Below are 114,046 nucleotides of genomic sequence, written 5' to 3'. Positions count from 1 at the left end.
ATAAAACTGATGAGTCTATGTGAAAAAATAATTTTTGACTGTCACATTCTTGCTTTCATGCAGAAGAATAGCTAACTCTTAAAAATAGAAGCAGTAAGATTCAAGACCCCTGGAGAGGTAAGTGTTACACCAAAGGGAAGAAAGAGCAGCTCCCCCTGTACTGTAAGGATGTTGCTTTTGTAAATATCAGCATGATGCAGTTATCTTTTATAGGCTGGCTTCTTCCCTCAGTTGCGAATCCTTCCAGTAGCGTAGCCACGTGGTTTTCATTTTTGAATCCCCATGGCTTAATACAGTGCTCTTGGATACTTAGGAAAATTTCTGAAAAACTGTAAACGCTCCTCAGACATGTTATTCTGGGACTGGAAGGCCTCTTTCATTTCATAAAAGGGTACCCTCAGGTGTGTCGAGTCTTTTCTTGGCTATTTCCCATTCTCTGACATCAAAAATTCCCCCAATGCCATTTTTTAAAATTTTGTTATACATGGTTTCGAAACCTCTAGCCCTGAAGTTTCCCCCAAGCATCATTTATAACTACACACACACACACATCAAATTAACTGTTTATTTCAATTTCTAAAATGTTTATCAATCACTCCTTCACTCTTATTCTGTCAGTGATTCATTCATACCCTTACTGTGTCTCACCCACTTTATTAAAATAAGAGACTCTCCTCCCTCTTTCTGTCTCCCGTTTCTCTCTCATCACTTCATTCACCTTCCTCTTCAGTCCACGTACACACCGTTGTCAAAATAAGCTTCCTCCTTGCTCACAGTGGCTTCTGCACAGATGGTGAAATACTAGCAAGCAAGACCCTACTCAAGGCCTTTCACAAACTTGGCTGAAATTGATCTTTCTATATGGAACTCCTGCCACTTTTCTCCTCCTTTTCCCAAGCACTTTTCACTTTGTGATATGAAAACATTTATAAAGCCCTAATTCATTTCAAAAAAATTGAAAGTACATGAAACAATTACAGAAGATTTAAAAAACTGGACTGAAGAAGTAATTCCCAAGCTGTTTTTTTCACCCTAGACACACAGTGATACCATTTTAGCTGCCTTAACAGCAGCACAGGAGCTCACCTAGTGCAAATATGCTGTAAATTTGTGCAAGTGCTTGTGATGGCTACCGTGATGTTCTTTAAAAAATGTCTTAATAGTCTGCTAGTGTTAAAAATGTTCCACAATGTTAATAACTTCAAAACACAAGTTAGAGGAGATATTTATAAGGAGTGGGCAAAAGTGGGTTCACAGTTGTGAGTGCATAAAACAAAGTTTATTCCTGTATTATTTATTACTTATGATTATTTACTTGTATTATGAATGTAAACCTACTTGTGCCCACCCCTGCATATATACTGTATACTATGTTTTTTAAAAAATACATGCATACCTTTTTACTTATGGGAAGCTCTTTAAGGTTTCTTTTTAGCCTACCTGAATTACGAGCATCATGGCTCTTGTGCTATGGGCCCATAATTTAGTAAAGTAAGGGTCACTTGAACGCAAGCACTGTGATACCACTGTCAGTTGATCTGACAACCAACACGGCTACTACGTGACTAACAGGCAAGCAGCATGTACCAAGCATGGATACACTGGACGGAGGGGTCATTCAGTCTGGGCAGGTCAGAGCGAGACGACTTGAGATTTCATCACACTACTTAGAATGACATGCAGTTTAAAACATGAATTGTTATCTCTGGAATTGTTTAGTTAACACTTTTCAGACCACAGTTGACTGCAGGTAACTGGAAGTGCAGAAAGTGAGATTGTGGATAAGCTGGGTTGGGGGTAGGAGACTGTATATTCTCGCTTCTAGATGTTCCACTAGGCAAACCATTCATAATATAAATCTGATGGATTTTCCTTTTCTATTTTTTAATAAAACGATACTCTTGGCATTTCTCACAAAACTCCTAGTGATTGCAAGTTTATTATTTGGTTTTGTGGTTTTCCAGTTGTGAACATCAAACTGCTTTTAGTATTTCCAAATTTACCATTTATCTTGACATATTACTTTATCACCTTGCTACAAAAATCTTTTGAACTTAAATATCATATTAAACCAGAATACAAATAAAACCATCAAGAATTGTATTTATTATGTTTTCAGCCATCTCTGTACTTTTCAATACTTTCTAGGGCTTCAAAACCAAATGTGGCCACTCTTTTAACTCCATTAGAAATCGAAGCTAAATTAGAAGCAGATGATAGGGAAATGGTTTTCTCTGGATGAACATGAAGCTGAGATGATTCCATGCTGTGCATTGTAGAAGCACTGAAAAGGATCATGGGTAAGCAGCCCGTGTTTGCTTCTCTGAGTACTACTTGACACCCATGTAAAGAATCCTTCCAAGTCATATGAAGTACAGATGTAATCTGCCAAGTTGCTGGTGTCAACAAGAAGTTGTTTTCAAAGAAATTTCTATTAATTGTGCCTCTCTCCTCTTGGCCAAAACCTTGAATTAGAAAACTTGTTCTAGTAGACCAATTGTAGAAAAGGCACCAGTGTACCTGTAATTTAAGGCTAGAAATTTTCTGGCCAAACATAGTAATTAACTAGTCTTAAAAAATTAGGAAAGCCATATAGTATTTTAGGGTCTGGAGTGTATCTTTTTGTAGATTTAGTTTATCGCTCAGAGGACTTTGATTGCTGTTTCTGCTAGGACGGAGCTGGATGTTTATATATTTATAAACAATTGGATTGGGATAGGGAATCTGTAAGGCCCATTTCTTAACTGAAAGTTTTTGATAATAGTGTATGGTGTTACATACCCTAAATGAAAGTTAAGGATGTTTTCTGCAAAACCCAGCAGTTAAAACAGATCAAAGATCAGGTAATCTAACTGAAGTGAGGGTGAGGCTCCAGGCGCTCTTCCTGTTTCTCACTATCTTCTGCAGCCTCAACAAGTATTTGATGGAATATGGAATCTGGTATAAAAGCGACTCCCAGAGACCATGTTACCTCCGAGTGTGAATGTACCATTTCTGGCACCATACTCAGTTGACATTGGATACTTTAGTAAAAACAATACTGAGAGGAATAATATAATGAATTTGTAGTTTACATAGCACTCTTATAAACATCTCTTGAATACAAATAAAAAATTATCTTAAACACCTACTTATATTTTATGCATACATGTATCATATAGAGAGAGTATTTGTAATTTGGTACATGATGACTCTTCCTTGAATCCTTTAGTTTCTCTCCTCTAAGTCCTGCAATTTTTTCACAGATTCTGCAATATGTATATTGAAGTTTGCTCTATTTAATAAATAATTACATGTACAAATTTCCTGCATGTACTCTTAAATTAGGTATAGGATGAATAAAATAGTAATGATTTATGTATATTTTAAAACACATCAGATATCTTAGAAGTCTTGACTCCCTCAGGGAAAATAAAATGGATGGCAATAAGTTAAACTACAGGAGAGCATCACAGGAGGAGGAATATAGATTTATATATGTCTATTGATACAGAGCAATACTATGCAGTGTTCAATGATAAAAATAAATGAATCAAGGCTGCGTGTCAACATAAATCAATTGAAAATATCTTGGGAGAAGGAAAAGTAAGTCAGAGCCATGCATACAGTATTATTTCATTTACATAAAGTTGAAAAGCATCCAACAAAAACAGCACATTGTTTCATGATACATTTGTAAATGTGGTAGTAGTAGATAGAAGAAAAGGAACAATAGATACTACAAAATTTTTCCTATGAAGGAGAGGGGGAAAATGGGATTGAGGAAGAACGGTCACTTTTGGGTAACAGAGGTACTAGTAATAATATTTTATTTCTTAAGCTGACTTGGAGTTTTTGGTTTTTTTGCTTTGTCATATTTTTATAACTTACAAACGCATAAATCGTCTTTATGTATTCAGTATTAAAATTTAAAATACATAAAATGTACCAGAGAGGAAGGGAGAGGGGGACAATGGGGGGACATCAAAGAACATGTATAAAGGACACATAGACAAAGCTGAAGCAAGTCGGTTCAAAGGTGGGAGGTGGGGATGGGTAGGGCGGGGGGGGAGCGTCATGGTGGTGTGAAAATGGAGACAATTGTACTTGAACAATAAAAAATAAAAATAAAAATAAGTAAAATGCATAAAATGTCATTAAAATATTGAGGGAGATTGACATGGAAAGACTGGCCAAGGTTCCTGGCATGGCATTGTTCTAGGGGTTGGTATCTTTCAGGTGAAGTCACTGAAGCTTGCACAAGTTCTCCTGACAAAGTCAATATAAGTGACATTATCCTGATTCCTCTCAATACAGACTTTAGAACAATTAGCAAGAGATTCCTCCCCAGCGAGTGACAGGGCCAAGAAAGGTGGAAAAGTTTGAGGGCCCATGAGTCTTGCAAATTCAAAAAATTTACCATGTTGCTGTGTGAAAGGATAACAGAGAACCTCAGCATGCTCCAGCAATCCTGTGTTTGCAAATCACTGGTGGTTGTACAAGTTGCACAGCAGAATATAATTATACGTCCCCCCCCCCAAAAAAAAAGCCTGAACACACCACCTGAAACTAAGGTTAAGCTCCCAGGCATTGTGGACATTAAAAGAAAGAAAGAAAGATTCCTGCTTTTGAATGACTCTAACATCACAGTTCTTGGTGGCGAAGTGGTACATCTCATTGAGAAATAGGAGTTACAGAGAAGCCTGCCGAAAGATAATAAAAGCAATACTGAACCTGAAGATGGACCCCCTCCCTTTGTGCCTTTTGGACACACGTGTGTATCTTATGTCCAAGTAGGTAGCAAAGAACTTGATGGAAGAGAGAGATTTCAAGGTACAGTGCCTGTCAAACCTATAAATGATAATGATGAATTTGAAAAGTAAAGGACTGCTGCTGTTGCAGAAGTCGCAAAGAGCACAGAAACCTACACATTCGGAGGAGATGGTGGTGGTGTGGAAGTAACGGTAAACATTAGTTTAAGCCCAAACTGGACGATGATGGAGACATTAGGGTATTCAGAGTATAACTTTTTCCCACCTTCACTTTTGACCAAAACTTTTCTAGGATAGATTGCAATAATTTTACCACCAGTTTCCTTTCAGATGCACTAAAAGATTAGCTATAACCACTGACAACACGAAGAATACATTCAGACTTTCGTGTTTTAAAATAATCTCATGTTATTCTGCTAGGTGATAGGAAGCTAACTCCCACCGCCAAGCTAAGAGCATAATGAAAACCACTGGAAAGAGCTTCCTCTCACGTGACTTTCTTAAACCCTTGGGCGGAGACACGCTAACGTCGTGACGTCATTCGACGTGAGGACGTAAGCGGGCCGCGCAGTGTCTGTGTTCTCTAGGCTTCCGAAAGACTGGTTGAAATCTGTACGCAGGATCCTAGCCGCGGTATCTTGGAGAAAACCGAGCCAAGCGGGCGATGGCGCCTGCGCGTCTTGGGACCCCCTCCTGACTATTGTCGCGCGGGGGGATGTGGCCTCCAGTGGGTTGGGGCTGGTGGCGCGGACCCGCGCTCGCGGCGTGGGTTACCCGGGCTGCCTGTCGTGGGCAGCCACGGCCTCCCCGCGCGCGAACCCTCGGGGCTGCTGGCGAGTCCTGGGGTCTGGGCAGGCTCTACGGTTCTGCAGAGAGCAAGGTGACCGACCCATAATTTCTTATTAGCCACTTATTAAAAATTTGGAGGGTGCTTCTTGAGCTTTGGGAGATTCCAAGGGCTCCCTAAGACTACCTGTGAACGCAGGTAGCGATTCTGTAATGGAGGCGGAGCTGAGAGCACGCGCCGCTCGAGTTTCTGAAATCTCCACCGCTCACCACTGTGACCTTGGACAAGTCACTCTTCTGTGTGGTCTCTTGGGTGATGTCAGTAACTAAATCATTGTTTATGCGAGGCACTGGGGTGAACGGTTTGATTGTGTTACTTTAATAGTCCTAAAATCCCACCGAGAACCTGCTAGTATACCCTTCATTTTTTTTGAAACTTATTAGCCATGTGATCTGGGCAAGCTACTTGACCTTTATGTAAATATTTCTAAACTTGTTAGATGATACACTAATAAAACATTGAAAGCCGTTTTGTGAGGATTGCACGATGGAAGGCATAGAACTTCTTAGTCCAATTCCTAGAACATAAGAAGTGCTGGGTATGCCTTCTCTCCTGTTGTGTTTTAGATCAGCCAGACCAAACTTGTGTAATTCTGACTTTTTGTTCCTGTGGTTGGAGAAGGTGGGGGTTCAGGAACTCTAAAAACTACCCTATCTGATAACTGAAGAGATGTAATTTAGAAAAAAAAGTGAAGTAATTGATTGCAAGTTCTGAGATAGTTGAAAAAATAAGGCTTTACATAAAATTAGTTTTGACCATTTCTAAAATGTGGAATTTAAAAATTATGTTACAGTTGAAAATTCTTAAATATGATGTAGTCCTTTATAGCTCTTGAGTTGTGTGGTGGGTAAAAAGAAAACTTACAGGGCAAACAAATCAGGTTTAGTTGTTTTGTAGAATTTCTTTCAGATATAGTTGCACCGTTATTGTCTGCCTTAAATAGGAGCGTTTATAAAACAGGAAACTTAAAGCTTATGAGAATGTTTTTCATTGTAATTTCATGAGATTTTTTTCTTTGCTGATTATAAAATAACGATTTTACTGGAAAAATAAAATGTTTAGAGTACCAAAAAAATCTGATGTGTTTTACTTGAACACCAATTTTTAACAATTTATAATGATCCCAGTCAAAATTAAAGATGTATGCAACTAAAAATTGAGTTATGTTTTAAAATATTTTTGAATTTTGTTATGAAATAAGCTTTTTGTTTTTGCAGATGTGATTGATTTCCCTCTTCAGAGAAGTTGCTGAGTAACAAAATAGTATCTAAATTAAACTTTGAAGACTCAGGAGCACAGATTTTTAAATAGACTTAACTGGTGAATAGACTTAACTAGTGATTAAATGTGTGATGCTGGCAAAGGATTTCTTTCTTTTTTTTTTTTTTCTTCAGCTTTTCTGTAGCTTTTTTTGGCTCTAGGGGTTTCCTTAGACTCTGTATTCTAAGGCAGTTCATGAATTCTAGGTATCGCGTTCTCCTTTCAAGAAAATTCTGTTTCTCATGGACACTTTTAGTGGTAGAAATATAAAGAACTTTTGTTTAACTGTGTAGTGACCTTTGACAGTGAAACTAACATATTCAGTAAGGCATATTATAATTTGTTGCTTATGAGTTTAGCCATATGTGACTTTATTGTCAGAGTAATAATATAAACAATGTAGATGCTATAAATGAAGTTTTTCAAAGAAGGCTAAGATAATAGTCTTTGAATTAGTATACTTACTGCATATTGTATGAAATTTACAATCATAAGTATAATATTTCTTCTTTCTAGGAAAAAGTTGACATGTCTAGATTCCCTGTTGAAAATATTAGAAATTTCAGTATCATTGCCCATGTGGATCATGGAAAAAGTACTTTAGCTGACAGGCTCCTGGAATTAACAGGTATTTTCATTTTATATTATACACTTTTTGATGGCAATGAATAATTGATACTTTCACCATGCTTTTTAAATTTGGTTTTAATTTTATATGTAGTAGTGTTTCTTTTTATTTTTTTCTTTTTTAGATTTTTTAAATTTTCTTTTTAGACAGAGGGGGAGGGATGGAGAAAGAGAGGAAAAAACCCATCAATGTGTGGTTTTCTCTCACATACCCCCTACTGAGGACCTGGCCTGCAACCCAGGCATGTGCCCTGGCTGGGAATCGAACCAGAGACCCTGTGGTTCACAGGCCGGTACTCAATCTACTGAGCCACACCCGCGAAGGTGTTTCTTTTTAAAAGCCCATATAAATATGTGTTTCTGTTTATAGGGACAATTGATAAAACAAAGAATAATAAGCAAGTTCTCGATAAATTACAAGTGGAACGAGAAAGAGGAATCACTGTTAAAGCACAGACAGCATCTCTCTTTTATAATCATGAAGGAAGGCAGTACCTTTTAAATCTCATTGACACACCGGTGAGTTTAATATTAATTGTGTCTCCATTGTTAAAAGACAGCCTTGTACTAATAATGTAAACAGATCCTTGTTTAGTTTTTGAAATGAGCATTAAACACCTAACTTTGCGTTTTGTTTTCTCATTGTACTTTGGTTAATGTAAATTGTTTTACAAGCATGGGCTAAACAGAAGAAACCCATGAACGTGTTTTGGAATTATTATTATCTTTCATTGTTGTTCATGTATAGTTGCCTCCATTTTCCTGCCAGCACTCTCCCCTGCCCCACCCACACCCACCTCCCACCTTCAGTCCTATCCCCCACTTTGGCTTTGTCCATGGGTCCTTTATACATGTTCCTTGATGACCCTTCCCTTCTTTCCCATTATCCACCTCCTCCCTCCCCCACAGTTACTGTCCATTTGTTCTTTATTTCAATGTCTCTGGTTATATTTTTCTTGCTTGCTTGTTTTGCTGATTAGGTTCCACTTGTTGGTGAGGTCATATCGCAGGAGTGTCAAACTCATTTTCACTGGGGGCCACATCAGCTTCACGGTTGCCTTCAAAGGGCCAAATGTAATTTTAGGTCTGTATAAATGTAACTACTCCTTAACTGTTAAGAGAGAGCTCGGCACTGCCACTGGGTAGAAACAAGGTGCCGGGCCAGATGAAACAAGGTGGAGGGCCGGATTCAGCCTGCGGGCCTTGTGTTTGCCACTTGTGCTATATGGTATTTGTCTTTCACCAAGTGGAATCAATGGATTTGTCATAATGCTCCCTCCTAAAAAAATTACAGCTAACATTTAGAGGTATCAATGTTTTTTGTTTCTTAGGGCCATGTTGACTTTAGTTATGAAGTATCAAGGTCCCTCTCTGCTTGCCAGGGTGTTTTACTTGTGGTTGATGCGAATGAGGTAGGTACTTTTAATTTTATATGATGTGACATACTGTTTGGTTGTTTCAAGATGTTTTCCTTAAAATGTGTTTTGGAAATAGAATTTTTTTGTGTTTAAAAAAATAAGGTTTATTGTATTACTTAACCAAAATCATAAGTTTTGGTCCTGTTAATATAAAGTTTTATTACACTAAAAACTTCTTGTGAAGCAGACTAATTCATCTTTCAAATCTTTTAAGCTCATCAGAGGAATTGTTTAATTATATGTATTTTTTAAATCCTTATCTGAGGATATGTTTATTGATTTTAGAGAGAGAGGAAGGGAGAGAGAGAGAAACATTGATTGGTTGCCTCTCATATGCGCCCTGACCGGGAATTGAACCCCCAACCTTTTGGTGTATGGGACGATGCTCCAACCAACTGAGCCACCCGGCCAGGGCTGATCAATTGCATTTTTTGTTGAAGTATGTCATACATATATCCTACAAAAAATACCCTCAATTTTTAACAGTTTTTAATCTGAGTTTTCCATATCAATTTTTAGCAAAACTAGAAAACAACTGTATATTTTGAGGCCATTTTGGGTGATTTTAAGGTAATAATAAGGGAAGTGTTAGATTTAAAGAAACATGCCAATAATATTACCATCTTCTTTTGTGTTATAAACAATCCATAGAAACCTATTTAGGAGATAACCATATAAGAGCTATGACATGGTATTTAAAATAAGCTTTTGATTCATTCAGTTTCTCACAAACTGTTCATTCAAAATCCAGAGATTTTTTTTTTGTTGTGTTAAACCTTCCCTGATTCTGCCAAGAAAGTCAGCCTCTACCTTACATACCTAGTGCTGGGCTTTCTAAACTGCATCACATGGCTGTGCCCTGTCGTAGGCTTCGGTGACCTTGAGGGTCCGTGTCACCTTTGTGTCTCCAGTGCCTAGTATGGTTCCTTCCAATAAATGCGCTCTGAGGTGAAGGCACAGAGAAAAATTGGTGCGTGGAAGTACAGATACCATAGTTTGCCTTACTCCTCTGCTTTTGTCAATGTGTGGAATGGTCTTGAATTAGAAGTTTTGAGCTAGATGGTAGAATGAGCATCTCAGTATCCTGTGTCTTGATTTTCCAGGGTATTCAAGCCCAAACTGTGGCAAACTTCTTTCTTGCCTTTGAAGCACAGCTCTCAGTAATTCCAGTTATAAACAAGGTAATTATAATGAGACAACAATGTTATTTATCATTGGACATTCTAAAATTAGTGTGTGAATATCAAGAGTACTATTTCTTTACACGAGGGACTTCACTATTTATTAAATGTATTATTTCTTTGAATTGCAAGTGATGGGAATGTAACTCATATTCCAACAAACTTGCATGTACTTGAGAAAATAGTTACCCTAAATTATGTGGAGTGATGGAGGGCTGTTTCTGTAGGAAAGGATGCATGCGGGACAGCTAAAATATATGTTACACTAAACTGTGTGTGTATAGGAAAAGGAAAGGAGCTTGTGATCTACACGTTATACATGCAATATGAGGTCTGTCCAGATGGTATCCAGTCATGTGATATGAAAAATAGAAAAATGTACTGAAGATGCAGGATACAAGAAACATTGTCCATGTGACAATGAGGCCTCAGTCCCCTTCAAAGTAGGCGCCTTGGGACCTCCCACAGTTGTTCTAGTCACCATCAGCTGCCCTGTTGTATTTTCTTGAATGTCATTGATGGTCTGAAATCTATTCCTCTTCAAATGTGATTTTATTTCGGGAAAAGATAGAAGGTGTAGGGTGTCACACCTGGGCTGTAGTGGGGCTGAATCAATCACCTGGATGACTTGATGTTTTGCTAAACAATTCTGCATGAGACATGATGCATGAGCAGGCATGTTGTTGTGATGAAGCTGCCAATCACCAGTTGCCCATAGCTGTGGCCTTCTGAATCATCTGAATACTTTCTGTGGAGGAATGTTTAAGCTTAACACAAAATGTGATGCAGATTCACTGCTATACTCACTCGGTCATTTTGAATGTGACGGCCACACAGTGCATATGTCTTAATTGTGTCTACCACCCCCACTGGCTATTACACTGAATTCTTCATTGTTCACATATGTGCATTCCAGTCCACTTTCCTTGGCTGCCAGGTTACATCAATGTCGCCCAAACCATTCTTGTTATGTTAACAATGGCTGGACTTATTCTGGACAGATATCATATAATAGTTAAAGTGCAAAGCTGAGCACTGTGAAGAGGCTTAACTTTTATTTTATTTTTTAATAATAAGTTAAGCTTAATTAAAAAATCTGTACTGCCTTTAGTATATTTTTTGAGATTGGAGTTGAGTTTGAAAGAAGCAAGGTTGACCCGTAGGTAAGACAGTTTGTTGTCGTAAGCCCCATCTAACTTACCAAATCTGTTTACCTGGTTTAACTGAGGAGTTGGCTTGGAACTCTGCTCCGCTCTGAGCAACTGACTGCCTGATGTTTGCATGCTCTGCATTCCGCCCTCTGCTTGTCAGCTGCCGTGTTTATTAAAATTTTATTTCTTATCCCTACATTATTTTAATCCTTTTGAAAGGAAAATTATAGAGGGGCCAGTTATGCTTTCAACTACCTCCAGATACTATGATTTCATATGTAATACACTTTGTTTTTATTAAATTAAGACAATGAATTCCTTTTTCTTTTAAGATAGATCTGAAGAATGCTGATCCTGAAAGGGTTGAAAAACAAATTGAAAAGGTGTTCGATATTCCAAGTGATGAGTGTATTAAGGTAAAATACCTTTTTTCCCCACGACTTTTTGAAAATCTCAGGTAATTGGCCTAAGTTTAATTTCAGAGTACTCTATTTGATAACCCATCATTATACAGTGTTTTTATAGTTTTACAAAATTGTTTTTATTAATATTTCATTTGATTCTCACCAAAAATTCTTATTACATGGCTAGGGCAGATAGAAATTATTCTTATACAGTTGAAAGAACAAGCTCAAAGATTTTATCACTTTTTAAGATTACAGATCTAGTTAGCGCGTGTGCCAGGACTAAAATGTAGGTCTTCTGCAACGCGTCACAATATTATTTGCTGTATGCCGTTTTGATTCTACGGAAATAATTTCTTTGCAGGGCTGATTCAAACTACCTTCAAGCGTTTGTATGTATTCTTGGAATTGGCAGATAACTTTTTTTTAAATAAAAGAGTTAGCTAGAGTAATAATCTTAGAAAACAATAGATTTTATTTATGTCAAAGATAATACTATTTTGAATTTGAATTGTTAAATTTACCTTTCTAGTGCTGGTTTGGGTGTTAAATAGCCACAGTCAAATTATGCTTTGCTACATGCGTGTGTAGTAAGCATGTCAATGCTTCGTACAACGGTATAATGTTTAGCTCTCACTTTCAATCTCTTTTAAATTTTCTAAAAGCAATTTTCAAGTGATGCATTTTTTGTTTGTTTAACCTCAACACAGTGGATGATTACATACAACTTGGTAATGACTGAAAAAGCAGTCTTTTTTTTTTCTTGAATATGCACACACACAGAATTCAATGGTTTTTTAATATGAAGTCACCCAGTATGAGGCAGTCCTGAAATTTTGGTTTCATAAGTTGGATTGTTATATTAAAGTTTAATGAACTATTCTAATTTTAATACATCTTTACAAAATTCATTCAGATACTTGTTTGGTATATGCCAGCTAGGGGCGCAGCAGTGAACAGGACAGACAAGATCCCTTCTCACTGTGTTTATATTCTACTTGGGAGGCAGTCATTAAATAAGTAAAGGAAGTACTAAACATTAATTATCGAATGAGACAGATGTTGTCAAGGAAATTCATTCAACAGCTTACATTGTTTCAGGTGGAGCACCATAGTTAACAATGGATAAAAGATACTACACAGAGTAACTTAGGGAAGTCCTCCCTGGGGAACTAAGACCTGAAGAAGTTAAGACTTGTGACAGTTGCATTCTAGGAGGAGGAAAGAGTAAGTGGAAAGGCTTCACATGTTTGGCAAGGGTTGGCGTACTTATGGAATAAAAAGGAGGCAGTTTAATGAGATGGCTTCGTACCAGGAGATGGGAATCAAGTCATGCAGGACTCGCTGCCCTACAGAGTTTTAAAATCATCCTGAGATAGTGAAAGGATTTTAAAGCAAGAGAGGAAATAAACCGATCATTCGGGTTGCCTTATAGAGAATGATTGGAAAAGAGTAAGGAGAGATAAGGTAAATCAGCTTGCAGTAATAGCCCAGGTACAAAATGGTGGTGGCTAAGTCTGTGATTGTTGGTGGTGTTGGAGAAGTGGGCAGATTTGATGTGTATTTTGTAGATATAATAGATTTGCTTGTGGGTTACAAGTAAGGAAGTGAAATACAAGGACAAATCAGGGGCTTTGAGTTTGAGAACCTAATCCAATATTGGTATGAAAATGGAGAAGACCTGTGGAGAAACAGATAGAGGGGAAAATAGAAAGCTCTCTATTGGACGTAAGTTGGAAATGTCTGTTCCACATCCTAGTAGAGATAATTACATAAGTTACAACCCAGGCACTCATAGAGAGGGCTGGGCAGAGGCAGCTATTTAGGATTCGTCAGCTTGTATGCGCGATTGAGGCCGTGGAAATGGATGCAGTTTCCTAGGGGGAGAGTGCAGGTGGAGGAGTCCTAGGAGTCAGACTACCTTATTGTCAGTCTTTACAGTGTTGTAAGAACTGGAGAAGGATTAGAGAAAGTGATTCAGAATGGAAGTGCGGAATGATTGAGTTTTCAGGAAAGTGGGAATAATTCTCAGATTGTTAACAAGAGACAAGGCAGAGGGTGCAAATGGATTTGTGTATTTGGATAAGTTTTTGATGTTTTCTGTTTCCTTAAATGAAATGAGAGGAACAGTTGTCGAAAGAGAGAGAGGAAAGTGTGCAAACTGAAGGAAGATGGGGTGTATTACCTCACTGCATGTGGTAACGTGAATTTACTGGGGGATGAGGCCTGGGACCGCCAGGAAGTGTTAACTACCTAGTGGGATCTGTGGCCATGAATTCACAGAAACTAGCCAGACCAGTTACTTGACTTTTCTCCAGGTGTGTTAAGCTGCTCTGGTTATAAGCATAGAACAGGCATATTTGAACACAGTCACGGTTGAGGTTTTCCTATCTGCTTATCATAGAGAATAGAAAGTGGTTGAACAGTGATTATAAATAGTGGACCTTAGAGGCTCAACTGGAAAAGAGGGAGTGGAGGACTAATGGATAATTTTAAAAAGTCATCCATTCAGTGGATTAGAGATTGTGATCTTAAAGGATTGTTCAGACAAGGTACTAGAAACTAGAGCGGTGGTTTTCATTAGGGATTAGTTTTGCGGGCCAAGAAACCTGTGGCAGTGTCTGGAGACATTTTTTTATTGTCACAGTGAGGGGTAGTGCTACTGGCATCTTGTGGATAGATGAGATCCCACAGATGCTGTTAAATGTCATACACAGAATACACCCCCCAGCAGAATTATTCAGCCCAAAATGCCTTTGCTGCTGAGTTGGAAACCTGATCTAGAGGGAGTTTGGAGGGTAAGAGGAGGTGTTCAGGGACTGGATTTTGAAATCAAAATTTCAGAAACAGTGCAGGTACTGGTGATGGCAAAGGTCAGACATGCACACGTGTTGGGAGTCTTGGCTTTTTCAGCGATAAGAACAGTAGTGGTAACATGCCTTTTGTGCTACCTGTATGCCATCCACACGTACTGTTTATCTGTCCGCACTGCCACCTTGAGATCTAGGCAAAATTTGAATAATTACTTTACTTATCCGATGAAGAACTCGAAGCTCAAAGAAATGCGTGGGCATCAGAGTCAAACATCCCACGCAGTCATGGTTGTTGCCGAGGGCTGTCGAGCTCGCTGCTCTTACAGCACCGTGTTCAGAAAGCTCTTGTAACTTCACGAGAGCCGCGGAGTCCCCTGGCTGTACTGCAGGGACGTCTGTCCACAAACTGTGCGCTCACTGCTTGTATGGTGCTCTTTAAATGTATTGATAGCTGTTAGAGTTCTTTATTTATTCTGCTGATAAGGCTCCGTTACCAGGGTAGAAGAAAGGCAGAATTTTAAGTTTAAATGTTTGTCTGTTTCCATATATGTTTTTAGATTTCTGCTAAAATGGGAACGAATGTTGAAAGTGTTCTTCAGGCAGTCATTGAAAGAATACCCCCGTAAGTTTTTTGCCACTTTTGTACTGTTTATCTTTAATAGTACAAAGACCATCAATATGATGTATTATTTTAGTTTAGTAGATAGGGAAAGTATACTCTTGTGGACAGAGAAAATACCTTTTTTAATTTATAGTAATGTAGAAAGCAAATACAGACAGAAAAATAAGAGAAAAATGATAGGGATCTTATAGCAATTAATGCAATAAGGAGACTTGAATACAGTGACAGTTACTATTCTTTGTTTTAATACTGAACAAATATATTTCATCAGTTTTATAAGTGTTTTTAATACAGTCATTTACTTAAAACTCCAGTTTGAATTAAAACATATGAAAATAGACATTATACCTTATTTTATGGAAAGATCTTTTTATTTTGGCTGTCAGTTTTCAAACTTTCTGAATGACTAGAATAAATTAAGCATAGTATTTGAGTTAAAATAGGCATTTTATTATTAGGGTTTTAATGTACTATGTTGTGTATTTACTTATTTTTAATAGTCCTAATGGACATCGCAAAAATCCCCTGAGAGCTCTGGTGTTTGACTCCACCTTTGACCAGTATAGGGGCGTGGTAGCCAATGTAGCATTATTTGATGGAGTGGTTTCCAAAGGAGATAAAATTGTATCTGCACATACTCAAAAGGCATATGAAGTTAATGAAGTAGGAGTTCTGAATCCTAATGAGCAGCCAACTCATAAACTGTAAGTATTCTACGGTAGTGCTGAAAATGCACTTGTATGATTCCGTCCTTTCTCAGCTTGGTGTACTTAGAATGATCCTCATATGGACACGCAGAAGGAAAAAACAAAAACGAAAACTTGATTTTTTAATGCAACTACCTAGTGAATAATCTTTTGAAAGGAATGTAATGTGTGAAGGATAGTAGAAATTTGATATATTCTTATGCCTTTTGTCTAGTCATAACTAATTCTGTGATCCAGTGCAGATAGGATTCTATATTGATGTATTTCATGAGACGGGGAAAAATAGTTCCCTCGCCCATATCCATATTCATACTGAGTGTCATTCTGACATTTAATTTTTTATAATTAGACTTTTCAATATACAAGTAGTAAAGACAGTGTCATAACTCTTTCCATTGGTGTGCGATTCGTGGCAGAACTTTGATTAGAATTCCTCTGTGCGGGGTTAGCAAGGTAGTGTGCGCTGGAAAAACCGAGTTCTGAGCTCACTTGTCGATATTTGAATGCCTCTCCACCAGGACCCTGGATGCTGACGAGGTAAAGTACCTTGGACACATAGTTGGAGCTTTCTGTGGTCTTTGTCTTCTTATGTGTAAACTTAAGAGACTGAACAAGGTGACTGTATGGGCCACACTTGACAGTTCAATGTGGTATGTCTAAACCTAGCACATTTTGCTCACCACACTTTTCATTTGAGAGTTATAACGTAGTTTATCTTAACTATACGCAAACACTTCTAGAGTCTGTCTGTATTCTGCCATATGTGATTATGTAGGAAATTTGCTTGAAAAGTAAAAACTAAGCTAAAACTGAAATCTTGTGATTTGCTCTTTTCCTACAAAAGGAACATCAAATAGATGTCCGATTTGTTGAGAATTCACTTATTTCTGGTTGTTTTTTAAAAGAACGTTTGTACCACAATTCATAAACAGTGTTTTACACTAAAAGAAGTGTTTTATGTTTCTGCATGTACTACTCTCACTGTGTTTACATTATACTCAGTTGGTATTTAATATGCAGAGTCATGAAAAAGGCCTTAGACTTATTGTCGGTAATGGATTTCAGGGTATGGTATGTGCTTGTGCTGGTTATACTTGAGTTGGGAATTGATAAGCAGCACTTAGTTTCAGGTTCATGAGGTTTTATTTGGAAGGTGATCATTTCCAGGAAAGCTAGAGCTTATTGTGAGTGTGCACTTGAAACATGAAAGCAGTAAATATTTCCGTATAATAATTTTATTTAGATATGCAGGACAGGTGGGCTATCTGATTGCTGGGATGAAAGATGTCACTGAAGCACAAATAGGAGACACATTATATTTACACAAACAACCCGTGGAGCCCTTGCCTGGGTTTAAATCAGCGAAACCAATGGTATTTGCAGGTGAGGAGCTCACATGTTCAAAGGATGAGGGTCAATTGTTTTCTGTCATTTGAAATAAAACTTACCAGAAATACTCATCTTAAATAACAGCTAATCCCAGGATACTCTGTTTTGTGTGTGTGTGCGTGTGTACTGTTTACATATTAGCTAATTTCATATGTAGAGTAAAACTTAACATGGGGAATAATTGCCTAGTTTCTTTTAGGAAATGGGCTCTCTGAGCCATGGGAGAGCATAGTACTAAGGATTTCCTCCTTGTTTCCTTAGAGAGTAGGTCATTATATTTAAAATATGTTTCTGGTTTATTACCGCATCTCTCCCCTGAGCTGGACTTTCTTTACTAGTGTACTAGTGTGGACATGGCAGAGAATAGTGTCGCCTCTCGTAGGAGTAACTTCCCAAGCTTTTACTGCTGTGTGGAATCACAGACATTTGGAAGAGGACGACCCGATGGAAGGCCATCAAGTTGCTCTGTGCTGGGTGTCCATTCCGACCTTGTTGTTCTCCCTCAGTATCTCTCATTGGGAATTAGGGACTTTGTTTCTCCCCACAGTTAGGCAAAGTCAGCATTTGGATTTTGAGGGTTTGGGAGGTGAGGGCTTGAGGTGTCAGATGAAAGAGAATCTGATGAATCACTTGCTTCCTAGTTTTTGTCAGTGAATTGAAAAAGGCAAAATTTATTTTTGATTTTGATGGATAATGTCATAGAGAATTAAGAATTCAGTGTAGTTTCCATTTCTACTTCTTTTATTAACTGTTAATGTAGTCTCATTTGCGGTTGTGGAATGCATTGCATTTTTTTTCTTGAAATAAGCACAATGTGTTTTCCTAGGCCTAATTCCCATGGTTCTTTTTAGTTTTCTTTATATTTTTGCAAAATCATAAAAAGACCACTTGCAGTATGAATCCAGTTGTAAATTCATTAAGGCTATGAGACTTGCAAGATACTTTAAGTCAGTGTAACTTCATATGCATAGTTTTTGACAAACTGGTATTTTAGTGAATGAAATATAAGAAAACTTTTCACATGTGAAAATTAGAAATCATTATATCCTTAGGCATGTACCCTGTGGATCAGTCTGAATATAACAACCTGAAGAGTGCTGTAGAAAGACTGACTTTGAATGACTCCAGTGTGACAGTCCATCGGGATAATAGCCTTGCTCTCGGTGCTGGTTGGAGGTAAGATTCAGTAACATCGTAGGGTTCCACGTTTATAGAAAAGTAAAGTTTAAAAGGTGTTACCCTTGAACATTTCTGAAGATAAGTTTCCTGTGGGTGTAAAGTGAAATAAAATATCTTCCTATTTCACACTGTGGATTCATATTCTCTAGGTAAGTTTTATAGCAATTTTAAGTAGAATCCAGTGCAACATTGGAATCTTACTTAATGAAATCATGCTAGCATTGAATTATGAGGTGAATTGCTTGAATGACTTTTGATTCCACCCCTTCCCCACAAAGTAACGATATAGAGCCCATGGGAGGTAAACATTTTGGAATTTGGCTTTTTCTCCCCAGATTGGGATTTCTTGGACTTTTGCATATGGAAGTTTTCAACCAGCGACTGGAGCAAGAATATAATGCTTCAGTCATTTTGACAACTCCTACCGTCCCATATAAAGCTGTTCTTTCATCAGCCAAATTGATAAAGGTACTGTTGTGAGTCAGGGTACAAGGAAGAACTAAATGTGTATGCAGAATGCCAGGGCCACATGGTACACCATTAGCTGACAGCCTATTAAAACTACATATTTCCTGATTAATAGCAGTAAAAGTTGAGTTACCTTATGATTAGTGATGGAGAAACTATGTGAAAAATAATTTGTGCAGCATTTTACTTGATAAAATATCCATATTATCAATACTAGTCTGTTACTGAATTAGTAATGAAAATACTGTTCTAAATCCAGTGCAGAGATAATGAATATACATTTTGGTCGTAATTATCTTATTAAAAGAATGAAGTGTTCATTCCTTCCTGGCTGTAGGATATCTTAGATTTCAAGTTAATGATAGGGACAACACTGTATTCTAGCTCAGTAGCAATATGTTTATTTCAAAGAAATAATAACTTTGGCATCTGTAAGTATTTTCCAACAAAATTAACTTAGGAAACTGATTTAATGCCATATAAAGGAGAGATTACAATATATTATTAACATCCTACTTTTCTATATGATACATGAAATATGTTTAGTGAATGTGTATCACCAGAATATATTGCTTGTTAAATAATACAGTTGGAGGGTTTTTAAATCCAAAGCATGTTAAGGTAATATAACTTTAAGGGATTCTGTTGTTTTTGTTAATTGTAACAACTTCAATAACAAAATAAATTTTAACATATACTTTAAATTAAAACATGGTAATTATTTATTAAGACTTATTCTCTACTGTTGCTGATATTTCTTATTTTTAGGAATACAGAGAAAAGGAAATTACAATCATCAATCCTGCACAGTTCCCTGATAAATCAAACGTATCAGAATATTTGGAGCCAGTTGTTTTGGGCACCATTATAACACCAGATGAATATACTGGAAAAATAATGATGCTTTGCCAGGTAAATGTAATACAATTTAATATAAAAGTAAATTTTCATCCTCTCAAGCAGTTTCAAAAGATTTCTCAGAATTTGTAATGCATTTTCTCAAAGATCTATATATCCATACATATACACATATATAGAGATACCTTTATATATATAAATATACATACACATACTCTAAAAATTATTTTGATTTCATATAAGAAAAAATAGAGCCAGAGTTTTGATCAACTTTGTAAGTTCACTAAATATTTTACCCCAAAGGAAAGAAATTTTACACTTATTTTTCCTGAGTAGATAAAATTATAATTTCTTTTATACTTTTTGAGTATTTGATACTGAATATAGTTTGGAATGTACTAGTAATACTTGATACACCATTAATTGGAACGTGTTTTCCATTTTGCTTTAGTTCTCACCGTATTATAATAAATGATTTGTTCCAAATACTGGATATAATGATAGTCCTCTAAAATACCTATTTGAAATACTCTGACCGATATTGGAAAGAACTTTTAAATGATGACTAATGGACTTGAATTTTAATTCTGTTATCATAAACTAGATTATAACTTCCGTTAGTCACTTAATTTTGCTGATCCTGTTTATCTGTAAAACAAGAAATTAAGAACTTTGACTTTATCTGTATTTACCTTTGACTCATTGTTAAATGAAATATTTCATAATTTGAAAAGATAAAATTGTTAAATACAAAGGATTAAGACCTTTGGTGTATACTGTAACTTAAACACGAAATCATTCTCCCTGTATTATAAATACTGCTTGCAGGTTTTTACTACACAATTAGGGAAATGTTCCTTCATTTTGTCTACTCTTTATTAACATTTGTAAGGTAATACTTAAGGTGGTAGTTGATATCTGACTATATTAATTTCAGATCATTATTTGAATAGGTGATCATTAAACACATTCTATTCTGTCCATTTTAGGCTCGAAGAGCACTTCAGAAGAATATGATGTTTATTGATCAAAATAGAGTTATGCTTAAATATCTCTTACCTTTGAATGAAATCGTGGTGGATTTTTATGATTCTTTGAAGTCCCTGTCTTCTGGATATGCTAGGTAAGTATTTAATGGGCAAGTCAGATACTGGAACCATTTTTTTGAAATATTGACCAGCAAGAGTATCTAATCTCTTCATTGTATTTTGCATAGTACTTAACATGTTATGCTTAGTGATGTTTGTTGAAGAGAGAAAGAATTTTTAGCAACGTTTTAGGCAGTGATATGGTTTTAGAGAGTATTACTATCACCTTGCAACCTTCATGGTTTAGAAATGAAACCTATTTGTAGTTCTAGGTACCAGCGTCTTTTAAAATTATGACAGTAAGAATACATATGTTCTTGTTTCTAATTGGAAAGACATGTAAGCATAATTGGAATTTTATTAGACTGTGTTTTATAAGTTAAAACTGTGTTCTGATTAGCATTGTAAGCTTTAACCATTTTATTAATAGCTGACACTAAATGCTTATATTTGCTAGGTTAGGCTCTGTTCTAAACACTTCGTTATGCACTGGGTCCTGTTTAAGTGCTTTACATGCATTAACTTAGGTCATCCTCAGAAAAGCCCTGTAAAGGTTCAGACCGAAGAACCATATCTGAAATCCCTAAGTCCCATTCATTAATGGCTGATTGTCAATGCCATAGCATTTATTTAACTGAAAATAGAAAACTAAAACACCCAGCTTATGAATTTGAGAATGACCCACTGGTATATAATATTATTTATAGCCAGCCAGCTGTGGGGAGGGAACATTGGGAAGAAAGTGACATTTGCCTTCAATTATCCATTTTCCTAGACTAGCTTTCCAATATCTCTTCCTTCCCCTTTAGAGAATCTTCCCCTGCCTCATCTCACAAATGTGCAGATGGTAAAGTTTGTTCCTTACTGTGATCATTTAGATCCATTCTGCTGAAATGTGTATGTAACATTTTGAAGGAAAGTAAAATCCTTTGGGGGAGGTACAAAAAAGGAAGGTATTTTGAAAAAAAAAAAATAATATTTTGGGAAGTATAATGTTTATCTATTGGTTGGACATTTTTCCTTGTTAGTTTTGATTATGAAGATGCAGGCTACCAAACCGCAGAACTTGTGAAAATGGATATTCTGCTGAATGGAAATATTGTAGAGGAGCTAATAACTATTGTACACAAGTAAGTGAATAGAAACTAATCATGGAATGTGAAAGTAACCACTTTTGACATATTTTTAATCAGTTATTAGTTGCTCTATTTTGCCAGCTATATTTTGAAAACTTAAAGGTAAGTAATTAAATTTTACTAATACTAGTTTTTTTTTCCATTCTTTATCCATGCTTCTTCTTCAGAATTATTAAAACATAAAAGGAGAATAGGTATGATAGTCAAAAAGAATAGTGCCATGGGAAGAAATATTTCCCTTACCAGGTATGATAAAAAAAGGAAAATGTTTTTCTTTAACTTTATGATCGGTTTAGAATTGAGAATAAAAAGTTTTTGATCTTCATAAAAATTTATAATAGAAGTGAAATGTACGCTAGATGCTCAGGAAATAGTAGATAGTGGATTGGTTAAAATAACTTATGGAACACTCATATAATTTGTTTTAAACCATTAAGACTATATTGTGGATTATTATTGAGTGACATAAAAGTGCTTATTAAATAAAATGGAACAATGAACTGTAGTCCAAACTGTAAAAAAACCCAATATATGTATGTAGAAAAATAACTAGAAGGAAATGTTTAACATAACCATTCTAAATTGTTTATCAGTGGTTTTGTGTGGGTGAGGGAAAGGCATCAAGAATGCTTTTTATTCTCTAATGTATATTTTTCTTTATTTTTTGTACTAGATCATGTTATGTTTGCAGCCAGGAAAATTGTTTCTTCAAAAAGTGATGTTTATGATAAATGAGATCTATTTGAACATCCTTAAGGAATCACCTTTGCATTGATTATGCATACGGTCTAGAAAGTTACTTAAAATTCTTATTTCGTGTCAGTAAATACTTGAATTTCCTCTGATTCAGAGACAAAGCACAGACTGTTGGCAAAACCATATGTGAGCGTCTGAAGGATTCTCTTCCTAGGCAGCTGTTTGAGATAGCAATTCAGGCTGCCATTGGAAGTAAAGTCATTGCGAGAGAAACGTGAGTTGAAATTCCTTTTTTTTCCTGGTTGATTTTAGAAATGATATACCTAGAAAATGAAATATTGAAAACTTTAACATTGGCCAAAGCCAGCAATTTTTCATTCATTGTGCCATCTGGTGTGAATGAATCAAAATTGTACCTATTTTTTTTGTCAGATCAGCAAAAAATGTATTTTTTGGTGTGCTGCAGAATTTAAGTAATTAGTGTATGTGTATGAGATGAAAAAGGTTGAAAATTACTAGTGTAAGCTTTATTACTACTCGTAGAAACATTAATTTGTGTCTTAATTACACTAATTTAAGTGATGATGGTTACTTTTAATTACTTATATAACACCTCTGGGTAATATTACTTACATTTATTAGTATAATGTATATGAGTTTGAGAAATTGCTTTATTTCTATTCATTTTATCGAATGACTGTTAATTTCCTAGGTAAGAAATTTCTGTAAAGTGTTTATGGTTTTATCTCTTCAAGTAGATGATAAACTAATAGGAACTAAAACTGAAAAGGTTTTGGAGACATTCTTCCTAAAGACAAAAACTAAGATGATTTTTACTTGAAACATTCCTCAGAGCTAGTCAAGGTGTAAATCAGAAAGGTGAGAGGAATGCTGATTTCGTGTTAAGCTTTTGCACTCTAGAACACAGACTTCACGCGTGACACAAGAGACACAGGAGACGGGAGTGTGAGTGAGAAGCCGGCCTTTCTCGTGTTACGGTGAACCTGCCGTAAGGTTCAGGGCGCCTACGGAGCTGCTCTGCTGGTGACGGAGAGTGCGGGGTGTCCTGGAGCAGTTCCTCTTCTTTCCTCGATGGTCTATCAGTTTTATAGAATCTTGGAATACATTCTATGCCCACATTTGCAATGAATTTAATTTTCTAACACCATTTTGCTTTAGAGGCCGTCGTTTTATGTTTGTGAGCACCCGGCCATGAGGCACAGGGCAGCTGATAAACCGGGAACCTCCTGGAAAGCGCAGCTTAGAATAGTTAGCAAACATTGAGTATGCTGGGGTAGACAATGAAGAAAACACAGATTTTTGTATCTTTTCAAATACATAAAAATGGAGCTATTTTCACATTTCTCATCCTCCAAAATTCTCAGCAACGTTATTGGAATAAAAGATTAGTTTATAAGTGCTTGGATGGATATATTAAAATTTAGTTTACCCTAAAGTGAGTTCATGAAACTTAATATTTTTTGTATCCCTAGTCACTCTTGCCCCACATTCAGTGGAGTTAGTCATGATATAATAACCATTTTTAATTAATATTTTTGGAAGTGGAAGTGGTTATACTTTGAGGTTGAGCCAGCATTGACCTGATAGAGTGCAGCCGAGGTCATACCGTGCTTGAATTTGGCCTCAGCATTACCCACAAGCTTGACCTTTTTTATTCTTAGTAAAATATATGTTGGTACTCACTCTGAATTCTTTTTCTCTTTTATCCCAAACACATAAAATATTAAGAGCTACCTAGTGATTTGCTTATGGCACTTTTACATAGGTCTGACACTACCATTTAAATCTTTAATAAAGGTGAGACCTTGAAAATAAAACATTTTTAAACAGTATAACGAAGTTATGCACTGATAACAAATTTTTCTCTTTTACAGTGTGAAAGCCTATAGGAAAAATGTTTTGGCAAAATGTGTAAGTATTTACCTGATAAATGATAGATCTACTTTGAGTTTAAAATTAAACATGTATAAATATATTGGTTTCCACTGTTCATTTTTATAATACCCTTTATTTCGTCTCCAAGTTTTCTTTTTAAATCAGTAAATTTCAGCTTGACTATAATAGCATATTCATTTTGATAATGTTCTTAAATATTTTTCATCTTATTTATAAAAATGTCCTTGTATGGGATGCTAAGTACAGGGTCCAGCAGAAGTAATGCCTGCTTGGGTGTGGTCGCTAGGGTAACAACATGGGTGTAATAATTTACAGTTTTAATTTGAACACTTCACCTAAAATGTCATGTCGTGTTTTTGAGTGTGACGTTACGTTACAGAATTACATGCTTATGATTTTGTAAAAGATTTTGTAATAAAAAGGCATTGTTTGTACCAGACTTTGTATTTTATAACAGTTATGATAGGTAACACATTTATTTTGATCTAATTTATAAGGAAAGATTTTGAAGACAATGGCTAAACAGAGGAAAGAACGTGGGATTGAAACCCAACTCTCTTGCATTGGTTTGCCAAGTTTGTTGTCTCATCTATTAAAAAAAAGTCCCCAGCTCAGTTTTTATGAGAATCAAATGATGCTGTTTCTAAATCCTTTGCATAGGGACGGCCACAATTACGCCTAAGCAGGTTCCTGTACGAGACTACAGCTATATAATCTAAAATTTGGAGTCTTGAATCAGCAAGGAGTTTGATAATTTTTCCTTGACATGCATAATGTGGTACTGCATTTCCTTGTGGATCTTCATCTCCACCCAAAATAAAGCCTTTATCATTCTTGAAGGCAGTAAAAATAGGATCCGCCAGGAAGGGGAATAGGGAGGTGTATTTGCAGATGTCTTCCTCATGATTCATGGGTAGTAATTGTAAAGTGGTTGTACTGATGTCATCTTGTAAGATTATTTCTCTTTGGAGTGATTTACACTTCCAATTTTTAAAATATTTTTCAGTATGGTGGTGATATTACCCGAAAAATGAAGCTTTTGAAGAGGCAAGCAGAAGGAAAGAAAAAACTGAGGAAAGTTGGCAATGTTGAAGTTCCAAAAGATGCTTTTATAAAAGTTCTGAAGGCACACTCTGATAAATAATTGGTGTGAAAATAAAAGGATTTTTTATGAATTAAAAATTATTTATCTCTTAGTTTTTCTTACAAATCTATATAATATGTTGATACAGAATGAACATTATAAAATGTGCTTGTTACTTTCAGCGTTTTCAGATGTAAATAACCTATTGGTTTTTCTTTCAAAGGCAGTAGTGAATGGATAAGTTTGTACTCTGAAGCTGTATTTCCAGGCTTCAGATTTCTGCTCCACCACTTACTAGCAAGGTAAATTATCTCTCTTAGTCTGTTTATTCCTTGGTAAAATCAGATTTTCCTATTGCTTACCTGTGTAAGTTGTTACATGAGATAATATAGTTAAAGTGCTCCGAAGAGTGCATGACACATAGTAAGTGCTCAGTGAACCTTAAGTATTCTGTACATGTGCAGTGCTTTCAATCTGGATACATTCTCTTTTAACCTCTAAGAAAGTTTCACTGGTAGTAATGATGACACAAAAGAGTATTTTTCAAATTTATAGCATAAGCTTAAGTTCTCTTCCTTGGCCATGCTCTCAAACAGATGATTTTCATGATTTAAAGTTGTATGCCTTCTAAGTGTATTCCCCAGAGGACCTTGTTTCTAAGTATTTGCAAACATTAAAATTGTAAACTAGGACCCGAATGTTAGAATGGCCCCCGTGTCTGGTGATAGCAGCTGTGCTGATCTCTGTGTGCCTTCCCTCCCTTCCGCTACGCAGCCGTCAAGGTGCAGGTGCCGTCACAGCCCCATTTCATGGGGGAAGAAACTCGGACTTTGTACTGTCCAACATCGGTTTCTGACAGAGCTGGGGTTCCAGCTGGCTTCCTTCTCCAAACCCCAATTCCTAGCTACCACGCTTTATTGCCTCTTGTGAAAGTACCTGAGTGGTTTCTCAGTCTCTCCTTCACAGCAGCTTAGCTCCTAACCTAAGGAGTGAGAGTGGCCAGAAAGCCATTTCCTGAGGAGCTGGAGTGCAGGGACCTAAACTGCCCTCCTCACATCCAGGGCAGCGACGCAGGAAGACTGTGCCAGCGAACACATTGGAAGCACAGTAATAACTGGTGAGCCGTGCACCCAAGCCGGTATCGTCAGCTTTTTCACTATTGTTTCTTAACCTTCTAAGGTAGTTAGGGTAGTTTTCTGTAACCAGTACTGTATCACCAGGTGTGCCTGGAAGATGATACTGACTGACTATCATTTAAAAGCCACTGATAACACTTAAGGCTATTACAACTTCATTATCTGGAATTAAAGTGGTATATATGTTTTTTACCCTAACAGTTTTATTTTTATTTAACTTTTAGCTTATTTGCTATTTAAGTATTTTAAGGAACTTAACTAAATACATTTCAATCACTAATGCAATTAAGCAGGTACATTAGTAATGCTTATTCTTCTAGATGGGCTTATAACATGCAAAACATTCAGAGAAAAAGGGAGTGTTTTTACTCTCAAGGAACAAGACTAAGAAATTTTAGGCAGAGTCATTGTCTCAACTTAAATCTCCTATTTACATGATGACAACAACCGAAGTTATTAAGTGTAGGCTCAACAGCCACTATTAATTGTCAGAATACCTCAGATGCATATATTCAGTTTCACGTCTGGAAATAAAATCTAGATAACTTGTATTGTTTATTATAAGCTTTATTGGAGTTAAAGATAGAAAACAATATCCTTTATTTGCAGTTTAATGATTCAAGTTCTTATGACAAAGTGAAATAGTTTACAATAATTACTTTTATATATACTTCATTATATTATCCTTTTAGAGATGTATGTAAGGAATAAAGGTAATCATTTATGAAGTTTAACAATAATCAGAAAATTTTCTTTAAAAGAACTTCTTTAAGTGTGTTGCTAGGTATAAAGCTCATAGTTGCCAAAATGCTTATATTAAAAGCATTAAATGTCATTAAATAAAAACAAGAGCATAGTTGTAAAAAGAGGTGCACAAAAATCATGCCTTTATTCATACTTTTCAGAAGGACGTACACGTATTTTTAGGCACTGTCATCTCTTCAAATTTCCTGTACCTACAACATATAGCAGGACTTCTGATGTCCAGATACTACTGCCGGAAAATGACTTAAGGCAACCACGTGCAGAAAGCTTGTGTAATGCACAGAGAAATACAAAGAGAGCATTTCAAAAGTACTGGTAAGGGTTTGCAATGATAGTGCATCTTCATGTGATTAAAAGTATTAAATCTAACAATGCCACTGGAGAAATATGAATGTACTGGATATAACAGACTCTTCACCTTTAAAATGACTTTTGAAATTTTTGAACAGGTAGATATTTCATTTCTTTGCTGTTTTACCGTGAATATGTGGTTTCTGTACTTTAACTGCTGATTAATTATGAGAGCCAACTACTCCTAAACCATAGTATAAAACGGACACATTGTAAATATGGAATGTTTAATATATAGATATTGGACGTCAAAAATGACAGTCTTCAAAAATTCTCCATGTTTTATCATATTGCATAGCTGCAAATCCATCTGCCATAAAAGTGCTCTGTTCTTTCAAGCAGGATCTGGCTCCGGTTTCCTTCAGTCGCCTCCTTTCATACTGTATAGTGGGTCCACGAGTTTATTGTGCACATGCATTAAACCTGGAAGGAAAAAAGCACAGTTCTATTGTATTTGAAATTTTGAACTGTATCTCATAAACTTCAGAAAACAAAAGCTATGTAAGAATGTAGGTTCCCACATGATATAAAATTGTTTATTTCAAAAATGTAAATAGAAATATTTCAGAATGTTTAGTTTTAAATACCTAGTAAATATTTATGAATCTGTAGTTCCAGAATGTGTACAGGTCCTTTGGGAATAACCAGGAGTAGGAACAGTTCCTGTCTTCAGAACTTTAGTAAGACAAAATAACATAGTTTAATATGGACTTAGGTCATACATTTTAATTACATCTGTAAGTGCTGAGTTTGATCCTCAATCATTTCCTCTACCAGACTCCAATGAAACACTCAGAACTCTCATTCCCCTAGGATGGGCTTGCAGGGCCTTTAGTCTCATGGAAAACATCCACGGAGATACTTGGTCCACACCAAATGACCCTTGAAATTTGGTCCTATCAAAAACACCCATGCTTAGAAACATCCCTGGGTTTAAATAGCCCAGAACATGTACACTTTTGGTTTACAGAACTAGTACATAAAAAATACTCTCAAGGATCTTTTTTTGGCATGGTCCAAGTGTCTTCATGGATGTCTCAGACAGAACCAAAAATAAAGGACCGTTTGGTATAGAGCAAGTGCCTCCACGGACTTCTTGGACAGGATCAAATGCCCACTGACACTGGGATAGCTTTAGTTCTCCAAAAATCATTGCATCCATCCGTCTGGCAAGTGACTTCCCATTGTTTGGGCATGTATATACAACAGAGATTGATTGCTAGCCACACGGAAGGAGGTTTACTAAAACAATACAGAAGAGAACCTACAATAACTACTGATTTCCATGTAGACTTAAATTTCTTTCTGTAATTGGTATGCTTGAAAATTGTTCTTATTAAAGGTTCTTGGGAAATATATTCTAGTTACTAATGTCTTAATACATACATACTATATTTCTTTGAGGGAAACAAAAAGATTGTCCCAATTAATGAACTAAAGATTTTCTATTTTGAGAGTTAAAGAAATGAGTTAAATTTTTCAGAGTGTCAAGAACAAAGAGGCTGGGGAAATGGACTCATAATGTAATTTTCTCAGGAAATGGGATTGTTGGATTGGGAGACAGCACATTGGTTAGTAAGCATTGCATTATAGGTAATCCTTGTCAGGAAAGCTGTGGAAGTACTCTAAAATCTAAACTGTGACGGGGACCTGCAAGAAATAAGCAAAGATAGGAACATGCGAAGAACACTTAAGTGTTCAAGTAGTGGAGAAAAAACAGAAGCTAAGAGTCTTAAAAGAGGGAAAAGAGAAAACACATTAGATCTGAAGATGAGAGAGCGCTATTCGCTCAACAGGTTACTGCACTGTCTAACTAACCAGCACCTTAAATTTAACAAGGTCCAGACCTGTCTGTTCCCTTCCAAACCACTTTGAAAATCTCATTACCCTTCAATGAGTCAAAGTCAGACAAGTACAATCCACTGTTAATTTCTCTCCTCTCTTTTATAATTCAGCAGCAAGACCAGTTGGGCACTACAGATGCTCCTAGACTTAAATGGGGTTAGCTGTCAACAAACTCACAAGTTGACTGTGTAAGTTGAAAATGTGCTTCATACTGCATTGCAGAGTGTGGGCTGTTCACCCTCATGCCCACATGACTGACTGGCTGCCCACATCACAAGAGTATTTTACTGCACATGGGTAGCCCAGGACAAGACTGAAATTCAGTGTTCAGCTTCTACTGGGTGTTTCACTCTTGTGCCCTTACAAAGCTGAAGGGAGGGACTGTCTGTACTTTCAGAATATATCCCCATTGGCCGCAGTTCTTCATCTCCCCACTACCACCATTGTTGAAGCCACTCTTCAAATCGAACTAATTACTTCCAATTCCCTACTTTCATTCATTTCCTCCATCCCATAGTAATTTTTCTGCACAGCAAGCAACCTAGTCTTTTTATTTTTTAATGTTTTTTTTTTATTAAATACTTCTGAATTTGATTGTTCAAGTACAGTTTTCTGCCTCCCCCCCCCCCTCAACCCCTCCACCACCCCAGCCACCTAGTCTTTTTAAAACAGAAACTGGATTGTACCATTTCCGATTAAAATTCTCCAATTGTTCTGGTCACTTAGAAAATAATTGAGGTTTTATTCTGTTGTCTTGTTTATCCTTCTGATCTCATGTCCTCTCACTTTCCCACCTTTATGCTGAACCCAACCCTAGGTTTGCTGCTGTTACCCCAGAAAAGCGAGGCTTAGTTCCAGTGCAGGATCGTTACAGTTGCTGTTCGATTCAGCCTGGAGTGCTCTCCTCCCTGAGCAACACATGGCTCTCTCCTTTCTATGTATTAGGTCTCAGCCCACACATCACCTTAAAATATTAATGCCACTTTACACTCTTAAAAGCAGTTTTCATTCTTAGACAGTATTTTCTACCATGTTTCCAACTAGAAACTAAGGTCCAGGACCTTATATTCACTGCTTTAAGTCCAGGGTTTATAAAGGTCACTGCACATAGTAGCTCAATAAACATTTATTTTAAACAGTGTAAAGGTTTAGTGAGATGGTGATATCTACTAGTTTTTTCAAATTTAAAAATCAATCTAGAACATAATGCTAAAAAGAAGACAGTAGAAACAGACTGGGGACAGAGATTCTGTAGTTCATGGTCCTGAAGTTAGGACAGGGAAGGTCAAGGGCACTGACGGAATGGCTAGACCTTAAGGAAAGCATGGCTAAGCATCAGGGTAAATGTACAGTCTTGGAGGTAGGACTGTGGAAGGACGCATGTTAAGCCTTCCATGCGGCTGGAAGGGAAAAAGGGTCAAAAGGTTAAAGCGAGTAATGGGAAATGTTTAAAAACCGCAAAACTTGGAGGAACAACTAACCCAGGAAATAAAAGGATTTTGTTCAAATTCTAAACTAAGCACAAAAGGCATTTCGTTAGTTCAGCCTCTGCCTCAGATATATGGCAGTCATTTACCTATCTGGACTTACTTATAAAATGACCAGTCTCAGCTCAAAACTTCAAAACATGTTTGGTTTATATATGTCTTAAATAGTATAGTATCTAATACTTGACTGTTTCCATAGTGACAGTTCTTACAACGTTCTACAACTCTGACCCCAAATGCTTACTAGTGCTTTGAAGACAAAAAGCCTGTGATAAGAATCCATGAATATGTGGACAAACCAATGACTATTTCATTCATTAGACTGTTTTTATGCAAAGGTATCCCTGAGGCTGCATTTAAAATCACTGACTTCTCAATATGTAAAACTTCTTTGCAGGGTTAATAAAACCTCCTTCCCATATCCTTTTGGTGCTATAAAGGCTGCTCCAGTTAATTTTATACCCTTATAGGGAAGAAATTAGCTCTTGGATGTTCAAGGGTAAGAGTTCTTAGGGAAGCCAGAACAGACTTAATCCACAAGCATTCTTTCAGCGAATGTTCTTTGTGTTCTTGGAGGCTAGTTTTAAACTAAACTAGCCATTTAACCCATGGCCTACATTCTAATACTGGGATTTTCAAGGATAAAAAGAAAAAAAAGCTAGGGTAACATCATTGTTTAAAAAAAGTTAAACACTCCATATCTAAAAATAACATGTTAAACTTAGAATGCAGGAAAAAGTGGTCAGTGCTGAACCACCTCTGGTGACAGAAGCCATCCACCTGACAGAAATCAAGCACAGCATCAGGCAACCTGGAACCCCGGGATGCAGCAGAGCTAGGAAAGGTTCAGGCAGCACTCAGTTCCCCCGCATTAATCTACAAGTAATATGCATGATGTGTGTGCACGCGTGAGCACATATACGTGCATTTTTCTGAGGACAGGCTCTTTTCACCGGATTTTCAAAGTGGTCCCCGTCCTCAGAAAGGTGAAGAATCACTAACAAGTCAACCCGTTTGCCTTTTTGCTCTTAACCTATACATTCCCTTTTAATCTAGCCCATTTTATCAACACAAATTGATGTTCTCTGTTCTATTAACAGTAGCTTTTTCTGCTACTCTATTAGCTCATCCTTACATCATATACCTTTCTTCCAGGGCTCTCAATACCAGCAGGTCAACTAGAGTTTTCTTCAATGACTATTTAACTATAATTCTCCCCTTAATTCAATATCTTTTGGACTTCATTGTGTGACTTACATAATAAAGCACTTAAACTGGTAGGTTTCCTAGTCCTGTGGTCTAATCCACCCACCCACACATCGATCCAGCACCTCCAGTGTACCAGGCACACTTGCAGATGCTGAAACAATGTAGTAAACAAAATGAAGTCCTTACCTTTGAGAAGCTTTCGTTTTAATGCAACATATTACATTTTATTTTCTCAAATCAGTTAATGAGCCAACTTTGTAGAAGAATGTCAACCACTTTCAGGCAAGGGTAATTCTTACACATTTGATTTACCCTATGTTAGACAATGTACTTGAAAATACTTTCAACCATGTTTCTTGGCTGCTGTCACTAATTGGAAAACATTATTTACATTTTCCAAAAATATACATCAAAGGGTAATGTTTTATAGTGCAAAGGAAATACCTGCTAATGAAAAGGATTTACCAGATGATATCTCCAGACAGAACCAATTTTACTTAAAACAGTATTTAACTGAAATGTTTAACCCATTTCTACAACCAGTATACACAGAGCGTAGAAAGGAGACTGGCGAGAACCAAGAGGAGAAGGCACGACAAGGACGGGTAATTTCAACCATGTGGTGCAGAAAATGTTTTGTCTTCTAGAGGGTCAGCTTTTAAGGATCATTCTTGATACAATTCATCTATCATTTCTTACAGCTTTGATCATGGAAAAGAATATATTAATGCTTTGAAATACAAAACATCAGTATAAACATTAAAAATTTAACTCCTTTATGATGTTTTCTTTTTTTTTAAAACTATACATTGGCTCTTTTATACATAAGATAAGGCTGCTTCCCAACTAGAAATTTTGAAAATTTTATTACTTGATATTTGGAAAATAAGTCAAGAATTTACTATGACTTAAGGTAAAAATTGGTAACTTTCTGCACAAGAATTTGATAAAATAAATAACTGCTACTTAACTAATAAATAAGTAAAATTCTTGTAATGAGTATTGAAAAATGCAGAGACTTGCTGACATGTTGCCAGAGGAAGAAAAGTTAAGTACTGTAGACTTTAAATGTCAACTTTACGGTTTGGGCTCACTGTACACTCATTTAACCACCCTCAGGACGCTGCGGCAGGGCCTACAAAGGGTGCAACAGCCGTGAAAACAACAACAAAAATGTTCATCTTAAAAATATATAATGCACATAAAATATAAGTTTTATTTTAAAAAGCAAAAACAAGTATTAAACTATGTTCTCCTGTGATATACTTTTATCTTTCAAAAGGTGTACGTTAAAATAAACTTCCATTTACTGGTGATTTTGTTTAAATGTAGTTAACCTAGATGATCTTCAGAAGCTAAATAAGCAAAAGCCTTTAAATTCCTGTTGTACTTTTTAGGGATGGCAGAAGAGAGGGTAGTGATAGGAATGGAATTTGAATTACAGACGATAATTGTAGGATTCATATCCTACAGTAAATAGGTGATAGAGTAACCCAAATAAGGTACGACAAATATAAAAACTATATTAATAATATATTTTTATATTTATAATATTATAAATGTATTTTATAGCAATTATTCTACCTATATCAAAATACTTTATTGTAAGATGAGGTTTACATGAGCCCCAGAACAATATCTTAATTCCATTTTTCTCCACATTAAGAGAGGCACCCCAACAGGCGCTAATATCCTGAACCTCTTCGGAAATACACAGGGCTCCAGGGGAAACGTACAGTGCCGTCACAAAAGCAATGCGGCAATTCTCCCGTGAACAGCTAGCTGTACACTTCAAAGTGTTTCAGGAAAGCTAGAAACTGGGTAGGTGAACTGAAAGAATAAATACATACAATCATCTACCTCCCTTCTGTTTTACATTTTCTTTAACATATGCCGGTGCCTTTTTGGAAGCAATATAATTTGCATCATACGATATCTAGAGTTTACTGTCTATAAGGCATTGTAATATTGTAACGGTGGACAAATCCCAGACTTGATAAGACTGATATCACCCAGTGCACCCACACATAAGCTGTGTGACTCTGGGTACACAGTTTAATGACTACTCATTTCATAAAAATACTTTGGACGAATATTGTTTAACACAGGAAAACTATTACATAAGTGCAAATACAAGACTATATACACGATTAAGATTCCCTTTTACAAAACAGACTACGTTAACTCTTTGCCAAACGTGCACTTGTGTGTCGCCTTCAGAGTTCTGCCGTACTCACACGTTCACATGAACTACGAGTTACTAGTATCCTTTAAATGGACTTACAGTTTTTAAGGTTTGTACTACATTTCATGAAGTACTGAAACTTTCAGACATACCATTATTTTATGTACCACTAAGAAAAAGTGCTACCAAATAAACTAGGATAGGCCACCAATTTTAAAAACATTCCAATTTTAAACAAGATAAAAGTGAAAGAAAATGGTGGGGGGGGGAAATGGAGACAACTGTGCTTGAACAACAATAAAAAAAATGTGAAAAAAAAGTGAAAGAAAAAGTGTCTAAGAGGCAATAAAATATGGTAACTTCTTTAACCTTTATAGACACGAAATACAGGTTTGATTGGTTCAGTATAATTTTATTAATACATGTTAAGTAAATACCTAGTTACTGGAGTAAAAATTAAAAATTTATATTCACATGCTACATACTTTCTGGATTAGCTACCTACATGTATGACCAATTACATAATATTTTTATGTCAGCTATATAAATACAGGTGATTATAAAGAATACCTATTTATACAGCTTGTTTAGGTGTGTGTATTTATATATGGAATTGACTCAAGCAGGAAATGGTTTCTAACCTGAGTGTACTCAAAATTCTCCTTGAAAATATCCTAAATTACCCGTTACATCGAGCAGAGGTGGTTTTATATATATAACCCGGTATGGTGAGGCTTGAGAATTACTGAAATGGAAGCAAGAAGAAAATACACATGCAGAGGTCTGTGCAAACTCCTGCTTCCGTGTAGAGATTATGCCACACAGTCTGACACTTAACAGTTTAACTTTAATATGTGCAAATAATTTGTTTGAAATTGTGGAGATTAAATGGGATAGAGGGCAACCCATCTTATCCACTGATGAGATTCTAAGCATAACCCAGAAGAGAGGTGGGACAATATAAAATCAGAAAGGATATATATACCTGTACACACATTTCCTTTGGGTTACTTAATCTTGTACGTTCAATATGAAATTAAAAATTGTATTAAATTTTGGATTTCAGGAAAAATCTTATCTTCTGAAAATATAGATTGAAGAGATTCTCTTCATGAAGATAAACAGGAAATTATCTGAAAGCTCTTATATGAGGTGAGATATTCCTTGAATACCGTTTCTACCCTTGAAGTAACTGGCCAGTACGTCAGCACACTGCCAGTTTTTAATAGGCCACAGTGTAGGATGTACCTCTACAAGCATATTCAGTTTTAACTGTCATCTATAAGGGAACATTCTCCCATTCTGCTTTTGAAATTTCAATGCTCACCTTTAAAGTATTTCACAGTTTTAACTCTTAATTCTAAGGTAGCATCCTCATCACACACAAAAATAGTTCGGGGGTGCTGCTGGAAAGCTGAAACAGTCCACATGTGGTTGACCCCTTCTTCTATTGCTTTGTAGAGAGCAAATGCCTTGTGTGCGCCTGTTATGAGGATCATTACCTGGAACATCGTAAACAGTACTTGTTAATTCTTAAAACATTCTAAGTGAGGGAGAACCTCTATTTGTTTTAAAACAATGACTTTAGCACCAATATTCTTCTGAAGGTAAAATAAAAATAAAGAGCTCCGTATTTCTTCAAAGGGCAAAGTATTTACTTCTGTTCTCGAAAGTAATAGGCAAATAAAAACCTGTGCACATTAAGCCCTACAACTGAAGATAAGAAAATCCTTAAGTATGATGACCTACTTGTTTCAAAAGAAAGCTATAAAAATATCAAGGCACTAAGCCCTTGGGAAAATGATAAAGCCTTTGAATAGCTCTGCCAAAATGGTTTTCTTTATAATGATGCCGGGAATGAATACTGTGACATAAATGGCTTCATATAATTTTGTTGGAAAAAATTGACCAAAAGAAAATCAATATTTGAGTAATTCTCTGTTCATTTTAAGAATCAGCATAAGAGCTGCTTATAATTTAAATCTTGTTAAATTTAAAGAAATATTTGTATAACTTTCAGTTTCATATTTGAGAAATAAGATTGTTCTAAATCTGTTTTTCACTTATTTACAAAATAACTTTTGGTCTTTGAAAGGTTTTTCATATATTGATAAATTTCAGATGAAAAACTCCTACATTGTGAACGACAGTTCTGTTTGTTAGTTCAAATCGAGATATATTTACGTCATGATGAGTTACACGTTAATCATTCCCTTGTCTGTAATCTTTCCTCTGAAACTGCCCATCGGCCGCCAGAAAGGAAAGGAGTTTAGGGTTTCCCTATAATTTAACCACTTATAACCATGAGTTGACTGTCTTGCTATTTTTCAGGGAAGGAAAGGATAGCCCAATTAAAAATTTAAAAATTAGACAGGGTATACTGTTCAGAGATCTTGCCTTTTTTAAATGTACTAAATTTGGAACAGATCCAGTCCTGGAGGAGTTGGTTTCCTGCTGGAAACCAACATCCCCATGTAGTCAGGAAGTACATTACACTAACTTACCCTGAGCCTCCAAAAGTAGGTTAGTCTTATCTAGCATTGCAGTTTTGCAATGTACACTTCTTTATAAGAATATTTCATTTAAAAACAGATAAATATAATCAGGGAGATTTCAGGACCTCAAATTATAAAGCAGGCGAAGGCAAGTGAAGGAGTACCCCAAAAGAGGTAGTGCCTAATTCTCAGTTTATAGCTCAAAAGACTTAATTTAGCTGAATTCTAAACATGGCAATAAGAAAAAGAAGTTACTGAAAGCTTGACAATTTAAAATGTGAATAGGATGCAACGAAAACATAACTTATTAGGCACCATAATTCCTCTAATATCTATTAATATCAAAGGAAAAATGTTAATTCTTACTTCTCTAGCATCCATCACTGTCCCCACACCAACTGTTAGAGCCATAGTTGGCACTTTTGATAAATCTCCATCAAAATATTTAGCATTTGCCAAAATGGTGTCCATCGCTAGAGTCTTTAATCTTGTTCTTGACACTAAACTGGATCCTGGCTCATTGAAAGCGATATGACCATCTGGACCAATTCCTTTCAAAAGAAATACACACACACAAACGTAGATAAGTACAGAAGGCTTTCAAAGTTCAACATGTCTTTAGGAACAAAGAAACAGTTATAATCATGCTTACCTTGTTTAGTTGATAGCTGAATTTCCAAGGCTGCATTAACATATCTGTTCCTGTACGTATCTGATTCAACAAGTACTTCAGTGTTTTTAATGCTTAGCAATGAGCTGGCATGAGTCCATTGGCAGTAAAATTAAGTATGTCCTTATATTAGAATAATACCTTACATTTACAAAGCATTTTCACCTGCATCATCTCAACAGCAGATATATTTAACAACCTCATGAGATACGTGAGGCTTATCTATTTCCCTCATTGCCCCCAACTTTTTGTCAACTCAAAAGGAAAGACTGCTGCTCAAGGATAATATACGACTTGTTAAAGTCGACAATGTAGTAACTGCTGAAACAACTGAAATCTAAATTTTCTGATGCCGACCCAGTGGTCTTTTTTTTTTTTTTACTCACACTTTAACTTGCTCGGTTCTAGTCTAAATGGGACAATTAACAACTCCTCCTCCTCCCTGTAGTACAGTTTCATCACTTATAAAAATGTTAGACTGGACGAGATGTTTCCTGGGGCAGCAGTCTTCAAGCTTTTTGTTACTGTAACCTCTGGTAAGGAACACGTCTGAGGCTTCAATCTGGTACGTGCACACAGCCATACACACATAAATATCATTAAACCAAGGGGCATACAAGCTACTCTGGATTACGTTCATTTGAACGTAGTTTGGATCACATTCAAAACATACAAAAAGGAAAGACTGCATGTGACTGACTACACTGATTTCATGACTTAATAGTGGGTGACATACACAATTTGAAAACACTGCTTCAAGATCTACTGTTAGCTCTAATATTCTAGGATCGCGTCTAAAATGTAGGTAAAAACATGACATTCCTTATTTGAAGGATACTGCAGGTATACCTTTTTATAAAATGAACACTCTGTCTACAGCATAATAAATCAAGTTTCATTTACATGTACCCCACTAGCTAGTCGGATTTCTGGCAATCTCAATAGAGAAATACACCCACCAGACCTCTGAGTCAAAAATCCGGTTACATTTATAATTTGCATATTTACTTTAATGATACTGTATTTTACTGACTCTTAACACCCAGTTCTGATGAATTATTCCCAGGTAACAAGGTAAAACATGACAAAGAGTATCCTGGTTTTGAAGGAAGAAAAAAGAAATGAAAACCGTAGGAAGCAGATGTACTACTTACTACCAAACTACAATAATCCAGGACTTTTTAATGTGGAGACATAAAGCCAGACCTACATGTGGTTAATACATAAGGATTGTTTCCACTATTAAGTATGTATCTGCTTATAAAAACAGATTTTAAATTATAGATATGCATCTTTCTAGATTTGTAAAACTAGTTTGTTTCACCTCTTAAGTATACTTCTGCCCCAATATTTATATTTCTCCACGTGTTTTTGGTTAATAAAGAAGAAAGCATGGAGCCAGGAAAATAAAAGTCCTGGGGAAACAGGAAGTGCCCCCGGGTCAACACCAGCGGTCTCCCCAGGCACTTGGGTCATCTGAAAGTGCGCAGCAAAACTGAAATTATCAGCGACAGTTCTCAGTGGAGAAGGGTCCATGTATTCCTTTAATAATGATCCGAAGTTGAGCTTTTGACATAAAATTACATTTTTTAATATGTTCATAGTGTTTTACAAGGCTTTATAAGACTTTCTTAAAAATAATCACGAAATCTAAAACCATGGCTAATTCTTATTCGGTCTTTAAGTCAAAACTAGGGTATCAGAACCTTTATGAAACACCTCTAAAACCTCAGAGACTGGATTATACAGGGTGGGACAAAAGCAGATTTACAGTTGTTGGTATGGAAAATAATACAATAATAAGTAATAACGCAAGAGTAATCTGTTTTACATTCTCACAACTGTAAACCTACTTTTTCCCTACCCTGTATGTTTTTCTTGTGTCCCTTACAGTTTGTGGGGTACACTGTGACCCCACAGTATACTCATGACAGTAAAAACTTTATCGTCTTCATCACTGTATCCTTACCATTTAAATCAACACACGACACACAGGAGGTCCTCACTAAATAACCGCTGAGTAAATGAATGGATGGTTGCTCTCCCTGAATGTGCTCCTAGTTTCTCCCTGCTTCTTCTGCGTTGCTCTGCTCCCCTCAAAACAGGGGCTAGAGCAGTCAGAACACCTGCATGTCTCTCAGGCAGAATGACTGTGGTCTAAGGATGAGCAGTTGTCCCCACCTGAAATAATTAGAATTTCTTTCTGGAGATTCTGAAACTTGATGAGGGTTACAGAAAGAAAAAAGGCATCTATTGCTGAGGCGGCTGATGACAGCAATGCAGGGAAGGGTGAATGACTCGTCCCTGCTTTGGCGATCTGAGGCTCCCTGGTTCTTGTTCTCCCCAAAACTTGGTTTTATTCAACCCTTCTAACCCAACAATCATTCCAATTAATTCAATTTTGATCCCATTAGTTGTTTATGGTTACTTGCAAAGCGAAGTATCTAATCATGTATCCAAAGGAAAGTGTTAAAGTTTTCCTCACTGTCTTCTTTTATTTTCTCTTTTTAAAAACAAACTATCTTAAAATAAAGGTAACAATGCCTTTAGAGTGTTATTTATAAAATTCCCTGTCTGTGTACTTTATCCCTGCAGTGGGTCTGGGAGAGCATGATACCCCTTCCTCTCAACACTTCCCTCATGGAGGAAGAATGAGAACCACTGGGAGTGCCCTTCCTCCTTTCCCTCTCCTCCTTAAGGAAGGGGGCTCCTGCTGCATTCCCCAGGAGTGAGCACTGTGCCTTAAAAGTCTTAAACTCCCCATGTTGGCCTCAAGCAAAACCTGCAATCTCTAATCCAACTTTACCTTTAATAAAGCTGATATTTTGATCCCATTTGGCTCAGTTCTTAGTGTTTTTATTAACCAAACCCTGGAACAAAAGAAGGGTAACTGGTAAGACCCATATACCAAGCCTCATCTTGAAAATCCAATGATGAGAAACCTAGATCAATAAAGGCAAAGAATCAAATGAGATTCTTTCATAAGTACACATTCAATAATAGGGTACCAAACAGGAAACAGTTCAAAGAAAATGAAATAAACTAACCATTCATTCCATATACGCTGAGTAATTAAGTCCTTTGAATGGTAAACATGAACTGTTGGACCCTAGACCATCACAAGACTACAGTGAAGATGCTAATAGAAGAGGCAAGGAAATCCTCTTAAGGTTTTTTTTTTTTTCCTGGGGGCCAAAAACTACAGAAAGCTTAAGACAAAAATTGGTTAAAAAACAAGGTAATGTTCTTTTTAGTAGTAGAAGTGAATAATAAATATAATTTATGCACTACTTATTCAACGGGAGAAGTAAGGTGACTTACAGTGAGAAAACGCACTAAAAAACGTTAGCTAAGAGGAAATGAGAAGGGACGTAAAGCTATGAGGAAAGAAGAAAGCTCTACTAGAAATCTTTGATAAGGGAGATTAGATTCAGCCTTAAATATTATGTTAATCACAGATGCCTTCTGGCAAGCAGGCAAAAGGACAAACTGGAGTTAGAGTTATCGATTTTTTTCCCAGTAAGTTCTACTGCCTGACATGGAGTTCCTAAGGGATTTGCCACACGGATCCTTCTGTAAAGTCAATAAATTAATAGAAAAAAAAAAGTGTTCTTCATTGTAAAAAAAAATTTTTTTTCTTGCAGCCATGTTAATAATGAAAATCTTAGTATAATCCTTTTTGTATAACAGTAAATAAGAACATACTTTGTGATATAACTAAAATAAATAGTTTAGGTATATTATATAACAGTAATTCTACTAGATTTTGGTAGAGTTTAGAAAATCTAAAGAACACAGGGGTAGTGCACTCCCTAACATTCTCAAGTACCTATTTCCTCAGCCTTGATATTTGCAAGTGCAAACAGTAATTACCTCAGAATTGAGCCAGACAGACAAAAGTGAAGTACAAATGTTTTCCAGGAATCCTCAGGTAATATTAGCAAATTTTATTTAAAATGCAGATAACTTTTCTATTTTGAAAAGCAAAATAGTCTAAGTTCCATTCTTGGTCAAATAAAAATCATTGCATCCATACGAGAAAGTAACTGACAGTGGTTTTGCTAGGCAGAGATAAAATTTCCCTTACAGAGAATTTCAGTCTTGCCAGATACCTTTATAGGTAGGTTATTCAGTTTAAAAGCAGGAAATTTAGTGAATTAAGGAACAATTATTTCAGCATCTACAGTTCAGAGAGAAAAGACTGAACTAACACTTAATAGAATACCAACTGCAGACCAACCACTGTGTAAGGCGTTTTATAGGTTTTAACACAGTTAATGCTCACACATTTTGGAATGGTTAACATTAATCCTGCTTCACAAATGACTTAATTACACTGAACCTCAATTAACTTCCCAAGGTTGCACAGATAACAATTGGCCAAAACAGGATGAAAATTTATGTTTGACTGGAAAATCCAATTTTCCCCAAGGGCAACCAACTGACTCAACCATCATACTTGGCCACCTCAACCATAAATTAACCTCATACAGTTCTAGTGAAGAGCTAATTCATGTAATTTTCAGCAGTCTTCTAATAAGTTAATTATAAGATACACCCAATGAACTTAATGTTAATTTTGAGCTTTAGTATGTTTAGTTGAATACCAAAGGATCTGCCAAAAAATTATTTTAGTTTCCATGTAGTCGATGTTATTCTGATGTTATGATACTATTTTGTTGGTAACAAATTAGCCATCTCAAATGCTTCATACTGAGGACAGAAAACTATGTTGTTATTACAAAGGAAGAAACTCTTCGCCTATTTTCAATGATGGTTCTGAACACACAAACATCTCCACACATAAGTTTCGAGTGGAATTTAGTCTGTTCAGCATTTAATCACTTTGGGAGATTATGAAGATAATCATACTGCTTAATCATATTAACTAAAGGCTGCTAGTAATAAAATCTTACGTCATTCTTACCTGATTTTCTTAGTGAGATAGAGTAAATTAAGTGACTAGTAGAAAAATGCTAAAATCCACGTGTTCCACATGTGATTTTTAGAAATTTAACCCTCTAATGTGACAAGAAGCTGGGTGATGTTAAAAAAAATAGGATAAGGATATCGTTTAGGAAAAGAAACAGGAATTGGGATCTGTTTCTCAAGTGTAAGATTATTTTTTGATGAAAATAAGGTAAAATAGAAATCAGTAGCTGAGTAAACGTGTATTACAGAAGTCACAGGTGTTCTTCACACTATGCAATGGTGAGGTTTGGTTTTTGTTCGCAGCACCTTAACCAAGTATTAACAAATGACTAACGACAAAATGTCGCACATACCTCCGACAAAGAGATCAATTCCTCCAGCTTCTTTTATTTTCTTCTCAAATGCGTCGCATTCTGCTTGTAAGTCTGCAGCGTTTCCATCAAGGATATGAGCATTATTAGGGTCTATATCAACATGCTTAAAAAAGTTATTCCACATGTAAGAATGGTAGCTTTCTGGATGATTTCTGGGAAGTCCTAAATGTAAAGTCAGTAAATGTAAATGTAAGTATTTTCAGAAATAAATCTAAAATGTACTTTTCTGATTAAGCTTTAAATGCCATTTAAAATACGTAACCTTTCCATACCACGTTCAACCCAAAAGCATTTTTATGTGGAATATATGCCAGGCATTATTTTAACCACTGTACATGTATGCTAACTCAATTAATTTGTACATCTATAAAAATATTATCACCGTTCCCATTTTACAGGTGAACAATAGAAGCACAGAAAAGGTAAACAGCTTTCTTCAAGTTACATGACTCATAGAGGGGCTGGAACTCAAACACTGAAGTCTAGTTCATGTGCGTAGAGTCACTAGATTCCATTTGTCAAACATGCAAAATTTTAACCAATGGAACTGATTTATGTGTCAAACTCAATGTAAATTAATTAACCACACAACTAAAACGATGGTCCATGTTCCTCCTGTATTCTCCCTACGTGCCTACAAAATATATTGAATCATAAGAATTCTTGGCTATCACTCAGGCTACCACTAAACACGTTTTATTATATTTAAATGTTAGCACAGTTTGTATGCATCATAGATCTTTCTAGTTAAGCAAGTTAACAATCAATAAATTATAAAAACTTTAAAGCTACAAATATAATAGCATTAAACTTACAAAATCTTTATTTTACTAATTACTTTTATATTTATTACTTTTATATATATTAATTCCCCACAAGACTGGTTTTAATTTTGCCTTCAGGAAAAATTTTTTAAGAAATATGAACAGATTAGGTCAAAGTTACAAGATTGGTAAATTGCAGAGCCCAAGATGAATAGAGACCTTCTGATTCTTAGTCCCATATTCCTTCTATTATAATGTGCTATTATTGCAAAAATACAGATATTTTTATAAGAAATCACCAACCTCATCACAGGCTATATATTATACTCTAGAAATATATTAATATTATATTCAAAACATAATTGCAAATTACATTAAATATTCTCAAAATATATTCACTTTACTTAAAAATAATACACATAACATATCCAAATAATATATTTAAAAAATATAGCTTACCTACATACTCATCCATGTTAAAGGTCTTCACATATTTAAAAGAAAGATCTCCATTTTTGTGATATTCTATTAGTTTTTTATAACATCCTAATGGTGTACTACCTAAAACAGATACAAATTACATTTTCTAACATAATAAAAATTTTTTACATTAACTTTATTCTATATCTCTACTATAATAGGCAAACAATTCTTAGTATTTAAATATGTACTAATTAACATATATGATTAATTCGTCTCTTTTGAAGATACACTGACATTTTTAAACTAGAATTTGCTGATAAAGTTGAAAATCTGTCAATAGAACTTGCAGTTTAGAAAATTATTCTTGAGTTGCTAGGTATTTGGAATTAGTGTGTATATTCCAAGATTAGAAACTTTTAGCACATTTGAATTTTTAAAAAATCTACCTTTCGAGAAAAAAATGTAGAGGATTTGTAGCCTAAAGGATATATAAATGGATCAAGTGTTGACCATGTATTGAAATCAAAAGGAAAACCAAAGCTAACATTAAACATTGTCCCCACTTTCAAAACTGACTCTGAAACTGGCAAGGATTGCATAAGGAAACTTAGCCTTTAAGTTTCTAACTGGACTTCCCGTCCCTCAGGTGTTATGTGTTACCTTCAGCAATGCATCAGCAGAATGCATTATGTAAAGTGACTCCCAGGAAATGGGATCTTGACTTCGGGTACTTCGCCTGAGTTCCTGCTTTTATGGTTGTATAAATGTAATTCTTTATATAGTTTATAAAATTAAAAGGATTTTTAAAAATCCTTTATGATATGGTACAATAAAGATAAATCAATTTAGCCACTGGAGAATGGCCTCCCTTTATTTTCTGAATGCACTGTACTTTTTCATTTAGCTACAAGCTGGTAGGTGAGATCGGCTGCATTCTTACAGCAAGTGTCCCGGTCTTCCCATTCCTGGCTGCAGTGTTGATTCCTGGACCATCCATCATCGCAAAACCAAGCACCCACACACCGAATTCCTACTGAAGTGGCAGGCAGAAGTATGATAGAACTAAACAGTCTCCGGCAAAAGATAAAGTGTGTATGTTTATACACACACACATATATATATATATATATATGCATGTGCGTATATGTATATATGTACATATATACACATATATGAAACAAATTCTAGAGTAGTAAAAGGACTGCCTCTCATTTGAGAAGGCAATAATAGAAGTGGCTGTAAATAATAAATATCATATGGACAGGTTTAGAGAACAAAAGTAATAGATTTTCTTAAAGTTAGGCATATGTATTGCTTTAAAATGCAATTAATAATTTTAATAATTTAAAATTTATGTTGCCAAATTTACCATTCCTTCTCAAAAAACACAGCCCATTAATATGAAAAATGGCTAAAAGATGGATAAATATGCTTTTCCTCCTTTCCTCTAAAAGCATAAGTATTCTGGGTCTGTCTTTCTATAACTATGTCTATAGAAATCCCTCTTAATTTAAGGATATATAAATAAAAAAGTGAGAAGTTGTCACAATGGTGATAACAAAAACCATGTATTTTCCCACTTTTTAAGTGGCTAAAGAAAAAAACAATGGAAGATATGGTACAGGGTGTATTGATTTTAAAAATTCATTTAAATATTTGCTTTGCAATACTCAGTAACATAATATTTAACAAGAGCTTACTATAATTCTGATAAAATAAAGATTCAGACTGTTTCTGTCCTAGAAGAACTCAAAAGATGGGGTAGCAAGTACAGAGTAAATTTAACACAGGAAAACTATTATAAATAACCTATAAGAAGTCCAGAGAACTGTAATGAATCCAAGAAAACTACAGTCTTGTTTGTTAGTGGAAGGATCAAAGAAGGTGACAGCTCAACTAAGTCTTGAAGGAGTGGAATTCCAACAGTCACAGATGGGGTAAGTTGTAGTGGAGAACAGAAAAAAATGGGGGAGGAGGTTCGAAGATGGCCTTTGTATGCCTTCCGTGTGCTAGATACAATGCTAATGTTGTCATATATTAGCATTGGGAAGTTGGCATTATCTTTCCCATTAAGAAGATAAAAGAATTGGGTCAAAAAGATTAAGGAATTTGCTAAATATCATGTGGCAGTGAAGCCAGAGATTCAATAGTTTGATTGGTTCTGGAGCTCATATAGTTTTTATTATATAACACGCTAGCACCCTGAGTGAAAGGAAAGCCAGCAAGTTCAGGCCTATTCTTTAAACTAAAAGCAGGCTAATTTTCCTGTCATGATTCAGTTCAGGGGAACAGTGGGAATAAGTCAGGGAAGTAGGTCAGGCCCATAGCATTCAGGCCCTCAAATGTCAAACTTGTTAAAATCACTTCAATAAATACACTGAGCAGAGGTACCTCAGAAATCGTGCTTGGTTGGAGGATAATTACGACAGAGCATGTTACTTGCAATTACAGAAATGTGTGCTCACATTGCAAAAGCACAGAGAGTAGGGGTATGATGAACACTGTCTGTCCACGGCCAATGGTCAATGAAGGGGAAAAGCAGGAAACACCAACAACAGTTCTCCAGAGACACACTCTTGGCAGGTTCATTACCAGGCAGGTATACTAGCCAAAACAAAGCAGAAGTTGTATATCTAAATGCACAAAAAGTGTTTAGCACTGTTGGCATTTATGACTCTGAAGCCCTCCTGCCCTCACACTCAAATTACGGTTTATTTCTACATCATAATTAAGACAGAGTGATTGAGTTAGGTGGCCTGAATGCAGCGCAGGTTTACAGTTTGCAAGCTGAAACGAAAGCCATGGTTCAACCGCTGGAGCTCACATATCAGAACCGTGGTTGCTGGGAAGGCCCAGTGGGTGTGCACGATTGTATAAAGTGCCTCTCTGCCATTTGCCATTCTCATCAAGATCTACTGCACTGGACCGAAAAACAAAAAGCAAAGCAACAACCAGACAAAAAAAGTCAACTTGTAAACTAAAGATCAACTTTCATAAAAATTATGCAAGTGCAAAAAATATTATGATTGTACATTTTATGTAGTTGGCATGTGTTGGGAGTGGAGAGAACAGGAGGAGAAAGTACTGTTTAAATAAAACACATTTATGGGAACTTTAAATTTATATAGTATTTGTGGTATATAAGGGACTTGCACAAGACTCTCATTTGTGCTCAAAACAGATTGTAAGCGGTTATCATCCTTATCCTTCTAAAAGGGAAGGAAATTGAGGCCCAGGAATGTAGAGCAAATGCCTTGCAGTAAGCAAGAAAGTAGCATCTCTGATTCCAGGTCCCATATTCTTTCCTGTGGAAGTCTACAATATCAAATCAAGTGCCACAATGTCAATGACACTACTTGGTTATTTTTTAAGAAAAAACTTGAGAGACTAAATTCAATAAAATAGGTAAGGAATGCTTATATTTATTCAGTCATGAAAACATACCAATCTGTAATTTTTTACTTGGAATACTTCTATAAAAGAAAGAAAGTAAACAGAAATAGCAAAGGGCTAATATGATAACATGAAGCAGCTAAGGTGAAATTAAGAGGCAACAGCACATACTCTAGGTACCTCTTCACGGTTAATAGGAAAGATGATCTAATAGAAATTATATGAATAGGGAAAGTGACATCCCTAAAACACTATAAGAAAAAGGTAAAAAAAATACTATGACCATCACTTAAATTAGGATATGTCCTGCTGTATTTTGGTGTGATAGGTGAGATTGAATTTAAACAAAGAAAACAGTAACAGAATATAGATGCTACATAGATAGATGATAGATAGATAGATAAATAGATAGATAGGTAGGTAGTTTGATTTCTGGCTGTATATACTAATATATTCAATCAGTGATGTGATAAGAAGTAAACGAGAAACATTTTATTAAAGGAAATCCTTCAATCCCATAACTTCAAATATCTAAAATGGGGGGGAAAGGTGTATTACCTGTTGGTAAACCCAGGGTAAAGTATCTGTCCTGTCCAGGTTTGAACTGGATGATGCGATTACAGATGTATTTGGCTGCCCATTCACTAGCCAAGTCATAGTTGTCGAGAATTACAAGCCTCATTATGGTGATGCACCAGCTTCCAGGACAAGAAGTTCAAACCTGAGAAAATTCCATTGCAGAACACTTGAAATAACTTACAGACACTTAAAAAGAAGTGTAACACACTGACGAGTTAAAGACAGACATTACTTAAGAAAGGCATGCACGTATACAAATACAATCTGTACTTTGATGATAGTAGCAATAGCTGTTCTCTTTAAACAGACCTTGGTTTCTGGGCAGTAGGCCAGGTCATTTAAGTACATGTAATAATCCTAACAACAATCTGCACAAGTAACTATGATGCCCAGTTTTAGAGGAGGACAGAGACTCACACAATTTACACAGTTACTAAGTAACAAAGCCAGAATTCATATCAAGGCAAATTTACTATAAAGACGCTACACTGTCTGTACAAGGATACTGTATGAATCAACATAAACAAACCTAAAGGCAAACAAAGCAGAACTCATTTCTTGATTGCAAGTTGATGGTACTAATGATTAATCAGCAACTTTTTGGTTATTTACTAAAATCCAGAATTCTCCCTACAAATAATATAAAAATCAAACCTTCCTTTATTAAATAACATTTTTAAATGATACTTGGACTTCAAGATGTTTTCAATCAATATAGCAAGGTAAAAAGAAGTTTAAAAAATCAACCCAAATCCTACCATTCATAAATAATTCTATTATTATTAGATTTACATCATTGCAGATATCTAATGCACACAAGTAAAAAGAATGTATAGCAATAATTCTTAATAACGGGATTATACTAGACATACTATTTTTGAGTGTTTAAAGATACTTTTATTTGAGACAATTCTTTTCATTTTTTAATTAGATTTGTTGGGATGATGTTGCTTAATACAATTATATTGATTTTTGACATACTATTTTTAATAGAAATCATATCACTAAATTTTTTCTGTATTCAACAAAAGAAAACCAAAGTGAACTAAAAAAAACTGCTGATCTTCGGGGAAAAAAATTTCTCCACAAAAAGCAATTTCAGTTCCTAAAAGAGTACTCTAAAGTTAGCAGAAGTTATTATACAAATATTAAAAGAGCAGAGTCATTTAAAAACTATATGCTTCCATTCTAGACAATGTGGATTGACCTGGTATAATGAAAGAAAAAATTGCATCCTTATACTTTCTTACATCCCGATTTCTGTAAGATGTATTATTTTGTATTGTCAAGATTTATAACATTTACACTATAACCGTAATCTCCACATTTTCATTCTCAAGTTTTCTATTTCCACAATCCCAGATTTAATTTAGTTTTATATTTACATGGATTTGTCACCCAACCAATCCTTTTAGAAACTGCTTCAGCAGCTGAAGTCCTGAATTCTGTACCCACACGCTTTACACAGAATAACAAGTCAACTTCTTCAAATCAACAGGGGCAGGTTACAATACAATGAATATACGGAACCTAAACAATGTCCTTGGGAATGTAACAATTTAGGATTCTGGCATAACAACAAAAATTATGATCACTAACATCTAGAATTCTGGCACAGTAACAAGAGGTAAATAGCATTTGCTTATTTAAAACATAGATTCCCAGGCCACTCCCACTGAACACAGTATTTCTGAAATGGGGCCCAGGGAATCCCCACTCTTACAAATATCACGTCCGATTCTTACTATCGGGTTAAATTTGGAAAAGAACCCCACACTAGATGGCTGCATTGGAGAGATGCTCAAGAAAGTCAGATCAGGTACAGGCACGTTTTGTCTATTTTTAAAAATCTCTGAGGTCCAAAATGAATCAATTCACCCAAAAAAAAAAGCCACAGTTAAGCATGCAGATTAAGAAAGGCGTTTCTGCTAGTCCTCAGAGGTGCAAACTTCTATGGCCTTGGGCCATTTTCTGGCATCACAAACAGAGAGCTCTCAAAAAGTGACACAGCACCACCCCTCCTTCATGTTCCCCAGGTGCTGATTCATTTTGGAGACAGGGCTGCTGAGCACAAACCTCAGAACTTTAGAGCTGGATGGGAACTTCTACAAGACGAGGGTTTCAGGGACCAGTGTAGGATCTATGCTAGGATCTAGACTTCCAGAGTCGTTGCTCTGGGCTTTTTCCCTACATCATACAATTTCTAACCTGAAAAGGTTCCTGAAGCCCGGACCCAGGAGAGGACGTGCGGGGCAGGGTGCGCGCTCCCCAGGAGGTGCCCTGGGCAGCAGAGAAGGGTGTGCCACACACACACAAAAAAAAGACTGGGGCTGCAGACCCACCTACACTGCGCGGCTCCCGGGCCCAGTCCCTCCAGAAACTACAGCTAGAAGCAAGTGAGGATGATTTACGAATTTTCGACTAGTGTCAGGAGAAAGCCGCCAGAGGAGGCGCCAGATGGAAGCCCCCTCCCTGAGCCCCGATTCTGAACTGGATGACCAGCCAACTTTGGTGCTGGTCGTCCTCCCTTCTCTGGCCCCTCCTCGAGGGTCCCCGGACCCCAAGTCCACCCCTGAGTCCGCGTCCCTCTCTCGGTACAAAGCCCAGCCAAAGTACCAGCCGGGTCCTACCGCCCGAAACGCCTTCTTAGCCCGTAGCCCTGGACTCACCCGCTGTCCCACACGCTCTTCCGACACTGGAACAGCCAGAACAGCCAGCACTTAGCAAGCCCCGAACGACCCGGGACGGCAGGTGGAGCTCGAACCCAAAGACCCGGATGCAAATCGCGGAGAAGGGAAGACGGCGAGTCCTGCGGGGTGGTGCGCGTGCGCATGCGCGTGCCCCTGCTTGCTGGTGCTGGGCGGTGTGGGTCCTTCAGCGTCCTGTGCAGCGGGAATCCCCTCCTGCGTGGGGGTCTCCAGTTCCTGGGCCCTCCCCTTGCCGCTATCCCCCTGCCCCTCCTTTCTTTTTATCTCTCAGAGGTTGAATTGCGGTAGATTGTTTGGGTTTATGAAATTTAGAACCTCAGGCTTACTTACAGTGCTCTTGCAAAAACATGCTTTGGTTACTGCTTATAATGGAAATAGGGATTCATCTCTCTTTGCCCCAAGCAATTGGATGCCCTCTCCTTCGCAAGCACAATCACAGCTAAGAGCTTTTCATCAACAAGCTCATTAAAGCTAAGTTTATTAAGTGCTGCGAAAGGCAACATATTTACAAAGGGAAACCTGGGAGTGGCTCAGTAAAAGTAAACCCAGAAGGAGATTTTAATGAGATTTTTAAGACCTTGTACTGAATGAGTCTAAAAATGTGGTAGAGGAAACGGAATCATCTTTGTTTGGGAGGGGAAAAAAGGAAGCAGGGCCAGGGAAGCAGAAGCAGCAATCACCCCGAATGAGGGTCGTGTGGCTTCTCTATGCCCTGTTAGGAACACTCTTCAGAGTTCTGTTAGGGAAATAGAGTCTGCCATCAGCAGAGAGTGGCAGGCAGTCTCAAGGTCCTGTTTCCTTGGACACGAGAAAGTTTAGGAGAATGTGAAATGCAGAGTCTCCAAATTCTCCATCTGTAGTTCTGCACTTGGGTTGTAAATCCAGCTTCTCTGGGTCAAATAACACCCCTTGCTTGCATTCTTTAGTGAAGAGTAGGATGCTCCATTCTCGATGATATGACTTCAAAGAGCAAAGTTTCTTATAAACGTGTTAGAAGACAAAGTTTTTTAGCACTATAGCATTTGGTTTGCTTACAAAAATGGTTTTTAACACCTTGCCAGGACTACAATGTACCATTTAACAAAAATCTATTGTGCACTTACTGTAGTCAAAAAGTCCTGCAAGTAATAAAAAGAGTTTTACATGGAATATTATTGGAGCAGAATGGGATGTTTAAGAATGCTTTCTTTCTCAGTAGATTTGCTTCTTCATGAGTTCCTGACACTAGAAAAGCAAGTTCTGCTCCTTCCTGCTGTAAGTACTGACTATTGTTAATTCTACTGTGATTACACTATATCATGTGCTGTCTGCCTTTTCTCTAAGTTGGTGTTCCTTACCTCTTGCAACCCAAATGCCATGCTCTTTGTACCAAGATTAAAGCCAGTAGTTACTTCCATCAAGAGCAAAATATTTAATGCTAAATAGGAAAATTATATTTGAGAAGGGCAAGGGCATGTAAGCTGAGTCATTCATTTGTCCATTCAAGACCCTATTATGTACCAGACATCAACATGAGTAAGACAGACACACAGCCCTTGCTTTCAGTGAACTAATAGTCTTGTGGGGATACAGACATCACCCAGTAAATCCTAATGAGGCAAAGTAGTCTCAGTCATGAGATTCTAATTGAGATATGCCTTTATGTTTGGGGTTACCCAAGTGTAGGAAGGACTTGTGTCATATCCTCCGAATAAAACCCCAAGGAATGGCAAGACTAATAGAAAGGTCCTTAACAAAGGTTTTAACTGAAGGGTTTTAACAGGCTTTCACTTAAGGACAGACTTTGAGTGGCATAGAAGCAGTAGAGTAGAGATGACTATGTAGCTGACAGGATAATATACCTGATAAACACCCTGGTCTGTTATGGGTCACAGAGAAAAACATCAGACAGCAGTCATATGCTGTGGTCCTGAGGAGCTGAAATAGAGCTTCAGTCAACTGACACAGAACCTGAAATAGTGTTTCAGTCAATGTGTATTATACAAATGGAAGCCAATGGACAAAGAATGTTTCAGCAGATACCAATTGGGATATATGTTTAAGACCATAAACCCCAGGGAGAGATACTTATACATTGCAGTGGATGCCAGAGAAGAGAAAATGATCCCACAACAAATGTCTTTATTGGTGTAGACACCAGTAGCCTCCCCACCTTACACGCCATCATGAGTTCAAGGTTGGGAAGAGTGATACTGATGGGGGACTCAAAGGTTGGAAATGTTTTAGTTTCAGGTAAGAACTAATGAGCTTAGTAATCGATGTATGGGAAAAGCTATTGTTTCAGGAACTGTAGGTATGACCCACCTGGACTCCAACAGACCATAAGCAGTTCTACCTTTGCCTTCAGGAGGACTGCAAGCAGTCAAGATGGTATCTGAGCCATTGTGCTCCAGGGTGGGAGGCCCACCGCCCAGGACACAGGTAAAGACCACTACCCAGGACAAAGATTAAAGAACGCTGCAGCTCTTTATCTGATTAACTTTTCCCCTGAATTCCAAACCCCTTACCTACACTTTTCTTCTCCTTATAAAAATGATCAGTTTACAGTGGAATTTAAGGCGGTCTATTAGTGTACAAACCCATCATATTTTAAGCTTGCCAGGCATCTGAATAAAGCGTCCACAAAGATTCAATCTCTGTCTCTGCTTGCTGGGTTCGGTAGGTGACAGGCAGCACAAATGCTGGCTTTTCCAGTTTCAATATCTACAAATGACAGAATGGATACTTAAAATTACTAAAAAAGCATTAAATAGTTAAGTGAACCTGAAAACAGCTGGTTTAAGTTTTCTGCTCACGTGAGAATGAGTCTTGAGGAAAAGATTTAAATAAAAGTTATGTTAAAGATGTATGTTATATAGATATATTAAAAATGAGAAATGGCTTATTGGAATTTATGGCCTATGAAATTTTTATATGTTACAAAATATGTTAGCAGGGTATACCATGACCAGATTTGTATGCAAAACAAATATCACCCTGTATGCCTGCAAAGAACAGATTGAAGTTAGATCAGGAATAGATCAGGGTAAACTGGATTTTGCCAGTAAGCAAATACAAAGGGGAGCCCTTGAAGTCCAGGAAACAGCTTGCCAAAGGGATACAGGCACGAAAGTAAAAAGCATACATGTGGAATTTTGATTTACTCTCAAGTAGTTAAGAGCAGGATGTGTTTCAAAAACTAGCAGAAATTGAATCTGGAAAGAGAGGTCAAGGTGAAATGAAATAGCTTATAGACTATGTGCAGAAGTTGAACTTTATATTGTAGGCAGTGGGTAGCCACTTAAGCTTTATGAATGCCATAAAAGGCTAGCAGATTGTGTTTTAGAGAGTAGGAGGTGAATGGGTAGCCTCATTTTGTATTTTCCTGGCCTAGCCCTAGTATTAGGCATTCACTAATGGCTGATAGTTTTGGTATTTTTTTTTAAAGGGATGTTATTTATCAAACACTGTGCATCTATGGAAATGATGGTATGGTTGTCCGTTTTAGCCTGTTGGTGAATACAGCGATTGATTTTCAAACACGAAATACATCTTGTGTGGACAAAAAAAGGGGTTGCATACTTAACCTGACAAGCTCAGGGGAGGCCTGCATGGTGGCCTTCCAAACTCGAAGACTGAATGTAACCATATAAGGTGGTCTGAAATTAAAATGTTCTAACTAAAAGCAGGTGGTGGCTAGTAGTCATGTCCTAGGCCAGTATCTTCCTTGACAAAGGTCAGTCTTTACCTTCACTGAGCCTGTCTGTTGTCTTTTTGTGTCTAAGATAACATACCTTTGAAGTGCCAGAGTGATCTCCTCTTCCAGACCCTGTAGGGCAACCCACTGCACCAGAGCAGGAGACCACAGAACCCTCACTGGTTTCTTGTTCTGCACATTCCGTCTCTGTGTGCTGTATATGTTGATTGTTAGCTGTGCTACACCTACCACTCTAAGAGAAGTGTCTGTTTTACTTTTTATCCAGTTGCAGAGATTTCCCCCTTCGCTTTCTCCTGTCTCCCTAATCTATCACCAGTGGATTTCATGGAACCCTCTTACATCTTCTCCCATGGTTCTGATGTATATAAAGGGCAAAACTGCCATCTTCCAGAGCATTTTCTCAATCCACTGACAGTTGTCATCAGTTTGGCTCAAATAAGCTCATAAAAATTCTTACAGGTTTGGAAGTTTCTTACATCAACACTTGCATTGCTGAGATAAACTTGATTTGGGTATGATTTCTTTTTGTGGCCATGCTCATGGTCTTTCAGTCAGAAGCAACAAAACATTTGCCTGTAAAGTTTTGAACAAATGTCACTTTCCCCCTGGGTGTGGCTTTAGCACTACATTGGAGTTCTGAGTTAGACAAAATAACAACAAGCCTTTCAACAGCTTCTTGGGAGGTTCTCTTTTACCTTAAATAGAAAGGTTAAGTAATGGCTATTATTTGGAAAAGCATTTGAATGCATTCCAGGTTGGTTTTGTTCCCCCTATTCCCAACAAGGCTACCATTGGTCTGGGAATAGATGATAGCCAAGCTAGGTAAAACACACGAAAAATTGACTATTCTTAATGCTATTCAGACAGCTTTCATGAATAACTCCTCTTCCCCCAGGTGCTGAAAGTTTTTAATCAATATCTAGAATTTTCAAAATGTTGATTTTGATAGTTCACCAGTTTTCTTTTTGCTTTTATGGAGAAGCAAATTTTTGGATAGCCTTACCCTTACATGTCAGTTGGCCTTCTCAATTGATTCCTTTTTGAGTGAGATTTGATAGTGTTTCAATAGTTTTTCGAGGAACTTTGAAATTTCTCTTGCCCAAATTATTGGCATAACATTGTTTATCATATTCCTTTCTTAGCTGTGCAAGCCATAGTGAATTTCCCCTTTCTCATTTCTGATGTTGATAAATTGTACCTTCATTTTTTCTTCCTAATCACTCTGTTCAGTTGTTTATTAATTTAATCTTCTCAAAGAACTAAATTTTGGATTAATCCAGTTCTGCATTGCTTTTTGTTTTCTATTTCATTGATTTCTATCGATATCTCACAAGTTTTGATACCTCATCTTTTCATTTTCATTTAGCAGGAAATTCTAATTTTTTTTGACTTCTTCTTGACCATTAGGTTATTTAGATATGTGTTCTTAGTTCCCAGATATTTGGGTATTTTTTCAGCTATCTTTCTGTTTTTGATTTCTATTTTACTTCATTTGTGGTCAGATAACATTCTTTCTATGACTTAATTCTTATAAAATGAATCAAGTCTTGTTTGTGGCCCAGAATATGGTATATATTCATGTGCGCCTGAAAACGAATGCGAATCCTGCTGTTTGGGGGTAGATTGTTTTATAAATATTAATTATGTAAAGTTGGTTGATAGTGTTCAAGTCTCCTATATCCACATTGATTTTATGTCTACTTAGTTTATCAATTAATGAGACAGTAACACTGAAATTACAGTAATTGTGAATTTGTCTACCTTTGGTTGCATTTTATCAGTGTTTGGTTTGTGTGTTCTCATGCTTTGTTATTAGGCACATAAAAATTTAGGTTTGTTATATGGTCTTGATGAATTGATCACTTTATTGTTACAAAAGTTTCTTCTTTATCCACAGCAATATTCTTTTCTCTGAAATCTCCTTTTTTGCATATTATTATTATCACTCCAACTTTATTTTGATTAGTGTCCAAATAAAATATATTTTTTTCATTTTTTGTTTTAACCTGTTTATATGTTTATGTTTAAAGTTATTTTTTAAAAACATGTACTGAGGTATGATTGATACATAAAACTGCATATATTTAGTGTTTACAATCTGGCGAGTTTGGGCATATGCATTCACCCATGAAACCCCTACCACAGCCATGGAAATAAACATTCCCATTGCCTGCAAAGTTTCCTTATGCTCCCACCCTGTCTCATGTGCCATAAGCACAGTTAACAGAACTGCCCTCTTAACGAAATGTTTAAATGCATTGTATGGTATTGTAGACGTAATAGGTGCTAAGTTATACTGCAGCTCTCTGGATCCTATTCATCTTGCATACCTGAAACTTTACAAACATTGAACAACAAATGCCTTTTTTTCCTTGCCCCCAGCCTCCGACAACCAGCAATCTGTCTTCTACTTCTATGAATTTGGCCGTTTTAGATACTTCATATACGTGGAATCGTGCAGTTTGTCCTTCCTTGACGGGCTTATCTCACTTACCATAATGTGCTCCAGGTTCATCCGTCTTATCACCTGCAGCAGAATTCCCTTTATTTGATGGATCAGTGATATTCCATTGTGTGTATATATCATATTTTTTACCCACTCATCTGTTGATGGACATTTGGACTGTTTTCCTGTTTAGGATATTATGAATATGGGAGTGTGTTTATATCTTTGAGATCCTGATTTGGTTAGTTCTTTTGGATAGATACCCAAAAGTGAGATTGCTGGATCATATGTTAATTTTGTTTTAATTTTTAGAGAAATCTTTATACTGCTTTCCATAGTGGTTACACCATTTGAAAGTCATACCAACAGTGTCCAAGGGTCCCATTTCTTCACATCCTCACTAATATTTGTTATCTTTTTTAAAAATACTAGCCACCCTAACTGGTGTAAGGTGATACCTCATTGTAGTTTTGATTTGCATTTCCCTCATGATTTGTGATATCGAACACCTCTTTGTGTTGGCCATTTCTATGTCTTCGTTGAAGAAGTGTCTATTCAAGTCATTTAACTATTATTTAATGAGTTATTTGCTAATTTCCTATTGGCTTGTAGGAGTTCCTTATGTATTTGGCATACTAGCATCTAAGCAGATATGTAGTGTGCTAATATTTTCTCCCATTCTGCACCTTGCCTTCTTCATTCTGTTGATTATTTCCTTTGTTGTACAGAAGATTTTTGGTTTGATGTTGTCCCACGTGTTTATTTTTCTTTTGCTAACTGTTCTTTTCGGGTCATATCCAAGATATCATTGCCAAACCAATGCAAGGATCTTCTATTTTTTCTTCTAGGAATTTTAGAATTTCAGGTTTTATATTTAAGTCTTCAGTATACTTTGAGTTTATTTTTGTGTTCAATTTTATTATTTTGCATGTGGCTATCCAACTTTCCCAACACGAGTTTTTGAAGAGACTGGCCTTTCTCCGCTGTATATTCTTGGCTGCCTTGTCAAAGATCAGTTGGCAGTGTACGCATGGACGTATTTCTGGGCTCAATTCTGTCCCATTACCCTTTATGTTTATCTTCAAGCCAGTTACACCGTAGTCTTATATTATATTTCAAAACTGAGAAGTGTGATGCTTCCAGTTTTGTGTTCTTTCTCAAGATGGTTTTGGCTTTGTAGGGTCTTTGGTGGTTTTATGTGAATTTTAGCATAGGTTTTTTTCTATTTTTTGTAAAAAATGCCTTTGGGATTTTGATGATGTTAACATTGAATCTGTAGATTGCTTTGGTTAGTATGGACTTTTGAACAATAGTAGGACCTCCAGTCCATTAACACAAGATGTTTTTCTATTTATTTGTGTCTTCTTCAGTTTCTTTCATCAGTGCTTTGTAGTTTCCAATGTATAAGTAATTTACTTGCTTAGTTAAATTTCTTCTGAAGTAATTTATTCTTTTGATAGCATTGTGAATAAGATTGTATCCTTTATTCTTGTACTTGTATATATTTTTTACTAGTGTAGAGAAGTGAAACTGATTTTTTGAAGTTGATTGTATATCCTGCAACTTTACTGAATTCATTATTAATTCTAACAGTTTGTGGAGTCTTTAAAGTTTTCTGCAAACAGAGATAATTTCCTTCTTTCTTTACAATTTGAATGCCTTTTATTTCTCTTTCTACCTAATTGATCTTAAGACTTCCAGTAGTATGTTGTCAACAGAAGTGGTGAGAATAGGCATCCTTGTCTTGTTTTTTATCTTAGAGGCTTTCAGTTTTTCACCATTGAATATGACGTTAGCTTTGAGTGTATCATATATTGTCCTTATTATGTTGAGGTAAATTCATTCTATACCTAGTTTATTGAGAGTTTTTATCATGAAATGTTCTTGAATTTTGTCAAATGCTGATTCTATATCTATTGAGATGATCATGTGATTTCTATCCTTTGTTCTATTAATGTGATATATTGCATTAATTCATTGGTATATGTAGTACCATGCTTGTATTTCAAGGATATATCCCACTTGGTCACAGTGTATGATATTTTTAATGGGATGTTGAATTTGGTTTGCTAGTGTTTTGATGAGGGTTTTTGAGTAGTTTTCTATTCTTTGTTTTTTAATGTATGCTCTAATCTTTATTATTTCCTTCCATCTGCTAAACTGGGGATTGGTTTAGTCTTCTTGCTCTAGTTCCTTGAGTACTATTTGATCTCTTTAAAAAAAAGTTTTAACTTTTTAAGTTATAGTTATTGTACAATATTATATTAGTTGCAAGTGTACAACCCCATGATTAGACATTTATATAACAGCAATCACCTCAATAAAGCATCTGCTACCATATGTAGTTATTACCATGTTATTGACTACATTCGCCATGCTGTATTTTGTATCTCCATAATTATTCTGTAACTACCAGTTTGTGCTTCTTAATCCCTTCACCTTTTTACCCATTCTCCCAACCTCTCCCATTTGGTAGCTGTCAAAATGTTCTGTGTATGAGTCTATTCCTCTTTTGATTGTTTATTTATTTATTTATTTTTTAGATTCCACATATAACATAAATCATCTGGCATTTGTCTTTCTCTGTCTGACTTACTTCACTCAACAGAGTACCCTCTGGGTCCAACCATGTTGTTGCAGACAACAAGATTTTGTTCTTTTTTATGGCTGAATCATATTCCACTATATATTTTTAAATATATATATCCCCCCAAAATATATATGAACTACTTCTTTTTTTATCCATTCATCTATTGATGGACACTAAGATTGCTTCCAAATCTTGGTTAATGAAAAAAAACCCTTCAATAAACATATGGATGCATATGTCTTTTTGATTTAGTGCTTTGGATTTATTCAGATAAATACCCAGAAGTGTAATTTCTGGGTCATCCTCTGTCTCTTATTATAGACTTTGTTTTAAAGTTTATTTTGTCTCATGTAAGTATTGCTACCATATCTTTTGTTTGTTTCTTTGTTTGTTTTTATTTTCATGAAGTATCTTTTTCATCCCTTTACTTTCAGTCTCTGTGTGTCTTTTGATCTGACATGAGTCTCTTGCAGACAGAATAATAAGGTTCCTGTTTTGTTATCGATTCAGCTACTACATATCTTTTGATCGGAGCATTTAATCCATTTGCATTTAAAGTAATTGCTGAAAGATGTGTGTTTATTGCTATTTTATTATTCATCTTGATAGCTTTGCTGGGTAAAGTAATCTTGGTTGTAGGTCCCTTGCTTTTCATTACTATTAATATTTTATGTCAATGTCTTCTGTCCTTCAAAATTTCTGTTGAAAAATCAGTTGGCAGTGTATGGGAGCTTCCTTGTAGGTGACTAACTTCTTTTCTCTTGCTGTTTTTAAGATTCTCTCTTTGTCCTTAACCTCTGGCATTTGAATTATGATGTGTTGGTGTGGGTCTCGTTGGGTACACCTTGTCTGGGACTCAGTACTTCCTGGACTTGTATGTGTCCAAGAAGTGTATGTGTCCTTCACCAAGTTAGGGATGTTCTGTCATTTTTTACACAGATTTTCAATTTCTTGCTCTCCCTCTTCTCCTTTCAGCACCCCATGATGTGAATGTTAACATGCTTGAACTTGTCCCAGAGGTTCCTTACACTATCCTCACATTTTTGGATTTTTTTTTTCTTTTTGCTGTACTGATTGTGTGTTTTGCTTCCTTCCAAATTTCTTACTTGATTCTCTGCTTCATCTACTCTAATGTTGTTGATTCCCTATAAATTATTCTTTATTTTAGTTAGTGCATTTTTTATTTCTGACAAGTTCTTTTTTATATTTTCTATCTCCATTTTTATGTTTCCTATTTCTTTGTTGAAGTTCTCACTAAGTTCCTCTACTCTTCCCCTAAGTTCATACTCGTTCCCTAAGAGCATCCTTACAATCACTACTTTGAATTCTGCAACTGGTAGCTTGCTTATCTCTGTTCTGTTTAGTTCTTTTTCTGGAGTTTTATGCAGCTCTTTCATCTGGGGCATGTGTCTCTGTTTCTTCCTTTTGGCTGCTTTCCTTTCTTTGTTTCCATGTTTTAGGTGGAGCTGCTATGTTTCCTGGTCTTGGTAGAGCCACCTAATACAGCAGTGTCCTTAGGGCCCTGCTATAGTTGAAGCTGCATTGCTGTTGGCATGTCAATGGGAGAAATTTAGTCCCAGATTGATCCACTGTGAGGATTTGTCACAACCACCATGGAGGATCTCATGTAGGATCTCATGGAGGATGTGCTGTACAGGCACTGACACCATACATGGAGCAGAACTCACTTCAGTGTGGCTCAGGGACCTGTCAAATCCACCCTTTGAGTTTGCTGCTCCTAGAGGTTGTTGGGTGTTGGTTTGGTGGTGGTTGGTTGGTGCTTTGGGGTGGTCTGAAGCTGTCCACCAGATGTGCTGGTTCTGTGGCCTCTTGGGAGGTGCAGGCCAAGGTAAGCTACCACCTATGCCCTGTCTGGGGCCAGATGACATGAGCTAAAAAGTGATCTGCATATAGTTGCTACTTGTGCTGGGCTCAGAAGAGCCCAGGAGAGGCTAAGCTGAAAACCAAGACCAGACCTGGAGCCACTTGGCAAGAGGTATGGTGCATGTCAAGACCAGATGCTGCTTCTTTAAGAAATTTAAGGAAGGATGGCAGCATGAACTAAGACAGGGCATTTGTATGGAAAAGCCATCAGAAAGAGATTAGGTGGGCCCGAAAGTTCGGTGGGCCCAAAAATTGGGTTGGGGGAGGGCTAACTGTGTCAGCTATGTTGTTGGAGACTCAGATATGGCACTGGCTGGCTGGCACAGAAAAGGAACAATGGCCTCACCAGCATTTTGTGTGGGAGAAAGCTGCTGCTCAAACTCTTGCCTGATTTCAAATGGTTCAGTTCCTCCCCTTATGTCCCTGGTGGCTTTAAGGCTGCTGCCTCAACACTGGAGCTCGGGGCAAGTGAGTCTTAGTAAATTCATGTGCTGGCCCTTTAAGAGGAATCCTGGGACTCCAGGAGTCCTCCTCATCTTACACAGCCACGGTGGCCACTGGTTTTACAGCCAGAAGTTATGAGGCCTTTTCCTTGTGGCACTGAAAGCCTGGGCTGGGGGGCCCAGTGTGGGGCTGAGACCTCTGACTCCTCAGCCCGTACATCCAATCAGCATTTAGTAGTCTCTCCCAACAGCCCAATTCCAACACTTCTTTGCTACTTTTGGAACCTGTCTTGCATTGTAGAGGCTGAAGGGGCCAGATTTCATTTTCTCAGCTTTCCTTGCATTTGTGGCATGGGCATTTAGCCGAATTCTTGTTGATGGGACATGAGCGCAACCTGCTTAAGGGCTTCTGGGAAATATCTTCCTCTCTTATTAAAAACAAAGAGATTCCTGTGCAATGGGCTTCTTCCTTCCCTTCCAGTTTAGGCATTTCTGTTGGCAGATGTGATGCTGAGGGCTGCTGCTCGAGACCACGAAAAAGAGAACAACTGCCTGGAAAAGTCAACCCAGAGTCTGGCAGGGATGGAGCAACTGTGCCCATATCCATTCTTATACGAGAAAATGGCCTCCAATTATTATCTTACGTACAGTTGAAATTATTCTGACATAAACTGCTAAAGATACTTGAAGGCAAATGCTTTTAGCTAAGTATCTCTTGAATATGCCTCTTTCTTGCAGTTCCTTTTGTGGATACCTTTGGGCCTTTATTGTTTTTGTTTTGTTTTGTTTTGTTTTTGCATGGATTACTTCAACAACAGCCTAACTGGTTTACCTGCTTCTATTCCCACTTCTTCCTCAGTCCAACTTTCCCTCTGGTAATAGAGGACTTTTAATTTTAAACTTCAAGTTAGATCATGCATCTGCCAGTGTTACAATATTTTCAGTGGTTTCTCTAAAATAGTAGTTATTGTTAACTAGATAAACAGTCTCTAAGCAGCAACTGCTACTTCAGCTGCTAGATGGACTTCCCACATTTCCATAAATTCGGTCAGGAAGGAAAGAAGGAGCTTAAATGGATTTAGATCGTTTATTACCCATGGGGCATCTGGCAGCATAAGCTTCATGATTACACTGGTTCCCCTTCTCTCCCCTGTTCTCATGGGGATGCTGCAGAAGGGGTCCTGGTGAACGTTGCACACACCAGAGTTTGCATCACAGCTCAGGAACACTGAACTAAAAAAAGCAATCTTAATAAAGAGGCACTTGCAAGCTGCTAGCAAGGGAGGCATTACCTTTATTATCTTAATCAGGAAACAAACCTGTCCTTCCACCTGGATGGAAACACTCATTGTGTGTTCCAAGGATTTTTGCACAGCTGAAGAGTTAATATAAGACATGTCGAAATACAATAGAGAATTGCTCCTAACAGTTAGGAGCTGGCTTTGAAAATCAAACAGATCTGGAAATAAATTTATATGTTAATGCTATCTAAATCCATTTCTCAAGGCCAGATACTTTCCCCAAAACTCCAGTCTAACATGTCCACCTTTCTATATGACGAGTACACTTGAATGTCTAATGAGGATATCAAACTTATCATGTCTAAATCTCTCCCGCACAAAGATTAATGGTAATTTACCTTTCTGGTTGCTCAGGCTTCAAAACTTGCTGCCATTTTTGGTTACTCTCATTCTGTTATTCCACACATTCACTGCATCTACAAATCCCGTGGCTCTGCGTGTAAATATATTGAGAACTTGCCTCTCCTCTGCTGTTATCAGACATGTACAAGGGGCTACCTTCTGTCTGGCTTATTGAGGACATGTTCTAACCATTCTCCCTGCTTCCTCTTCTCAAGTTGTTCTCAGCATGGCGGCCGAAGTGATCCTGTTTAAACACGTCCTCCTAGGATCAAAACCTCATTTTTTTAGAAGCAAATGCCAAAGACCTGATTATGATTTATAAGGTCCTGTAAGAACTTGCCTCTCAACCATTACTATACAGATTTCTTCGTCTGCTGCACTTCCCTCCTTTCACTTCGCTTCAGCCATACCACCCTCCCATCTCTGGAACTTCATACTCACTATCAATTCACCATTAAATGCTTTCCCCATTAATGTCTGCACATCCAACTCCCTCACTGTTGAGCAATATCTCAAATGCCGCCTTCTCTCATATTCACTGCCTATTTGATAAATATACTTGGATGTCTAACAAACATGTCAAACTTAACATATTCCACATGACCATGGTATTTAAAATTTCAGTCTCATCCCCTTTATTTGCCTTCTACATTTTATTTAGTTTTGTGGGCATTTATCACTATCTACCATTATATACAGAGGTCCGTCCAGAATAAGTCCAGCCATCGTTAATATTACGAGAACGGTTTGTGCGACATCGATGTAACCTGGCAGCCAAGGAGAGTGGACTGGATTGTGCATGCATGAACAAGGATGACTTCACTGTACCAGTCAGTTGGGGGCAGTAGATGCGGTTGAATGAGCATGTGTACTGTGTGGCTGTCACACTCAAAATGACTGAGCGAGTAGAACAATAAATCTGAATCAAATTTTGCATTAAGCCTGAACATTCCACCGTGGAAACTATTCAGATGATTCAGAAGGCTTTCGGGGACAATGGAATGACTGCAGCACAAATAAAAGTGTGGCACAAATGCTTCAAAGATGGTTGAGAATCTGCTGAAAGTGATCCATGGCCTGGAAGGCCTGCAACAAGCAGAACGCCTGAGAATGTTGAACGTGTACCTGCTGCAATCAACAAAGATTGGTGGCTGACAGCGCAAGAACTGGAAGCTGATCTGGGGATTCCAAACACTACTGTGTCTGAGATTTTGATCAGGCTCTTGGCAGGAAACATGTCATGGCAAATTTTATTCCACAGCTTTTGCTATCAGAACAGAAGGAACATAATTGTGTAGTTCAGTTGTTAATGACATGATTTAAACCACTACCAATGAACCAGGTTTCCTCAAGAAGACCACAATGGGAGATGAATTGTGGGTCTACGGCTATGATCTGAAAATGAAGGCCCAGTCGTCCCAATGAAAGTCACCTGGTTCTCCATGCCCCAAGAAGGTGCAGCAAAGTTGCAGCAAGATCAAAATCATGTTAACTGTGTTATTTGACTGGGCAGGTGTTGTCCATCACAAAGATGGTCCTCCAGGCTAATAGGGAATACTACCTCACTGTTCTTCATTGGTTGAGAGATGTAATTCAACCAAAAACAGCCACAGCTATGGGCAACTGGTGATTGGCAGCTTCATCATGACAACGTGCCCTCTCATGCATCACTCTCATGTAGTATAGAGTTTTTTTGTGAAACATCAAATCACCCAGGTGACTCAGCCTCCCTACAGCCCACATTTGGTGCCCTGTGACTTCTGGCTTTTCTCCAACTAAAATCACCTTTGAAAGGGAAGAGATTTCAGACCATCAATGAGATGCAGGAAAATATGGTGGGGCAGCAGATGACAATTCCAACAATGGATTTTGCAGAGTATTTTAAACAGTAGAAGAGACTCTGGGAGAACTGTGTGAGGTCCCAAGGTGCCTACTTTGAAGGGGACTGAGGTATTGTTGTCCTATGTACAATATTTCTTGTATCTTTTTCCATAAATGTCTATTTTTCATAGTACATGGATGGATGCTTTCTGGACAGACTCTGTGTGTGTTTCTGTGTGCATGCATTTTTATTTAGGTAGGTATTTTTATTTGTTGTGTTCACTACTATAGGCCCAGAATCTGTAACCATGCCTCATGTACTATTGGTGCTGAATAATTATTTGTTAAATGAATGCAAAATGAATACATTTTAGCTTTATGCCTTTATTTTCTCAAGCCTCAGAAAAGTTAGTTAACTGATTTCTTGTCTTTCTCATCAGTACCTCTTCAGGTGATTGTACGGGTTAAATGATGTAATGTGCATAGCACCTGCACACAGTAGGCATTCTGATTCCCTACGGAAGGAGATACCTTGCCCCCCATCTTCCAGTTTGTGTCAGCTATGGATCCTCATAGTATTTTGTGTCTTATATTGTACATTAGTTGTGAATTGTTGTATCATTCTTTCCCGTGTGCCTAGCTTGCTGTTTGGCCTATAGGAACTGAGAAACAAAGTGGTTTGGCCAGCTAAAGTTGCTTTAAATGCCTTCCCTCATAATATCCTCACAGCTAACCCGTGTGGGGTGTAGGCTAGTAAAATCATATAAACCACCCCACCGAGGTTTAGAGGGATTCATAATACATTGCCAAATCTTATCTGGTGATGATTTATTTTGTTTGCTTTTGTTGTTTAGATAAAAACAGTCTCACATTTTCTATAAGGTACTGAAATGAAAGCATTTTTGAAACAGAAACTATCTACCAGTGAACATTAATTTGATTTCTCCAAGTCCCATTTGTGTTTGACCTTTGCAGACATTTAAACACAGTTTAAATATCTCGGTGAAATTGTGTTAGAAGTGAGATATCACCTTTACTCTCTACATTCTTCTATATTTCAATGAGCATCCTTATCCTTGGAAGATCAAACAAATGATGCCTAATTTTCTTAAATAGTCTGTTCTTAAAGAAGAGATCACTCAGGGTACAAACAACAAGTCTGTCTTCTGAAAAATCTCACAAAAATAATTGTTTGCTATTTGAGGATTTAAAAATATATTTTGCTTCTAAATTGGTGTCTCAGTGACATTAATTAAAATAACTGTGTAATGATGACTTAAATATTTATTAAGTCTTTGGCAAAATCTTTCCCAGTAATTGTTTTGACAAAGCAATTTATAGAAAACATCACTATCATATCAAATTATAATTGTTATCTTACAATTAAAGAGAGTTTGGGAGTCATGACAGGTGATTGAAATAAGAAATATATTTGTTAAGTGAGGAGCAGCTTCTGAGCATCTGAGGAGGTTGGAACAATTTTGGGGGGTGTACAGTTTCCCTACTGCTGCTGTAAAAAGTTACCACAAACAAAAGAACACTAATTCCTTCTTTTACGTCTGGAGTCAGAAGTCTGAAATGGGGTGTCCTGGGTGAAAATCCAGGAGTTGGCAGGGTTGCGTGCCTTCCTGGAGGTCTCAGAGAGAAGCCATTTTCTTGCCTTGTGCAGGTTCTAGGAGTTTCCTGGATTCCTCGGCTAATGGTTCAGTCTTCAAGGCCAGCTGTGTTTCTCCTGAGGCCCTCTCTCTGGTTTTGACTTTGCTGCTTCCCTCTTCTGCATTCCGGGGGGTCCTTATGTTTACTGTGGCCCACCTAAATAATACAGGGTAATTTCCTTGTGCTGACTTCAGCTCACTGGCCCCCGTAACTCTTGTCATGTAATTGACATTTCAAAGGTCCTGGGGATTCGCTTATGGACATTGTGAGGAGACATTACCTTACCTACCTTAGTGGGTAAAGCCAACATAGAGGCTTAAGGCGGAATAGGTATGGATACTTGTTTAGGTCAGGAGTGCAGGGGGGACTATGCACTACAATGTAATGTTTGCTCATATCTCTGTTTGCTAATTATTTTAGGACATTCTGATTATTTTAGAAAGTTCTGAGCATGCTTTTCTATGGCTATTTGATCCAGATTGAACCCATCACTGCCAAATATCTTTTATAACAATACTTCTTTTCTTGCTGGCTTGCCACTTCTATTACTTTTTAGCAAATGATTTTGCTATTATCAATAATATGTGCCAATGATTGAATATGTTTCCTCATTTTTGCTAACCCTTTATCATTACCTTCTGGCAAATAGAAGGCAATTTTACATGTTATACTAATTTTAGCTTGTACACATTGCTACTCACCAGCAGGGAAAGGGATGCGTTTGGAAAAGTAGGGGATGCAGGAATAAGTAAACAGTAGCTTTCAACCTGTTTAAAATTTACAGTGCTTTTCCTTCACATGCTACATTTTGTGGAAGTCTAAAGCCCATTACATGAAGCAGAAGGAGAGCTCTAATCTCACTCCTCGCTGCCTATTCTTGGCAACTCCACTTTGAAAAACAATGAATTCATGTGTCCTTAGGAAACACGCCAGTAAATGGAGAATAAAACTAAAACTGTTATTTTCTACTTAAAAAATTTTCCCAGCTTTATTGAGTTAAATTGATATATAACATTGTGTAAGTTTACGGTATAGAATATAATAATTAAATATATGTATATATTGCAGAATGGTTACCACAATAAACCGGTTGAGATATCCAACACCTCATGTAGTTCCTTTTTTTGTGTGCGGTGAGAACTTTTAAAATTTACTCTCTTAGCAACTTTCCAGTATATAATACAGTAATGCTGTACATTGCATCATAAATGTTGATTATGACATTACAAAGATGTAGAGGAAGTCATCGAGGGGAAAAGTATGGGGACCTACTTTTCTGTGTCCCAAATGCTAAAGCCATGGGTGCTTTCAAAATGATGGTGGATAACTGCCAGCAGGGAGGCCATTGGGACTGGGCTGAATACAGGCCAGAGGGTGGGACAGAACACCTGTGGGTCACACTACGGACCAATGTGGATCTTGAAAATGTTGGAAGGTGATAGTATAACTAAAACCCTAGTAAGAAGTTGAAGACCAGAGCATGATATTTTTAAAGACGTGGAGAGATTGCCTGGTTCTGCCAGAATAGGTTACCTCTGCATGAACACAAGAACAATTTAAAAATTGGGATTTTGACAGTATAATGAATTTTAAGTCACACATACTGTGACTTACACAGTACACATACTTTTGATTTCATGTTTATTATATGTTTTTCTTAATATTTCTTTCCTTATAAACTTAATGTCTTTAATGCTCGAAGGAGGACTGAAATGCATATGATCATATCCGCTCTAAAACAGGGGTCCCCAACCCTGGACCGAGGACTGGTACGGTCCCTGGCCTTTTAGGAATCTTTTCCGAGCCAAGCCCGCTGGAGCTCCCTGTCCTGTCTCAGCCTCACCCCCTCACCCACATCAGGGGTTGAGCTGAGGAAGAGAGCCTGAGTATCCCCTTCTATCTCCCCTATCTTCCCTCCCACCCCACACAAGCTTACCTGAGTTCCCACGCCCCGTCTGTGGGCAGGTTGTCTTCCATGAAACCAGTCCCTGGTGTCCAACAGCTTGGGGACCCCTGCTGTGGAACACAGTTCCAGGACTGTTGGGAAAAGGAGTACTACATGAAGTTGCTTCTTCATACATTTATTGACCTAAGGCTGTGATTTCCAATGATTATGAAAAGCACTTCAGTAGAATCACAGATTGCAAGTGGAACATCATATAACACCTCATGGAGAAAGGTGGAACTCCACATCAATTGTATGAAAACTCCCATAGCTCCTCTACCAGCAACTGGAAACCAGCATTCTTTTTCCTGTCCCTATGATTTTGACTAGTGTAAGTACCTCATTGGAGTGCAGTCAGACCCAATTTGCTTTGTTGTGATTGGCTTGACTTAGCTTAATGTCTTCATGCTTCATCCATGTAGCATGTTAGAATTTCCTTCCTTTTTAAGGCTGAAGCGTATTCCATTTTATGCATATAATACATTTTACTTACCCATTCATCCTCTGATGGACACTTGGGTTGCTTACCTGCTTTAGCTATTGTGAATAATTCTGCTATAACATGACTATACAACTGTTTCTTTGAGGCTCTGCTTTCACGTCTTGTGGTTAGATACCCAGAAGTAGAATTGCTGAATTCTGTAGTAATTCTATTTTAACAGTGTTTGGAGACTGCTGTACTGTTTTCCACAGCGGCTGCACCATTTTACATTCCCACCAACAGTGTACAAGAGTTCCAATTTCTCCATATTCTCATCAACACTTGTTAATTTGGGGGTTTCTTTTTTTTACAGCAGCCATTCTAATGGATCTGAAGTGGTCCGTTAGGTGTGTCTCATTGTGGTGTGTATGAGATGTGATTTCATTGTAATTTTGATTTGCATTTACCTAATGCTTAGAGATGTTGAGCGTTTTTCATGTGCTTATTGGCCACTGGTAGGAAGCTTATATCATTGGAGGAACAGGTATTAAATTTTATTGCCCATTTTTGCATCAGATTGATGGATTTTTTATGGTTGAGTTTCAGAAGATCTCTGTCTATTCTGGTTATCGATCCCTTATTAGTTGTATTATTTATAATATTTTCTCCCATTCTGTGGGTTTCCTTCTTACTCTGTTGAAATGTCTTTTGATGTGTACAAAAGTTAAAGTTTTTCAAGAAGCCCAGTTTGTTTGTTTGTTGTTATTGTGGTTGCCTGTGTTTTGGGGGTCATTTCCAAGAAATCATTGCCAAATCCAATGCCATAAATCTTTGCCCAATGTTTTCTTCTAAGAGTTTTATATTTTGAACTCTTATGTTTAGGCCGATTTTGAGTTAAACTTTTTGGATGTGGTGTTAGGGAAGGTCTGCTTTCTCCTTTTACATGTGACACCCATTTCCCCCGCACCGTTTGTGGAGAGCCCGCTCTTCTTTGAACGGTCTTGGTGCTGTGGTTGGAGACCATGTGACTATGTTTGAAAGGGTTTTTTCTGGGCTCCTTGTCTCTCCATTAGTCACTGTGTCTGTCCTTTTGCCCGCAGCACACTGTTCTGATCTGCATTAGGTTTCGTGAAGAGGAAGGGTGAGCCCTCCAGCCTTTTGCCTTGGGTCTTACACATTTTGTGACACCCTGACCCACAGGAGCACTCTGCAGACGCTTGAAGACCTGCGTGAATTTAACGATGGACCTGCTACTATTCCATAATGTGGAACATGCTGGGAGACTTGCTCCCATTTCGCCAAAACTAAGTAATTTCCACAGAAAACTATTTCAACAAGAAAATATCAAATGTTTTTTAATAACATAAATGATTCCTTATACTACTTACTGGAAGCTGCTATTAGGTGAAGAATGAATTGATTTATCCTCACAACGGCTGCCCTTTTGATAGTCATTAAAATTCAAGTGATTGGCATTAGACAAAGAAAATCTCTTTCAGTTCAGTCATGCCTTCTGAACATAAAGTTTTTCAAGTGCTAGAAAATTGATCTGGCACAATTTCTTATCCATAACAAAATAGCACTATCTCTTTATTACAGTTTTCACATAACATGGTATGGATTAAAAGTCTATGGAAATATGATAGGGGTGTTAAGGTTGTACTTAGTAATGCCAGGATATAAAGAAAGGCAAAGTTATCAGAATTCCGGGAGGGAAATATCGGAACCGATGTACGTTATAAACCACCTTTATGAATGAAGTCCAGTTCTAGGGATTCTAATGTAACCAAACCATAATTTCTGTTTTCTTTTTAAATTTCTGGGCATAAAATTACCATCCTTTCAATGTTATAATCCAATTTAGAATTTCAGAATTTAAGGCAACTGAAAGTTTACTGTTTTGTTATAGTTAAGGATTGACTACTATAACAGAGAACTTAGAGTAGTTTCATTGTTTCAGGAAAATAAAGTTGGCTTTTTTCTCCTGTTACAGTCTGAGGTGAGCATTGTAGGTGGGCACACAGCCCTGCTGTAGGCAACCCTCGAGAGGCCCAGCTGCCTTCCGCTGTGATTCTGGCTGATCCCCTAGGGCACTATCTTCAGCAGCTCGAGTGAAGTTAGGCCCAGGCACCTCCCTACCCTGACTTATGAAAAGAGCGTGAATAGAGGAGCTTAGTGAGAGGTTTTATAGGCCAGGACTGAAAGTGCTAAGTGTCACTTCTGATGGCATTCTGTTGTGAGAAGTCAGCTGCTGAGCCACACCTGTCCACGAGGGACACTGGGAGACGAAATCCTTGTTAGGTAGTCGTGTCAGTTATAACTCTCTTGCTGTGCATAAAAAGCGGAAATTTTGGGTAACAAGCAGGGTCCTCCACAGTCACCCAGGCCGAGCCCTCAGGTTACTGATGGGAGAACGGAAGTTAGAGAAACACAATCACTTATCACCTTTGTGATCTTGGACATATCACCTATTGGACCTGAGTACCTCATCTTTACCACTGACCGTTGATGTAACCCTGAACACATAATTTCTACTATTTACCACTCATCTGACCTTGAATAACGAACCTTTATCATTTGTTACCTACCTGACGGTGGACACATAATTTCCACCACTTTCCATCTGTGTGACTTAGACTCATGATCTCTACCACGTAACATCTTTGTGACCTTCGATTTATAATCTCTACCACTTAGCACCTATGTGACCTTGGTCACACAACCTTGTTAAGCATATTTTTCTCTTATTTGCCTCTAACCAGGATAATTAATATAAAGACATTAGACCAATGGCTAGCACATCATGCTCAATAAATGTAAGCTACTGTTGTTACTATTACCAACAGTAATTGCTATTCATGTTAACCCTATTTTTGTTACCTACTTAACTGAAACTATATAAACATGACAATTATTCTACATTGTAGAGAAATGTTTCCTGGCCTCCAGTTTACTAATATAGATTCTAGTTATTACAAAGCACAGAAATAATCCTGAATAAAAGCTATAGTCAATATAATGTCACCTTAACAAGCATTTAATATATATAGTTCAATAGTATGTAGTGGCATTTTATATATATATATATATAATAGATTATAACAGTACATAATCTCAGATTAAATGAAAGGGTAATATATTTGTATATTCTGGTTCTATTTGCCAGTTATAAAATTCAATGACTTGTTTATTGGGTATTGGTCTTATAGGGGAAATTAGAGCAGCAAAAGTGGGATAATTTATTCTGAACATATTCTTTAGAGTTAAATCAACTATTAATGTATTTTATTAATCCTTTTGTTATGCTAATATCCCAGGGAAACTAAGTGACCTTAATGATTATTAGTTCAATTAATCAACCATTTAATTGGAAACAGGAGTCCAAAAACCACCAAAAACCCCAAGTAGCAGATTGTCGGCTGTACAAAATGGAACTTTATTAACTGGTAATAGGCCCTTATTGCAAATGAGCTGCCTGCTGCACATGCAGCAAAGTGACTTGAGCAGTTGACGAGCTCTTATGAACTACACAGAGCAAACGAGTTACTGTCAGAGTCAGAATTAGTTGTCCTGCAGCTTAACCACATGCAGTCACATTTTAAATATTCACGTTCAGTTAATGCTGCAGCTTGCCTTTTGCTTTTGTCTAAATTAGTTTATGTGTATTTACCAAGATTACAATTCCAGAATATTTTGGTACCTCCGTTACCCGAATCGAGAGTTTATATAATACTCATTGACCACATACACAGTGTGATTTTTTGATGAGAGAGAGAGAGAAAGGAAGAATCTGTTGCTCCACTTATTTATGCATCCATTCTTGTATGTGCCCTGACGTGGAATAGAACCTGCAACCTCGGCATATCAGGACGACGCTCTAACCAACTGAGCTACCCACCCAGGGTTAAATGTGCATTTTTAAAATGTAGATTTTAAATTCTAGCAATAATTAGAAGAAATTTGCATAGAATACAGAAGATCCTTGCCATTTGTGGAATATTCGCCTGCACACATGCAAGCACATGCACACAAGCGCACGCTCAGGCTTAGGTGGGTCTCCAGTCTGGGGAACGTGGGCCTGGAAAGAAAGTGAAGTGTTACTGCTGTGCTGGAAATAATGGGAAGGTGATCTGACCGAACGACTTCTTAGAAAATAGAAGCTTGGGCTAAATTAAGACCAGGCAGTCAAATTTAGCTGTGGCTTGGCTGTGTGTCACGAGCAAGTCCACCATATGTTTTATACAAAAATGTGAAAATGTGAATCATGAAATTATTTTAGCGAGTGTCCCAGGGAGGATTAATTTTTGTGGCTTCATAAGTCGAGAAATAGTTGTTTTAAGACATCAACCAGGATGTGAAAGGACACTAAATTTTTACATTTAGTTATGACACGCTATGAAGGAAATTTCACGTTAAAATATTTAAAATTTTGGGAGTCTGCAGAGCCTCACTCAGTCTATATTCTCTGCAAGGGAAATGTTTATTTAGCAAAGAAATAATAATTTCACTCACTACTGGCCTCTCACTCAATAGACATGTGCGCATTCAGTCTGCAAGCCTAGAGGTATAGATTGTGTTTTGTCTGGGCTGTGCTGAAACATGGTGCTAACTTTAAAATGCAGTTTAGGTAAGCAATTAAAAAAAACTAGTTTGTGTTTATAGTTACAGCTTTTAAAACAATTTAAATTTGAATGAATTTTTAGACTATAGTGTAAGTGAAAAAGGGTCCCTACAAGTAAAATGAAATGACAGTATTTAATAGCACAACGGGAGAAAATGACTTTCTACTTCTTGCTAGAAATACTTCATAGAAAAGGAGGAGAGAAAACTTCAGTCTCTTTCTTTTTTACTCTAGTGAAGGCGGGCCTAGTGGACACAAATAGTCTACTATTAGTCCTAACAGTGCCCTGACCAGCATCTTTTTATTGAAATTCTTCATTTTGCAGATACTAACAAGTTTTGCCACTGGGTGTCAGTATTTCCCTACATTTTGAAAAAGCAGATGCTCACAGGTGATGTCACTGAGTAACTTGTAACAAGCGGTTTGCAGTTTAAAGAAACACTGATGCAGGAAAAGGCTAAATTTAGACAGGGATTCCTAGAGACTAAAATACCATCCTTGGTAAATTAAGTGATTCCACAGAACCAGTGATTTTATAGAGATTTTATTCAGAGATAAGAAGATAGTGATTATGTTCAATAACCTTGCATGTACTTTCGGAGAGTTAAAAAATGGTTTTACCAGCTTGTGACAGTCACGGGCTGGGTGCTTTCCAAGGCCCAGAGAACAACAATGGCCGTGCAGGGAAACGGATGGGGCATGCCCAGCACTTAGGGAGGAGAGCCAGGCTCCGTTCTGGTTCTCTTCGCTCACAGCCTGGGACCTACACTAGTCCTCAGTGCCAGCCTCTCTGGTTGTAACCCCAAGGGGGAAGCCTCCATGATCTCACCAGTTCCGCTGGTGCTGTCTTTCCAAGATTACTTGTCAGTATCTGTCAGATTGTAATGTTTCCAGTTGAAAAGGAATGAAACCATTTCTACTCTTTCATTTCCATGATAGACAAGTAAAAAGACAGCAACAGCAAATGTACTATTTTGTTGTTGTTGCTGCTGCTGCTGTGCCTAACATTTTCTGACAGCTGAATGAAATGACTCTTAATAGAGGTTTCTCTTCTGCAGTGAGGTGAAGCACGAGGAACTAACACCTGGCAAGTTTACAACGTTTTAGGTGAGGTTAACGCACATGCCTTTGATCAGCTGGGCTTAATGAATTCATATTTTACCACCGCCAGTTAGAAATATTTAATTGGTGCTTATTGATCCAAAATACAAAAGAATTCTGGCCCAGGAGCTGTTGGATTCTTTTTCTTTTCCAACTTTTGCCCAAAAATGATTCACTCTCAGATGAAACCTTGACCCTTCATTGTCAGGCTTGTTGCTGTTTCAGTCTTCAGCTCCAGTTTTTTTTTTTTTCTTACTAAATTAGTGGTTTACTATAAAAGTATATAGGTCAGCAACAGCCAAGGAGAAGAGATGCACAGGGCAAGGTGCGTTGGAAGGTTGTGGATCTTCCACGCTGAGCACTGGTTTTCAGCCAGGACCCCTCCCCCCCCCCGATCTGTGTCTCAGATCTGCTAATGATGAAAAGAACACATGAATAAAACAAAAACAAAAATTAGTGTGTATAGTACAGTCTACAAAGAATTTCACATATTTTTCTTTATCTTCATAACTAACAATCTTGTGACAAACAGCTAGTATTATAAACCCCTTTTTGGAGTTCAGGAACTCATCATCCAGAAGTGCTAAGTGATTTATCTAAGTGATATGTTCAGTTTGTAAGCTAATCACGACTTGACCCTAGATATTCAGTCACCAAATTTCGTATTCCTTTTTCTTTCTGAAGACCCCAGGTGCTCTGTTACCCTAAAGTTCAGTTCACAGACTTCTCTGTTCTGACGTGTTATTTTGCGTTTGAGACTCTAAACTAGTGGACTGTCTTACTACGCCATCTGTTCTGGGCTGTGTTGCGTCCTCACAAAATTCTTGTGTTGAAGCCCAGACCCCCGGGACCTCCTCAGATGTGACTTTATTTAGAAATAGGACCTGTAAAGAGATGATTAAATTAAAATGCAGTCATTAGGGTGGACCCTAACCCAATTTGACTGGTATCTTTATAGGAAGAGGGAACTTGAACGCATGTAGAGATGCCAGGGATACTTATGAGCAGAGGAAAGACCGTGTGAGGACAAAGAGAGAAAATGGCCATTTGCAAGCCAAGGAGACAGGCCTAAGAAGAAACAAGACCTGCAACACCTTGATCGTGGACCTCTAGCCTCCAGAACTGTAAGAAAATTAAATCTTGTTGTTTAAGCCAACCAGTCTATAGAATTTTGTTAGGTAACCTGTAGCGGACTAAGACGCTCTTCATCCATTCATCCATCCATCTATCTCCATCACCTGCAAAGAATGATTTAGCATTTAACATGACAAGAACTGTGCTGATCTTTGGGATACATAAAAGATAGTGTTCATGCCTTCAAGGCCCTCATAATCTAGTGTTTTCTGTGCTTTTAGTATTAATCTGGGAAGAGAGGAAGCAAACAGCTAGTATAAGTTGGGCTGAGCTCTGACAGCAGATGCACAGAGAATCATCGGGGTGCAGAGGAGGAGACTTTGTCTCAGCCTGATTTAAAATGGGGTAGAAGTCCAGGTAGGGATCCCAGAGATGGTAACTTGAAGAATTGTGGAAGTTGGGTACCCCATTAGACTGCAAACCATTTCATAGGATCTAGTCATGGTCCTGAACTTTTCTTCCAGGTCAAGGCTAGTCACATGTGCTAAGAAGTTCTTGTTGTCAAATACGTGCTTGGATTTTCAGAATTGTTAGCCTCTGGATTTTCTTCCCCCTTTCCGTGAACCAACCTAATACAGCTCTGACACCTATCGTTTGCCTGAACTGTTTTCACCGTCCTTTCTGTCAGAATCCCTTTGGGAACATGCAACTAGTTCTTGTCATATCTTGTGAAAACTTGTAATTCTGTGTTTGATACATGTAATAGTTTATCCTATCAAACAGAAGTTAGCTAGGCACCTGTAGACTTGTTCTAAGATCTAACAGTATCTGTACGGAATAACACAGACATGCTACACACATGTATAGTGGTGCAGAACTGGGCCTTAGGCTTCCTACCAAATATCCCTTATTTATGGGTCACCGTGAGTTTTTGCAGCTTTGTTTATTTAACTACCCTTCAAAAACTAGAGAGAAATATGATGTCATCAGTATGGCTACCCTGCTGAATAGAGAATAGAGTCAACTGTGAAATAGGTTGGCCCCGTCTATAAGCAATGCAGGGATTGGGAGGAGACGGAATCGTGGAACCTGCGGTTCTCTCTGTGGATCTCCCACCGGGGTAACCTTACCACGTCATGACCTCTTCCTGATGATCTGTGAGATAGAGATTAGAGTAGATGGTCATTATGGACCCTTGTGATTGCTTCACCATGTCTTTCCTCCACGGTTATTTTTATATAAGTTTAAAAGCTGTCACCCTTTCTTTGTGAGCCATACTTATTAATTGCCTGCTGTGTTTCCAACAGGAAGCCTTATTAATCATTTATTTAAAAATGTTTCATTCAGCCTTTAAGGTACATGTTCTAAAGACACAATCATTATAACAAACCTATTTTAAGTCTCTGATTTTATGAGGCCTGTTTTCGTTGTGCTCTTAGCCATGTACCTTTTGTGTAAATCTCTACGTTGTTCCAATTTTAGTAATGGTAGGGTACCTAATATCAGCCTAACTCTCCCACAGTTAGCAATTATAAACTCCGGATAAGATATAAAATGAAACAACTATTTTAAGATGTTGGCGAACAGCCCAAAGCAAGCAAGGCTGGAAATTATCTGACCCATGAAATAAAAAAAGCCTACTGGTTAAGTACAGTGTATTTTTTTTCCCCCAAGGGCCAATCTGAGTCCATGAGACTTTAGTAGGGGAGCTAAAACTCAGTCAGGAAGCCACAGTTTTAAAAGCTTAAGTGATTAGGTTCAGAGAGAGGATTGCTGGAACAGCTGGAAATTGAAGAGGGAAATATTGAAAAGGAAGAAGTCACAGAAGGGAAAGGCCCTAGAGCTGCATATGAACTTCTTTCCTATCCCTGAACTATGCATGCCCACAGCAGTTTCCAAGAAATGTAGGATAAAACAACAGCTGGATGCTGAAAATGCTAAGCAAAGATTTGAATTGCTGCCTATTACATGGGTAATAGGAATTGACACTTAAATTTGTCTAAATGAGAAGGGCATTTAATTGAAAACTCAGAAGGGCTATAACTTAGGAATAATCGTTATTTCTTCAAAACTAAGTACTCTTCCTAAGACTATGGTTCAGCTGAAATAAACCGTAACAAAATATGAAATCAAACCTCCATAAGTTCAAGATATATAGTAAATAATTCAGGTATTTGCTAAACAACAATTAGCACATTTTAGAGAAAGATTCTGGAATCCAGAGTTTTAGCATGTACAATCTACAATGCACAGTCTATACTTGAAAGTTACTGCAGGCATGAAAAAGTAGGAAAAGGTGGCCTATAGTCAAAAGCAAAAGTAGACAGTGGAAACATTCTTTTAGATGATTCAACTGTTAGAAGACAAGAACTTTAAATTAGCTATGATGGATATGTTCAAGAATGTAAAGGAAATGTTTATGAGCAGATGAAGAAATTCAGCACAGAAATGGGTGTTATCAAAATGGAAAGTCTACTTAAAAGTACAATATCTGAAGTACAGATTTGCTGATGGTTTAATAGCAGATAGAAGATGTCAAATGAAAAGTTAGGTCAGCAAACTTGAAAATGAATTGATAGGAATTACACAATCTGAAGAATAGAGAAAAACACCTTTAAAGTTCATGGAACCTCATTATATTATAGGATATATCAAGCTACTAAACATTTATATAAATGAATTTACAAAGAGTTAAGAGATGAAATGGAGGAGAAAAATATTTAAAGAAGTTATGGCTAAATCTGAAGAGCATCAAGCTATGGGAATGTAAAACTGAGTAGATACAAGCAACGTAAAGACAACTCCCAGCACATCACAGTCCAATTACTGAGAACCAGAATCAAAGAAAGAAATCTGGAAAGCAGTTGTGGGTAGGAGAGAGGCAAATTTCATAAAGGAGAGAAATGATACAAGTTGTGACTGTCTTCTCATGAGAAGAAGTAGAGGCAATGAAAGGATAACTTTGAAGTACTCAATAAAAGTAAAGAGGTAAATTCAATATTTTACACCAACTATTCTAATAAAAAATAAAGGCCAAATAGACATTTACGGGTACACAAAAGCTGAAATAATTTACTTTCAGGAGACCTGAAACATAAGAAATGCTGAGGATCAAAGGAAATGATACCAGATACAAACTGCATATGGGCAACAATAAAGAGCTTCAGTGAGGGTAAATACAAAGGACTAATTTCTTTTCAATTTATTAAAAAGATATCTATTTAATACAATTTATGCCCTTTGATTTTGGGGTTATAATATATGTTGATGTAAAATATATAAAATATATCACAACAATAGCACACAGGATGTTGGAGGGAGGGTAAATGGATTCTATTCTTGCAAAGTTTTTATATTTTATATAAAGTGACAGAGTATTAACTCTAAATTGGCTGTTATACAAAATACATTTTGTAATCTCTTAATATAACTAAAAAAAAAAACCCCCAAAAGTGATACCTAAAAAGCCATTAAAGGAATTTAAAAAATTAGATATATTTGAATAATTTGAAAGAAGGCTTAAAAATAAGAAAGCAGAGGAATAAAAACAAGTCAAATTGAAAACAAGACAATGGGGGCAGTGGGGAGGACTGAATGTGGGAGGTTAGGGGTGGGTAGGGCACAGGAGAGTAATGGGGGGGAAATGAGGACAACTGTAACTGAACAAGAATAAAAAAAACATTTAAGAAAAAGAAACTTCCAGCCAAGATGGAAGTGTAGGTAGAAATGTTTCACTTCCTCACACAAGCAAAAGAAGGATAACAACCAATTTTAAAACAAAACCAACCAGAACTGCCAGGAAGTCGAATTGTATGGAAATCCAACAACTAAGGAGTTAAGAAACATTCATCCAGACTGGAGATGGGAAGCCTGGGCAGCAAGAAGAATGACAAGGTGGGGGCTGGCAGACCAGGGAAGGTGAGCAGGTGACTGGCAGACCAGGAGGTTCCCCATTCCAGTGTGGATAAGCTGGGAGGAACAACTGGGGAGTGAGACTTCATGATCCCAGGTTCCACCATGGGAGACTAAAGTCTCAAAACCTCTGACTGTAAAAATCTGTGGAGGTTGTGGAGGTGTGACAAACTCCCACCCTCACAGGAGAGTCGGTTGGAGAGACCCACAGGGTCCAGAACATACACAAGCCCACCCAACTGGGAATCAGCACCAGAAGGGTGCAATGTACTTGAGGGTAGCAGTGAAGGTGACTGAAAGCAAAGCGAGAGCCCAGCCAGCAGCATTGTTCCCTCTAGGACCCCTCCCCTACGTATAGCACCACAATGCAGGGATGTGGGTTGCCCTGCCCTGGCGAATCCCTAAGGCTCCGCCCATTACAATGTAACAGGTGTGCTGAGACAAAGAAATATGGCCCAAATGAAAAAACAGATCAAAACTCCAGAAAAAGAACTAAGCGATGAGGATAGACAACCTATCAGATGCAGAGTTCAAACACTGGTAATCAGGATGCTCACAGAAATGGTTGAGTAAGGACACAAAACAGAGAAAGAAGTGAAGGCTATGCAAAGTGAAATAAAGAAAAATATAAAGGAAAATAACAGTGAAGTGAAGGAAACTGGGACACAAATCAAAGATTTGGAACAGAAGGAAGAAATAAACATTCAAACAAAACAGAGTGAAGAAACAAGAATTCAAAAACATGCGGAGAGGTTTAGGAACCTCTGGGACAACTTCACATGTTCCAACATCTGAATCATAGGGGTGCTAGAAGGAGAACTGGAAGAGCAAGAAATTGAAAACTTATTTGAAAAAAATTAAAGGAGGCAAACTTCCCCAATCTGGTAAAGAAAATAGACATGCAAGTCCAGGAAGCTCACAGAGTCCCAAACAAGTTGGATCCAAGGAAAAATACACCAAGACACATCATAATTAAGTTACCTAAGATTAATGATAAGGAGAAAATCTTAAAAGCAGCAAGAGAAAAGGAGAGAGTAACCTGCAAAAGAGTTCTCATAAGACTATCAGCTGTTTTCTCAAAAGAAACCTTATAGGCAAGTAGGGGCTGGAAAGAAATATTCATAGTCATGAAAAGCAAGGACCTATATCCAAGATTACTCTATCCAGAAAAGCTATCATTTAGAATAGAAGGGCAGATAAAGTGCTTCCCAGATAAGGTCAAGTTAAAGGAGTTCACCATCACCAAGATCTTATTATATGAAATGTTAAAGATACTTATTTAAGAAAACAAAGATCAAAACTATGAATGGTAAAATAACTACAAACTTACACTATCAACAACTGAACTTAAAAAACAAAAACAAAAACAAACTAAGCAAACAACTAGAACAGGAAAAGAATCACAGAAATGGAGATCATATGGAGGGTTATCAGTGGGTATGGGGAGGTGGGAGAATAGGGGAAAAGGTACTGGAAATAAATAGCATAAATGGTAAGTAGAAAATAGACAGGGGGAAGTTAACAATAGTATAGGTAATGGAGAAGCCAAAGAAATTATATGTATGACCCATGGACATGAACTAAAGTGGGGGATGCTGGAGGGAGGGGGGGACAGAACAGAGGGGAATAACGGGGAGAAAAAAATGAGACAACTATAATAGCATAATCAATAAAATATACATTAAAAAAAGAAAACAAATAGAAAAATGTCAGATCTAAATACAACCATATTAATCATTGCATTTAACAAATGTAGACTATAACACAGAGTAAAATACAGAGATTGTCCTAGTGGATAAATAAAAGTAATTCTCAACAATATGTTATTTATAAGAGATTCACTGACAGTACAAAAACCGAAGTAAATTGAAAGTGAAAAGGTAGAAAAGGACAAACCATGCCACTGGTGGCCGTAGAGAAAGCTGATGTGACTGTACTAATGTCAGGCAAGATCTGTTTCAAGGAAAATAGTATTGTATGAGATAAAAGGGTCAATTTATTATTTCAAAATGATAAAAGAATAAATTAATCAATAAGATATAACAATTATATAATACAACTAGTAATAGTGCTTGAAATTACAGGCATAAACAAAAACAAACAGGACCAATGGGAAAAGTAGACACACTGATATAGTTGGAGATTTTAACACTGCTGTATCAGTAAGTGATAAAATAATTAGATATAAACATTGTATAAAATATACAAGATTTTAACCTTGCCCTATTTGATATTTAGAGCACTTCATCCAAAAATTGTGGAATGTTTTCAATATATTCTTTTCAAGGGCACACAGAACGTCCCCCCAAATAAACAACATAGACAGACATAAAATATGTCTCAATATATTTCAAACGGTTGATTGTATCTTACAGAGTATGTTCTATCCCATAACAAATACACTTTAAAATATAATTATTTATAAAATCTCACATATTTGGAGTTGAAACAATGCACTTATAAATACCTAATGACGCAATAAAGTATTGAGTCACAAAGTATTTAAGAGAAATTACAAAATATTTTGAACTTAATAAAAATAAAAGTATGAAATATCTAAATTTGTAGGAGGCAGTGCTTAAAGAAAAATTTAAGCTTCACATGCATATAATAGCTGTTAATGATAGGTTTCCATCATAGAAGCTAGAAACATATGTCAGTTAAAAATCAAAGTACATCAAAGAAAGGAAGTACTACATAGCATATATATAAATATACATGTTATATATTTACAAACATAAAATTAACCAAGTCAAACTTGGTTTTTCAAAAAGATTGTAAAGTTGATATAAGTCTAGTGTGATTGATCCAAAAACAGTTTAAAATTAACATTTTCAGGATTGAAAAATGATTATCACAGAATATTTATGGGCAACTACACTTCTAGATGGATTGGACAAATTTCTTGGAAAACACACCTGGTATAAGAAGAATTAAAGTATCATTCAGGGAGACTAAAAGGCAGAGGGCATGGGTGATTCCCTAAGGTGCTGCCTCCCTTGGACGTGTTACCGCAACCACAGTGGAGTCCTGTAAACCTGGAGGGGGTGTGGGGGCCAGCCGCATTACACAGGCCATGGACTTGGAATTGCAATCTAAGTAAGAGGTGAAGCCAAGGGAAGATTTTATTATGTGCAGATAAACATATTAGATAGATTTTTGCTAAACTTTATAAAATGCCTAACATCAGTTAAATATTCTAGTTCCAATTCTGCTGAGCTTTATATTCAAAAGTAGAAATAACTAAACTTTTATGTATTAAGCAAATACAGAGCAATAATATTCAGTGAGGTTTATGATCTTCCAGAAGTAAAACATAATAGAGCCCTGAATTGGTTAAGAATAGCAGCACAACTCCGTTCCAGAGTACTTGGGCTGGTGCCAGTTACTTCCAGGAGTTAGGGTAAAACTTGAAAATTATTTCTTAATGTCTCTTCTCATAAAAGTATTGTGTATTTTAAGCATTACCAAAGACTGTCAAAATTAAAATGCGGATTTTGAGACCAAACATATAAAATCAGGTGGAGTTTCAATCTTTGCTCTGCCACATCCTTACTCTGTGACCTTGAGCAAGTTCCTCCAGCACTTTTGAGTCTCATTTTCGTTATTCTTAGCATTGGCATAACAGTCTCTAATTTATAGTGTATTTAAGCATTTACCTCAATGTTTATCATGCAGTAAGCATTTAAAAGTAACGGTACCTGTAACAATTATATTGTTCTTTGTATCTCCTAGTATTGTTGTGTATTCAGCAGACTAAAACAGGTCACAAAATTTCCATTCTGTTCACTAAAGCACATTATTAATGTTTATTGTTATGCCCTTAATTTTTGATATTCTAAGGATCTAAAAATAATGTGTACAAGAATAAAACAAAGAAACAATCCCCATAAATGCAAATTATCTAGACAGATAAACAATACATTCTTTTTTACAAATCAATTAACATAAAATTTTAATTTTGGACTATCCAAGCTCCTCTCAGTATTATTAAGACTTATTTTTTTGTTTAAATATTATTGTTCAAAGAATATTTGACAATGCTTCATTTGTCCTTGACTTACCCTGGTATCCTGCCAACCATAAATAATTAATACACGCTTGCCAAAGAAAAGGAGAGGGAGCGTGTGGCGGGGGGGTGAGATGGGGGAGTAAAGCATCTTCTTGGTCATGAAATTGGGAATCTTGTGCACTGCCGACTGGAATGGAAAGTGATGCAGCATTATAGAGAACGAAATGGCAGGTGATCAAAAGTTAAACATAGAGACACTGCGTGATCCAACAGTTCCACTTCCAGAAGAAGTGAAAGCAGTGAACAATGCAGATTCATGTTTACGAGGGTTCATCGCAACATTATTCACAATAGTCAAAAGACAGAAGCCTTTTAAATGTGCATCATCAAATGAATACATTCATACCCACAATGGAATATGGCTCAGCCTTAAAAAGGAACGGAATTCAGATACGTGCTACAACATGGGAGAACCTGGAAAACATTGTACAATTTGAAATAAGCCAGATATTTAAAAAAATGTATTGTTTCCCTTATATGAGGTATCTAGACTAGGCAAGTTCATAGAAGCAGAAAATATAATAGGGGTTAGCAGAGGCTAGGGGAAGGGAAAAATGAGGGTTCACTGTTTAGTGGGTACAGAGTACGAAGTTCTGCGTGTGGATAGTGATGGTGATTACACAGCTTTGTGAATGAGTTTAATCCCACTGAACTGTACACTTAAAATAGTAAGAATGACACATTTTACGTATCTAATTTTACCTCAATTAAAAAAAAGTAGTCTGTTGAAATGGTGAGATTTCATTCTTTTTATGGCTGAATAATATACCATTGTATATATACGTACCACAACTTTTTTATTCGCTTATCTATTGGTGGGCACTTGGGCTGCTTCCAAGGCTTGGCGATTGTAAATACTGCTGCAATGAACAGAGGGTGCATATATTCTTTCAAATTCGTGTCCTGGGTTTCTTAGTGTATCCGCTGAGAACACTTCGTGAAGTGTGTGATTGTCTAACTGCTGTGCTGTCCATCTGGAAATAATGCAAAACAATGTTGAATGGAAACTATCACTTATTAAAACATGTGACAAACAGTCTTTTTAGAATTTTAAAGAGGAAGTAGCTCCAAAAGTAAATTGGTTCAATATTGCCCAAATAAATACCAGTACTTATTTGGTGGTACATGTGAGATATCAGTTTATTCATTGAAAATTTATTACATACTATGGTTGTCTTCCCAGCACATTTCTCAAAGCATTGAAAGAGGAAGAGGGGAAAGGGGGTGGGGTGTTCATATTTCTATACCCTCCAGGGCCGTTTTAGGACTCTTGCCACAGATACTGCTTCAGAATTGGTTAGTTGCCTGGGTATAATGTGTTGTACTAAGGGTTACAAAATTAATGTCTACAAAAAGAGTATGCCTGTAGAATAACTACTTAACTACTGAACACGCCCAATCTCCAAAAAATGGAGAACTTACTGTGTCCTGAACAGATTTACAGTGTAGCATCACCAAACACAGCCAATCTGTAATAAAAACCACGTTTTAAGTAAATTCACTGACATGTTATGAAAGATTAAAGGCTCACCTGTCCTTGAAAAAAGGTGTCAGTACTTTGATATTTTTTAAGGTTTAAAAATAACTTCAGGGCTACTAGGAAAACCACGGGCAAACAGAAGGAGACACATGTAAAGCTATAAAAAATTACCTGTGTTTTTTCTCTTTGTAATATGCTAAATGCAGAATACTGCTGGGTGTATTCCTAGGTTCATTTAACCTAAACTCTGTAATTCTGCCCAAGAACATTCAAAATAGATAGGGTCCACCTCCTCCCACCCCCCTAAAAAAAAACCCTCCCACCATACACATACCAGTCCCAGTTAAAGCAAGAAAATTTTCTAAAGCAAACAGAAAAAAATCATTCCTGGTCTAAAACTAAAATCACCTTTGGTGGAGGTGGAAAGGGCCCTTGACTACAAAGAATATAATAGCTGAAGTTATTTTGGTTCTGCTTCTATGCTCAGTAAGTGTAGGCTTGTATCCTTTCTCCCCTTGCCATTATCCTTTTGTCAAAAGAACGACAGCAAATGGAAAGTAAGATAAAATAAAATAATAAAAATGATGGAGTCAAACAATTGAGTCAGATATAATTTTAAAGAAACAGCCTTTAAAGTCTGGTTTCGATTTTTTATTTATACAATTGTACACAGGTTCATTTTTGTTTAGCTTTTATAAGGGAAGAATGCTTTCCTGTCCAAAGAGAATTACTAAACTGGAGTTTAGGAGGTAAAATTGCTTTGTGTAAATACATAGAGAGGAGGTTATATTGGAAAGGCTATCAAACAGGAATCTTAATTTTTTAAAGCATTCGACCACTATCAGCTTAAATGTCTAATTGTGTCAAATAAGTTGCCAAAAATATTGAAATGCTTTGGTAAGTCAGAAAATGGCATTCAAGGAGAGAGAAATTTTTCAAAGATAAACAGTGGGAAGAGGAATGACTGAGAAGAAAATCCAGGGAAAAAATGATGAAATGTGGAAACTACCATTTGATAGGGATTTTGGAGAAATGTGGTTTCTCCCTGCTCTTCACTTGAATTTTGAGCAATTGTGTTGTGCTTTTGATGTTACATAAGGTATGTGCCTCCAAGCCTTCTTAGAGAAGGGGAGTCCAGAGGTCTGTATTTAGGAACCTAATGGCGTGGCTAGTGGAATTATCTCCCTAAAGAGCTGGAAAGAAAAGGAGGAGTGTGTGGGCAAGGGGTAGAAAAGTTTCTGTTCCTTCTGAAGATGACCCACAGTTATTACTGTAATTATTCCTCACAACACTGAGGCCCACATTTTGGGGTGTGTCATGGGAGGGGGCCAGGCTATGAGGCCTGAGGCTGCACTGAGGGTCTCCTGATGCAAGCAAGCCCTCCATGGTCGCTCAAGGATCTGGGTAAATGACTTACTCTGCCTCACTGGTAACTCCTCTTTTACCATGTTTTTATTCAAATGTGTGTATTATGCAAATAAAATAATAACAGCAACAAAAACTATATATTAAACCATTTTTAATCCATTCCAGCTGCATTTTTCTTGTTCCTTTAAGGCATTTATTGTTCATAGGCACTCATGCCATTTTTAAGTGGTTGCAGTCACTTCACAGATGCAATTTTGAATTCAGAATCTTTTTACTACAGCATTTGTTTCTGAGAATTATGGCCTTTTTTGTTTTGTTTTGTTTTAAAATAAACTCAGCAGTGGTTATGACTGCCTGTTCCTGTCGTGGTTGAAAATTTAGTTTTATCAATCTTTTACAGTCTTAAGTAATGTTAAGCGTAGATACTAAAATATCTTTTAGGGAGGAACAGTCTTTATAAAACTGTATTGCAAGAATCTGAGGTGGGTGCAAAGGGAGGTGTTAAGGCTTCAGCGAAGACCAAGACTGCTGAGAATGTGCAGAAGTGCATGCAAGAGACCTCGAAGGCAAAGTCACTGAAGCTCCTTGAGAGACAGTGGAAACTGAGTGGTGGAAGGAGCCAGTAATACTAACGTGTGCACCGTTGTTTGCTTTTTCCTCCTTTTTATTCCTTTTGAGTCTTTTTTTATCTTATTTTAATGTTCTCATTTTATATTCTTATTTTTCTATTTTATAAAGACTTAAAGGGATAATGTGTTCCTGATAATAACGGTTTCTTGATAAAACTGCCAAATTATTTCTAAGAGAGTTTCTTAACGACTTTGCCATTGACATAAAACAAGAGCAACTAGTTCCTCCAAGGATTATTAGCAGCCTGCATATGTTCCACAGTGTGTAAATGAGCCCTACAGAATCGATCATGGTGGGTTCCTGAGTGAGGAAAGGAAATGCCTGCATTGTTTTGGAGATAAAGAACATAGGGTGGGTATATGCTGATTACAATTGTGTTTGTTCATTGTATTTTATCCCATTGTGTCTAGCTTTTGTAACATCGGCTAAAAATCTCTTCTGTAGACATGCTCTTCCCATACATTTGCATGATTTCAGTGAGAGTTGCCGTGTTATTGCAACACAATTGAATTCTTTACTGTCACTGTGGGTTGGGCCGGAGATGAGACCTTGATCCATTTGAGCTATTGAGTTCCTTCCCTATGAATACAGGGGAAAAATGGAGTTAATTTATCCTTGGTTCCAAGAGCATAATACGGAAGACTCAGGGGTTATTGGCATTTGTTTCATCACTTAGACTGTGAAGGAGATGAAGCTTGTCTGTGGAAATGGCATAAAGGAGGAAGATCTAGAGACAGAAGCAGACACCAAGTGGAGAAAGGAGTTGATGGCATTGGAGCTCGTTGTCCTAATTCTTTCATGATAGTTAAATCTTGAACTCTCATGTTTCCTTAGCTGGTCTTGAAGTCTCCTGGATAGCTGCGCAGTACTCCTGTGCACTTTTTTCTACCTGTATGGTGACCCGCTGTGGAACCTCACGTGGGAGTATCATTCTTCTCAGAGATGAACTTCGTTCTTGGTTAAACCTCCATTAACTATCAGTTCATTTTAGCAGCCCCTTGTGCTGGAAAAACACCTTTGCCATTTTAAAGAATTTAGGGCTCCAAGGGAAATTCACAATCCTTTTTACTGAGATGAAGGAGCTCTGCCTGCCCTGTGTCCTCATGGAGAGAATACTATATAAATATAATAAAAATGTTTCTAACTATAATCAAAAAGTAATTACAGAACTAGTTGTTTCTGTAATGAGTAAATGAATGGGCTCTGAAAATTAGGTTTAAGTTTTCATACCATCATTTACAAGTGAGTGACCTTGAACAAATTACTCAATCTCTTTTCAGCTCGGCTTCCTCATTATTAAAATGGGGGGAAATAATAGTGTCTGACTCAAATGTTTTGTGTGAAGATTAAATGAACTCTTACGTATGTGATTCTTTGAATAGTGGTTAGCACAGTTAACACATAATAATAAGCTATCATTATTAGTGAAATATAGTTTAGGATTTTAAACAATTGTATCAAAATGAAGTAATAGCCTAAAGTCTTGCATTTCTCTCACATTAAGGTTTTTTTAAAATTTTTTATTGTTATTCAATTACAGTTCTCTGCATTTTCTCCCCATCCCTCCACCCCACCCCAGCCAAACCCACCTCCCTACCCCACCTCCACCCTCCCCCTTGATTTTGTCCATGTGTCCTTTATAGTAGTTCCTGTAAACCCCTCTCCTCACTATTCCCTCCCCACTCCCCCCTGGCTATTGTTAGATTGTTCTTAACTTCAATGTCTCTGGTTATATTTTGTTTGCTTTTTTCTTTTGTTGATTATGTTCCAGTTAAAGGTGAGATCATATGGTATTTGTCCCTCACATTAAGGTTTTGAGCAAGCCAAAAGTTTCAGAGTTCTGTGGCAATAACATGCAATCCAGGCAGATACTTTAAAGTAGATAAATGAATAGACCATCTGTTCTTCAGACACTCATTCAAAAATAGGTTTGTTCAACTTAGTTTATGATAGCTATTGATCAGCAGTGATTGTGTGATTATACTCTTTGACAGGTACTTGGGCTACAGCTTTTCTGAGTTGTTAAGTGCAAAACTTGTGTTTTGAAAGGAATAAAACATTTCAAGTTGAGAAATTTGATAAAGACCTGTGTTTAATAGAAACCCTTTATCTCTGCATGGAGGTGGGCAGAGGCTTCCTGTGGTAAATAGCAACATTCTAGTTACAATATAATTTGGGTTTTTATCCATCATCTAGATGAATGTGCAATTGAGGCTCACTAATTTTAAGCAAAGAGCAGAAACACAATGATTTCACCTTGGAATGCTTTAGAAGCAGGTGAAAAAAAATGTTCCCCTCAGCCATAAATAAAACCTTGGTGAAATAATCATAGCATGTTTGACCTTGAGCAATAATATTCCTTTCTTGTATGAGCTCCAAATATATGCCGAAATACTGAATGATTTAATTTATTGTATAGATTTATTGATTAAAAGCCATTTAAGAGTTATAGAATGTGTATCCCAGATAATTATTTGGGTTATAGAATGGCTCATGGTATAATTCATGTTTAAAATTGCTCTGGTGGCAATCTGTAGACTAGATTGTTTGAAGGCAATGGTGAAATCAAGAAGATAAATTAAGATGCTATGGAAGGAAAGTAGGCGAGATGTTTATGGCTCACGGTGAATCAGTTCAGGGATTTGTGAGAGCCCTTGATAAGGAACCCAATATTTATCACTAGTCCTGATGTTCACATCCCCAGGTCCAGCTAACTCCCTCTAGGAATATAAGAAATGAAAGTTTGATGGTCATCAAACTGATCTTTTTAAAAAAAAATCTTGACACTTTTTATTTGTAAGCATATTTATTTATTTATTTTTATTTTATATTAGTTTCAGGTACACAGCACAGTGGTTGTGTGACGGTGGAGAATTGTAACCCACCACACCATTCTTTTGACATTGTTTCTTTACATGCTGACTGACTAATATGTAGCTTGAAGATAAACAACATGTTTGTATAAGAATGGTAGGAACTAACTTCAAAAGATACAGACTCTGACGTTCAGGCATCCCAGCTCTGAGAGGTTTGCTGACCTTCAACCATGGACCCAGGATGGCGTGTAGCTGGGGTGATGTGGAGCCAGGATGACTAAACCAGGATGAGGCACACCAGATCCTCACTTGTCTTATGGGAACATACTGGGCTTGCCTGCACGGAAAGAACTTTTCTACCCCCTTCCTTGACCTCTTTGTTCTGTTCCCCTTCCCTCTTTCAAAAAACCTCTGTCTCCACTGAGATGTGGAGATGGGCTTTAAGAAATGAGACCCCCATCTTCCGGGTGTCGGGACCTGAAAATGAACCGTGTTCCTTTCCATCAGCACCTGCCTCTCCAGTATTGGCTTTCAAAGCAGCAGGCAGCTGGACCTGCATTCAGTTATAGTTTTTGGCAACTCAGCCTGGACAATGTGGACTCTGGAAAGGTCTGGAGCCCCAGGCTGGAGTCCCGGGCTAACGTTCTAGCCAGACCTGTGTTCAGGTACAATTAGACAATTGTATAATTCATGTTTTATTCCAGGGGTAATTCTAGTATGCACCTGGCACCATACATAGTTATTACAATATTATTAACTATATTCCCAATGCTATAATTTACATCCCTTTGACTATTTTGTAACTTCTTACTCCCTTCACCTTATTACACTTAAAATTTTTTTATCAAACTCATTGGAATGGTGCTACTTATCTCTGTAGTATATAGTCTGTGTCTGTAAGCTTCTATTTTACTTAATCCCCTCACTTTTGTCACTGAGCCCTCCAACCCCCTCCCCCCTGACAGCTGTCAGTCTGTTCCATGTATCCATGCCTCTGTCTCTGTTTGGTTAGTTTATTTTGCTCATTAGATTCCACATATAAGTGAAATTGTATGGTACTGCCTTTCTCTGACTGGCTTGTTTCAATTAGCATGATACTCTCCAGGTCCATCCACCCTGTCACAAAGGGTAAGATTTCCTTTTTTATGGCTGAGTAGTATCCCATGGTGTAAATGTTCCACTCATCTACTGATGGACACTCGGCCTGCCTCCAAATCTTGGCTATTGTAAATAATGCTGCTATGAACATGGGGGTTCCTATATTCTTTTGAATTAATGTTTCTGCTTTCTTTGGATATATTCCCAGAAATGGAATTACTGAATTATAGGGCAGTTTTATTTTTAATTTTTGAGGAAATCCCTTGCTGGTTTCCACAGTGGCCTCACTGATCTGCATTCCCACCAACAGCGAGTGAGGGTTCACTTTCCTCCACATCCTCGCCAACACTTGTGGTTTGTTGATTTATTGATGACAGCCATTCTGACAAGTGTGCGGGGACATCTCACTGTGGTTTTAATTTGCATTTCCCCGATGATTAGTGATCTTTTTTTTCATCTTAGCAGTGGATGTGTGCTTTGATAGACCAATGTACATTCTAAAACAAGCCATACACACCTTGCCAGGGAACTAAACTGGAATAATTAAGGAGAGTTTCAGTGGTATAACTCGGGTGACAGTCCCTTTGCAGTGGACATGGTTAAGGATGGCCAAAGTACCCTTCTTTTTGCCATTTTTTTTCTCTGAATGCTGGAGTCCTCCACAAAACTACGAAAGTGAAAAGATAATTCCTCCAAAGTCCAAGTCTCTTGATGGAAAATGATATCAGGAAAAAAACATTCTGTCAGGGTTTTTATTTTTGGCTGTAAACTAGCCATATTTCAGAAAAGAACATAGTCCTTGGAGGGAATCTACTATACTAAATTTGGGACATCTCTGAATCAATATCTTTGTACTGTCCACTAATATTAAGAGGTATTACCAATACAGAACACTCTCTAAAGGCCTATGAGGTCACATGTGCCAAAATATTAATTATAAATTGGGAAGTTTATCAAGAAAGGTAAAGTCTGAGAATTTATTGCACCTGCAAGCTTACAAGTTAGCCTTCCACATTTTCCTGGATAGTGGCAGAAAACATGAGACTCCCGGCCAGAGACAAAAGATTTTATTACTCTGCATGGTAATCAGCTCGAGTTTCATCTTTGCCCTGCCCCCCACCAGGCCCCAGAGGAGTAGTGTAGAGGTGGGTCCATATTCTCTGTGCTGAACTTGAAAAAGACACTTCAACTGTCTACAAGTACTATCAGCAGACAATATTTTTTCTATAGGTCTCTTACTGTGAATCTCAATCTTGTAGCTAATAATCCATAATTTTTTCAAAATTAATCATGCATTAAACTTTGGCTGATTTAAAATGTAATCTCTCCAGGGGTGAAAGCGGGGACAACTGTAATTGCATAAAAAATAAAAAATAAATAAGAAAAAAATAATATAAAAACTAACTAAATAAAATGTAACCTTTCAGGACAATTCATTTCCCCCTCAGTTTCCTAGGGAAGAAAGAGCTCTCTGTGCGAAGCTGGTCAAACTATATATTTAGCTTTTTGTTTTTAATTTAGCTTGTAGGTTTTTTCCCTTTTCTTCTCTTAGAATCAAAGTATGAGTATTTACTCATATTTCTTGTCTTGAAAACTGTGTGTTTTGGATCCCATGGCATTTCATCAAATGTAGTCCCTTTTTAATTTACTTTAGTACCCACATTTGGGACAGTTAGGTTACCAAAAATTTTAAATTCTACCAATTTAAACTTAGAAATCTGCTACGATCATCCTTTGTACTTGTCCAATTATTCTTTTGAATACATTACTAGGGGTGGAATTACTACATCAAAGGGTATGCATTCGTCTAAAACTGTTGAGATACATAGCCAAATTACTTAAGAGAGCTCATTCTAATTTAAATTTCCTCCAGCCAGTTTATTACTTCCTATTAAATAAGTACTTACATTTTTATAATCTTTGTCAAACTTTCTAGGGCAAAAATAATGTTACACTAATTCAATATACATCTGTTCCAAGGAGAACATTTCCTGCAGCTGTTTTATTCATTATTTGCCATTCTCCTCTTGTGAGCTGCCGCAACTCTGTCCATGTCTCAGGAATATGATTGTGGTTTGTCATATTTACTGTAAATTCTCTCCACCTTGTTGCTTTCTGATTTTAAGGTGTTTGAAAGTGCACAGCACACCAATGAAACTAGAAATGCAGAAATTTCAATGTTACTATGGAAGTGCCTGATTTTAAGAAAAAATAAGGAAACATTTAAATTAATAGATGGTTTGCTTATAATTAACAGTAAGTAAATCAAGTGATTCCCAAGTTACTTGATCAGACTTTGTGAGTTTTAAAGCCCATCATAAAAAGAAAAACTAAAGAAAATAATGACTATGTTTTTGTGGTGGCAAGACATTGCTTTTGTGTTGTGAAATATGATTACTCTTTTGAAAAACAAACTTAAAGCAGTAAATGTACTTTTCTTTCCCATAGAACCACCCCAGAACACTCCAAACGTCCAAGCTGGAGTTATATTCTTGATATGAGGTTATGGTACATTGTTTAGCTGCCTTTGTGATTTTCTGAAAGATATGGTATCTTCAGAGCAGGGCGTAGAAAAATATTTTTTAACAAATAAAAGAAAACAAAAAATTGAATAAATAGCCTTGCTGCACTTCATAAAAGACTAAATTAAGTGAGATATATGTTTGCCAAGGAAATCTAAAAGCAAATCTCAGCAGAAATGTAATCACTTTTATTACAAGATGTGAGACAAAATACATATACAGTGTTACAGAGTAAATTTGTACATGTTATATTATGCTATAAAAGCTAGGGACATTTTAAATTATAAACCACACATTTTACTTGGTAAGGAAAGAGAGAAGGAGGCATTTAGAATAGGAATTTTAAAAATTCAAGAATTACTAGAAGTTTAAAATAGTAGAAATTTAAAAAATGAGGATTTTTAAAAATGTTTTTCTTATACCCACAAGGCAAAACAGGGAGACATGTTTTGATTTCACGTGAAGAAGCATTTTCTAAAACTTTTTTCTAAAATCTTGTTGAAAGTTTAGGGTTTTTTCTTTTTAATGGGGTCTGACCCCATCCTCTGCGGCTGTTCTCCTTCCTTGTACAGATGATTTATATGGACAAAGAGAATTTATATTCCCTCTATAGTCCCCCACCGGGCTGGACAAGACTTTTTCAGGCCCGCATTGTACTTAAAATCCTTCTTGTGTTCAGTTCTGCTTTTTATATCTTCCATAGATTCACAGATTTTTGTACTTTTTTTAAACAAATTGTTTTTGTTGGAGGGAGTACTGCACTTGCTTGAGGCTCTGCATACCCTTGGGTCAGACTCCAGCTGACATAATCCAATCCAGTCCATTTCTTGTCTTTCACCTTCACAATTCTGTTAGAGAACACTGCCATCTGATTTTGCTTGCAGACCATGTGAACGACCCATTACTGTCCACTTGCTGTTCTACTCACCTTCATTCCTAATTTCTAGAAAATGGGAAGCCTTCTGTAATTAAAAGTCTTACAAAAGAAGAGGTGGTCCTGATTGTAACTAGTTGGGACAGTTCCTCTATATCTTTTGTGTACTTGGAAAGATGTCGTCCTCCTCTTTCCTGCTTCCTGAGACACCATACAGTCCTCTGTTGGCAGGAATTTAGGACACCTGCACGTAAATGATAAGCAAAATGCAGAATAGATCTTTCTGTATTAATTTTCTAGATAGCAATTAGTCATGCTTGTGTTTTTCTTACAAGACTACTGAATTATGGCTCAGAGTCAGCTCAGTTTTGATGGAAGAGAGTGCTTTCTTGGCAATATTTTCAATTCTTCTACCCCATGCCAGTGGCAGCTGGGTCAGAAACACACTCAGCACTGCTTTCGTGCTTGTGGCCGTGGTGATTCCATCCTGTCCCCCAGCACAGTGGGGGCACAGTGTAGTACTCAGAGTGATCATAGCCTTGCCTTCTTCGGGAAGACTGTATTGGAAACCACGTGCAATTTGTAATTAAAGTTCTAGTCATCCCTGGTAAATATATATTTTTCTTAGTATAAAATTCTGTTCCACTTTCATTTTCTTTGATTAAATATTTTGCAAGTTAGGCATCTCTGGGGGTGGGGTCCTGAAAATCCATGTTCTGTCTTATGACAGTTGGGAATGAAAACAACCATGACATTGTAGTGCTGCCTTACACAACTGTTCAATATATGAAATCAAATATACTGAAATGCAAAAATAAAATAAATTGAATTACTATAATTAAAATATATTTTGTTAAAGTGTATAGAAAATAAAGATTTACAACTCAATGAATTATTATAAAATGCAGAGCGAACAACCAGGACATCATGTTGACTACCAGTTACTAAACCCTGAATCGCCTGCTCCCTTTGACTTTCATAAAATATGCTTACTTCTTCTTTGTAGTTTTTTTCACTGTAGGTCAAATCTGCAGTCACCGTATGAATTAAACCACACAATAAATAGTTTATTTTTTCTGGCTTATTTTGCTCACTGTGTTATTTTTATGGCTCACCCTTAGTGTTAAGGGAGGTATAGTTGGCTCATTTTCACTGATGTGTAGTATTCTATTGTTTGAGTATTCCACAATTTGCCATCCATTTCAATGTTGTTAGATAATTGGGCTTTTTCCAGTTTGAGATATTTATGCATAATATGCATATATGTAGATGTTTTTGTGCACACATTTTTCTTGGACATATATATTACAGTAAAATTCATATTATAGTGTGTGCATACGTTCAGTTTTAGCATCTGATTTCAACCTACTCCAAAGGGGTTATCCCAGTTTATAATCTCACCAGCAAAGCATGGTAGTTGCTGGTACTCTGCGTACTTGGTAAGGATGGAAGACTAATTTTAGCCAGGAGAGTGTTTCTAGTTCTATCTCTTTGTGATTTTAATTTGCATTTCCCTGAATAAGTATAAAATTTAAAATATTTCATTTATTAATTGGTCACTAGGATGTCTTTTTTATGAAATCCTTGTTCTACTTTTTTTATTTTCCCTTTTTTTTTTGATTTGTAGGAAGTTGTGTTTTTTTATACATTCGAATGTATATGTCACATCCTCTTCTGTACATTGGTTTGCCTTTCACTCTTGATATATTTTGAAAAATTTAAGTTCTTAATTTTTGTGTAGTCCAATTGTTAAATATATTTTTGATGTTTACTGTTATTTGTGTCCTGCCCAAAAATCTCTTTCTTATCCTGAGGTCATGAAGAAAATCTCTAATATTACACTTTGAAATTTATGTACAATGGGGCAAAAGTAGATTTATAGTTGCTCATATGGAAAATAATATGATAATTAGTAAATAATACAAGAATAAACCCTGTGTTTCACATACCATACTCACCACTCTACACCTAATTTCCCCCCACCCTATAGTTTTGTCTTTTACATTCATATCCACAGTACACTGTTTTGATACTTATATATGATGTGAGACACATTTTGTTTTTTCCCATATTTTATCCAGTTGTCAGGGAATATTGAAAAAAGTCTGCCTTTCCTATATTGGTCTACAGTGTTACTTTTATTGTAAATTAAATGTCTATAGAAGCATGGATTCCTTGCTGGGCTCTTTCAAAATCAATTCCAGTGGTCTGTATATTTTGGTATTAATATAACACTGTTTTAATAAATGTTCCTTTAAAATAAGTCTCTATAGCAAGTATTAAAGCAAATCTTACTCTTCTTATTCTATCTTGAATAGTTTCTTGACTATTCCAAGTCAACTGCATTCAATTTAAATTTCAGGATAATTTACAATGTCACACACATATGCATTCACTCTGTTGTAATTGCATTGACTTCTTAGAAGTTTGATGAGAACTGATATCTTCATAATATTAAGTGTTTTTCATGAAGAAACATGATGCATCCCTACATTTATTTAGAAATTATTTAATTTCTCTAAATGTTTAGTTGTTTTCTATATAGAGTTCTTATATATCTGCTATTAGATTAGCTATATTTCATAATTTTGGTAATACTATAAGGAGCTACTACTTTAACATTGTATTTCCTAATACTTTGTTATGTGAATTTACAGAAATATAACAAATCACACTATGTTGACCTTTTAATCAATAACTTTTCTTAAATAATTTATCAATTTTTAATATATATTTGTGGATAGTTTTATATTATCAGCATATACGGTCATATTATAAGATAGTATAGGATTGTGGTTAAGAGGACAAGTTCTAGAACTGAGATGTCCGAGTTCCAATTCTAGCTCTGTCACTGTTTGGGTGGGGCTCTGGTAGGCTACTGAAATGTCCCCACTTTATCTTATGTGTAAAAATGGTATAATAATGGAATCATGGAACTTTGTGAGGTTTATGTAGGTGCTGAGCTTTGAGACCTTCCTGAGGAAGCCACCCAGCTCTAGCTAGGAAACCAAGAATATATATATATTTAAATAAATATTTAGAGTTATTTCTGATTTATAAAAAATTGCAAAATTAGTACAGAGCATTGTCATACACCCCACATCTGTTTTTTTGTCTTATTAGTATTTTTTCTGTTCTAGGATTCTATCCAAGATACCACATAACATTTAGTTTTCATGTTTCTTTGGGCTTTTCTAGACTGTGAACATTTCTCAGACTTTCCCCACTTTTGATGACCTTGACGTTTTGAGGCGTGCTGGTCAGGTACTTTGTTGGATGTCCCTCACTTTGAGTAAGGTTATCTTTTTCACATACTTAGACTGGGGCTGTGGGTTTTGGGAGGAAGACCACAGAAATAAAATGCCATTCTCATTACATCGTATCAAAGGTATGTACTGGCCACAGGTTTCATGGTTAATGTGAACCTTGGCCACCTGGCTAGGTAGGATTTTTCCGGTTTCTCCACTAGGTTACTTCTCTCCCTCTTCCCATACTATATGCTTGTGGAGAGGAAGTCACTACGAGCAGCCTGCACTTCAGGAGCGGGGGGCTATGCATCACCTCCTCAAGGGCGCAATGACTACATAAATTATGTTCTTCTGCATGGGAGTGTTGTTTCTTCTTCTCGATTTATTTATTCAGTTACTTATTCATATCAGTATGAACACAAAGATATTTGTTTTGTACTTTGCATTGGAACCCCATACTACTTTATTTTGTTCAAACTGTCTATCTTTGATCATTGGGAGCTCCTTTAGTCAACTGTTGTGTCCCTTGGATATGTATGCAACTGCTACCCTCGATGTAGGCTTTTTGGTTCTTATTTTCTTTTTGAGCTCTCACGAGTTGTGACAAATTTAAAGTGGCTCCGGTGGAGAATGATAAAAATAATAAACAATAAGCCCCTGAAGATATTCAAAAGGGGTGAGACTTTATGTTTTGCAGAAGTGAAAAGTGAGGGAACACTTAGTTGCCTTAAAGTTTATAATGTGCTACATCTTCATTGTTGGAAATAGTACTACTAATCACAGCTCAAGAGATAATGGACAAGAACTTCAGAATGGTTGTTTTTGAATTGATAGCTGTGAGACTCTAGAATTGCAAAGACAAACTTTCTCTGACCACTGTTCCACTAAAAAATTGAAAAGTAAGAAAAAGAAGATATTTTAGTAACCATAGAAAGAACTAATTTTTAGCGAGTGCTTACACTGTGTTCCTAGAACTTGGTATGTATTTTTGAACAATAGCATCTTCCTCAGACTTTCTTTGCTCAAAGGCTGGGGAAAAAATCTCAACCCTTTCTTGTTCTCATACTCCACTGTGATTCTGTGAATCATCAAAAGCCAAATGAAGAATTTTAGGAAGCAAGGAATGTTAGTTACCTTTATAGAAAGAAGTCAGATTCCATCCGTATTCCATAGGAATGACTTTCTTCCTACTCTGCTACTCCTCTTCATAAATATCTAATAATAAGCAGTGAATTGAGTATGATGTAGAGAAAAGCTTGTTCCAAATACACGATTGCACAGTATCCTTTTCTTTCCAGTTACCAAGAGCACACCACTGACTTCTATAATCTAACCTGCTGTTGCCGATTAACACCATCCACCGGTGAAGAAAGTGGTTCCGTGCTCCTCTGACTCATTTGTGATGCTTGGAGACTCCAGCTGGGGCCCATCTATTCTTTGTGTTGTGTCTCTGACCTTGGATTGTCACCTGTATTTGGTTCAAGTAATGAGATTCTCAGGTGGAATCACACATTCATTTTCCTCTAGAATTTAAGAGATTTCAGGGACTAGTTATGTTACTACCAGTCAAGACAGGGGACCTTGGAATAAAGGTCTCCCTTACTCTCCTGACAATTTAACAATGTCACTCTCTGGTCTCTTGCTTGAAGCCCAGAATAAATAAAAGATTTTGGGCTCCTGGAATACCTTCAAAAAACCCAGACATGCATGCTTTTTCCTGGGAAGGGTTTTTCAGCCCACATTTTAAGAGAGAAGTGTCCTCCTGCATTTTAATGATCCTTTTTAACACAGTTTTCTATAATGTTGTATTAACTTCCTAGCACTGCCTTAACAAATTACCATTCAATTTGGAGGCTTAAAATAACAGAAATGTATTCTCTCAGTTCTGGAAACTAGGTGTTTTAAATCATTGTGTTGGCACTGCCACGCTCCCCGTGAAGGCTCTGGGGAAGAATCCTTTCTTGCTTCTTCCTGGCATCTGTTGGCTCCAGCAATCTGTGGCGTTCATTGGCTTCTATCTGCATCACTCTAACCTTCGGCTCTGTCTAGTGGCTTTCTTTTCTGTGCATCTCTGTGTGCCCTCCCCTCTCATAAAGTCACCAGTCATTGGTTTGGGGCCCATACTAATCCAGTATAAACTCCTCTGACCTTAACTAAATATTTCTGCAAAAACCTTATTTCCAAATAAGGTTGCATTCTGAATTTTTGAGTATACTACCAGCCTACTATGCCTGGCCATTTCTTTTCTCAAGTCAAAGAAAATTAGGAATACGATAAGGGGCAGGTTAAGGAGGCTTCTGAAATTGTATGTGAAAAACAATGAGAAATGCTGGCTGATAACTTGACAATGAGGGAAAGGTTGAAAACTCTAGAACAGACTGAGGATGTTGTATACATCAGAACCCCCTAAACATATATACATAATTATTTGATCAAGAACATGTTTATGTGAAGCTATTATCCTACTACCAGTACTTAGAGAACATTTTATAAATGTTCAATTTCCATAATAAAACATTTTTTTCTATATAGCAAAATATTCCTCACAAATATTCCTAACAAATCTTTGATTTAATTATTGATCATGTTTTATTACCTAAAATGTAAACTTCTTAGGAAACAAAAAGACAATTAACGTACTAGGTCTGCCATCAACTAGCATGATTTCTCAAGCATGGAGGATGCCCTGATTAGTTAGGCAGTGCTTTCGGGAGTGAAAACTCTGGTAACACACTGTCCAGATCTGAAGCACAGCTTTACGCCGTGTCGGCTGTGCCTTAGTTTACTCATCTGTAAAGTGGAAAAATAGTAGTGCGTATTTTATGGGATTGTTACAAAAATTAAATGAGTAAATAGATGTATGTCAGTGCCTGTATATATGTAATATATTATATATATAATATATTATATATATACATGTAGGTATGCATATATAGATAAACACTATATATTACATATTATACAAGCATTGCATATTTGTCACTCAAAGTTCTAAGTGTTTTATTGGATCATGTTATATAATCTTCGCAACTAATCTTTAAGTGTCATTTTTATCATTTCCATTCTATAAATGAAATAAAAAATGGTATTGTCTCCCAAAGCAGTAAATAATTTGTTGAAGCCCATACAGTAGGCAGTCTAGTTTCAAAGCCCATACTGCTACACTCTTTTCTAGGTAATTAATAAATACCTGATTAATTAAATCTATGCTCTAATTCCTGCTGGTTTGACTGGTTCACAAACCTCTCAAATTTTTGGTCTTTTTTAGTGACTCGAAGCCACTTTATTAGTTATTATTGCTATATAACTAACTATTCCAAATCCCCCTGGCTTAAGACAACACTCATTATTTATGATCTCTCACCATTTCTGTGGGTCAGAATTTCAAAACAGTCTGGTTGGGCAGGTTCTGGTTCAGGCCTCTTAGGAGATGGCGGTCAGATGCTGGCTGGGGTGGCAGTCATCTGAAGCCTTGAGTAACCCTGGGGATGCACTCCGAGGTGACTCATTCCAGGGCTGGCAAGTTGGTGCTGTATGTTAAAGTGATCTCTCAGTTCCTCTTCATGTAGGGCTCTGCACAGGAGTGTTCCCATGACGTGGCCTCTGGCTTTTCCCGAAGTAGACAATCTAAGAGACCAGTGTGGAAGTTCCAGTGACTTTTGCGTTCTTGGCTTGGAAGTCACAAACTTGCACTCTGCTGTGCTCTCCGGGTCCCAGGACCAACCCAGGGTAGTAAAGAGGGCATGCAGGTTTCTTACGGACCATTTGGAGGCAGGCCGCCACAGTCACGTACGAATGATATGTTTCTGTCTCCAGCCTCTCCGCTTTGGTAGCACTCCCCTTTCCTCTGGGGCGATGCCTCTTTTATGTCCTATACTAAGCTACTCCCTGAATTCACTTGCCCTTACGTTTACAAGACTAGAAAGGTAACGCACCAAAGGACAATCAGGGGGCGTTCCCAGAAATCTTTTCTTCACAGAAATAAACAAATTCAAAAGATCATCTTCTAAGGGGTGTCCAGCCTGTAGCCCACAGGCCGCACGCAGCCCAGGATGGCCTGTGATGTGGCCCAAAAAACTTTTAAATTTACTTAAAATATTATGAGTTTTTTTGTGATTGTGTGTCATAATGTATTTGATGTGTGGGTCAGGACAACTCTTCTTCTTCTAGTGTGGCCCAGAGACACCAAAAGGTTGGACACCCCTAAAAGTACACAGGATGGTCATTTATAAATATCTGTTGCTTCACTGGTTTCTGCTCCTTTCACAGCCTGAGTGTTCAGTTTCTCCAGAACTTTCCACCTTTGTAGTTAAATCAGAGTTGGTATTTGTCTTCATCATCAGGAAGTCCTAATTGATATATCTAATTTCAATAAGTACCCTCCCACCCAAGGATAAAACACATAGTGTATGTTCTGTGGATTAAAAAAAAAAAATCTGGGAGCCCTTTTTTTGTGGTGGTGGTTTCTTGGTCTCTTAGACAATTGGCTCATTTTCCTCAAGGAGATGTGTGGTCCCTGAGATAGACTTTGGAGACCTACACTAGAGACCCCTTCTACCTCTTCATTCGTCCGGTCTGCCACTACAGACCCAGTACTAAAAGACTCCATTCTTTATCAGTGTGGGCTTATTACTAATAGGGCTCCTGTCCATAGAGAAGGTGTTAATTTAGTTAACATTTTAAACTCAGGATTCAGTCCCATATTTGCAAAAATTAAAATATGTCTCAATCTTATATACTTTTACATAGTATAAATATTTCATAAAATATCCTGAGAAAGTCAAAGTCTTTTGTAAATTTATGAGTGTACCTTATGCTGAAAGATTCCTACACATGAAATTTCTTTTGTTAAAAAGAATTTCCTTAACATAAATCCATTTCAAATGATCCAGTCTTCTTGATGTTACTATTATTAACCATGAACACCAACTTCTTAAATATACTTTCTCAGCTGGAAGTATGTCTTATTCATTTAATCTTAAACTAATAGAAAAAGACATTTTGTTCCAATCTTTTTACAACCTGAAAAATAAGCTTAGGGGAAGAAGGGATACAATTATGTGTGGGAAGGGGAAAACAAGGATAATAGTTCTGGCACATTGTTAACTAAAAGTGTGTGTGTAGGTGTTCAAGGCACCATCGGCAGCGAAGCAAATATAAGACTCCCCCCTGGTTACTGTTCTTTACTGAAATAAGGAACAAACTGTCTCTGGTTATAGTTTGCTTGCTTGTTTGTTTTGTTGCTTAGGTTCCACTTACAGGTGAGATCATGTGGTATTTGTCTTTCACCTCTTGGCTTATTTCACTTAACATAATGCTCTCCAGTTCCATCCATGTTGTCGCAAAAGCTAGGAGCTCCTTCTTTCTTTCTGCTGCATAGTATTCCATTGTGTAAATGTACCACAGTTTTTTGACCCACTCATTTACTGATGGGCACTTAGGTTGCTTCCAGCACTTGGCTATTGTGAATTGTGCTGCTATGAATTCTGCTTGTATTCTGCTTTATGTTTTTCAAGTTTTATTTTATTCCTCCATGTTTTCACTAAATGTTAATATAAAAAATGAAAACAAATCAACCTCATGAAACATTAACATCATGTAAATATGATTCTGTCCAAGTTTAAGTCAATGATATTCCTGACAGGGTACAGTGCCTTTGCGCATAGTTATTGGCAGAATTTTCTTTGAAAGTGATATGCTACTCAAGGTGGAAGAGACAGAGGTGTCAAAACAGACTTCATCAATAATTGTGGGTTTCAGGTCTATAAGCAGTACTTTGGAGACAAGCTCCCTATCATTTCTCTTACTGAAGGTGGAAAAGAGTCATCAATCCTAGGCTGTAATAGTCTTGTGATGTGGTTGGATGGCACATTCCAAGCAGTAGAGCTCCCCGCAGTCAGTTGCTTGTCTGGGAGCCAGGGTAGCTAACGTGGAGATGAATGTGTGCATGTAGTTATGGGTTAGGAGATGGAGTGAGCTGGAACAGACAGAGTCCTGGTGACCGTACCAACAAGCTAAGGTTGATGATGGTAATTCACTCAGAATTGTTTTTTTAAAGTTTGATTTTATCCTTCCAATGATCTTTTGATGTAGAGTTTGCTCATGTTGAGATTACGTTTTTAGCATAAGAAGTCCCCAAATCATCTCTACTGATATACTTAGTTGTTTGCTCATGTGTCTGAATGGTGATTAGATGGCTTAACATGGTAACAGGCATACAGGTTTCTTTGAATTCAATATAAACAGGTTCAGAAATAGAAAGGAGGGACAACACATCAAATGATGCAGAATGTCTTAAATATAATATCTTTATTTAGAAAATGGCTAAATATAAAGTGTGTCCTGTTTTTGAATAACGGCATTGCTGTCAGCATCATTATGACATATTTTCTTCTCTATAAACCTTAGAGTTCACTATATACTGATACACTCTAATAGCAGAAAGGATATATTGGTGTAAATATTGTTTTAGCTTAGATAGAATCCCTGTTATAAGAAGACTTACAGCTTAGCAGATCTAATTATCTTTCAGTAACTTTGGAAACTGCATGAAATTGTCAAACCTGTCACCAATTTAGCACCAAAAGCAAATATTAAATAATAAAGATGGTTCATGACAAAAATCTAATGAAAAACTATTTGAACTTCTTTTACAGAGATATTCAGATGTACTTAGGACAGAAAAGGAATAAAGTAAATATGAACAGTTTTATGGCAATTTATCCCCTTGGTCACAAGAGATGCACTCACAGCCCTTTAAGTGCTACCGTAAACAGTGTGTTGCCATATTTTATTTGCTCCTTGGCGTGCTCACAGATCAAATAACAATACCAGAGCCGTGAATCCTACACAGAAGATATTGATGGAAACTGTAGTGTAATAGAAAAACATCACTCACTTTTCCTATTCATATGGAAATATTGGAAAATAAATCAAACACAAGGTGAGGGGTTCTGTGAGAAGGGATAATTCAAAAAATGTCAATTAAATATTCTCCTCTGTTTCTCTTTTTAAAGACTATTTTCTTTGGTTGTCTTCACTCATCTCCATGGCATTACACTTCTAGAAAGTAGTATTAAAACATGGGCCAAGACGACAAAATCATTGTTCCTCATTTCATTTAATATACAAACAGTTTCCATGATTTTACTTTCTTGTGTCTTCTTTTCAGCATTTTCCAGAATGATTTTGAGACATGCCTATTTACTAAAGAGCACTTTAAAAAGATTTCATTTTTTAATGACAGATGATTGAACTACATTATCTATCTTATACTGTAGCCTCTTCTATCTTTTTAAATAAATTATGTTGATATTTTTTATATTGGCCTTTCCAATCTTATTTAAAGTAAAAAAAATACCTTGTGCAATTTATCTTAAATGTTTCTTCTCATTGAAAGAAGATAATGATAGGTGCACATACCTGATTGTGGTAGGTCATCTACTTTGTTATTGCAGAATTCTGGACTTTCCTTAAATTGTCATCTTTGCCCAAATGCACAGTCACTGCTTTGATGGTCTCCAGTAATTTTGAAGAGAGAGATATTTTTACAACTTTTGGTGCCACTCCTGGTATATATGATGAAGCTATTTCCTTTTCTTTATGTTTCTTCATGGTTCTAAACTACAGAGTGACGGTAATAAGCCATAGACACCTGCGTAGCTTCTTACATGTTGCTCCAAGAAAATGATTGTTAGGATTCGTATGACAAGGGCCCATGGCTCTGTCCCAGAAGACAACTTCTTCACTTGAGATGAAGAGATGCTCTGGTACTGAAGAGACGGGGCCTCATTCCAGGGGGGCAGAACTATTCCTTTCCTAGAGTCCAGTCCAATGAAATCTCGGAGAATCTTGACTTTCATGAAAGAAGTCATGAGTGGACATCATTGTTTTATTTCTAGACTACATACTAAATATTCCAGGGTGGAAGAAGAGGAGACATTTATATGTCCTGGGAAGATAATGTTTACTGAAAGTATTTATAGGTAATTAAAAACAACATGGTTCTACCATGGGTGTATTATATATCCATTATAAAGGGTCTCTCTCTCGGTTTTTGAGAGGGTGAGTTGATATTTTAATGAAAGCAATAACTTCTTTGGAGCTCTTCTTTGTACTAAAATGTAGTACTCCTTTTCTGAAACCTTTGGCCATTTAAATGTTCAACCCCATATCTTGTCCAGATGTACTTTGTTGCTGTCACCAGGTCAATATAGTTGCTTCATATTTAACTAATGATCCCCAAGTCTGCTTAGTGTTCTCTGATAATGTGAACTTGGGTAACTGTGTTCTAATAATCATTATTGCTCTAGGTCAGCTGACTGTGGATTATATTGCTCTCCTGACTGGCCATGTTATATCTGCTCATTCATTTGTCACCGTAGGGCCACTCCTACTTTTCTCTACCTTTGTAAGGTTTTCATATGTCACAATAAGTCAGGGATTGTGCAAATAAAATTCCTTTTAACAATTTCATTAATTAAAACTTATTGAGGAAAAAATGATGCTCAGGAAGGCAACAAGGGTATTATAATACATTTTGTCAGTTTTTTTTAACATATTAATATCTGTGAAATTAGTTTTTATGTAACAATCAATGGAACCTTAGACTTGATATTAAAAATGGTAGTATTTACCAACTCTTCTAATATACTCAATTATTCCATACCCAAAATGCAAAAACTGGATTGGGCCAGATATTTTAGATAATCAATTACATAAAGAGTGTACATTTCTGAAATGAAGCATCATATCATATGGAGAGACTACAAACATTGAGGAACTACCAAGAAAAGTCATACTCTGATCACTATGATATCATTAGGACCCTAGGATATAGCAATGTCTAGTTTTCAACATCCAACTAGGCAAGGATAATTAGAATGGAATTGCCAAACCTAAAAATAAAATAAAATGTACAAAATCACAACTGGCACAGTATTTCTGTGCACTGAGAAATGTTTGGAAAACTTGAACATAACCCCCATTCAAATGGGAATGTTTCAACGTAGAGTTCTGCATCAAAAAATAGAAACGATGACCGAAACAATCTATTTTTTTTTTGACCAGTATAAAAACTCAGTAAGAGAGGAGACCTAGCCACCTTGTTCAAATCACACACAAACCCATCTCATGGTGAAACCACTTGATCAAAATATATTGTGATAAAAAGTCCTTTGAAAGGACACTATTCAAGCCCTCTGGCTCTTTTCAGTAGGTGACCTTACGGTCCACTGTTGGCTGCACAGTTTCCAAGGGCCAGTGAGCACAGGCTCTTTGTGCTCTGCCAGCATTTGGAAGTGGAGAAGCTGGGTCTGCCTAACCCTCCGAACACAGCATCCTGCAGAGTTAGCAGCTACACTGGCTGTGGCTGATGGCAGTACTCAGTAAATCATGTTCCACACACCTTTCAAGATAGAACCATTTTAAAAAAGAGAGACACCCCTTGGAATTGACAGGGCTGATACATCAAATTTAGGTTTCAGGGCCAAGAGTAGATGAAACCAATGAAACCATATGAAGCCAAGAGTTAGTTGAGAGAAGCTATGTAGTAAAATTAAACTTGTTTTTAGATGTTATAGGTATGCTTAAAAGCCCTGGTTGGTTGGAACTTATTAATATTTTAATTAAGTTATATACTCATTATAAGGAGAATAATACTGAAAGTTTAAGCAGCTCATACGTGCTGAGATTTTATATTCTTATTTTTTATTTAAGGACAAACCAGAGAAATAAAATGATTCTGATTCTGAAGGTAAAAAATAACTAGAAGTCTCTCCCACTGAATTCTACTGCCTACCGAACATCTGTGATTAATACATGGACGGGAGCGCACTCAGACGAAAACGCACTGGCCGGATGTCCTCTTTGCCCCTTTAGTGTTTTCCGGAGCTGCGGAGAGCTGCCTTACCCAGGGGATAGCTTGTCCTGAGGCGGTCCACAGAGAATGGCTAATCACGGTGGTTACAAAGACCTGGCCATGCTGGTCCTCCATGGAACGGGCCGTCTATGCTGCAGAGCTCTGCCAGGGGTTGGCTGAGACTTTGTCGGCACTACATCTCTGTTTGGCTGCTCCCTCTGCTCGATCCGGTTTCCTTCCCTTTCTACATGCTCACATGGTCATCCTGCATGCCAGACCCTTTCTCTGTGTCTGCTTTTGGAGAACCAACCTGCAACAGGGCACATACAAAACTGATCTCTGCAGGAAAACCCAGGAAACTGTTCAGCCTGCAGAGGCATTTGGTGAGACAAAAAATAACGACCCAGGGTATCCACACTGCTGGTTGCCCCAGGAACCGACCGTACCACAGCCTGGCCAGCAAGAGCTGTATGATGTTTCATTCTTTTCTAGACACTTGTCTATGAAATGATGTTTATTGGGAGTTTTTCGGTGTGTGTGTGTGTCAGTGTGTATGTGTACTATTTTAAAAATCTGAATAAAAAGTAATTTACCTCCAGGGCAGAGAACTCCAAAGTAGAGAAGTGTGTGTGTAAACGGTTGCAGATTGACTCCTGGGCTGGCTTAATGTAACAGCTTAATTCAACACTCGGAGTCGACAGCTCGTGTCCACTGAATTAAGCAATCTTAAAGTCATGCGCCAGAAAGGTGAAGAGCCTATTTATTTATTTAAAAAATGGAAAAGGAAGGTTATTATTAATCTATCCCTGCACCTCTCACTCTTGGCTTTTAGGAAGCTGATTCTTGGCCTGGGGAGCTTCTTCATCAGGACATGTGAGCCTAGCAGCGAATGGGACAAGGCTTGGTTTCACAGGAGCCCTGTGTGCTGTGCATTGTTTTCATTGTTCCGAGAACAGCCAGAGGGGCTGGAGGTGGGTCTCAAGGCATCATCCAAATGTGCGTCATAGCAACCTACTCTGATGGGGGTTGTTTAGCTCACAGCATTTCCCCCCTCACATTTTCAGTCTCGAAGGCCTATCAGATACAAAACTTCTTGTAAATCGCTCTTCCTCTCCAAAGCTAATTATAAGAAGTGGAAACTGAGACTTATCTCTTGTAGCTTCATTTACTTTCAAGTCCTGATCAGAGGACTAAAGATCTAATTTATGCATACCTTTGATTTTCTCAGTTATGTAAAATATAAATATTAGGAATATGGCACATTACTCATACCAGAAGTATTTGAAGGAGAATATATATTTATTATTGAATCCTGAATATACCTGTATAATTTCTCTATTTTCCTTGAAGAAAAATCAAACCAAAAACCTACAACAAAGTAATTATTGGACTTGCTCTACTATTGTCTTCTAAGTCTGGAGATTATCTATAAAGGGAACTTAATTGCCAACGAAGTAGCCCTTCCCACCCTCATACACAGCCTCTCAATAGTCACCTATGCTTTCTGACTAGCATGGCGAAGAGACCATTGAGGTAACAGCCATGAAATTCTGTGGAGAAAGGCGACTTCATATTTGATGAAAGTAAACGACCCACACTTGAACTTCAGAGCAAGATTCCTAGAGAACAGAAACCCTTTTGGTCAGTTATTTCCCTCAGTCTTTTAAATATCACACTTTGTTTTCCAATTTTACTTGATAATTAATTTTTATTTTTATTTTCTTTACATTTCCTGCTTATTCTTAGTCTTTGTCAATCCACTTTTAGAGAGAAAGTTGCAGCAACTTGCTGTCCCTTTTTTGCCCCATTTCTCATGCCACTGAGGTATATAATACATTGTTTTAGTATTCTGCATAGTGGTTATAACTCTGTTCATAGAATAAGAAAGAGTTGAGCTAGTAGTGTGATTGTAGGGAGGAGACCTAACTCTCTCAAGATTTGGTCAGGAAAACAAACTACTGTAATATTTTTGAGAAGGAAGGATTTTAATACCAGGACTAAATGCTTTGAAAGTTATTGGAAAAGCTGGAGGAGGAAAAGCAAGGGGAGGCTGCCAGTAATTGTCAGGTTCTCTGGTAGGTTTCTGTGAATTGGAAGTCACTTATCTGGCTCAGGAGATTCAGAAAACCATCCCCGTGGGCAGAGCTTTATTTAACACTAAGGCGGGAGATTCATGGTAGAACACCTGGAGGCTTTAGCAAAACTTTTCATCTGTTAAACCCCACCTGCCTGACCAAATTGATGGAGTAAGATAATGGCCTTTGTCTCTCCAACAGGTGCCTCTTATTGGTGAAATCTAAATAGGAATCACACTAAAAACGTTTGTAGTAAACAGAGTTCCCAAGAGTCTTGGTTCCTTAAGCTTTTCTTTTCCACTTAATACATTAAATTACTTAGGTGTATTTCTGCCTGTGGTAGCTAAGAAAAACAAAATAAGCTTACCTTGTATTACTCATATGGTGACCAAATCACAGCTCCTGGGAGAATCCATAACCACCTTCTTTTTTAATAAAAATGCACAGTCACTTCTAGTGAAATCTGTACAAGTCTGTCTGGACAAATACCCTGATATGAATATGACTGGCTTGTTCAAAGACAGGTTTGGGTCAACAGCAGAGATGATTCCTGTGGAGCTGCTCACTGTTTGACTCTTCCAATTTAGAGCAAAGAGTTTTTCTCTGGTTCCTCAAAGATAATAGTTTTTGTAAGGGCTTTGTGCTCTTTTTGGAGTAAGTCACATTTAGTGTCACCCAGTAGTGCTTCTTTTTCCTTCCATGTCCTCTGATTTATCAGTGATCTTAGGAATACAAATAGGTTCTGTGGTTAGAAGTTGATGTCAGATTCTGACTAATTCATCCAGGCTTTCTCTGCCTCTTCTTCCTGCTGCTTTTTTTTCTTTCTTTTTTTCATTTTCAAATCCCATCTAAATGGTCAGGAATACCTTATTTATTGGTTTGGATTTCATTTGGGCACAAGGGAAGCTATTCTGCCTATTCCTCTGATCTCAGGTTCTCCAGCCCAATGACTGCTGTTTACTTGGAGAGTTATTGATCTGCTTGAATATGTGATTTTTACTGGCTGTGTTCAACCACGAGGGTGACAATAAAAGAGGAAGAACATAATTGGTTTGGCACAAGTTCAGAGAAATTGCTGAATGGGCACAACCACATGTACTAGGAAGGGAGATGATATGGGTTCTGGTGAGATAAAGATTGAAACAATGAATTGTCAAATTGTATTAGATTTGAAAGGAGTACACCTAATAGGATTTGTAGAGTTGGGGAAAATGAATGTATAAGTCATAGCCTAGTAAAAAATAGCTGGTATTTTTAAAAGAGGTAAGAGTTTATACACTAATATATGGGCAATCAGTAAAGTATGGTAAAGCTTTGTTGAAAAATCAAAATGCATGGTAAAGCACCTAAGGACTATCAATGTCAGAGAGCTGTTACCTCCCCTTCGCCTGAAAGGCCATAGAAGGAAGGGACTGGAGAGAGAGAGGGACACATGGGGAGGAGAAGGAGAAGCATAGAGAGAGAGGATAATAAATTTGAGAGTTTTGTGATTGAAGAGGGCCTCTGAAAATAGAATGTGGTCTTTGGTAGTGGAGGGAGACAAGTGTATAAATTCCTCAACTTTCCTTCCACCCCCTGATATCACGCCCAAGCTCATTGGCTGAACCCATCCAAAAACCATCATTACAAGTGATACTGGTTGAGACAATACATCAGTGAGTCTCCTGGGAAACAGACCAGGTTACAGAAAAGCAAACTGTAGATTTGTGTGGAGTATAGAAATTACCTGGTGTAAGGAAGGAGTCCATTGATATGAGTTTTTTTAGTGTAAAGAAGTGTGAAAGTTACGGTATTTTTTAAATGTAGAAACAGAGCATAGATTTTAAGCTTTCGGTGGTGAGGCAGTTTTGGACAGTGACAAGCCCTAGACTATGAGAGAGGGTTGATTAAGTGGAGAACTGAATGTTGTTAGGCTTGCTCTTGAGGTAAACTGTCCTAGTTTTCTTGCGTCTAAGAGTTTCTAGGGATATGGGACTTTCAGTGCTAACACCAGGAGTCCCAGGCAAACTGGGACAATCCCAGGTAAATCATGACAGTTGCTTAAACTTCTTGAAGGATGAGTGAAAATCTGCAGGAACTCCATGCAGAGGGAAAAATTAGCCAAGGTATAGAAATAGTCGAGCATATGGGACATTTGCAAGAACAATGACACACATTTTGGGAGGAATTGAGTGTATATTTAATAGGAAGACTAAACAAAGTGAAAAGTAGTATCACTAGTTTATGGAAGAACAAGGAGTTTGAACTTTATGCTATGGAACCAGTATTTTGGTTTTCTAGTATGAATGTTGAATCTAATCGAACAATTTACAGATGACACAGAGATAATGCACAGTGACAGAACCTTCCACGTAGCAGTACACAACCTTGTACTTCCCTCTCGATTGTAGTTTTCGTCATTCTTGTAAACCATTCAAACTCTCTGAAGTTTTTATATAAAATCTCAGTGTATATTTCTATGTTTCTATGGTTATAATAATCTGAGAAACTCAAGTTTCAAATCCAGCTTATTTTTTTCCAGTCATCAGATGAACCAATAATCAATAGTATTAAGGGGATTAAAATTTATTTTCTTCTGTAATATTCAAGTTTGAAAATCCCAGGTAGAAAATGAGAAACAGATAATGGCAGATGTTTTTTTTATATTTGGAAAAAAACACAAAAATTTAAAAAAATTTCATTTGAAGCAATAAGTCAAATTAAAATGGACATGGGTGTTATATAAAAGTAAGTGTTTATAAACTGCTATTTCAAATCTTCTAAATGCATCATTGTTAATCACTTTTTAAAAAGCCTGTATAATATTAAAATATTAATATTGGTTAATAATTTTGATCATGGGATTACTCGGTTGGCTATGATACTAAAGGAATTCCAGTCACATTAGAAGTCACTACTTTTGTAAACACAGTATTGAAAGAAGAGATAATTTGGGGAAGTAGATGAGGGTATCCTGGGGTTGGGATGGGATGGTTGTCCGTGAGTGTTCAAAGTCCTCACAGATAGGGAAGCACAGCCCTGTTACAGTGGCTGCTAATGCCCAAGAATTCTAGCCAAAGTTACAGTGCTGCGAGAATACTTCTCAGGTTATTTGTCTTTGGAGAAACTCAAAGGGAGAGAGGGTGCCACGTTAGATTCAGGAAAATATCATCATAGTTTCCACAAGGTAGACTCCCAACGTTAACGTTTGAAATCGATATAATTTGCTTTACTGGAAAGGAGTGTGTTAATTATATTGTCTCCACCTGGAATTTCTCCTAAAGAGTGATCTGGAGAAAAATGCTTGTTAACCATACAGTAGTTTATACATCGTGAGCTCTCAATCAATGTATTTCTAAAATGTTAACTTTGAATGTCTATTTGCTGTCTTGATGCTCCTTGCTTTGGCCAGTTCATCATGTGGCAGATTTATCTGAGCTACATAACACAATATCAATCAATCCTAGATTTAAAAATAACAGAACCATTCCTGTTTTCAGAGGTGAAATTTTGACTTTTATGCACAAGATAAACTAAATAGGTACCTAAGAAACCATCTATGTTTTAAAATACTCCTAAGTCTAAGTGTGATTCTGAAAAAACTATTAATTCTTATGGTAATATTCTTTTGTGTGTTAATAGGCTCATTAATTTTTACAGACTAAAGGAGATAGAGAATGTTTCTATGTAAACTTTACTGTAAGCATTTTACTAGGTTCCTGTCTCCATTACAATAAAGAACTCTGGAGCATTGAATAAGAACCAGTGAGTAGGAGTTCCAAGGTCTCAGTATCCTCATGGAATACACATAAAACCACTGTGCCTTGTGTATTCATGCTGAAGTGTTTAAACCACTTGT

General features: G+C 37.0%; 2 protein-coding genes across 3 annotated transcripts; one reads left to right on the top strand and one right to left on the bottom strand.

The window, feature by feature from the left end:
• Positions 1–5,307: 5,307 nt before the first annotated feature.
• GUF1 (GTP binding elongation factor GUF1) lies at positions 5,308–27,242 on the top strand. The gene is made up of 18 exons (XM_024573841.4): positions 5,308–5,631; positions 7,375–7,486; positions 7,856–8,004; positions 8,817–8,897; positions 10,007–10,084; positions 11,568–11,651; positions 15,010–15,074; positions 15,575–15,778; positions 17,025–17,164; positions 18,223–18,346; positions 18,685–18,817; positions 19,586–19,729; positions 20,665–20,798; positions 21,792–21,893; positions 22,750–22,869; positions 24,491–24,527; positions 25,519–25,898; positions 26,371–27,242. The coding sequence occupies exons 1-17, from the start codon at positions 5,467–5,469 to the stop codon at positions 25,654–25,656; spliced, it is 2,010 nt and encodes a 669-aa protein (XP_024429609.2). The 5' UTR covers positions 5,308–5,466; the 3' UTR covers positions 25,657–25,898; positions 26,371–27,242.
• A 426-nt stretch (positions 27,243–27,668) lies between these two features.
• On the bottom strand, positions 27,669–51,008 carry GNPDA2 (glucosamine-6-phosphate deaminase 2). Of its 2 annotated transcripts, XM_024573805.4 has the most exons (8): positions 50,874–51,008; positions 48,184–48,346; positions 44,269–44,370; positions 43,025–43,207; positions 37,436–37,620; positions 35,902–36,076; positions 28,436–28,523; positions 27,669–28,271 (listed from the first exon to the last, which is right to left on the bottom strand). In XM_024573805.4, exons 2-7 carry the CDS (start codon positions 48,305–48,307, stop codon positions 28,447–28,449), a joined length of 846 nt encoding a protein of 281 aa, XP_024429573.2. In that variant the 5' UTR covers positions 48,308–48,346; positions 50,874–51,008; the 3' UTR covers positions 27,669–28,271; positions 28,436–28,446. The 2 variants fall into 2 exon arrangements, with proteins under 2 accessions (XP_024429573.2, XP_024429574.2); XM_024573806.4 differs by lacking the exon at positions 28,436–28,523.
• Positions 51,009–114,046: the final 63,038 nt, after the last annotated feature.

Source organism: Desmodus rotundus, chromosome 4, assembly GCF_022682495.2.
Source record: "Desmodus rotundus isolate HL8 chromosome 4, HLdesRot8A.1, whole genome shotgun sequence".
Taxonomy (NCBI): Eukaryota; Metazoa; Chordata; class Mammalia; order Chiroptera; family Phyllostomidae; genus Desmodus; species Desmodus rotundus.
This window is presented reverse-complemented; position numbering and strand designations above follow the sequence as displayed.

Excerpts from the sequence above, each read along its gene's own strand:
- GUF1 (XM_024573841.4), top strand. The coding sequence starts at position 5,467 with ATGTGGCCTCCAGTGGGTTGGGGCTGGTGGCGCGGACCCGCGCTCGCG. Across the intron at positions 19,730-20,664 it reads AAATAATGATGCTTTGCCAG|GCTCGAAGAGCACTTCAGAA; the intron begins GTAAATGTAATA and ends TGTCCATTTTAG. Across the intron at positions 20,799-21,791 it reads CTGTCTTCTGGATATGCTAG|TTTTGATTATGAAGATGCAG; the intron begins GTAAGTATTTAA and ends TTTCCTTGTTAG.
- GNPDA2 (XM_024573805.4), bottom strand. The coding sequence starts at position 48,307 with ATGAGGCTTGTAATTCTCGACAACTATGACTTGGCTAGTGAATGGGCA. Across the intron at positions 43,208-44,268 it reads TAACATGGATGAGTATGTAG|GACTTCCCAGAAATCATCCA; the intron begins GTAAGCTATATT and ends CTTTACATTTAG. Across the intron at positions 36,077-37,435 it reads CAGTGATGGATGCTAGAGAA|GTAATGATCCTCATAACAGG; the intron begins GTAAGAATTAAC and ends ACGATGTTCCAG.